Raw genomic sequence first — 142,041 nt, 5'->3', positions numbered from 1 at the left:
CATGTAAGTTAAGACGCTGTGCTGTAGAGGAATGCTGAGATTATGATCTGGTATGTTCCAGTATAGCTAGTCAAGCCTCTCATCCTTGGCCGTCCAAGGAGATTCTTCAAGGGAAGCTAGAAAATGTTCCTGTTTTGTTTGATAGGCTACGCATATACACTGAGCTGCTAGATATGTTTTTAAATACATATGATATACGTGATCCCCAAAAATACAGTAATATTGTGAAATATTAGTACAAATTAAATGAACTGTTTTCTACTGAAATATATTTTAAAATGTAATTTATTCCTGTGATGGCAATGCTGAATTTTTTGCAGGCATTCTCCAGTCTTTACTTTAGTGTCACATGATCCTTCAGAAATCATTCTAGTATGCTGATTTTGGTGATTTCTTATTACCGTTATCAATGTTGAAATCAGTTGTGATGCTTAATAGTTTTTTTGTTGAAACGGTGAATATGTTTTTTCATGATTCTTTGACAAGCAGAAAGTTAAAAAGAACAGCATTTATTTGAAAAATAAATATTTTGTAACATTATAAGGGCCGGTTTCATAGACAGGGCTTAGCCTAAACCAGGATTAGGCCATAATTCAATTAGGACATTTAAGTAATTTTTATAAACATGCCTTAGAAAAAATCCTTACTGGTGTGCATCTTAAAGGGATACTCCATCCCAAAATTACAATTTTTTTATTATTCACTTAGCCCCATGTCGTCTTCGGAACACAATTTAAGATATTTTGGTTGAAAACCGGGAGGCTTGAGACTGTCCCATAGACTGCCAAATAAATAACAGTGTCAAGGTCCAGGAAAGTATGAAAATCATCGTCAGAATAGTCCATCTGCCATCGGTGATTCAACCGTAACATTATGAAGCGACAAGGATACTTTTTGTACACGAAGAAAACAAAAATAACGACTTTATTTAACAACTCCTCTCCTCTGTCTCTCTCCAAATCAGCGTAGCGCCATTTTGGCAATTCTGAGCAGTACACAAGCGTCATACACTCTTCTGTATCAGCTGCGCCACAAGGATACGTTTTTTATGTGTATTTACGCTTTGGTTTGAAGGAAAACAGCGCATCGGCGCAGCTTGGCTGACACAGCAGAGCGTACACTGTGTACTGCTCAGATTTGCAAAAATGGTGCTACGCTGATTTGGAGAGAGACAGAGGAGAGGAATTGTTGAAATCGGTTCTCTTTTAGTAGTTCAGTCAATGTACAGTTAGGAGTAACTGAATAACTCGGGGTATTGGTTTATTTCGTGTCAGCGGGAGTATAAGGCACGTTTATAAACTGAATAATTTAAGTAATTTGTGGATTAGTGCATACTGGAGATGCAAACAGTTTTAAATGATTGATTTGGTGAACTGGTTCGACCGGTTCACTAAGAAGATCCGGTTAAATAGAAAGATTCGTTCGTCATCCGGACATCACTAGATGAGACAAAACCAATAAAATCCATTATAAACGAGGCATTCTTGCATCCAGTGGGGACATAAATTACTGATTATAATGACTTATACTGTATTTTAACGTGTTGCGTATCATGCTGCGTATCGCGCTGCGTAAACATAAAACCATGTCTGCATATGTGATCTGAGAAACAACAAACAACAAGCCTACTCCACTGCTCAAAACTCGCATTTGAATCATCAGTGGCAAATTATTTAAATATAAAAAACCCCTCAGAAGCGCCAGACTGTCCTTGCAAAGTTTGAACTTTATAGAAACAACCTTTTTGCCACAGACGCATTGCAGGCTACTGGTTCAGGAAACAGTCCTTATCCTCCATAAAATGCGCAGCACACATCTGAATATTTGGGTTGAACTGTTGTGGAACAGTGTTGAAATACAACTTAACCACTGATTTCTAGTTGTGTCCTCTTTAGAAAGGCCAAACAAAGTAGTTTCACTTCAATGGAACACAGAGCGACTCCACAACATGGCAGCGGCAGCAAACAGAGAGAATAAACGTTACGCCTTCTTTCTTTGCGTGAACATTTGGGCGGCGTTATGCAAATCTTCCCACATAGTGATGTAGTCATGTGGGGGCGTGTTAGAACGAGCCATTTTAGGGGGGTGTGGATGACTTTTAACTTTTATAAAGAATATCTCTTTGGATTTGAGACTTTAGTCTTTGCAACTTCACAGATCTTCTTTATTCACCAAGAGCTTGTAACACTCCAAAGATAATGGAAAATTTTTAATCGCATCATATGACCCCTTTAAGACATAACAAAAGCACTGACATGTTTTAAGATCAGTCAGTGCAAGTTTCTTTCAGGTGAAACAGCTCAGATTTACATTTTAGTCTAGGAGTAGCCTTAAGCCTTGTCTGTGAAACCGGGGGTAAATGTCTTAATTGTCACTTTTGATCAATTTAATGCATTTAATGCACCCTTTCTGAATAAAATTATTCATATTAATTCTAAAAAAGACCTTACTGACCCCCAAAATATTTTTAATAGTACACACACATATATATTATGTAAACACAAACTTGTATTTTGGATATGATTAATCTTGATTAATCGCTTGGCAGCCTATTTAAGTATTTTGCAACTTTTTTTGTGAAATATTTTGCTTGAAAAGTATCTGTGTGCTTCTGTTTTTAAAATAAATGGCACTTGATTTAATATTTTGATATATAATCCAACTGTACAGATCATTTTCATCAACATTTAAACTTTTTAAAGCATTTTAAAATGTTTTGTGTTATCTCTGAATGTATCATCTCTTCATATAAGTGTTCCTGTTCCCGCAGCCTCTCCATCGCTCTCAGTGTTCTACCTTGGAGGAAGCATTGAGTTCTCCAACCTCAGCTTCTCTCCAGACCTGGCAGACCCGTCGTCTACAAAGTTCCGCCTCCAGTCTCAGGCGCTAAGCCATTATGTAAGCATAAACATACATAACAGTCTCTCTGTGCCGTCCTCGGCAACAAAGCTGGTTTCTCCGTGATCTCTCCGGAATGCAGCCACTCTCCAGAGACCATTCAAGGAACGATGCTCGGCCCTGGCACTTTCAAACGCAAAGTCCACCAGAGCTGCAGGTCCAGTGGTGCGCTCGTCCCTCATCGTCACCCTTTTAAATGTAAAGCAGGCTCTGATGAGTCTTCGGCCGCTCCGTGGCCCTCTTAAATGTAAAGCCAACTGTAACTGGAGCCCAGCTCGGTGTGAGGCAGCGCGGTGAGACTGGCTCCCAGAGGACTACGGCTTTTCAGGGCTGAGGACAAGAACAGTGTTTGTGAGAGGGACAGGGCCCAGGCAGGCTGAGTGAGAGGAAGATCAGTCCTTCAATAAAAACATTGTCTGTGGGCTTCCTCACACACAATCAGATGCACTGTACCTCTTTTCTGAGAGGCTGCAGCCAGCGGAGAAAAGAAAGGTAGACCAGGGGACAGAGTAGGCCAGTAGAGAGAGAGAAAGTAAGGATTTAGGGCACCGAAAGAGAGGGCAGGAAAGCCAGTATCATGGGAATGGTTGGCATTTGTGTCTGCATTAGGCGTGAGATTAATGGAGGCCAATGAGGAAGCCAGCCAAGTGTGGCTTCTCGTCCGGCGCGATGCTCTAATTAGCCTAAACGGAACCCATTTAATCCAATTTAATAGTGAGCGAATGCGATTGTGAGAACTGATGGCCTGCAGGTGTGCACTCTAGCTCATAAAACTAGTTCTAAACCCACCGCCCGCCCCTTCCATCCAGTGCTTCAGGATGACATTGAGCCCCAGACAATGGCGCTGTTGTTGCCCAAAGCTCTTGTTGCTCAAAGCCAATAGCACAAGAACAGTGCTTTTGTGCCAAGGCTGCAGGTCTCGCCTGGGCCACTGATGTCTCACCTTCTTCAATGACGTCACGCCTTCCGTAGCTCTGATGTCACTGAGACGTCTCAAAATACTGTTTATACCAGGCGGAAACTTCATGACCTTGGTAGATGTTATCAGTGGTTTGTTTACAGCTTTCAGAAATAGTTTGAGAATGGAAAAAGAATAGCGGCTGGTGTTTGTCATGGTAATTTTTCTGTATCATCTCTTTACTTCCTTTCGGTTGATGTGCCGTGGATCTGTTCTCAGAGTTGTATGATTCTTCACCATGGAGCACGTATTACCAGCACTCAGGAATTATTGCATTCAGGTGAGTCTGTACATGAACACAGATATCACAGTATGTTTATAAACTACATCAAAATGAGCCTTTATCCATTGTGTTTATGTGCAAGCACACAAAATGGTTTCTGATTGGCTAAAAAGTGCCCACATCTCTATTTTTTATTTATTTATTGCTGTTTTGCACTGACAGTTGCGATTTCTCAGGACATCTGTTCTGCTGCAATGATATCAGTCAGATAGTAATGACATTTTATGTTATTTTTTCAAAAAAATTCACTTACCAAACCTCTAATCAATGATCAAAAAGGAATAATAGAAAAATATAACAATTAAAAAAGTGTGACACCACTTTGAACAATGACCACAATAGTCAAGTGTTATTTTAGTAGTATTATGGTTGCACTTTTTTTTAAGGTGTTTTACAGTGTTATTATACATTTAAGTAGTCAGTTATATTGATTAACTACATATACTTACTATATGGTTAGAGTTAGGTTTAGGGTTTGGCTTAGGGTTACTTGCATGTAATTATACATAATTAATTGTTATTATAATAGTAAGGACATGTAACGTGTAATAATGACACCTTAAAATAAAGTGTTACCCTTTTCATATAGACTATTATAGTATGCATTAATGTTTTAAATTAGGATTTAGTAGTTGCCAAAGCAACATTTAAATTTTTCATCTAATGTGCATCATCTAATGTGTACCAACTAACAGAAACTATCATTTTAGTTGTAGATTTAGTTACCAACAACACTGAAACGGTCTTGCAGTATGTTCAGCACTTTAGTCACAGCTGTTGTTCAAGTAGTACTTGTAGTAAATGTAATGTGTTTTACTTTTCTTAACTGCCAGTCCTGCTCTAATGTGGTCACTCGAGGTTGTCTGCTGTACTCCGTGCACTGGTTTCTCTGTAGTCTGTCAGTGATGGCACAGCATACCAATAGCCTTTATTCTCTGGTCTGGTGCCATTCAATGCTATATGAAATGTGCAGAATACTAAGTGTGTGTTTTTTTTTTGTAGCTTTGAATGAAGGTGTTGTTCGGATGACCTGATCAGGCATTATTCCACCTGACCCTGTTTAAAAGTGCACCTAATAAGCTTAAATGAATACATTTATTAATGTTACAAAAGTTTTCTGTTTCAAATGTGACACTGAAGACTGGAATAATGGCTGCTGAAAATTCAGCTTTGCATCGCAATAATAAATTAGGCTACATTTTAAAATATAGTACATAAACAGCTATTATATTTCAGAATATTACTGTTTTACTGTATTTTTGTATCTAAATGTAAATAAATGCTTCGTTGGTGAGCATAAGAGACTTCTCTGAAAAACATTTTAATACATTACCCACCCTGAACTTTTGAATAGTAGTGTAGGTGTGATGCCTCATTGCAACTGTACAAACTTAGTAGTCATTTACACAGCATCATTATTTGTGGGTTTCTATGTCATGCATTTGGCACCTGTTAATATATGCATTCCCCCACTTGATTTCAATTCAAAGCCTATAAACCCATCTTGTTAAAAGTCATGTGTCCTGATGACAGTAGGAGTGGAAGGTCTTTGTGTGTACTACTGGAGTAAATTCTCTGCTCCTCCCGTTATTGCTGAGGAACTCCGGAGAGTGAACCCATCCCGGTTGCAACGGCGTCTACCTGGAACCAACAAGGTCCTTTTTAGCAGAAACGAGGAACGCTACTACATGGAGAGGGACGAGGACACACTGCGTCTGCTGGGTTAAGAGCGTTTCATCCCTCTGTTTTTGTCTTTTCCAAAGTAAGGAACATCTTAACGTATGTTCCTGTGTCTGCAGGTTTGAATGCAGATAATGGTGGTGATGCCGAGGATGACGACGATGAAGATTCTGATGACAAAGCAGAAAAAATAAAGAACCCAAACTCTTTACAGAGTGGCAAGTGGCAGTTGGGGCTGCAGGGTACAACCATAATACACTGTAAAGCCTGTTGAGTTTACTCACATGATTTATGAACACTGACTCATTTGAGCTGCCAAACGTTGGTTAAACTAAGCTCTTCTGTATCCTACATGATACGTCGTACCATGAGTGAAGAAAAACACAAGTAAGCTATGCGTAGGTAAGGCAATTCAAATGCAACCATGTCCCATTAATCCTCTGAGTAAACTCTGCATGCAAGTTCTTCCACCAGACAGGTTTTACAGTGTACTATCATTATCATACTGTCATTCTTTCATGAAAATTCCTCTACAGTCATTATTTTGGTTGTATTCTTGATTTATTCACTCATTTTGATCATGTCTTACTCTCATCTGCCTAACAGCCATGTCTTTTGACCTGTACGCTAAGTATGGAAACAATCGCACACTCAGTCTTGTCAGTCCGAAAAAGCCGTATTACCAGTGGAGGCTTCGGGTGCCGCCCGGTCACGTCGTGCAACTTGTCATTCTCACACTTCAAGGGGCGACACCTGGAAGCTGCTCTGCCAACAAGCTGTCTGCTTATGATTTCCTACTGCCGCTTCAGAACAAGATCATCGCCAGGTAAGCGGGACAGCACTTAGAGAAAGTCCATTTTTGTCCATTTGCATCTTTGTACGTTTCGGTGTTATTGATTTAATTACAATTCTTGGAGGGTTAGTTCACCCAGAAATGAAAAATTATGTCATTTACTGTCAAAGCAAACCCATTTGTGATCTTGGATCACAAAGAAAGATATTTTGTAGAATCTCCATACTTTTTTAATGATGGAAACAGAAACTGTCAAGTTCTAAACATGGCAAAAAAGCACCCTAAAAGTGGTCCTTTTGTTTTATTTTTATTTATTTATTTTATTTTAATTGTTTTCTATTTTAATGTATTTTAAAGTGTAATTTATTTCTATGAGGAAAAAGCTGATTTTTTTTTTTTTTAGTGTCACATTATGCTTCAGAAATCACTTTAATAAGTTGATGTGAGAAACATTTCTTATGATTATAAGTATCTGCTTAATACTTTTGTGGAAACCATGATACATTTTTTTCAGTATTCTTTGTTAAATTAAAGTTTTAAAGAATAGCATTTATGTGAAATAGAAATCTTTTGTAACAATATAAAATTCTTTATTACTTTTAAATGATTTAATGCATCCTTGCTAAATAAAAGTATTAATTTATTGAAAAAAAAAAACCTAATGACCTCAAACTTTTGAACGGTATTGTATATTTCAAGTCTTCTGAATTCATATGTTTGTTCGTTGTGAGGAATGGACAGAATTTTGCTGAATACCTCTGGTGTAGCTCTCAAATACAGTATCATTTAAATTCAAATATGCCACATCATGACGTTGCACACCGGGTTTGATGTCAGTGGCCGGACATGTCACACATACCACACATACCATCACAACTGCAATTTGAGCATACAAATAATCTAAACTTTTGTTTATATAAACTGTTTACTCAATGCATGAATGCCGTTTTTTGTTTTTGTATATCTAACGACATCTCTCTTCTTCCCAGATGGTGTGGTCTGCCAATATCAGGAACATCCCCTGTAATGAAACTGACATCTTCTGGAAACGTCATGCTTGTCACATTTTCTTTCAGTCGTCAGAGGCAAGGAGCCATCTTCAAAGCTTATTTCCAAGCTATACCCAAAACCGGTGTGTGAATTAGCAGTCAGCATGAGATGCTATAATTTTAGTCATTATTCTGTTCAGGAATCAGAAATTCTTTGGTTCTGTGCCACTGTTTCTGCAGAGTGCGGTGGTTTCCTCACTGCGTGGAACGGCACGGTGACGTCCCCTTACTACCCCGCCTACTACCCTCCAAATGTGGACTGTAACTGGAAAATCAGGGTGAGTTAAGGCTAAAGGCTTTCCCAGGTATCCCATGAGCCTCTTCCCCAGTGCCCTGTGAACCCCATTCAGAGGCCTGGGATGTTCCCACTTTGAGACGAGGAGCACAGGGTGGCTGCTGCTTTGTGTAAGAGTGCGTCCGTTGAGAGTCTGGTTTCTCTTTTAGGCTCCGTTGCCGGGATACCTTCTCTCTGTGACCATTGTGATGCTAGACATTCAGGATTCACCGGCCTCGAGCACCTGCGAAAAAGATTGGCTGGAAATAGGTGGCGTAAAGTGAGTGTCATGTTATTCATGTATTCATGACTAGAAAACAGCTGACCTAAACTTCCCTATACGAGCTGTGGCTCTACATGCACTAGGTTTATAATACATCCTTTGAGAATCATGTCAGATGTTTTTGCTGAACTGCTGGCATATTTGTGTGCATGTGTGAGTTTTTCTTACGCTTCCACAGACTCTGTAACCCAGTTGGGGACAGCAGCAGAAAGAGGATCTACTCTTCACCCGTCCAGCTGCACTTTCACTCGGATGAGTCTTTGACCCATAAAGGTTTTTATCTGATCTACAGGGCCTTCTCTCCTGAAAGCGGTGAGTCCTTTATGTGTTTTTTTGAAAAAGCATATTAAAGTTTTTTGTTTTTTTTCCCTATTTTGTAAAGTAACTTGATTTGGGTTTTAATTTTTGTTTTGTGTCTTGAATGCGGAATATTTGTCTCTGTTACTACTATGTGATCAGAGCCAAATGTAAATAATTTAGTTGTGAAAACTACTTGATTTGTTAGACAAACTATTATTTAATCTAAAATTAGACTGTCTCAAAAGGGTTCTAGTTTCAAGTACATGAAATGTGTGTAACACCTTTAAAATTGTGGTTAAATAAAATTTTTAAAGTAATAAAATCATTCAAGGATGTCATAATTTTCACAATCTAATAAGTTGATTAGCTGCAGTGAATTATTTTACAAAATGATAATAATTATGTCCCACATTTTCTGTGCAAAAAGCATGTTAGAGCATGTTATTCAATGTAACAAAAATAAATAAATGCATTATAAAATTCTTATAATTCCTTAAAATTGTGACATATAAGATGTAACATAATTTGGACTGTTTCTACCAGGTAGTAGGAAAACAAATAAATAATCTCATTTCATTTGGTCAGTTTTTACACACATTTTAGTGCACTGCATTAAAGCTTAACCCTGTTACTCAAGTTACTGGGGTATGAATAACAAAATGATTTCTGAAGGTTAAATGACTCTTAAACTAACCATTTGTTGAAAAATAGAAATAGAAAAATGCTTACATTTTGTACGGAGATTGAGACCCAATTTTGTTCCCTATTCCTAACACACTTATTTAATTTCTAAAAATAAAATTCTTAACCTATCATGGCATTATTTTATAAAGAATTATGAGCTAATTGAATCAAAACACAAATGTACACTTCACTAATCATGATTTTTCTCCCATATTAGCATGTCCGAGGCAGTTCCGCTGTGGAGATGGCAAGTGTATTCCTCTGAGGAAAGTGTGTGATGGAGCAAAAGACTGTTCTGATGGACGAGATGAGGCTAAATGCTGTAAGTGCATGAGTTTGATTTTCCATACATTCTTTTCAGCCAAGCATTGTTGTCTTATTTAACCCTGTTCTACTTTGCCATTAGACACGTGTAAACCAGGAGAAGTTTATTGTATGGGTCAGTGCAGACCACACAGCCAGTGTAACACCGCATGTGATGACAGCAGTGAAGAGAATAACTGTGGTAAGAGTGTCTTTTTATTAATCCTTAAGAAGATTTAATACTTCAGCATGCTCAATTCTGCATTCACTGATACTCAGAGATGTCTGTTTTCATTGCTACAGACGTGTGGAGAGAGTTTGTGGTAAGACCTGACTATGTTTCAGTGTGTTTGTGTGTGTGTGTGTTTCACCATGCCCTATGTTTCAGTGTGTGTATGTGTGCGTGTGTGTGCATGTGCACACATAAGTCACTTTGAAATTAAGCAGCTTTCTGTTGCTCAGTGAGGCAAAGTTGCTTGTCTAACTTGAACATGAGCGAAATCTGTGTGGGGATCTTTTAACTCAAAACTCCCATTTGCGGATTCCTTTTGAAATTACTATTCTGCTTGCGAAATATCACCAAGCAACGGTAATTGTGACCAACAACTTATACGTTTGTCAAACTCTTTTCTTTTTGTGTTCATTTTGCCCACTTTTTAGGAGGTAAATGCTACCATATGTGCCCAAACAAAATCTGCCTCACCAAAGCCTCAGTGTGTGACGGGATTGTGGACTGCAAAGACCGCAGTGATGAACTCAACTGCACAAGAACATGTGAGTAAAACCCACTTTACCTACAATTCTGCTCTATTTTGTCATCATTCCTTGCTTACTGGACCAAAAATGCATTTGGACAATCAAGTCACATGGATTTCAGCATGAACACATTCATAACAAACACAAATGGCACAATCAGAAAGAAAACTGTGTGAAATCTTTTTATGATCATATGTCCTCTAGTTCTTTCATTTGATCAGTGATGCTGAATATTCTGTCTCTTGCAGTTTCTAAAGGATGCTCTCCTTCCTCCTTCAAATGTGCTAGTGGAAAGTGCTTGAGTAAGATCAATCCGGAGTGTGACGGCATTAAAGACTGCAAAGATGGTTCAGATGAGTTGCGCTGTAGTGAGCATTCTCATGGAATTACATATTCACATCAAATTTATTATTAGAGGCAGTTACATTTTTCTTGCAAGTAAGATTCTTTGCTTGCATAACAAATCCTACAAATGTCATGCTGTGCATGTAGGCTGTGGCACGAGGCCCAGGAAGAGGGCAAAGATTGTGGGTGGAACGGATGCCCAGGCAGGCTCATGGCCATGGCAGGTCAGCCTTCAGATGGAGCGCTATGGTCATGTGTGCGGGGCATCTCTGGTGGCCAGCCGCTGGCTTGTCTCTGCAGCTCACTGCTTTCAGGACTCGGATGCAATCAAGTGAGGTTTTATTCAGGCACATGCACTACTGTTTGGGGTCAGTATTCATTTTTGGAAGATTTGACTTTTATTCAGCAAGGATACATTGAATGTATCAAAAGTGATAGTAAAGGCATTTATAATGTTACAAAAAATAAATGCTGTTGTTTTGAACATTTTATTCATCAAAGAATACTGAAAAAATAATTGAAAAAATGTTTTGGCAGGTATTCTGATGCGCGATCATGGAGGGCCTACATGGGCATGCGGGTAATGAACTCGGTCAGCAACGCAGCGGCCACCAGACAAATCCGTCGCATCGTCTTGCATTCTCAATATGACCAATTCACCTCCGACTATGACATCGCCCTTCTAGAACTAAGCGCCCCTGTCTTTTTCAATGAGTTGGTACAGCCCGTCTGCATTCCTGCCTCCTCTCACGCCTTCACCTCCGGAACCAGCTGCTTTGTCACTGGATGGGGGGTTCTATCAGAAGAAGGTATGGCACGTTGTAGAAACTCATTCAGAACAAACAATTACTTCTTGTTGAGCTGAAGCAAGACAACGTTAGCAACACTGTCTTGAAACACATGATTCATACGATGACTAAAGGTGAGAAAAACGCATTCTAAAGAAATCATCTTTGACCACACCCACTGAAAAATCCCCCAGGATCCCCATGGAAATGGCAAAGTCACACATTAGATATGCTTCACATTTCCATGGTTCACAGAAGCGGAAGTCACTATAGTTGGGTTTAAAGGTGCCATGTGTAAAAATTGAGGTAAAAATATCCAAAAAATTACCTACACGCATCAAAAGAATGAGAAGAAATAAGGGCGATGATGTCATTAAAAAAATGTCAAGTTATAGTGCTGCAGAGATATCAACCTTAATTAGCATTAGCATTACTAGCCACGGCCCGACAGGTGTCGTAATACCAGTTTCGGCCATTGGAGGCGGTATGCGGGCAACATAACCACCAGCCAACCTGCAATACACGAATAACTCGCACAGCTTGTGGGCGAACTTGAAGCTGATGTCAAGCAACCGCGCTCGGAATCACAAATCAAATCCGATAAGAAAAGGAGCCGAACCAGAGTAAACATCGGCACTGCTTTCCATCGCTGGAGACAACTGATGGAGTTGAAAGAAATGAGCTTCGACTCCGAACTTGCAACATTTCTTTTGGATTGTTAAGTAAGATGCTGTTAGTATTTCGCTAGAAGTTTGTTTTATATGTTTGCGTATTTTTTTCGGGAAGTTATAGAAATGTATCGAAGGATGTTCGATAAACGTGCTAATGTTAGTGATGGCTAACCGTAGCTGCATTTGATAGTAAGCTAGCTATAACTTACCCACAGATCCGATCCGGTTTTCACCTGTTATCTACCAAAGCCCGTCTCTACCAAGCTGATGCTAAAATGTAACATTACCTAAGAAGCTTGAAATGTCTTCGATGATAATGAACCCGAGAGAGAGAGAGAGAGACCAGAGAGAGAGAGAGAGAGAGAGAGAGAGAGAGAGAGAGCGCCCCGGCCGCGCGCGCACTCACTCACTATATTCAGAGCGGTCAAGTTTTTGAAAGCGTGTGAAAAGAGTCAATTGCGTGTGTCTCACGGTGAATGCTTGAGAGTTGGCAGCTCTGGTTACGTTGGTTGGCGCTAGCAATTATGTTGACAGAATGCTGTCTGTCAAATTAATTTAATTCAAATAATGTGTATATACAATTCAAAATGTAATATGAACAAAACGAATATGAACATATTCACTGGTAAAGGTGAAGGGGAGTAGCTTGAAGATGTCATGTTTCAAAATCACTTGACATCACCCAACGTTCCTCTGGAGGCAAAACGTCCTTTAGGCTTCGGCTATGGCTCTAGGGTTGTTGTGAAGGTAGGGGCGGAGCATAGAGACTATGCCGTTTCTCGTTTGTTACTCTAGAGTAGACCAATTCACTTTATTGAGGCATACTGCCCCCATCTGGTATGGAATGTGGAGTATGACTTGATTTTTTTGCCAGACATTACACATGGCTCCTTTAATGCCATGAAGGGAAAGAAAATATAAGTTTTTTGTAAATATCAAATTAAAATTTTTTATTTTTTGCTAGATATATGATACAAATTTCATTGGTACTTATATTTGCTATGGAGATTTTTCAAAATTATTTTAAAATGCATGCCTGACTAATAAGAAATGAGTTTATTTTTATATTTGAAATATTTTTATGTCCGAAAACTTTAACGAGCAGAAGGGTTTTAGAAATAAGTCAGATTAAACAAGTCAAATCTGTTGCAAACACCATTTCATGTCATTACATGCATTGTTTCCATCCAAAAACCTCTGATTTCAGGTGAATTGGCCACATTGCTGCAAGAGGCCACCGTTAACATCATCAGTCACAACACTTGTAATAAAATGTATGACGATGCGGTCACTCCCAGAATGCTTTGCGCCGGAAACATTCAGGGAGGAGTGGATGCTTGTCAGGTTAGTGTGTGCTTTTGTGTTCGCTGCTTGTCAATGTTCACCGTTCATATATTCACATCTGTGTTCGCACAGGGAGACTCTGGGGGACCTTTAGTGTGTCTGGAACGTGGCCGGAGGTGGTTTCTAGCAGGCATCGTGAGCTGGGGTGAGGGCTGTGCCCGACAGAACCGGCCTGGAGTTTACACACGTGTCATAAAGTTCACAGACTGGATTCACCAGCAGACGAAAGGCCAGGTGTGACTTACACACGCACACATATATTTACACCAGAGAACGGGTGATTGGCCCGCACTCAGTTGCATGTGATCGAGGTGCACCGGCCCAGCTCTCATGGTGCCCAGACACACAGCAAACATCAACACCTCTGCATCGGAAGCAATTTCCTACCAATTCCTGTTGCTCAGCGTTTGAAACCTCTACCCACGGTCTTCCAGCAGCTTCACTCCCCTCTTTATGCCCCAAACTCATAAGAACCACCTACAAACCAACTGTATTCTATAAAGCCTTGACAGTGGACTACTAGTGTAGAGATTGAGGAGATTATTTGCAGTGGAAAGAGTTCTCTTGGTAAGATTTGTGTTATTTGCATACAGTGGCTTAATATTAGTTTTCATTCATTTATTCATGTTAATGGAATTTTTTTTCATTGTTTAAGAATGATATAAACCCTCCACTTCATGGTCCTTTTCAAATATGTCCAACTGTGAAACTGATTGCATGTCAGAAATGATGACCAACATGAATTTTAGTCATTATTGTTACTGTTTTGTATGTTTTTGTAGGTTTTTTTTATCACAAAAATTATTGGCTTCTCCCTTATTGGGAGAGAGCAGGCAGCCCTTAAGACTCTCTCTACTGGTCATGATTTGACATTACATCTTACTCAGTACTTTTTTAGTTACGCACACATTATGATCTGTATACCTGAAAAACCAGATGTAAATGTCAAAAAGGAGCAAATGTTGATACTTTATATTAGATATATGAAAAATAGAATTATATTAAAAAGAGGTGCTACATTACTTCCACTCTGTGATCTGTTTTTATATTGCATGTTTCAATGAAGTGTAAATCATGCCTACGTGTTTCCCACTCGTTTCTTTCTTATTTAATGTAAATATAATCATGGTTAATGTATATAATATATTTTAGAGGTATGAAAACAAACGAGTGAGTTGTTTCTCCTAGACAGCAATAAGATTAAATGTTCAAATCGAGTTTTTTTTCTTTCATTAGCTTTTTCTTTTGAGAAGAATATTGAATTAATCTCACCTGCCTCTGAGATTTTCAAGAGATCTTGACAAAGTTTCAAACTGGGCTCAAATTTTAAATTTGAATTAAAATGAGAGATTCCAGTATGATCTCAAACAATTCTCATCAAATTTTCTTCCAAGACCAATTATCTGAGCTTAATTTACTTTTTTGTATGACAACAATGGTCTCATTTGTGTCCATTTGAGGAATTTTAGGAGAAACATCTGAGACAAAGTTGATACTTCAAAGAAATATAATGGAGGATATAATGGAAAGATCGGTATCTTAGAGCAAATATCCTTGGTGTTATTTTATATTAATTACTCTCCTGTTCGTTTTTATTAACTTCCTATATTATGCATTGTTAATGTGCAAGCAGGATAACCAAAATTTCCGTTGATCTTCACTATCTTTTTTTCCCCACTCCTAGTCTCTCTGAACGAACCTCAGTTGTTTACCCTCATGGATTTACTCTCCTCTTTTAAGGATTGCAAGGGTGGGATAACTTCAGACAGCGCTGGATTTACAGCAATAAGCTTGTTTATTTATGATTTGATTGATGAAGTGGAGGAAAGACACAGGAGCGGTGCTGTACATCGGGCCCTTGTAGGTCACGTCAGTCGCGCGGGATGGGTGTGTCGATGAGCGTCACGGAAGCTCCGGTGGCAGTGGGAAATGAATAAATCCCAGCCCGCGGTCATAATGGGCAAGAGTTTAACTGGAATTCATGCGTGGTCCTCCCGCTTCAAGAGTTCATATACTCTGGACGACACCGAAGTTGATTGTAGTCCATGTGAAAGCAGGGGTTGAGGAGTTGTAAGGTGAATTGATTCTCTGGAGTATTGGATCTGCAGTGTTTCTTCATAGGTGTTAATATCCCAGCAAAGGACCTCAAGCAAGACCAAGAGAATGTTCGATATATTATTTGTGATGATATTTGGATTGTCAGGGCGTGTTCTGACTAAAGGTATGTATAATGAAATTTACTTTTATCATAGAATATCAGTTTTCATTCTTATTCATATTAAACATCTAAGCCATACATTTATTTTTCAAATATGCACGGTTAAATACTCCATTAATGCTAAAGGATGAAAGAACATTTTGGGAATGCTTGAGGATGTGAGTATGGCATTCCTTAGTCACAGCGCATCATTTGTATTTCATAATGAGGAGACTTCCATTCACTTTGAATAAACATACTAACTTGTTAGCTTTTTTTTATTATTCTTGTATTCATGCCCAGTTGGTAATAATGTGTACTGCAAAAATGCAAAATTACGCGTTAAACGAAAGTAAATTAGCGCTGAATCAGATGTGCCACAATTTGTTTTTCCAAGACTATGGCAAGCCTATTTAACATTTACATGTATAATTTAAAACGAACTAGTATTTTTGTTACTAGTAGCATTTTCGTTTTAATTAATAGAACTTAATCCAACTAGACTATCTATACAATCACAATTGTCCAAACGATTTGTCTGAAAAGAATAGTTGATAGCTGAAACTCATATCCATATAAAATTTGATTATAAAAATTACACTGTTAGAGAAAAAAAAAGTAGTTACTTGTAACTATTTTGATTGGAATGTGACAATCTAATGGTTTGGTAATATTATTGAACGAATAAGTGAAATGGAAATCAGAATGAGCGATGAAAAATGCATATAAAAAATCACAACAGACAAAATAAGTTATGTGCACAATAGACAAAACATATGTACAAGAAACAATTATACAGATAGAAAAATGTACAAATATAATCGCTTAATAATAATAAAAATAAGTAGGCTACTAATATAAAAACAGACGTTAGTTAGTTTTAAGAAATACATGCTAAATCGGCCTGCCATAGTGGGACAAGTTGTTTTGATAGTAGAGACCTCTCTGCTCTTACTTGGCATCCGTCTTTAATGCTTGGCCCCGGTTGAATCAGAGAGGGCGTTATTTCCTGAGCCTGATGATTTTGTGAAATGGAAGTTCTAATATAAATGACTTCGGGGTCATGACCACCGTGAGGCAGGAACCAGCGCTAATCAGGGTGTTATAGCTAAAACAGACCCAAGGGGAGGAAGCAAGGGGTAAAGCGATGTACTGTCCGCACTGCGTGATTATTAGTGCTTTATTGGTCAACAATTCACCACTCACATCACAGGATGGAAAACTGAAATTGATTAAATGGCCAAACATGTGTTTTAAGCATATGTCCCATGCATCTGCGTGCTCAAAAACGTTAGGGTACGCCGGAAAAAATAATTTTGTAAAATTAATCAGGATAATGGATTTTAGAAAGATTCCTAAAAAAAGTTCTACAAAAAATGCACTAATAAAACAATTTCAAATGAACAAAAATAATTCACTATTTAAAAAATAAATAAATAAATGTAGTAATGCAACTGAAATAATTATAATAGGCTAATAATAATTGCATTTCCGTGTAGCTTATTCTTGTTAAAATTAAAATTCTAGTTTGCAGCACCTTAAGAGTTCAGCACAGAACCTTCTTATCAAGAAACGTTCTTGGACTGGGTTTATTATTCTTTGTGATCAATAAAGTTAAGCACTTAAAAGTCAAGCAAAGAATAAAATTCCTTTGTAGAACTTAAAAAATGTTTCATTTACTTACCTTTAACCATTTAGAATAGCACGCACAAAACTATTTTTTTTTAAATAATCTATTTAAATAACGAAGAATTTCAGTAGCCTATGTAACAGGCCTAGTTTTCCCAGTGGGTGCTGTTTTAGCTAGCTACTAATAATTTTACGAATCACTCTTTATAGATATTGATGCATTTTTTTCTTCTTGTGATATTTAAGTTGTCACACAAGTAAAGACTGAAGAATTAAATTAATAAACACAAAAATGACGTGTCGATAAAGTCTTTTCCGACAAATTTATAACTAAAATTAAAGTAAGTTTAAAGTGCATGCAACATCCATTCAGTGTTTTACATTTTTATTAAGCCCTTGTTCGTGTAACTGACCTTTCCTCCGTGCTTCGCTGTTTAAACTTAAGCCTTATTTGCTCTGTTTCATTAGCGTTTATTCAAATATGACGTGTAAGGTTTGTTGAATTTGGCAGGTTTTTGTGCCCTCATTAGTGGCAGGCGCTCTTGTCGAGGGTTTCTGAAACGGAACCTCAGCGTGTGGACCGGCTGATAACAAGCCTGTTTGAATCCCATGCGGGACTCACTGTGGGAAAAAGTGCTTGACTCCTACTTCCTTTTTTCATTGGTCTAACTACAATACAATTTTAATGTATAGACGGCACAAGGCCTGCGCATAGAGTGTTAATAATGGAAAGGAAATGATGCTGGTAGTTTTTTTTTTTTTTAAAGCAATAAACAATGGTGAGAGCTGTTCGTGTTGTAGCTATAGACACGTCTGCATGGAAACGAGATGTTTAAAATCATATTGAATTATGTGCCACCTTAACCCACATTTAAGTGTTTTTTTTTCTAAACGACAAAAGAGGTGAAAGCTATTTTTGATTTAGTGTATTTGTGCTTACCATACATGTGATTCTGCATATTAAATAGGCTATTAATGTCACAGCATAACGCGGATATGGTAAATCATTTTTATAGGCCTGTTATTCAGTGCAAAATACTAAGTCGTTACGTTCGATTTATGTTCCATTGGGCGTGCTGTCTTATTAATCAGGTGAATACAATTAAATTTATGCATGGATTTGTTAACATATATTACAAGAAGATAACAAGAAAATATCTATATGCAAAGTTGAAAAATACGTTATTATAATTACGTTTATTTTATCTATGTACTTATTTACCGTAAAAACAATAAATACAGTATATAAAACAAATTAAATATAAAAGAATTGGATGTGTTTAGTTTTTATCATTATTATTATTAACATTATTATTAAAACCTTTTTTTAAACACCACACTAATGTGATGTTTTCTGATGATTTTTTTTATTCAGTAAATCCCCTTTATATAATCTATAAACATTGCCTTGTAAAGATCCTCAAGAATCTCTGAACAATACTCAACTGATCTTCAATAACAACTGTGAAAAAGTTGTGCTGTGCTCAGAAGCACCTAAAATATAACTCTAGCAGTATTAGCAGGAGCTGTGGGTATGTTTCTATAGCTTTAGATGGCATAGTCCTATGTAATGTAAGTTTTATATGGACTCTCATCACCTAAATGTGGTCAATGTCACTCTGTAAAGCTTCACAGTATCTTATTCAGTGACCTCTAACATGCCTTTCTGTTTTCTATCTGAAAGATACAGACACAAAAGGGAGGTTCAGTTCTCCAGTGTTGGATGTTACTGAAAAGCAGCTAATTATAGAAAGAAATCAGACACTTCAGCTAAACTGCAGGTGAGTGATTTGTCATGGTTAAAGGAGGAGGAATTGGTTAAAAGTAGATCCTGATTTTTTGGATGAATGGCTTTATGATTAACAGAGGTGATACAGATTTTGGTCAGGAGGAATGTAGACGTTTGGAGTAAGAGATTGTAAAATGCAAGCATTAAAGATGAAAATTGAGTGCGGTCAGAATCTTAAGAGCACACTGAAGATCTGGGATATGCCATTTGATCTTAACCTTGAAATAAACAGAACGCTTTGGGCATTTAAATGACTAAAATATTTCAAAAGGTAATGGTCAATCAAATTTGACCATTACCTCCTTTGTACAAAAGTTCATATGCACAAGAGTCTCTCAAATCATCAGATTTTATGCATTTTATGCTGTCATTAAAGCAAAACTAAATACAAAACAAACAAATCATAAGTCAACCATAAATCATGTTGACTGATCTGGCCTTACATTCTATGCTAGTAAAGTTTAGTCAAATGCAAAATAGAAGCATTTTCATGTGGTCCCAAACTTTTGGGCTCCATTATATGTTGATAACTGAGATGCTGACATGATGTACTTGGACCATTAGGTATAAAGCTCCTTGTATAATCCAAACTTGATGTTTCAGGGGACGGTGGGAGCTCCATTGGGTTTTGCCATCAGGTATCCCAAAAGTCTACCACGGCACCCAGATAGAAGAGACTGGATGCGGGAAGAAAAATAACCAGTACTGCAGCCGCCTGACGCTCAGTCCTGCTTTAGCTCAACACACTGGCTCTTACCGCTGCAGGTACCGCCAAAAGCAGCGCAAACAGGCCTCTGTGTACGTCTACGTCACAGGTAAGATGCTTCAGGTGAACGCTGGAACCCTTGAATCCTCTCTTTCCAGCCTCCTTCCTTGAAATCATGTCTCCATCAGGTCATCAACTATCACTTAATAGGTATACCAAGGAAACACAAAGGATATAAATTTAAAATATGTATATAACTACTTACTATATAGTGCATAATAAAACAAACTGAAGATATTGCAATTTCTTTGTTGATCAATTGTTAATTTATAATACATTACATTTACATTTATCTGACGCTTTTATCCAAAGCAAAAGAGAAATAAAAGAAACAGTGCTGTTGGAACCACTTTCAAAATGTTTGTTGTTCCAGCTGTTAAACGATACAACACTCACAGCCAATCAAAATTCACTCAACTTGAGCATTTAAAGAAGAGTGTTAAAAAACAAAATGTTATCATCTACTGATGTTGACACTATAGTTAGGTTGTAGTTAGCATTATAGTCATCGTTGTTGGTGTGAACGGGCCTTAAATCAAACTTTAAACAACATAACATGATTTTGTAGGAATTGTAATGAGGCGCTAAAGACAGTACCCTTTAAACGCTGGGATCACTTTGAGGTCCTAGCAGAGACCTGATTTCCAGGGAGGAAATCAATTTGTCACGATACTAGCCTCCGTTTAATAGCTTGGCCATCTCACTGACCATTTCTGTCGCTTAAGGCTAAACAGTAAGCCTCAGGAAGCAAATAATACCTAAACACCATTTTTCTCTCGAGGCAACACATCCGACTAAGTGAGCGTCTGGCACGGATTCACATTGGCATTTTTTGTTTTTGCTCACACCATAGGCTGTCCTCTCTCACTTTTGAAAAGCATAACTTTCATTTACGTGCTACCTCGAGGGGACAGAAATAGCCCCAGCTGTTGAAAGGCTCAGCTCTTGGGCAGCCTTTCCCAGGGTACCCAGCCTTATCTATCTCCCTCAGCCCGGCTGTCCATATCCTGTGCTGCTCTGGGGGAGGGACAACTTGGAGACGAGGATAGAGGATGCGATGTCTCCTTGTGTATGTTTGTTGGGATGCGTGTCTGTACATGGGAGTGGGCACCTTTAGGGCATGCCGGGGCAGAAGAGACTCAGATCCTCCCTGGTCTGGCATTAAGGAAGGCTAAGAGGTGCCCCAGGTCACTAGGTGCGGCCCCCGCTTAGCCAACAAGGCCCCAGAGGACCATCAATCGCTCTTGCGGCCATGTCAATTTAGCCTCACCCTATGTCCTTTATATTGAATCAAAGCACGACAAGGAAGCATCCAGCAGTCCTTGGGGTACTTTTGTTAAAATGTTCAGAGATTTTTTTTCCGTTCCTTTAATAACACCAGAGCTTCGAACAATGGGGCGAGCAACACCCAAAGCCTTTCATTGCCACAAGAATATTGCAACTGGGGCGAAAGTGCAACTGATAAACAACAGAGAGCGAGCGTTTGATAACAAGCGAGCATTCTCTCTGTATTTGTTGCTGACTCTAGATTGTTGTCAGCATCTACTGTTTGTATGCAGTGTCTGTTTGTTCCTGACCTCAGCATTGGTGTTTCAGATAGCCAGCAGCCGTTTGTAAAGGTGCAGTCGGAGATCCCAGATGTGGTGTACATGAAGGAGGGAGAGCCGCTGGTCTTCCCCTGCAGAGTCACAAACCCGGATGCCAAAGTCTCGTTGGTCAAGGAGAGTGTCTCATCTGTGAGTCAAACAGATCATTTCATAAGACACATCAGCTTTCCCTCTTTCCAGGAACAAGAAATCTGTTTCTCAGCACTGAACACAACATGTGAGACAGTCTCAGCCAGTCAGAACATGTTTGATGTGAGATAACTAGATCTATTAGTTTGAAAGGGGTATTCATGTCTTGTTGCTTTATGATGCTTTGTCTGGTTGTTTTGGGACAAACTCCTTATGTCTAAAAATAAGTGTTTTTTTTATGATTTCTGATTGAGTGTTCAACAGACATTTTTTTAACATCTGTCATTAAAACATAAAAACAGCTTTTTACTCACATTTCAAACCCAAAGAAAATCTTTCTGCATTTAATTCTGATGACCGTGTGTGCATCCCAATTCCTGTTTTTATGCACTATTTTATGCCATTCTAGTGCAAGTGACTAAAGTAGTGTATTCACAAAATTCCAAAAAGCAAAAATGCACTTTAAATACCCAAATGATGCACTTAATAAACAAAAAAAAGGAGGGTGGAATGTTGGACACTTAATGCAATCAACCGTCACAGCTTTAATTATGTAGAGGAGGGGGAGGTGTTATCAGACTATGAAGATGAATGAAAAATATCCTTATGTAATTCATACACTACACAGTTGAGTACACAGTGCATAAGTACATAGTGCATAGACAGCTTGTGATTACTTTAAAAAGCGTGCACTGCTATTTTCATGTTCTTAACTCACATCACGTTTGTAATTGCGTTAAAATCGTTATTTTACAACAGCCTCTCTAAAGACTTTGTATTCTATTATATTTAGCTCCGTTTGGCTGTTTGAAAGGAAGAGTACACATCTACAGTATGAGTGTGTGCACGCACTCTCTGTGTGCATGTGCGCAGTCGCTACAGTAAACGCATTGCAGTGTGTGCGCTTTCTAAGCATTTAAACGCTGTTGCTGCACTGGACTGAAAGTCGATGTAGGAGCAAATTGACGTGTTATGAATTGTTATTGCAAATAATCAGAAAAAGGCTGATAATTAGTGCCAAGTACTTCTGTAGTCTGCTATTTGTGCCAAATCCCTGCTCTTCCACTGCCATACATGGAGTGAATCCTCTCACTCTCATTTATAAACTCTCCCTGTCCTTATCTAACAATCACCCCAGGTTATAAGGGCAAGTGTGCGTCTCTTTGTGCCAGTTCGGATGTGTGTGTGTTCGTGAGGACATGTGGAGGGGATGTACAGAAGTCTTTTTGGCTCAGCATGACATGGATACTTTAAGCTGATGCTCAGAGTGAGCGGCGCCCACAGCTTCCTTTTCTTGTTGGCACTGCACAAAGCCAAGGAGATGACGCCGAGACCACCTCACGCAGACTGATGTCTTCCACAGCTGGTGGCACGGACAGAGATTTGAGGAATGAAGCTTAAAAAGATGGCTTGCTGTGCATTTATGATATGATTAGATACACTACTGCATCTCTGGAGACTTAGGATAAGTCCAGATATGGCAACAAAAGTCTCAAGAGGGTTTAAAAAAGGACTTAAGCATTTCAGGATGAATTTCAGATGAGAAGAGGAAACGGAAAAGAACAAGTTGACCAGTTCCCATAGCGCTGCCTTTGGCTCCCCGCATGCAGGATGGAAACTGTTTTAGGATATGCTAGTGATATGACATCCCTATCCTCCCTCCTTGTTCAAAAAAGCACCACATTTCATTTCTGTTTGCTTTGTTTATGTCCTGGCGACCCTGCGCACAGATATTCAAAAGGTAAACGTGCTATAAATACAAGCTCTCTCCACCCTTCTCAAACTTGGACTGTCACACACTGGTAGAGTGTTTTTTTCCTGAGAGGATTTTGCACTTGGCAGTGTATCTATAATCTTGCACCTTTCGCGTAGGGAACAATACATAGGCTCTCGCTGAAGCTGTGAAAGTAGCCGCGGGGCCCTTCCAGAAGCTGACCTGAGGGCCTAGCCGCGATGTCTATATCCTGTAGTAACAGGATGTGAGGAGATGGACTGGAGTCACGTTTCCACATCCTCACCCTCCCCTCTTACGCATTGGACATAGGGAGGGATGTTGGTTACCTAAGACTTAGGTGGGATTAGTTGGTAAAGGTGAGGGGGGCACAATCTTTTACTTTACAAGTGTTCATAAATATTAATTAAATGATGTGATGTTCGCCCAGTAATCCTATTTTTGCTGAAATTGGCACTAGATATAGCAGTTACGGTTCCAGTGTTATTTTAGTATTTTAAGTACTATTAATAGTATTTATTAAGATTTTGAATTTGCTTTTGATTATATATTTGCAATTTTCATTTTAGTTTAAGCTATAGTAATGTTATGTGCTTTTTTCATGCTTAAAATAACTATTTAACATTATTTTTTATGTCAGTTTTAGTTTCCATTTTAGTGCTTTAACTTAAACCTAATATGTTTTGTTGCCAAGGCTAAATTTCAAATTATTGTTAAAGTTATTTTCATCTAATATTTATATTTTATTTTATTTCAGCTTTATTTCAGCTAATGAATACTATTTTTAATAATTTTAAAAATAACACTGATTTGTTCAGTCCAATGTCGATTGGTAGAGGTAATTGCTTGGTCTTAAAGTCGTAATTTTTTTGTGGCTCTAATTTTGTCAAATTATGCAAAAAAGTGTGAACATATTATGTAATTGTATGTATTTAGGATACACAGACTGCTAGCTGTGCAGTTAGCCAAAAGATTCCAGTATTTTGTTCCAAATTTATTTCCACCACCGTCATTTCCACCACAGAATGCTGTTACACAATACATAATTTGAGATGTGGCGGAAATGACAGTGTGGTGGAAATGTTCATAATGCTTTAAAAAAAATGATAGAATTATCATTTGGTCACCTGTTGGTCATTGTTATTCGAAAATATGTGTTTAAAAAGTGTTTATTTTAAGTCCACAAGGCCAAAAATGCCCATACTTAAAGAAATAATCTATAGTTGTTATGCTCCTGGGTAAAGGGCTTATCTAATGCCTTACCTAATGCAGTAGTACTTCCTAGAAACCAGGAGATTTTGAGCAGCTCACACTGGGAGGAAAGCATTCACCTGATCCCATGAGAAAGGGCAGGACACTTCCACAGTGTCACATCTAAGCCTGTAAACATTTCCTCCATTGAATATGGAAGTAAACAAAATCATAACACCGCTCTCCAAGAATTTCTGAAGGACGGTGCACTGTTGAACCCATCAGAGCCCTTGTGTGCGCTGGCCAAATGAGATTAAAACTGAAAGTGCAAGTTTGTTTTTAAAATACACACAAATGGAAGTCTTTTAGAGCTTTGCAAAGTGTAAGCACAAATCTCTGTTGTACCTAAAAGAAATGCAAAAGCTTGTGGTGTAGCTGTTAATGTTTTTTTAATTATCCTTTTTGTTACATTTTCAGTTTCATTTCCACCGGTTAGTTCCTGATTATACAAACATCATCTGGAACAGCAGGCAAGGTTTCACTATCCGTAGTCCCACATTCTTCTACATCGGGCTATTTTCCTGTGAGACTATCGTCAATGGAGTCAAATATAGCAACAAGTTCTTGACCCACAGAAAGGTAAGCACTTAAGGTTTCTATAAGTAACTTCCTGAGTAACTGAACCAAAAATTGGGACCTAAATTTAAGTTTAAAAATTGCATCCGTTTTCTTCTCTTGCAGTGAATAAAATTCTGGATGTGTATTTGAACAGCACCGGTTTGGTCCACACGTTGCAGGGCCAGATGTTAGCACTGAACTGCACCGTTACAGCTGAATGGAACACCAGGGTTTCCATTAGCTGGACGTACCCACAAAAGGTGGGGTTTACACAGTATGCAGTTGTGATTTATGAACTGCTATTTCTAATATCTTTATTCTGCACTTGGTTTAATCAGAATCTATGTACACGGATTTTTAAAGCAATAATTCACCCAAAAATGAAGACTGTGTCATCATTTACTCACCCTCATGTTGTTCCAAACTGTGAACACAAAAGAAGATATTTTGAAGAATTTTGAAGTTGTTGGTCCCCACTGACTTCCATAGTAGGGAAAGAAATAGCTTACTATGAAAGTCAATGGGGACCATCAACTGTTTTATTACCAGAATTCTTCAAAATATATTATTTTATGTTCAACTCATACACGTTTGGAACAACATGAAGGTGAGTAAATGATGACAAAATGTTCTCTTTTGAGTGAACTGTCCCTTTAAGATAAATTAAACTCATCTTGATGAATTACTACTAAATTAATGAATTCCACAACGAACACCCATTAGAAAGAAAATCGTGAATTTGCTTGTTTAATATCTTACTGAAAGCAAAGGGAGACTTTTGTTTAAGTCTCCTGCATCACAATTTTTTCTTCTGAGAAAAAGATTAATGAAATTTCTCCACGCTAGAGTCTCAAATTGTGCTTACAGGTGCCGGTCATATAATTAGAATATCATCAAAAAGTTGATTTATTTCACTAATTCCATTCAAAGAGTGAAACTTGTATATTATATTCATTCATTACACACAGACTGATATATTTCAAATGTTTATTTCTTTTAATTTTGATGATTATAACTGACAACTAAGGAAAATCCCAAATTCAGTATCTCAGAAAATTAGAATATAACTTAAGACCAATACAAAGAAAGGATTTTTAGAAATCTTGGCAAACTTAAAAAGTATAAAAATGAAAAGTATGAGCATGTACAGCACTCAATACTTAGTTGGGGCTCCTTTTGCCTGAATTACTGCAGCAATGCAGCGTGTCATGAAGTTGATCAGTCTGTGGCACTGCTCAGGTGTTATGAGAGCCCAGGTTGCTCTGATAGTGGCCTTCAGCTCTTCTGCATTGTTGGGTCTGGGATATTGCATCTTCCTCTTCCCAATACCCCATAGATTTTCTATGGGGTTAAGGTCAGTGCATGGTGTCAATGGTCGTCTTTTGGACAACTGTCAAGTCAGCAGTCTTCCCCATGATTGTGTAGCCTACAGAACTAGACTGAGAGACCATTTAAAGGCTTTGCAGGTGTTTTGAGTTAATTAACTTATTAGAGTGTGGCACCAGGTGTCTTCAATATTGAACCTTTTCACAATATTCTAATTTTCTGAGATTCTGAATTTGGGATTTTCCTTAGTTGTCAGTTATAAACATCAAAATTAAAAGAAATAAACATTTGAAATATATCAGTCTGTGTGTAATGAATAAATATAATATACAAGTTTCACTTTTTGAATGGAATTAGTGAAATAAATCAACTTTTTGATGATATTCTAATTATACAACCAGCACCTGTATATCAAAATCTGCCATCAAAACTCAGGAAATTAATTAATATAAAAATCTAGTGAGTATAATTAATTAATAATTAATGTCCTGTGTGTACACATACGGTGTGTGTGTGTGTGTGTGTGTGTGTGCGTGTGTGTGTGTGTGTGTGTGTGTGTGTGTGTGTGTGTGTGTGTGTGTGTGTGTGTGTGTGTGTAAAAATACATTTCTCAATATTGCAATATCATAACTTACTCCATTTAACCTTCTGAGCTATAAAAGAGCAAACTCAATTTTTTCTTTTTGGCAACTAGAGAATTTTTAAATGACAGTTTGTGCACTAAGGAGGCATTGTTTTAAATGGCCATTAAATGGACAGCTGATCTGTAGACCTAATTTCATCTGAAAGCCATGTTGTTTATATTCTTGATGTTTGTGACACAGCTTGCTTTACTTGTTTTTACTTCAGGCTAATGGATCTGCCAATATCATCAGACGCATATCAAAGAGTCGAACCAAGATTCTCTTCTACAGTGTTCTCACCATCCCCAGACTGAGCAAAGCAGACAGAGGACTTTACAAATGTCATGTAGCAAGTGGTCCATCCAAGCGAGAAACAAATACCACAGTTATTGTCTATGGTGAGTCGCTGGGTTCAAATTTGCTTTGAAACCAAACTGCTGTTCCACCTCTAATGGATTCTAATTCACTATTTGCAGCTTTTTATCTCTCAGTTGTCCACACGTGTTTCTGATTGTCTTACTCTCTTGTCTGTTTGTTCCCAGACCAGCCTTTCATTCGACTCAAGCACAGAGATGGCCCTGTGGTTCAAGCTTCTGCAGGACAGAAATCTTTCCGTCTTACTCCAAAACTAAGGGCTTTCCCTGCACCTGAAGTCATCTGGTAGAATTTCCTGTGATTACATAGTTCTGCTGCTAAGTAGTTGACTAAATGATCATTAAATTGAACAGAAACAACATATTTGTCCTAAAGAGGAAGAAATCTCAATAACTTAATCTATTGCTTAGGTTGAAGGATGGGATGGTCGCCGCCGAGCAGTGCTCCCGTTACCATGTAAATGGGTTTTCTCTGGTCATTCGGGACGTTGCTGAAGAAGATGCAGGAATCTACACCATCCTTACTGGCATCCAGCAGTATGGACTTTATCAGAACCTCACACTTAAGTTGGTGGTAAATGGTGAGTCTTAACATAAAGAGTTTTTTTCTTTTAATTAGTGTTGGGCAGCGATTATTTGCAAGTTTTTGTGTACATAATATATGTGTGTGTACTGTGTATATTTATTATGTATATATAAATACACACATGCATGTATATATTATTTAAGAAAAATTTTATGTTTATATATTAAATATATTTATATATAAAGATTTTCAAAATATATACTGTAAGTGTGTGTCTTTATATAAACATATTAAATATACACAGAACACACACATATATTATATTTAACCCTGGACAATGAAACCAGTCTTAAGTTGCACAGGTATATTTGTTGCAATAGCCAAAAATACATTGTATGGGTCGAAATTATTGATTTTTTTTTTTTATTATTTGATACTTGATATTAAGTAAAGATCATGTTCCATGAAGATATTTTGTAAATTTCCTACTGTAAATTTATCAGAATGTAACTTTTGATTAGTAACATGCATTGCTAAGGACATCATTTGGACAACTTTAAAGGCGATATATAAACAAAAACTTTTATTTTGGATGCAATTAATCACGATTAATCATTGCACAGCACTACTTTTAATGTTATAGAACTGTTTTATCAAATTCAATCAAACCGTTTTGTAAATTTGACAGTTTAACAAGCTATAATTAAAATGTAAAAAAAAGATCCTGTTTTCCTTTACTTTTTTTTTTTTTTGCTCAAACACACACACACACACACACACACACACACACACACACACACACACACGCACTTAATAAATAATGTATTATTATTTATAATGGAGACTATGACAATATGCCCTCATTGCCTTTTCTTTTTCATCAAAATCTGTTCACAGTGAAGCCACAGATTGGAGAAAAGACAGTTTCCTCTCAGCAACCTGGGACTGTCCAGCGAGGCAGCAGACAAGCCCTGCACTGCACATCTCACGGTGTCCCACCACCTCAAATCCAATGGCTCTGGCATCCGTGTCCTCCGAAAGGCCTGTAAGTTCACAATCCACTCAGAAACACATAAATGTTTGTCAAATATCAAATAAGGCAGTGATGAATGCACATTGAAATGCAGATCAAGTACACAACCTTATTATTGTGAGCCAAAGTAGCCACTCGCATAGCATAGACCCTGTTTTAGGAAGGTTATGGTTCCTTTGTTTTATTCAGGCCTCTGGGAGCTCTCTAAAATCTCAATTTATTTCCCACTCTCATGTATTAAAAAGTGAAAGCATTACAATGGACTTTCTAAATTTGAAAACATTTCCCCAATGACTGACTAATCGTGTCCTCATTGCCGTTTAGTCACAGAGGAAAGGGATACGGTGAAGAATACTGGGTCAGGGCCAAAAATTCAGTCACTTTTAATTTAGTATTTGATCCAGGTGAAAAAACACATGAGAGACAATGCAATTTTGCTAGGTTTGGATTTCCCACACTAGACTAAGTTAGATATCCTCTCCATCGTTGTGTAATGTCCTGAAACCATTTAAACTGTTCAGTTATTTCACACTGTACCTGGTCACAGTGTGTTTGATGTGTTCTTTTTAGAATGAATGCACATATGAGTGGAGACATGTGTCTATATGTACAAACATACACACACACACACATGTGTGTGTGTTTGTGAATAGAGACCTGTTTTGTCTAATTCAGCATGTGTTCAGACAGGGTTTCCTCTTAGCCTGTAGAACAGATGCTTGAGAAGGCCTTTCATGTGTGTGTCTCTATTCATTTTTGTGTGGATGCAGACGCTCGTGTGTATGTGTTCGTATTTGTGTGAATGTGTGCCTGGTACAGTCACAGAACTGAATTTAACTCCCGAGTTGAAAGTGCAGAAAAAAGCACTTCAAAAGAAGCCAGTTCCGTGCTTACAAGCACGATTTGTACGTTTCTAAATCAAACACTATGATTTAATGAACTTCCTGTGCAGAATGCTGGCTGTTTATTATTGTGATTGCTCAGACGCATCCTGCCATGCCTTCTTCAATTTCTGACACACCACATATCCACCGTTCTCATGAGAAAAATTTAGCAAGCATTACTCATCTCACAGAAACACCCTTCCACATACATTCCCGACTTACTCCCATATAGACACACACACCAATATTTTTTTTAAATACACAAACCCTGAAAGTGTTACATTACAGTATGACACTGCCATTTCTACTCAAAATGTGTCCATTTTTAGGTCATGCTTCCCCTTATTGTACTGCCTTCATGACATGTTATATTGGTGATATTTTCTTGGCCTATTCTTTGAGTGCTTCCTAAAAGAACTAAAAATGAAAAATCACTGAGAGGAAAAGTCTTGTTGGCTGGAATAATGCAACAAACTCTCTGTGCGTGCCAACTGTCCTTCATGCAAACTTAAAGTGACAGTTCATCCAAAAATGCAATGATTCAATTAATATTAATACTGTTTGGTCCAATATGTCCATGAAGGTCCAACTCTTGCAATTAAAAAACCAGTAACAATGACTTTTGTAAGACTTAATGTTGACTTAATGATGACCTCAATAAATTACTAATTTGCTGCTTATTAATAGTTAGTATGTTAGTAGTTGTTAAGTTTATGTATTGGGTAGGATTAGGGATGTAGAACATGGTCATGCAGAATATGTGCATTATAAGTACAAAATATGTACTAATTAACATTATGTTAATAATAGGTATGCTAATAAGCAACTAGTTAATAGTGAGAATTGGTCCCTATACTAAAGTGTTACGTAGTTTTTTTTAAATATATATTTCTAGTTTTATTAAGTTTTAGTTATTTTAGTGCTTCAGTTTAAATAAGAAAAACAAAATTGAAAAATTGAAAACTAGTTCAAATAAAATAGGTTTTTTTTTTATATTTAGTTTTATTTCACGTGATGAAAATGTTTTTCAATGGTTTTAGATATGCATAAAAGTTTGGAACAACATTTTTGGGTAAACTATCCCTTTAAGAAATGCTTTGGTGTTCTAATGGCAAACCCACAAGGAATTTGCGGCAACAAATTTCTTCAGAAATGTAACACTTGTCATACTCTAATTTGATTAAAAACTAAATTATTTATGCTTTCAGTTAGCAATATGTATCTAAAACATTTAGTTTAACACACATTACCTTGTATAAATTCTTTCTCAGGGAGTTTATGCTAAAATGGGTGCAGAAAACTCCTAGATTCTGTCTGGGTCTGCCTATCTGATATAATTATATATATTTTTTTATCATTTGCATATTGATTTTGCTGAGATATACTCATCTTAAATTTCAAAAGGTATATATGATTTAAAAAAAAAAAAATGAAAGCAGTGTGTAAAGCTTGATCATTGAAAGGTATTGTATGTACATTTTATTGAGAGGTCTTGACTGGCTGGACCCTGACTCAGGCCCTTATTCTTTATAGCAGCCCGGCGCGGCTGGCCTGACGCTGCAGTGGAGGAGGCCCAGGGAGAGTGGAGTTGTGGGCCGGGCCGGCCTGATAGCGGCTGGATGGGCTTGAGCTCGACCATGGGAACAGCAGCACTCTTATCTCAGCCAGGCAGGAGGCGCAGACGGGCTTCCTGTGCGAAAAATCAGAGCGCTTTTCCTCTCGTTGTTTGGCTTCCTCCCCGACGCGAGACAGCTTCCCAGCAGCGTGATTGTCCCTCCGTCTTCAAACGTGGCACAGTCCGCTTCCTCAGGAGCTTGATCTATTCTTGAGAGTCCCTGATCCCACAAAGACACACACACCCTCCTCCCCACTTTACCGATCCCCCACAATCCCCCTCACCTGTCCTGCCACACTCACAAATAACCCTACAACAGCCAGTGCCCTTCCTTATCCAGCCACCACAGAGACATCACAAAAAGATTCAGAACAGCAGGGTTCACACAGGACGGAGAGGCTGATATCTCTGCACCCCTGGAACTACATTCTAATTTATTCCTCTTTGTTGTTGTTGTATAGAGACAGTTTTTTTCTGCTCTTCCTCTTTCTGAGCATGATCCCCATCCATACACTGCCTGGTGCTGCTTTGCTTTTTGTGTTCTTAAGTGGTACTATAAAGGATGTATGAACCAAGCCTCCATCTCCAAAGCCCAGACCATCAGTTGTAGTTCTAACATCCACAAAGCTGTGAGTTCAGATTGTACACGATGAAAATATCCTCTATCTACTATCTCGACGTGAGCCAAGGAGGGCAGAGAAAACGAGGCTCGCTATTTGGATTTTTTTGTTTTTTCCAGACTGGACCTGGCCCAGAATGCCTGCTGTGTAGGAACTCTGATCGGCCATAAATAAATGAAAAAAGCTCTGTGTCATCCTGTTTGTCATCTTATGTTAAACTCTTCCACTTCCCAGTGATGCTGTGTATTACAGTTGCTTTATTTTGTGCTGAAAGAATAGATCCTGCCTGTTTGTATGCAAGTGTTTGTGTGTGTTGCATGAGTATTTGTGTGTTTGTTACTAGTCTACGGGTCTCTCCCAGTGTGATTCGTCCCTTTTTATACAGATTGTCTATGAGTAATATATGATTCTAATATTTAATAATTTTATACAACTAACTTACTTATGGTAAATCTCAATAATTGCCAAATGTGTAAGACCGCTGATAAAAAATGTATTTTTAATATCTAATGTATGTGTTTATATCAAATGTATTTGTTTTTACATTAAATTTGCTTGAAATTATTTGTACAATATGGTCTGTTTGGTTCCAGAAAATGCATATGTGAAGTCGTAGCTGCTGGCAAAGATGTAGCTGAAATATTGGCAGACTATAATAAACTGTTTCTTGATTGATGCTTTTCTAAACAATAAAACAGAGTAGATTTCATAATGACCCACTGAAGTCAGTTCGCAATACTGTACGCAGGCACACCAGGTACATGGATGAAGGTGTGTGAATGCAGAATGAGTGGGGATGTTTGTGGTTAAACAAATGGATGTTTGAAGTCTGTGTGTGTGTGTGTGTGTGTGTGTGTGTGTGTGTGTGTGTGTGTGTGTGTGTGTGTGTGTGTGTGTGCGCGTTTGTGTATGAGAGAACGACCGAGTGACTTTTCCCGGAGAGCCGTGGGAGAGTGGACTGTATGTTTGAGAAGTGCTGCTGTCATGATCAGGGTGGGACATACGAGGACAGAACACTCACTGTCTCAGCCAAATAGGAAGAGCAATCAGAGAGAGTCGTCAAAGCCAGGGAGGGGTAACAGGGCGGTGGGCACACAGTCACGGACAAATACCCATCATCATGGCCCATCAGAACCTTGCTCCAAAGATTAGAGACCTTAAAGAATTGGCATGGATAAGATAATGGGATAAATGCCTAGAAGTTGGTGTGCAAAGTGGATGAGAGGTTGGAACTTCGGAAGCTTGGCTAGCATGATTTAAAGGCAGGAAAAGGAACACATCCAAGCCCCACACACTGCTAATTACAGAACACTCCAACGAGTGTCACCGTATCCTGACACAAATGACACACACACACACACACACTGAAAATGAATTTCAAAAAAAATTCCAAAGAAACAATTCCATAAGTTGACTATAGCGAAAAATGAATTCCCAAGAGATCAGGGAATGGAAGATGCTGGTCTTCCCCTTTCATACCGCAGCTGCGCTACACATCTGTGTCTTGTGACATCATGCTTTGACACTTGTGAACTGAGAGTGCTGTCGTTCTCTCTTCCTCTCTCTCGTCCTCTGTCTTCCTCTCTCTAAGATGCGAGAAGCCTCCTCCTTCATCCTGGACTGCAGTAGGCGAGAAGACAGAAGTCACGTCCACCCACAATCCCATCCTGACCGTCAGCTACAGACAGGAAGTGTTAGAAGGGAAGAATAAGGTGAGTGTTCGAGTGGGTGGACTGATCATAGGGAACAGATGAAATGAATACACAAGAGGTCCCACAAGAATGCAAAAGTACTCCCCCGGTATTCACATGAGTGCATCTGCACTCAGTTCTGTGGAATTATGTGTTCCACCAAATGTTTCTAGATAACAACAATCAAGTTCCAATTCTAGTTAGTTCCGTGGGTGGTTAAACAGGTGTCCTTCCTCTCTGATTACTGGAACAACATTAAATGATTTATTTCAAGAATACTCCATCTCCATCCCTCATGCATGTACCTGAATCACCCTTTTTGTTGGTGCTAGAACTACAATAACAAATAACAACAAAGAGTATTAAAATAAGCTTGTTTCGGTATCAGTTTGATAAATATTAGAACCTCCTTTTATAAGAAACATGGACGGAATAGAATCTGATGGCAAGCAATCCAGCTATCAAAATCAGTTTCCCCACACCTGTGGAGAGGCATGTTGATGTAGTGGCTTAAAAGTTGTGGATTCTATCCCGTATGAGGATGGGTCTTAACCAGTGTCAGTTTGATAAATTTTAAAACCTACTTATATCAGAAAAGTGGGTAAAAGAATCTGACGGCGAGCAACCCGGGAGTCAGAATCTGTTTCTCCAGATTGATTAATGATGATGTAGTGGCTTAAAAGTTGTTGATCTTATGCTGTTTGGGGATAGATCTTAACCAATATCGGTTTGATAAATATTAAAACCTACTTATATCAGAAAAGTGGGTAAAAGAATCTGACGGCGAGCAACCCGGGAGTCAGAATCTGTTTCTCCAGATTGATTAATGATGATGTAGTGGCTTAAAAGTTGTTGATCTTATGCTGTTTGGGGATAGATCTTAACCAATATCGGTTTGATAAATATTAAAACCTTCTTTAATTAAAAAAAAACATGGAGTGACATGTTGATGTAGTGTACTAAAATTTGTTTATTATATCCAGTTTAAGAATGCATTTTAACCAGTATCAGTTTGAGAAATATAAGAAGCTCCTTGTATAAGAAACATGGAGGGAACAGAATGGCAAGCAATCCAGCTGGCAGAATCTGTTCCCCCATCCACTTGAAGAGACATGATCCAGTGGCATAAAAGTTGTTGATGGGTCTTAACAAGTATCAGTTTTAAATATTAAAACCTCCTTATATCAGAAAAGGGAGTAAAGAATCTAATAGCGAGCAACCCAGGTGTCAGAATCTGTTCCCCCAGCTTTGTATAGAACCATGTTCATGCCATTTGAGGATGGATCTTAACCAATATCAGTCTGATAAATATTAGATCCTCCTTCTATAAGAAACATGAGGGGAACAGAATCTGATGGCGAGCAAACAAGCTGTCAGAATCCGTTCCCCCACCCCCATGAGGAGACATAATTATGTAGTGGCTTATAATGGTTTATTCTCTACTGTTTGGGAAAGGATCTTAAAAAGTATCAGTTTGCTAAATATTAAAACCTCCTTGTATAAGAAGCATGGAGGGAAAAGGATGGCGAGCAATCCAGCTGGCAGAATCCGTTCCCCCACCCCCATGAGGAGACATAATGATGCAATGGCTTAAAAGCATCTCTTCCATTTGGGAATGGATCTTAACCAGTATCAGTTTGATAAATATTAAAACCTCCTTCTGTACGAAACAATGGAGGAATAGAATTCAATGGCAAGCAAACCACCTGTCAGAATAAGAATGAAACCATTTTTTGGTTTTCATGTTGTAAAATGTTGTTTACTCCTAAGCTTACTCATTTTGTGGCTAGAGGTAATGTGAAATGTTATTTCCTTGTTTGAGCTTTGGGTTCTCAGAAAAATGTAATTACTTACCATTACCCGACATGTCCCTGGATCAACATCATTGGTCATGGCTGGTCCATGATTATTAACCCAAGTAATGACTCATTATGGGTTTGTGCATAGGACTTAAGTTAGGTGCTTGAACAACATTCTTATCAATCAAGGTTAGGGTTTGAGCAGGGATTGTGTTATAGCTATGATTGTTTAATGAGAATGTAGTTCCTGGACAAACAATGGAAGTTTATGCAGAAACATGTCCTTGAGGAAATCACATAATGCGTAAGTGCTCTTAAACTTTCTAGCCATTGCATGCAACAGTTTTTGTGCATGTGTGTGTGTGTGTGTGTGTGTGTGTGTGTTTCCACAGACTGTTGGAGTTCTGACAGTTGGCCAAGCATTGATATCTGGCATCTATCGCTGTGTTGCATCAAACTCAATGGGCAGAGATGAACTAGACATGCGTTTCTATGTCACAGGTACTTTTTATTTATATAACTAAATTTTAAAAGATGCTTAAACCTCAACATCCAAATATTTTACCTCGTTCTCCATATCTTTTTCTCTCATACTCCCTCTCTCTCACTCCTTCCCTTTCTTCCTCTAATCCTGCCCTCCTCCGTCCCCTTGTTTTCGAGGGTTTGGTGTCAAGCTGTGCTAATTTTGGCCACAGTGGATGTAGCCCATCCTGGCTGTTGTCATAGCGACAGGGTGGAGGAGTGAACAGGAACCTGTGGCTCTTATCATACTGCCTCCTCGTGTGGTGCATTATTTGGAGAACACTGGTGGTGTTCGGGAAAGATAAACATTATCTTCCATCAGGAAACCCTCAAGCGGTTTCCACGGGAAATTTCAAATAGCTAAAATAAATAGCGCACCTTTACACTAGCGTCTTATTGCTACTTGTACTGACAATGGCTATTCAACATTGTCATCAAAGTTTACAAAAAATGCTGCTTGGTCAACACTTCCAAAATGGTTTCTCTAGGTTGTTTTTTGTTTAATAGCCTCAAACAAAGCTCAGTTGTTGCCAGGAGGTCTGCATGTATTCTGTCTCACTGTATCGAGGATTTTATGCTCAGGAAGTGGAAAATGAAACTGCTTTTGTCCACCATCACAGATGTCAAAGGAGGCCTTATCGCGTCTTTGGAGGAAGAGCCCAGAGAGGGAGGGGACCTTCGCCTGGTCTGTATAGCCAATAGGCACCTCTATTCAGACCTATCATGGTATAGATTAACGAATCAATCCACCACATCAGAGGGAGCTTCAGTTCTCGGCGGGGAGCTCAAAGAGGGGCAGTTCTCTCACACTCTGCAGCTTCTGCTGAAGAATGTGACTGCACAGGATTCGGGAACATACCGCTGTTCCGCAACGCACCTGCTTACAGGAGAACATACACACCTAGATACAGCCGTGGAGGTCACAGGTGTGTCTTTAAGAGTCATTGTGCTCAACACACACACACACACACACACACACACAAACATTCATGCTCTCTGTAAAGGGATAGTTTATCAGGACATGAACATTCTGTCATCATTTACTCACCCTCATGTTGTTCCAGACTTGTATGACTTTCTTTGTTGCATGGAACACAATATGGATATTTAACGAAAAAAGTCCTGGCCACTCTTTTCCATAGAATTAAATATGGATGAACCCTAAAAAAATTACAAAAGTACCATAATAGTAGTTGATATATAATATGTAGAATCTATTTTGCATTCATTCACATACTTATCGACCATTTTAGGATGTGGCACAACAGCTTTGACGTCAGTGCTTTTCAGCATTAACAAGAAAACCATACTGTTTTAAAACAACAAATAAGCAAATGAATTTCTTTTTTTCTTTTTTTACTGAAAGCAGAATTTTGTTTACTGCTGTGATCTTTAGCACTTTTATGGAGAAAAATTAAATAGTTATAAATATTTCTTCCTACACATCTTGAATTATTATTATTTATTCATTTATTTTAATAAATTGCATTTATTATTATTAATAATAATTTATTTATTTTATTGCTTGTCTTTTTTTTCCCAGAATTTTCCCTGTAATTGCAAACAAAATGCAATATTTTTTTTAATAAATATTACTAAACAATTAAACAACAGTTTTAAAATATCTAATAGTAGTAATTTACATTTTCCATTAGGTAATACAAATATTTAAAAAAAAATTGTTACAGTATCTTACAGTAACAGGGTTGTTTGACCTTGATAAATTAAGCCAACACTTACTTGCTCATATTATGTTACTACTTAGGTGTCATAGTTTTTATCAGGTAACTGTTAATGGTAACAGGTTTGTATGTAAAATATGGCATACATTTCTGGTCATTAAAAATAGTTACTTGAATAAAAAAAAACCTAACTGATAATAAAAAATAGTTTTAAACATATCTCATAAGGCTTACATCAAAAACAAGGGATTTGTGTCTAATTCTTTTTAAAAACAAAGGACACCACAGTATTCTCGGTCATAAACCATATTGCTGTATCATCTGTACATTTACATAAGCTTACAAATGCAAACAGATCAGAAATAGCAGGTTATTGCAGGTCACAACACAGTCAGAAGCCATCAGAGTTCTCTTAGATACTGATTTTAAGTCACGTAAGGATGTGTTTGCAGACACCCACACATTCAGAGACAGGCGGAAAGAGAAACAAAAAGAGAAGGAGAAAGAGAGAGCAAAAGGGGTCCTTGGGAACTGGGTCTCAGAGCTTCCTGTAGCCCTTCTCTCCAAGGCTGTGTGAAGCAGAACCTCTTTGGTGTGGGAATGAGATCTAGTAAGGAGGAAGAGCACACAATGGCACTTCCCACTATGCCACATTTACAGGCTGCTTCACATGGCCAAAGAACAATCAGCCAATCAGCCACTGTCACAGAACGAGGAAAGGGACAATAATCAATTGTGTCCAGGACGAAAATATGAAGCAGAAGTTTAAACTTATTATTCTTCTCTTTTTTTCTCGAGTTTTATGTAATCACGCTTCATGTGAAGAACCCCTCATGGATTTTTGCTGTATGTAAATTATGTTCCAGACAATTTAACCTGTGATTCTCTAATCTACATAAATTTGAGACTACACTGTAAAACTTTCAACAGCCAAAGCAATAGTAGGCGTCCTTGGCCAGCTAACCCGGAAATATCAGTTGAGTCTGTGAAATGCTGAATGTGTCATTAAGACAAACAGAGGGATTTCACTGAATGGCACAAATCCCATGGCTGCAATTCAAACATTCCAGGCCTCAACCTGCAATGAAAGAAATACAACTCGCAGTCTATTCACACTTCTGTAACAACCCGCGTCGCCCTTAAATCACTCAGCTGCTTTATAAGGCGGACGTGCTAAGTGCTTCGTGTAATTCCCGTGATTTCCGTGAGTCTCCCTAGGGAAATTTTGATTAAACTGATTCAGTGGACGTGGAACATCATGCATAATGAACCCTGACCCGAGCCCTTTTGTCTCACACTGTACAGTTCTGCAGGCACCGGTGCTGCTGCAAAATCTGAGCGACCACAGTGTTAACGTAAGCAAGTCGGTCACTCTCCGTTGCCCCACTCTGGGAATTCCACACCCCCGGATCACATGGTATAAGGACCAAAGAAAGCTGCAGCGGGTGTCTGGTAAGACTAGAAAACGTGCTTTTTGAGTATTTCTTGTAAGTAGCCTATATGTGAATAGATTACATATGTGTTTCTTTTATTGGCAGGTATTATGCTGTTTCCAGAGGAAGGGACTCTTCATATCGACCGAATTACAGTTGAAGACCAGGGACTTTACACCTGTAAGGCCACCAATGAGAGAGGGTCTGTGGAGAGCTCCGCCCACATTTGGGTTCAAAGTAAGCTTCTGCTTTGTCCTTTGTCTCAAATCCTAAGAGTAAATTTACTCATTTTAATTTGTATTATTATAACTTAAAATTTTACATTTTATGGCAAGTGTAAATTTAATAATAATAATAAATAATAATAATGCAATGAAAATTATTTTTAAATCATTGTCTATTCATAAATCATTGTCATACTGTAGAAATGGGGGGAGGGGATTTTATGCTGAAAACTCAGCTTTACTGAATAAATTATATTTAAAAGTTTTAAAATAGAAACAGTTATTTAATAATTCACAATAATGCTATTTTTACTATATTTAAAAATAAATAAAATTAATGCATCCTTGGTGTGCATTAGAGGCTCCTTTCAAAAACATAAAAAAATTCTACAGACCCCAGATTTTAAACTTTTAATGTATGCATGAATAGTCCTTTAACAGTTTTATGTTGGTATTAGTTTACTGGTTTTTTTTTTTTTTTTTTTTTTTTGCTTTCCCTTCCAGCCTTTTTTTTTTCTCCTTATTTACTCTTGTCGGATGCTTCTAAACATGGTGCTGAAAGGAGACGTTCATGCTGTTCTCTTCCGATAGACCAGGAAGGAAACTGTCTCCCATTTTCATTTCCCACAGATGGCCTCCGCTTTTCAACCTTTAAACTGTTTACCTATTTTTATGTAGGTTCATTTGTTTGGCTGTTTCTATAGAGGCTAATGCATTACTCATGACCTATAGAGAGTTGTCATGCTCATGGGGACAAATGTGATACCGGTCATGTCCCAGTCTCTTATTTTTTCGCTTCAAGCAACACTTGTTTATGTATCCAAAGGTTCATCTGAATCACTTTCTCTGGAGATCCCGACTCTAGCATGTACATGCGTGGTGGCCACTCTCTTCTGGCTGCTTCTCACACTGCTGATTCGCAAACTCAAACAGGTGAGAGCCAATCAAGGCCACTTAAAACTGCTTATATTATTGTAACATGTATTATATATCTATATTGTGTGGGTCATTCTCAGCCAAACTCCACTAATGGCAAAGCAGAGTACCTGCCAATCATCCTGCATCCAGGGGAGGAACCTCTGGTTGGGAACTGCGACAGATTACAGTATGATCCCGCCCAATGGGAGTTTCCACGCGACCGCCTTAAACTAGGTAAATTGTGTGTGTGCTTTATAAGTTGTATTGATACTGTTATGCAGTATACTGATATGTGATTTATTGTCCTGTTCTCCAGAAAAGCCCCTGGGGCGAGGGGCATTTGGCCGAGTAATGCAGGCCTCAGCTTTCGGCATTTGCAGTTCAGCCAGCTGCACCACAGTGGCCGTCAAAATGCTTAAAGGTATATTCTTAAGCATTAAAACTGCTCAAGAACCTTAAAAATACCTATTTTGTAATAAAAAGCATATTTAGCAAATATACATTAGTGTCAGGAGTTATGTCTGTTCTGTTCCTCTAGATGGAGCTACACCCAGTGAACACAAGGCTCTGATGACAGAACTGAAGATCCTCAATCATATTGGTCATCACCTCAATGTGGTCAATCTTCTTGGTGCATGTACCAAACCAGGAGGTCTGCATGTCACCACTTCTCTGTAAACCCTCAAAGTCTGGTTTTGCTATATGGCATCTATAAAAGTGATTTAAGATGTGTATGGCTTGTGCATGTATATGTAACAAGTTACCATTTTAGGGTCAGCATCTTTCTTTTAAAATAAATGAATACTTTTTATTCAGCGAGTGTGCATTAAATTGATCAGAAGTGATCAGAAGTAAAGGCATTTATAATGTTAGAAAAGATTTCTACATGAATGTTTCAGCACATTAGAATGATTTCTGAAGGATCATGTGACACTGAAGACTGGAGTAATGATGCAGAAATTGGAGCTTTGCATCACAGAATATATGACATTTTATAATATATTAAAATAGAAAACATAATTTAAATTGTAATAATAGTTCAATATTACTGTTTTTACTGTATTTTTGATCAAATAGCATGAGACTTCTTTCAAAAACATTAAAAAATTGAATTGACTCTATATGCATTAAATTGTATATACTGTATATGAATATATATGAAACTATATGCATTAAACTGATATGTTTTGGTGTTTTCAGGGCCTCTGATGATCATAGTTGAATACTGTAAGTTTGGCAACCTGTCTGCGTACCTTAAGAGCAAACGAGAGGTGTTCCTGTTGAACAGGGTTAGTCTATCTATCTATCTATCTATCTATCTATCTATCTATCTATCTATCTATCTATCTATCTATCTATCTATCTATCTATCTATCTATCTATCTATCAGTCTGTCTGAGTAAATTTCACTTCACAAGTTTAATTTTAGTTAATATTTAATAGGCAACTTCATGTCTGAACTACAATCTTTTATTAGTTTTGCAGAACATCACTCAGAAAGTCTTCTGAATGTCACAGTATTTTGAGGGGGGAACTGCTGGTTTGTGGTATTGTGAGTTTCAGTGACCTCTATATATGTCTGGTGTCAAGTTTATAGACTTCTCTTATTTCCTTCTGAAATAAACAGAGCAGTGTTCATCAAGACAACAGAGTCATACTTCCCTCTGTGTGACCATCTCTAAAGCTTCTTACCTCCTTGAATGACCTCAACAAAAGCTTCAGACAAAGAACAGTGTGTTTCTGTGATAGTCCTGATCCAAGACAAGCGGGGCCTTGTAAAATATGAGAGACATATGGAGTCTTTGTATTTAACTCACACTGATGTGTTGATATGTGCTGAGCATTATTCACCAGATGTGTTCCAGATGAGTGGCTGCTCATTTCATGTGTTGTGTGTCTGACTCAGGTGAGCAGAGAAGAGGAGGGAGGCATGAAGGAGGGATATAAAGGACGATTGGCCAGTGTGTCCAGCAGCCAGAGCAATGCCAGCTCAGGGTTTAGTGAGGAGAAAGGAGAGATCTCAGAGGAGGACAGCAGTGAGCTTTCATCACATGCATGATATCATTGAAATTATCAATGTGTAATGAACCATAAAACTTGTTGAACAGTACGACAATCTTTTCCCAGTACAATAATGATTTATTTTAAAGCTAAAAGACATAAAGGGGATAGTTTACCAAAAAAAATAAAAAATAAAAATTAATTGTCATCATTTATACTACTGTTCAAAAGTTTAGGTTCAGTAAGATTTATGAAAGAAATAATTATTTTATTCAGCAAGGATTCAAATGTGATAGTAAGTAAGGTTACAAAATATTTCTAAATAAATGATTTAAAAAATATTTCCAAATAAATGTTTAAATAAATGCTATTTGCTTGAATTTTCTATTAATCAAAGTAAAAAATGTTTCTTGAGCAGCCAATCTGCATATTAGAATGATTTCTGAAGGATCATGTGACACTGAAGACTGGAGTAATGATGCTGAAAATTCAGCTTTGACATCACAGGAATAAATTACTTTTTCTAATATATAATATTAATAGTTAGCGTAGTCACTATCATGTCCATGGATCAAAAATGTTCTTCAGGATATTGCTTCAAATTTCAGCTTTTGTGTTACATGGAAGAAATAAAGTTCAATTTGGCATGACATGAGAGTAAAAACAAATATAATGTTGAGCTTAATATTAAAACTAGACATTTTGGGGTCTTACTGTTTGTCTTCTGCAGGTTCTCTTCCTGAATACAGCAGCCCTCTGCTGCTTGAAGACCTGATTTCTTACAGCTTTCAGGTGGCCAGAGGAATGGAGTTTCTCGCCTCTCGCAAGGTAAAGTGCCTGTCTGCATCAGGGTATATGAACATGAATATGGACTTGGTTGAATCACGTTTTTTTTCTTTCTTTTTTCATGTTTTCAGTGCATTCATCGTGACCTTGCTGCCAGAAACATCCTGCTGTCCAACAACAATGTGGTGAAGATCTGTGATTTCGGCTTGGCCCGAGACGTATACAAAGACCCAGACTATGTGCGCAAGGGAGATGTGAGTGCAATGCCATCAAGATATCAAAGTTAATGGTCAGCAACCTAAAAAAGGGTGAGATGTGTGTAATGACTGTGTGTTGCCATGAAGGCACGGTTACCACTGAAATGGATGGCACCTGAATCGATCTTCGACAAAGTCTTCACCGCTCAGAGTGACGTGTGGTCATACGGAGTTCTGCTCTGGGAGATCTTCTCACTTGGTAATGTCAATACTCTTTATATACATCAGATAATTCAAGCATTTGGCAAATGCCACAGTTGATTTTTTCATAACATCATCCCTTTGAAATATGGCACATTTGAACAATTAACATTTGTTGTTCTGCCAGGTCATAGCAAGAGAATCAAAGTGAGGGAAACTGATTAGGAAACCAGAAATGAAACAGTGTTTGTGTTCCATAGGAGCGTCTCCGTACCCGGGGCTGAACATTGACGAGGAGTTTTGTCACAGACTGAAGCAGGGGACTCGGATGTGTCCTCCTGAGTACAGCATCCCTGAGATGTCAGTTCTCACACCTGAATACATCATATTAAACATGTCCGATCCTTGCCCCATGAACCAATACATTGCTAATACTGAGCTTGTGGGATTTGTCCTACAGTTACTGCATTATGATGGCATGCTGGGAAAATAACCCTGAGGACAGACCTTCTTTCTCTGCTCTTGTGGAGATACTGGGAGACCTCCTGCAGACCTGCGTCCAACAAGTGGGACATTATTTAGTGTGTTTGTTTGTATTTGACTGGTCAGAACCAGTTTTTACACACACTTTTTTTTTTTAAAAAAACAGGGTGGAAAGGATTATATTCCACTAAATGCTTTTATTTCTGGAGAAGGAAATACCGTCACGGCACACATCGACCAGAAAGACATAAGCCAGAAAACACTGGGAACTTCAAGGTGCAAATGTGATCATATGTGAACATATTAACTGAATATGTATAATAATTACATGTGAAATACAATATGTACAATTTAAAAGTGTGTTCAAAAAATACACTTGTTTCATTAAAATAAATATTAAATTAAAATAAGAAGTTAACTAAGTCATTAAGATAGATATTAAAATGTTTTAAATGTATTTTAGCTACACCAGCTCTGGGAAAATCAAAGCCATCAGCACTTTTGAGGATCTACACAAAGAAATCCCTGATGTAAGTGTTTTAAAAATATACTTGAATTTCACTTGGGTGAAGGTGTCGAGATTGACAATTTTTTGTTTTGTTTTGTGTTTTAATCTCACTTTAGGACAACCAGTCTGACAGTGGAATGGTTCTCCCGTCTGAAGAGTTGATTCGGGTGAAGTGGATGGACAGATTTAAAACCCAAAACATCACTAAGTAGGTGTCATGACATTGGCTTCGATGATCTGTTACATAACCATTAAAAAGTTTGGGGTCAGTAAGATCTTTTATTTTAAGGACTTTATATATAGTACTTTTATTCAGCAATGATGCTTTAAATTGATCAAAAGTGAACAAAGAAACATTTATAAGATTAATGCTGTTGTTCTGAACTATTTCAGCTTCTAGTTGCCTTATACACAGAGGCATGATCATGTTAGAACAGAAAAGGGTCCTGTCCAAACTGTTGCTATTATATTAGAAGCACACAATTCCCTAGAATATCATTATATGTTTAAACGTTACAAGATTTGTATATTAGTAGAAGGGGTGTTCCAATACTTTTGGTAATAGAGTGTATGTTAAAATGAACGTGTGAAAAATGAGCATTAAGTTACATGTATGTAATTAGTTACATAAAATGAGGTCACTGCCTTTTGTGTTGCAGGTTCTTCTCCAAAGGTCAAAACCAGCACATGAAGCTGCCCGCAGAAGTAGTGCCTTGTATGAATAGCGCCGCCTGTTGTCATCAGAAGGAGGTTCCTCCTGTGTGTTCCTCAGAGAGGTGCTGCTCTCCCCCGCCAGACTATGAAGCTGCTCTCCTCTTCCCCTGTTTCTAACGCTCACGTCAGCCAAGCTGCCTGTAAACACCAGTCAACATCCGTTACCACCACCACAAAAACACTGCTTATCTCAACCCTTTTGCTTTCAGTACCTTATTGTGCGAGGTTTGTCCTGTCAAACCGGTGTTTCTGACCGAATCTATGCACCTTCCAACACCTCTTTACCCAATGAACTTCGGTGAATTTTTCAATCACTCATAATTACTGGTTAAGGATTTAAAAAAGAAAATGAAATTAGAACATCTTGAAAAAATTTAGAGCTTACACTTACACAAAGCAATTTTTAGCCAATTATAATATGAAATTTCTGTTTTAGGAGTTAAATGGGATTAATCTGTAACTTTTTCAGCCCTGGAAATTTCCATGTGTTGCATGACTTTTGTCTGCAGCAATACTATCTTGCTGGCAACTAGCATTTCAGCGTTTTGGTTTTAAACTCTTATCTCATATCTGTATACCTTCTTTGAAGCCACTGGTAATCTGTATCACTTTAGTTTTGTTTTAGTAGTCACAGAGCAGCTAATATTATTTATGAAAAGCATTTATTACAATCACTGCTTGTAGGTACCAAATGTTTAACTGTAGAGCACATTTCATGTGTTGCAAGCCATATGCTGGAAAAGTTCACCTTACACTGGATTTATTTACATTCAGTACCTTAATAGTAACCTCTGAAAATATTCTAGTATATATGTATTTAATGCTGAAAAAGAATGAAACTACTGATTTCAGATCTAGAGCCAAAGCAAACTTTTTTCACAGGACACTGCCAATGCACAAAGCCTGCAAATGAGGACAGGACTTTTTAAGTTTTGGTAGAATAGAATACATTTTAATGGGATATATATATATATATATATATATATATATATATATATATATAGCGTAAAAAAAACACAAATTTTGGGGTTAAATTTTTTTTTTTTTGAAAAGTAAAATTGTGAAATATGACTAAAATATTTTCTATTTTAATATATTTTAAAATGTAATTTATTCCAGTGTTAGCAAAACTGAATTTTCAGCAGCCATTACTCCAGTTACAGTGTCACTCGATCCTTCAGAAATCATTCTAATATGCCGATTTGCTGCTCAAGAAACATTATTGTCAATGTTGAAAACAGTTGTGCTGCTTAATATGTTTGCGTAAACCCTGAGAATATTTTCAGCATTATTTGAAATTAAAATTCCAAACAGCATTTATATGAAATAGAATCTTTTGCACCATTATAAATGTCTTTACGGTTACTTTTGATCCATGTAACATATCGTGGCTGAGTAAAAGTAATCAAAAAAAAAAAACCTTTACTAACACCAAACTTTCTAACAGTAGTTACAGTAGTTAAAAAAAATCTTTGCTATCATAACACTCATCTCAACCCTAATGATAGACAAAAATTTCTGCTGTAAAACAATTTGCACCATTCAAAACCATATCTGAGACTGGGTCTCATTGGCTGCTTTTTCAGTGCTGGTCATGTAGCATCTATTTTGGAAAGCATCCGATTCTTCTCCTCTGTGCTGACTTTTCAGCCAAAAGTTGCAAACAAGTTCCTTTTTGCTGCTGTAGTTCATCATAATCTACTCAAGCAACAATCATGCCATTTAAGAACAAACAAACACGTGTTCTCTTTTATTACTCTTTATTAAAATACTGCTGTACACACAAATATTGCAAAAATGTGACAATAAACACAAGAAGGGCATAAAACATACTGGGATGGTGAAGGAGGATTTCATGTATGAGTGCATATGTATGTGTGTGTCTGGAGTGCGTTCCACTAGAAACTGGATTCATGATATGAGATCGGTCTGTAAAAGGTGTATTAATGTGTATGTGTGTGTGAGCGGTTCATAAAGGGATACGGGCTTGGCACCATGTCCACCAAGTATCAGTTGACTAAAACAAAAACGAAGAGGGGAAAAAAGTACATTACTGAACTCACAGCATCCTCAGCTCTGCCTGCTGTATCCTGCACCCTCTCGGTCCAGTGTGGCACACCCAAATCTGTGCTGCAAATCCCACCTGTTCCTTGACTCACAGATTGGGCAGTCACCAATGACAGGTCAGACACATTCAGTCATTGGCATATACCTGTCAGGGATCAACCTGAGCGAATTCCAAACTGTTTTCCGGATGTTGTCACATAATTCATAGGTCAAATCATAGTTAAACAAAAACGAAACCAAGAGAAACCAATACAATCCCAACCGTCCCTGCTGGGACTGGTCCACAGTGAGAAACATCCCATCATGCATCTCTGTACAACAACTTGGTGAGGAAAGGGAACACCAGTATCAACACAAGAGAGCTCTATACTGAGATTCACTAGATCCAATACTAGCGTGGAGAGTGGGAAAATGAGAACGAATTCGGAAAAAGAATGACGAAATGATGCTCCACAACAGAGGCATAAGAGGACATTCCACAATGAGACAGAACTGGTTTCCCTTGCTAGCATGGTCCAGTTCTTTGGTTCCTATCACAAGCCTGAATAAAAAAAAAACAGAAACAGCAACAAAAATCTATCCTCTCAAAATCCGATTTCAAAAATCAGCTGTAAAATGAAAAAGGATGTTGAGAAATTCTGAAATAAACGACAAGTTTACACAGCATGAGGAGAGAGCACCCCTTTGTCGTGGAACCCCCTTCAACTGCACGCAACCAGTAACTACCCCTCCCGCCTCCAACTGGCCAACTTTTAAATAGTCAACACAGCAGATGAGGAGTGGCGGCACATTACTACTTACACCACACATTCATAAGTGGTCAGTCTCATTGGTTTGTCCCATTAGAGTCGAGGATTCTGAACACATGACCAGTGGTCTGTCCCAATTCGTAGTACCTCATTAAAAACGCGTGTGGAGCTGTGGAAAAAACGGTGCTGTTTTTCTTCCATTTCATGTGTGAGGCCCTCAACGCACCCTGTGGGACACGCACAAGCACTTAAAAATGAACTTAAAATGTTTAGTGCATCCTCCAAAGAAAACATACAAAATGAAAAATAAAAGCAGGAAGTAAAGTCTCTTATTTTTTGGACATTGTTCCCAAGTCTAAAAAAAGAAAGAAAGAAAGAAAGAATTCATCATCACAGCTCTCAGTTCAGTTCATAATTCTGCAGCTGTGGTGTTGTTGTGAAAACTAAAAAAATACGCTTTAGAAAACAACTTTCTCTGCACAAAACAGTGTATCTGACTGGAGGTGAGCAACCAGCTGGCTCCGCCCTGGTCGTGAGATCATCATTCTGCACCTATGATTCCAGGCTGTAGTGCAATGTGCTCTGTTTCAGGCAGTTCCAGCCCACTCTTGTGGATTGCTGGGGGTTACAGGGGGCCGTTCGTGGCGGCAAGCAGTTCCTGGAAGGTGCTCTCAAAGCAGCGCTTCAGGTCTGAGTAAGTCACCACGAGCATGCTCTTCTCATCCCGAGACACAAGACTGATCTTCTCCGGTACTCCAGCATCCAACTGCCATGAGAAATTACAGGTAGTCAGTGACAAAATAGTGAACTGGTTCAACTAGCACAGCTGAAGTGATGAATGACAAATAATAGAGTTCCATGACAATGAATAAGAGAAAAAAAAGAAAAAAGTTACCAATTATATACACAATTCAAAATATATGTAATTCTACAATTAAGTACTCAATATTAATTATCAACATGTACTAACTTTAGTGTTATAGTGAGGATTAGGGTTTGGATTAGGGTTAGTTGCTTGTTATTATACATAATTTACTGTTATTTACATAATAAATCCATGTAATACAAGTACACTAAAACAAAATGCTACTGAAAAAATAAAAAATCTGGTTTAAAATATGTTCCATATTCTTAAATATGTATGGTTTGTTTTCTTATTGGTTTTGAAAAACATATACCAAGATAAAAATGTAAATTTAATGCCACTAAAAATGTCATGTGATGTAACTCAAGAAAAATTAACATTTTCTTTAAACCATCAATACATGTGGTCATGTTTGTTTGTTTTTCAAAGGCAATTTTAAAAAAAATATATATTAAAATATCATGAATGAGTTCATAAGTTACATATCATTACAACCTAAACTAACCTTTCCTTGTCATAAGGTCAAATTATCTTATACTTTTCAAAAAAATTAATAAGCGATTTTTATATATTTTTATATAATAAGTATTTTATTCTTTTAATGAGGCTTTTTCATCACAGTTTTTACCACCCACCTCCAAAAATATAAAAAACAGTTTAAATTAAAAAATAAACGTTGCATTAATGTAAATAGGTGTATCAAAGTAATTGTATGTACAAGTTGCATTTTTAATATAATTTTAACAATTTAATAAATTGTTGGCCTGGATATAACATGAGCTCCAATTGACCTTAGCCAGGGTTCCTTAGATAGCTGATGAAACGTCTTTCCATAAAAAAAAAAAAAAAAACTTCCATAAATCTGCTCCAAACTCCAAAAAAAGCTGTGAGCTTTATATAGTACCTGTCATTGTAAAGACAAAGTCTAAAGTATTTCCCTCACAGCCTCGTTTTCATTTGCATTAAATTCATTATGGTGTCTAACCTAACTAAGGTCTATACACAAATATGCACAAGCTAAACAAGCTCACCTTATTGAGACAGGACACGATGTGGCTGAGGTCGATCCAGGGTGTGCTTGCATCAGTTACCTGGTGAAACAGGTGATCTCTGAAGAGCTTCAGCAGGTAACGATCACCAGTCTCAGACCACGTCGGGTCCTTCTGGAACCTACAAGAAATAAATAAAACATATTGACCTGAAGTATTCTTTAAAGGTTGCCATTTCAGAAAGGTTTCAGCCCTTTAGTTGTAATAAAAGACTTACTCTGGTCTCTCGTTAATCGTTCCCAGTTTTGCCAGTAGGCGGAACAATCGCCCATTTTGAACCTCCTGTGAAATGTAGATGCATAAGCAAAAAGTTGTAGTAAAAATGCATAAGGATCGTTTTTGAATAACAAAATTTATTTTGGGTTTGCATAAGTGAGACTTTGTAGATTATGGGAAGGGAAGTTAGAAAGGAAACCAGGTCATATTTAAACCTCTTTCTGAGTCACATTCACATCAGATGCAGCAGTGGTAAACAAACACAGGAGACACACACTGTTTAATATAATAAGTCCACATTCTTGATGAAAAAGGGGTTAAATGAAACAATGCATGTTTTGTAGGTGTTTGTAAAAGGTTGGTACACAAAAAAAAAAAAACAACCAAAAAAAAAAAAAAAAACATTCACACATCTGATACGAGTGTTCAAAAAGAGGAAAGCAGAAGAGACAACAGCTGAAACTATCCAAAATATCTACAGTGATCACACCTCCACTCCCTCCTGTGCAAGATCAGCACACACTAGATAATGGCATACTGGGTAAATTGGATAGCTCGGTCTGCAAAGGTGTTTCTTTTTGTTTCCTGAAGAGATATCGAATCTACAGCCTAGTTGTGACTCTGAATGGAAAGTGACAAGATAAAAAGAGTGACAAAATAATGCTTTTTTTTCAACCCAACTTTCCAACAATAACAACTTTCTGTTCTCTGGCTGTCCGGCTTCAAAAACAAACACCACAGCATAACTAGTGTAGTTCAATTAAAAAAAATAAAAAATAAGGTAATTATTATTTTTGAGCTGGTTCTTTTAAAGAATCGCAAATAAAGTCCGTTATCTGTTTCAATTAGTCTGACAATTCAACTGAATGAATCACTGAATTTGCAGTTTCAAGCAGCATAACGAGCTATTTTGTACATTTAAAAGTAACTGGGAAGTGAATGAGACCTGAAGCCAGATACATTCAATTTTTAAACGCTTGCAGCCATTTACGCTTGCGCAAAAAATAAGGTGGATAGAAAATTTATATATTTGGAAACAAATTTAAATACCTTGGCCAGGTCCTCCTCAATGACATCATTTCTCATTTGCGAGGCATCAAGTTGAGTGTAAAATCGTGCTCCAATCATGGGCATGATGTCATTGACACTGCGCAGACGGCTTTGTTCTGAGAGCAGGTACCTGAAGATCAAACACGACCATAAGATGTGGCACCACATTCAAACTAATGCACAAGTGAGACTGTATGAGGCCATGAACATGTATAAAAAATAAAAATGTAAGAAAGAGATAGAGGCCCACAGAATGAGGTTCTTGAGGTCAGAAGAGTAGTTGATTGACACCAGCTCCATGGCTTTCTGCAAATTCTCTCTCTTAATGCCAGCTAGAGAGTTACACGCCAGAGCCAACACCACCTTCCCCAGGGAGATGAGATCTGCTTGCTGATGGACACAAAGAGGAACAGCAACTGATGAAACTTTTAGACCCAAAGTGTAAAACGACAAATGCTCAAAAAGTTGCACCACAACAAAGCAGCCTTCAAAACCCATTGCTAGCACAAAGAACTTCATATCCACATTAAAGTGGTGTATAGTCACGGTCCTGAAATTCTGGCAATTAACTGCTACAAAAATATTTGTGATTAATTTATAAGTAAAATGTTATTTACACCAAAGTTTGGGGTCAGTAAGACTTTAAGACTTATTTTATTATATTTAGGATAGATGCATTAAATTGATCAAAATACCTTTGACGTTTTGAAAGAAAAGCATTTAATTGAAATGTAATTTATTAAGCAGCACAACTGTTGATAAATATTGCTAAATGTTCCTTGAGCACCAAATCAGCATATTAGAATGATTTTTGAAGGATCATGTGACACTGAAGACTGGATTAATAGCTGCTGAAAACTGAATCAGAAATAAATGGCATTATAAAATATAAAAGTTATTTTTACATGATGAGCATAAGAAACTTCCTTCAACAAAATTAAAATAACCTTACCAACCCCAAACGTTTGAACGGTAGTGTAACAAAATCTGATTAAATGATGTATGTGACGGGTGTAACACTGTGTTTGGGTGTGAATGAGATGTTCAATACCTGGTACTGGGGCATCAGCGCCAGGTGGTTGGTCTGACTATTGTCAAATGTTAAGACATCAAACATACCTACACAGTTGACTCGTAACCTATGGAGAAACAACAAACATTAAGCAGTGTTTGTGTTTGCACGTTTGGTTATTTGTGCAAACGCTGCTGTCAGAAGCTGATAAACAGTCCGTACATAATAAAGGAAGAGCAAAAATAATCTATCAGTGAACTTCTCCATTCACTATTTATGGCTAGAAAAAAGGGCCCCACTGAACACTGACTGATCTGTGGTTTGATTGTCCCTCATGTCATAAGTTGGTTACCTACAGCAAACTTTAAAGAAAATTCTGCAGAAATGTGCTTTGTCTTTAGTAGTTACTGTATTGTTTTGCATGGTTAGGATAGTAGTTCAGAAAAAGCAAAACATTATCAATTAATGTATTGATGTTATGCGGTTGTACTTATGTGTTTAAGTGTTCAAGTTGAATGTATGTGTGTAGTTTTTTTGTGTTTTTGAGGTTATTAGTAGGTTACTTGGATCTGTAGGCCAGCCCAGCCGTGTGAATGGTGCGCAGTGCCGAGCTCAGCTGGACAATGTAGGCCCAAATTAACGACTCTGGTAACAGACCCGCATGTTGCCGTGGAGGAGGGAGCTCATGCTGCCCTGATAGAAGAAAACTGAAAGTTATTTCTCAAAACAAAAACATAAATAAGTAAATGTCTAAAGCATCTTGTATTACGGTAGCTGACAAATAAACACAGGCAATTCAACTTTAACATCAAGGTATTCATTAAAACTGTATATCAATGTAGTATAAGAACAAGTGTACTTTTTTATATGTTGTGCCTGGTTATTAGAATATATTGCTGTATTGTAGCCCATCCTGATAACAAACACACGTTTTATGGTTTGAGGCTGCACTGTGGTTGATGCAGCCGTATGCGCAGCAGCTGTTTATAGCTAAACATCATCACTGGGTTTTGCTTCCTCTGTTAGTCTTGAGCTTGCAGGTTCTGAACCCACCTGAGGCGGGATCGGTTTCAACCACTCCTTCCTCTTTCCTCGCTACACATTCACGAAGATACAACTGCCACCAAGCACTTGACGTACTCCGTATCTAACGGCTGTATCCTCACACACACACACACAAACAGAAACAACAGAGCATGAAACAACTAACCCCACTTTCTCTTTGTGAAGTAAGAATCTGCTGCCGGATCGTTGAAGTGCCTGCTGAACATGGTCTCCGCCCCCGCATGGAAGTCATAGGAAAATACCAGTGCTGCAAAGGATAAACATGATCATATGAAAAGAGTTCAAAAGGGTCAATTCATGAAAAAAAAAATTTTTTTTAAAAAAACTAGTTCAAAACACATTCCTATTCCTCCTTTGAAAAACGTTTATACTACTTTTAAGTAGTATTAATAAGAAAAAAAAAATATTTTATGAAATAAATACTAGAAAGAATAAAAGTTTTTCAAATATTAGTAAGAAATGAACATGGTTTAATAAATTAATGACAATTTTTGTGATTTAAAATGATTTTTAAAGAAATAGAACAAACTATAATAAAGGTTTTTTTTTTTTTTTTTTTCAGAAATTCATTATTTAAAAATATGTTTCAGAGCAGAGGACTGCTCATGTCATTGCATTTGGAAAAATCAAATGTATAATTTCAAACCCTAAAGCTGTGTTGCACAATAGTATGTAAATGGACATGCTCACACACTTAAAAAATAAAAAAAACTTATTCATACAGTGGTCTCCAAATGCTTTGGTGGTGAAGACCTCTCGTAGGGTCACAATATTGGAGTGCTGAATCTTCTTCCACATGTCTACCAGCATCATACACTTGGTGTTGACCAGCCTGAAGCCTGTGAATGCACACAAGGACACAAGTTACACACGTAGGTATTTAATAGGGCTGTGCGATTTGGGGAAAATATCTAATTGCGTTTTTTTTGACCGATATTGCGATTGCAATTTGATTTGTGATTTTAATTTTGCAAAATTAAGCTTCAGCTCAACATTGTCAATAGCGTGTAGCACAGTATAGGTACCGTTACCCTGCTGAAAAAAGCAAAAAAAAAAAAAAAAAAAAACAACAGAAACCGTCACAGAAATTCTTATGGTTTCCCTTAAAACAATTACAAAATTCCTTTTTGTAGTGTGTTTTGGGCATTATTCTAATAGGAATTACTGTTGTTCTATTGTTTCCCATCTGCCAGATTACATCTCACCAATAAAATCCATCAAATAGCAGTAGACACCATTATACTTTACATTAAAGCCAATATAATTCCCATTATAACCCTTCAATCCATTAAATTTTCTATTGTGTTTTGGGAGGGGTTCTACTGTTTTTTTTTCAGCAGGGAATATTATAATGGTATTACTACTTTTACAGAATTTACTTACTGAACTTCACAGGAAAGATTAGTTTATTTTGTGTAAATAAAGAACTGTATTACTTTAGTCAGTTATTAAAGTAGGCCTATTACATAGGTTACATATGCTGATTTATTTATTTTTAAGTATTTGGGATTTTAAGAACAAGTGGAAAATGTGCTGAATGTTTCATTTCATCCAAGTGAAATTAGCAAGCAGTTAGACTGAATTTACACTTGTTTTAAACGCGGAGCCAGGCGCGAGTTGACACAGGTTGCGCGCATGCATCTAGCCCCTTCCATATTGCCAGATGCACTCGTGGAGACTTGCGGTGCAGAGCCGCGCGGGAGTATAACAGAAACATTACGAGACGGACTGCATGTGTGCAGCAAGTGTAAACGGCCCCTCCGTGAGACGAGGCAGAGAGAAGCGAGTATGAGAAGCATTCAGAGACACAGACTGTGTGTGCAGTCTTCTGAATTGGGAAAAGCAAACATGCATTATAAACTTCTTTCAAATTAGAATTTGTTGGAGAGATAAAATGTGCAAGATAGCGTTCATGTACTTATAAAAACATCTAAGATTGTATCTTTTATTCTCCAGTACTGAAAGCAGAACCGATAAGGGAGCTCTTGATGTGTGTTGTGACAGCTCTTGCAAATTAACGTAACCTTTTTTGTTTGGTGTCTGTCATTTCGAAGCCGAAGTAATCTCATATTACGTAAGTTTTTCTTAAATATTAATTTGCCCAACTATCAATCTGACCCCGTAGACACCACAAGCACACACTCTCTCTCTCCAGCGTTGGTTTTTTTTTTTTTTTTAATGGTGTGCGTTTACGCAGTTGGCTAGAGCAGTGCTGATTGGGGAGAATGGAGGTGGTTAGTAACTACTCTGTTGGTTAGTAAGACTGTCAGTCATGCATTTTAGTTATGTGGTTCGATTGGTTATCCATAAAAACTGCCATTGTAAAGAACAGTGATTTAAAAATGGAATTCAAAACAAATGTGCAAACTCTCTTCAGGAACAGCTGTACATACAAATACTTTGCCTCACCATGTATCCTCCTGAGGCAGTAAGGCAGGTCATCTTTGCTGTTGACTGCCTTGTAACAGGAAGTGATGTAACTAAAGTTGCTGGTTTTCTGAAGACGGTTTGGTGGGGGAAGGGGTTCCAGGGGAAAGAGGCTGTGGTAACTGTCGACCTCAGACGGCACTCCTGAAGGAGAGATGGAACAGAGATTTCAATCATCCAACACACCTTTTCTTACACACATATGCACAAAACAAACACTTGAATATATAGAAAGTGAGAAAGAGATGATAGAGATGACACAAAGGTGGATAACTATGTGAAATGCTTTTCAAACCAATTAAAAATGGCAAACAGAGAAAGGATGTGGTTTTCTACTCAGACAGCAGGTGAAACCATATGCTCTGATCACAAAATAGACTTTATAACTGAACAGGTAGCCGTGTTGTCCATTGAAACCAAACACTGTTGACATGTCATGCCAACACAAAGACAACCCACATTCTTACCAGGGTTCTCCGACTGATCTATCTGTGCCATCGTTATCAAATGCCTGTTAATCAGCTCCTACAAACAAGGACAAATATGTGAAAAATGACAATCAACAACCAACTTCTAAACAACACTGGCTAACAGATGAGGGCAGAAATGGCAGATTACCTGTCGGAGTTCGTCAGCCATAAAGAAGGATGGTGCATTGGCTTTTGGCTGCATGTATGCCACATGAGGTGCCGTTTGGGGATACATGTGATATGTTGGGAACACCTGAAAATGCAAACAGCGCATTTTATATTTTAAGTAAACCAGGTAAAGGCAATAATAGCACTCAGCAAAGTCTGATTAACATTGACCATACCATTCCAGCCAAGGGAGCAGGGGTGTTGTCGGTATAGAAGTAGGTAGTCCCGCCCACGGTCTCCTTTTGAATCACGTGGGCTCCTCCCTGGTCAGATGCAGTGGTGGGCACCATGTAATTGGCTGGGTTGGGGTTGGGCGTGTGACTTCGCCGCCGCGGGGCTGGGGACGTGTGAGGGGTGATTTTGGGGGAGTGAAGAGGAGAAGACCCAGCAGAGAGCGACATACCTGTCCCAGAAACCAGATATTCAAGCCTAATTGTAAACAGAGTACCCTGACCAGATTCACAACCTAAAAGATCACACACATTGAAAGACTGAATAGAAATGCTAAACATAAGAAAAGAGATCTAGCAAAAAAGAAAAAAAAAAAAAAGGACAGACAGAGTGGCAGAACACCAGGTGGTATTTTCTGGGAGTGAGTCACTGACCAGGTGCAAGAGCAGCCGCCGTAGAGCTGCTCAAGCCAGGATGAGGGAAGATGGGGGAGGTGAATGCTGGCACGGTCGTCTGAGACATGGAGGCCATCCGTGGGGCCCCTTTAGGGACAAACTCACTAGCTGTGGGGTTAGGAGCCTGAAAAAGAACCGCAGATACAAATATAGAACCATAATGTTTTCACCCTGACAGCTTTAAGAAAGTATCTTTTGGCACTGTCATCTTGGTATTGGCACAACTTTTTCCAGAGTTAACGATGTGCTAAGCAACATTTATTCAAAATTGTCTACGCTAATGTCTCAAGGAATAACAGTATCGTTAGGCTGGTTTCTGATTTACCGGATTCCAATCAATTAAAATAAATATAATTAGATCAAAATGAATGCAGAGGAAATTAAATACACAGCTTTTCTTTAAGGGATTTCCTGTGCAAACTCTCTAAAAGTTAAAACAGCATGATGTCAGCATAGTAATTAAAATTCCACTGCTGAAAATATATAATTTTTAAAACTCACTAATCGACTGGTCAATTGTTCGATGATTTGTCTTATCAAAAGACACAAAACGTTTTTAATCCATTATGCCTTCTTGAAAGATGTCAGAAATCCAAGTGATTCTTCCATCAACAAAATACCCTGTCAGAGCACAGTACAAACAGCATACACTGACGCATTAAACTCTTACCTTTCTCCTTTGTGATTTGCTCAAAGCTCCAAAATCACTGAAGAGAGATGATGTTGGGGAATTTAATGGATCTAAAATGTGGAGCGGACATATAGAAAAGGTTTTCAAATCTTGCCCTTGACAGCTTTATTCCCGCAACAAAATTTTCAAACAATTTTTTAACTCACCATGTGTGCTGTGGCTGAAGTTCTTGGCACCATCATTCAGCAGACTTGGAGAACTGCTACTGCTGGTCATCCTCTAATAACACAAGCAACCATCAACATGTGAAGTGTCCCATTATGAATCACCACTGTGTGCTCCCTTTGACGGACCCAGTTGCTAGTATTTTCTATTGGTTTCCTGTTTTTCACCATACACAGTCACTAGTGGTTATGTTACCTGCATCATTGAATATTTGGACTCTGCTGGTCCTCCAAACCCATTGACCCCAATAAAGGTACTGCTGAAGTACGAGTTGGTCAGACTGGCTTCATTCAGAGCACCTCCCTCCATCCCAGGGACTGCAATAAAACAAAAACACATGTGAATCCTTTGTGTTTACACAGTATATTACACCAAGTCATATGCAAGACTTTTTTAAACTTAATAAAATAAATAATTCAAATAACGCAGAGAATGGCTGCTTCAGTATATTGTTTTAAAAGATTAATTTGCTCAAAAGCAAGTTCCACGGAATTTCTCCTGAACACTAAAACAAAGTTTTCAGAGCTGCTGGACATAATTTCCAACTTTACTGTGAAAATGCACTCAGACTCCTCTAAAGTTTCATCAAAACACCGGCAAACATGAGGTCTACTATTGGGTTAGTTTATAAAGATGCTTCAATCTTGCCTGTGAACAATGGCTTGTCTCTTTCTACGGCAAGTCATTTAACATTTATCCATTAAAACTAGTATCTATTCCACTGACACTGATTAAACATTTTTGCCACTTAATTCTGTGGAGATGCATGTAACTACACACTTTGGACTAGTATGTACTACAATATGGATGAGTATCTTTTTTTTAAATCCTCACTAATTATTCTATCTATTAAACTTAAAACTATTCATTTAATACTATAGTATTTATTACTTAGAACATTTTATTTTTTAGTACCCATTTATAAGACACTATTATCTATCCCAGTTGTCAGTAGTATTTATTATTGCACCTATTTCACCTATATTGCGCCTCTATTTCTACCTGTCATATTTACTAACTAACCAGGGGTGCATTTCCCAAAAACCATCGCTAGCTAACTATATGGTCACTAGTTCCATTGGACTCTACTGGTTATGACAGAACTTGTGACCATAGTTAATTTTGGGAAACAAACCCCAGAACAGCAACGGCAAAATTATATAACACAATTACTAGTATGATTAAGAAAAAAATTACTTTTAACAACTGGAATACAATAGTATCTTAATGGCAGGCCTACTACAGTCTAGGGGTGTGCCAGTACGAGTATCGGTACTGAACGGTTTGCAGGGCAAATTCCAAATGGAAGTGAACATCCCTATCCACATTGGAATGGGGACTTTGGAGTGAGCAGGGCACGTGCATGCCATTATGCCATTATGTAGTCTTTTGGAATGCACTGGGCAAAGGGAGCGACATAATTTCCTCATCTTCACCTGGCATGTTCCCATGACAATGCAGCACGGTGTCTGACAGCAGATTTGCTGATGGACACTGGCATAAAAAAAAATATATATACATTTTATATTTTAAAAAGTTTTTATATACATTAGTTTTTATACATTATATAGCATATTTTAAAAAGTGTTTAAAATATAAAATTTATGTTTATTTGCAACAGTTGTGTTAACAACAATAAAAAGACATTTAGGGCTTTAAAAGATAACCATTCTTCTTCCAGTTTTACATCGTTTTACATACCAACATTAGAGGTGCATACCGCCACCTACTATATTGGAGTGTGTAAAATCATGGCCTCATTGATCTAATTTTGTTTAAAAAAAAATTACCATCATTATATATCATTCCCACCAGGATTTCGCAGAACTTTTTTTTTTTGGCGGCCTAAAATTACTGATTTTGCAGCGGCTTTCCTCAAAATTTGCAGTGATATTTGAAGCATTTCTTATTTTTTTGCAGTGAAAATATACCACAGACAACACCGTTATGACTTTTCTGACTTCGAGAAACATTGTAGGGCTCCAGACTAACGTTTGAGGACACCAGCACCAGTGCCATTAAGTTCTACAGAAGGTAGCTCCAGCACCTGACAGTAAAGCACTCACCCTAATCACACATGTACAGCTCAGAGATGTATATCTGATGTCTGCATTTACATATGCAAGATGTATTTTTAAGAGTGCTTGCTCATCTGCAATATGTCTTCTGCAAGATGTTTCCTGTCAGATGTCAAATAGACATTTATTTGAATGCATGTAAAACTGCTTCAGAGTACACAGCAGATGTTTCCCAGATCTTTAGCAGACGTCTTACAGATGTACTTGTGCTGTCTAGATAGTTGAGATTACGGTCATTCAAAATGTCTAAATATAATTTAATAAATACATGTATGTATGTATGTATGTATATATGTATGTATGTATATATATCTATATATGTATGTATATCTATCTATCTATCTATATCTATCTATATCTATATCTATATCTATATCTATATATCTATATCTATATCTATATATCTATATCTATATCTATATATCTATATCTATATCTATATCTATATATATCTATATATATATATATATATATATATATATATCTATATATAGTAAAAAATAATAAAATTATAATCAATTTAATAATATTTTTTTTTGTTTTAATACCTTTTTTTTATGTTTTCAATAATTGCTTGCTTTCCTACATTATGAAACCTTTAGTTTTATACATGGGGCAATCTATGAAAGATGAAGAAATATCGTTACATTAAAAATAACTTTCAAATTCGGTAATAACTAAAGCTTGGAAGTGGGAAAAGTTGTGTAAAGAATTTAAAATCACTCGAAAACATTAGACCATTTCTGCCACAAGTTTTTCCTGTAGTTTTACTATGTTAAATCCATGGTAAATGGTGGTGTTGATTTGTGTTCATTAAACAATGTTTTTCCTGGTCTCCACATCAGTGGCGTTTGTTCTGATATCAGCTTTAACAGAACTGTGCACCGAATTTGAATGCCCCTCACAAGATTTCACAGAGATGTTACTGATTCTGTGGCGAATTTGACTGCTTTCTTCACTGTATCTCCAAGCACTGTGTATAATGGTGTTGCGTGATTGAGATCAGCCCACGGCTCTGGCCCGAGCAGATAAGTGGTCTGTGCATGCTTTCGGTTTGTTTGAAAATCCACAAAATCTGTGGAAAATGTGTGGCAATTATGAAAATTTGCGAGCTTTTGCAAAAATTGCTTGATTTTGTGATAAATTCAGCGATCGCAAAATCCTGGAGGGAATGATATGTTGGTGGAAAATAGTAAGAATATCTGAATTATTTATTAATAAACTAGTGTTTTATGAGTCAGTGTCGCAATGAAATTGATGATTCTGACTCGTCATCTCATCATTGGATGGACCTTTAGAAAGAAATGCATCTTTACGGATAACATAATAATAAGAGTTTTTGTTTTAGATTTGAATTATTTCGTTTTGTAGTCATTTAAAGCTTTCTATAGATATATTCATCATTTCTGTGAGGAAAATATTCAGTGGAAAATGTGTTTTGGTGCATTTTTGTGAAGTGCTCCTGTTCAAAGACCAAGTCGGCAAGCGCATCCTATTTGTTTTCTTTATTTTATAAAAGCACAACATTTCCTTGATATTGTGAGTGCACACAAATAAAAACAGACCCTATACAGTTCCGAACGATGTATTATTCTTATCTTTATGAGCAAAAATGACAGCGTATTTAATTTGTTTCCACTGATGTCCTGAAGCACGTTTCTGCTTCCACTCTCTGCATGCAAAATGATTGGATATACACCTAATAGCACACATTTATCTAGGTTAAATGTTTAAACTAACATTGGAATTTGTTTTAAGCATTTTATATCTATAGATTTTATTTTCGGCAAATCGTAATTACATCTTATGACATTGTCTCATCTTATAATGCTCAAAAATTTCTTCAAATTGCGTAAGTATCTGATAACACCAAATCAGTAAAAGAATAAAAATAGCCTGTTTTTGTACTTCCTGTTTTTCGCTGCTTGATAATTTCTGTCCAATGAATGGATGATCTTGCACACATGTGGTTTTGTTTACAATTTCTGGTTCACTTGCAAAAAAGGGCAGTGTGAAAGCGAACCACACCAAAAAACAAAAACAAAAAAAAAATCAGCATTGTATTTGGTCCGGACCAAAGCAAGTGAACTAGCGAACTTTCCTGGTGTGAATACACCCTGAGTACCAAAATTCCTTAGTGCCGTAACAACTTCCTTTTGTGAATGATCTAAACTACATGTTAAAATGGCTTGCCATACCTATCAGTTATCAAATACTAAACAACTTATGCATTTGGAAGAACACTTTGAAACCAGCAGAAACCACGTAGAGTATTAACTAAACGCCTTTGATTCGGCTGTTCTAGTATTTTCGTCTTTCGTTTAAAAGTGCTCGCGCGCTGTGGAGTAACGTGTCGATTTCCCGTGTTGTTCTGGTAGCGAGAAGTAGGCCGCTGAATCCACGGCCTCGATTTAAACAAAAGTCACAGTGTAGCCCCCTAACCGAACAACAACAACAACAGAGGACAGGATACGTTTGGCCTAGTGCAAACTTACTGGACAACAGATGTCCCTCCGGAGCTGTTCCCGCGGGACCGAGAGAATCGTTCTTTTTGGGAACGTTTGCCGGAGCGACGCTGGCCACGCTGTTTCCGAGCACGTATCCCGCCGCCGTCACTGCTCCTCCAGCGAGAGATAAAGATACGGGGCTTCCTCCTCCTCCGCCAGCACATGTACCTCCACCGTGCAGAGAAAGGCTCGCCATGGACGGGTCCTCGTGCAGAAACTGGCATTCATCTCCGTAAAAACAAGTCTTGTCTTTCGCATAATAACGGCAGAATTTCACCTTCACACCGGGTATTCCGACACCCCCGAGCGGAGCAGCTGAAGCTGGGAGTCCACTGTTCATGGCACCGCTGCTGCTGCTGCTCCCGCCGGAAGACACTCGCGCATAGACTCGAGATATTTAGCAGCAGTATATTTTAAAACACTTGAGAAACAATGAGCACCTTAGTGGACGTTTAGCAATAAAATCAACCTCCTCATCGAGCCAGATGACTAGTCAGCAAGAGCCACACTTTTGTTGCCATGTACTGATATTCGTTATCGGGGTCCATCGCTGGCCTAGTGCATCAGCCTGGCGTTCGACTGGGATCATGCTGTTGTTGTTGTCTTCTGTCTGCACTTGTTCAGCTAAGCGCTAGTAGCTCTGCTGTGCATGCTGGGTACGACCAGGACTGCAGTTCGTATAAGGAGTCCGTAGGGGAATCATTTAAAGCATAAAGCACATATTACAATCGTTGATAACAATGCATTGACATTTACATTGACATTTTTTTTTAGAATGATAACATGTTTTTGTATCATGAGCTTAAAGTGTTAAAACCAGGGAATTTAAGTGTTAAACAATGGGAATTTTACTTTGAACCTTTCATATCGTAACTTAAAAATATTTTTTTAATTAATTTGATATTTATGTGTTAGTATGTGGTTTTAATAGCCTAAATTACAAATAAATTATATTAAAACATTTATTATTATTATTATTATTATTATTATTATCATGTATACATTTTCCTATTTATAAGTGTCTATTGATAGATGGATAGATGGATGTACGTGTGTGTGTGTGTGTGTGTATGCGTATATATATATATATATATATATATATATATATATATATATATATATATATATATCAGTGTTTCTCACAGGATTTTGTGAGACTGTGGTGGGTGGTCCTTGATCCCTCTAGAGGGGACCCGGGGCAAATTTTGTACATTTTAAAGTTAAACTCATCTCTCTGGTGCACTTTGAGAGTTCAAAATTAAGAGATCCAACACAGGTTCAGTGTGCAAACTTAAAGAAAAAAGCTGGTGAATGTACTTGTACTTGAAATTTAAAGGGGACTCAACCCTCTTTTTAGTTGTGATATAGGCTAGTGTCTCAGTCTCACTGGTGAATTTGGAAGCCAAACAAATTAGAATAAAATAATAATAATAATAATAATTTAATATTATTATTCCTATGACACAGTAATAGCCATAGTAAAACAACTGCACCGTGAATTATTATTATTATTATTATTATTATTTTCTTACTCTACAGTAGGAAAATTGCAATACTTTTGTCCTAATTTCTACACTTGCAAGAAGGGCCTAAAACTAACATTCACATCTGCCAGTGGCTGGTGATTTGAGAATTTACCGGCCATAAATATTTTTCCTTGCCATGAAAGTGTTTTTGCAAAAAACGGGCAGTTGCTACTACAACTAAACATATTTGATTTTTAAAAAAGCCATTTGAAATTAGAACCAAGCACTGCATTTTAATCACGACACGAACAAGATACAAAGATGAAACCTGCATCAACAAAAACAGGCTGAATGAGAACACAAATTCACTCTCTGACAACAGGTGGCGCTTATGGATCAGCAGTGATAAGAGGGGAAAATGCCATCAGTTCCCTTCAGAAATATATTCATATAAACCCCAACCCCAATATTTATATTTATATATAATTGGAAATTCTATATATATATATATATATATATATATATATATATATATATATATATATATATATATATAAAAACAAAACAAAATACAGAAATTAATTTCTGTTTGGTTTAAAACAGCTTTTGTCCTATATACTTGCACATAGTTTTTTTTTTTTTTTTTTTTTTTTTTTTTTTTTTTAGGTATACTTTGCAGGAAGGTTTCTTGAAACGTCTTGGAGTCGTTGCCACAGTTCTTCTGCATTTAGTCTGTCTGAGTTTGTTCTGTTTCTTCATGTCCTTCCAGACAGACTGCATGATGATGAGATCAGATCTCTGTGTGGAGCCCTGGCTGTTCTCAGACTCCTTGTGCAAACAAAAAATCTCACTAGATTTTATCAATTAATGGCAGAAAAGGAGTGTTTGGAAATGTAAACTGATATTTACTGACACACTACTGCAAAAATATAAATAACTGGCTTCAAACCTTTTTTTTTAACACTAATGGCCTAAGACTTTTGCACAGTAGTGTGTGTGTTAAGTTAAATTAAATTAAATATCTATTAAATAATTATTTTTTTTCATTATTATTATTATTATTATTATTATTATTATTATTATTATTAATATCAATATTACTAGTATTGCCAGAAATATCAGAAATATATTGTTTCCCCCCCAAAAAAACATAATTAATTCAGGCCAATCTACCTGCCAAAACACAAAGGAGTCTTCTTTTAATTGCTCTCAGACTAATACCCAGCATGAGGCATTTAAAAAGGTGCCTAAACGTTAGTAGAAGTGATGTTTAGTGTCATGTGCTGAAGCGACTGTCTTTATGCCATATTAAGAAGTGATGTTTTGTGTCATGCGCTGAAGTGAAAGTCTTTGCGCCTTTGTTCGCTGTCCATCCTTTTTCATGATCAGTCAAGGGTCGAGGAAGAAGCTGTTATGCCTTCACGCGATGCCTCCAGGAAAAAGGCTTTTGGTGGGTAAGTCGGACAAAACATTTGTTACTTTTAGGCCAGTGAACTGGTGACAAACTGAAATATCTAGTAGCTTTAAGTTTTAACCTATTTGTGTCATTATGAGTGCATTTTAATGGATTTCATGTGCTTAATTGTGCTGATTTGTAAGTTATAATTTAATTTAGCCTACTGGAGTATAGTTGTTTTTAGTTTCATTCGCTTTCTCTCATATTTGTGTTGTTCTTTATCTTGCACCAGTGTTGCTCGCGCTGCACTGGAGCGCTCGCGGCAGCGCGGTGACGGACGCTTCAACTGAGACTCATCCCCAGTGTGACACTGATGGATCGGTAAAGTCCTTCTTATCAGCCCCTCACTGGCTCACTACAGCTTTCTCCCTGTAGCTCTCAGGCTCAGTTTATGCAGATATTTCAGCTTCACCCACATATGCCACAGGACTGAGGTTAGAGATTCCTGAAGATGAACTATTCAGCAAGATTTGCCTCAGCAGTGATTTTACATTAATTTGAATGTAGCCACGTGGATGCGTTTTAATTTATAAATGGCAATTTTTAGGAACATTTTTTTTTTGTAAGATTTAAACATTATAAACTTTCAGTTTTTTACTGTAGAAATTAATAGTAACAAGGTTGTTAATTTTATAGAATATCAAGTGATTAAAAAAGAGATTCGTCCTTAAAGTGTTGATGCTGCTGCTAAAGTATAATCACTGTAAAAGGGTTCTCTTGAAGAAAGATGAAAAAATAAAATCATTGTTATATAAATGTCTTCAATAAAACAGTAAAAGTATTCATTCATTCTTAGGCATTTAATAATCAAATATGTGAATATTAGCCTATATTAAATGCTAAACATATTTAAACACCCTTTTTGTGTTTCTTCTGATTATTTAACTAGATTCTGTAAGAAGGGACATAAGGTCTTTTTCTTACTTTGCATTCAATGCTTAGCCAGTTTTTAACAGTTAAAAAGCAGCTAAAAATAAAAGCAGAACTGATGATTTTACAGAATTTGCCGTAATAACCACAAAGATTTGTATTTTAGTGTTAATGTCTATTTTGATGGTTAACGTCAGTGCACTTGTTCTGTTTTTTTGTTTTTTGTTTTTTGTTTTTTGTTTTTTTTTAGACTGTAAGATGCACATTGGAACAGACTCATCTGATGAGTCCTGACCCAATTACACTGGATTTCACTGAAGGACAAACTGTGGAAATTTACAGTGCATGCCAACAAAACGGCTCAGATGGGCTTAAATGTCTCTGCCAAAGGTTCATATAGTATCTGTTGGATAGATCATGATTGTTTAATGAAGTACTCTAATACATTGCTTGATATGTAATATGTCATTGATAAATTATAAGTCTAGATGCTGGTATTTTCAAAAGATATCTCTTAACGAATAATTTATTACAATTTTTATATGCTTCCTACAGGATAAATACCTCTACGCATGCATTACTGCACACTGAGAGATTTGGAAATGAAACATACACTGTAATCTGTGGCAATCATAGTGTTACAGCTGTTCGGTCACCACAAAGTAAGTCAGACACAAACATAAATCAGAGGAAATATATTTATATTGATACTAATGCCCGAGTTGTTACATTTAATATAAGATCTTTGTTTTCTCTTTAGGGTGGCCATCAGTTCCAGTGCTCAAAGCTATCGCAAAAGCAGGGTCTACAAATATAGCTCAATTAGTGTGTACTTCTGAGGGGAACCCAAAACCAGCCATCATGTGGTATGGTAACAGGTAATATGACATTATGGACTGCCACCATTGTAGATACTGCTTCTGAAGAGCTGGTTTCTTGATGGGAGAATTTATTACATAAAATGCTGCTGTAACTGTAGGTCCGTGATTCAACTGTTTGTTTTCCTTTTAGAAATAATCCAAAGGAGGGCATGAAAAATAAGAGGTATAAGACAGAGAGCATTGTGACGAGTGACGATGATTATAATGGAAGTTCAGATCTCAGGTGCTGTGCCAGTAATTCACTGGGAAAAGAATGTACTCAGGTTCATCATTTCGGTATGTAATGTGTTGACATGATTTTTGATACACTAGTACACAATACCGTTCCAAAGTTTGGGGTCTGTACAGTTTTTGAATGTGTTTGAAAGTTTCTTATGCTCACCAAAGCTGCATTTATGTGATCAAAAATAACATTTTCAGCAGCCATTACTGAAAATCCTTCAGAAATCAATCTAATGTGCTAATTTGCTGCTCAAGAGACATTTCTTATTATTATTAATGTTGAAAACATTTATGCTGCTTAATAGTTTTGGGGAAACCATAATTGATTCATCAGTATTCTTTGGGGGGCGGTTTGTTGTTCATGGGAAAGTCGTGGCCTAGTGGTTAGAGAGTTTGACTCCTAACCCTAAGGTTGTGGGTTCGAGTCTCGGGCCAGCAATACCATGACTGAGGTGCCCTTGAGCAAGGCACCGAACCCCCAACTGCTCCCCGGGTGCCGCAGCATAAATGGCTACCCACTGCTCCAGGTGTGTGTTCAAGGTGTGTGTGTGTTCACTGCTGTGTGTGTGCACTTTGGATGGGTTAAATGCAGAGCATGAATTCTGAGTATGGGTCACCATACTTGGCTGTATGTCATGTCACTCAATCACTTACATGTTAAAATTATACATCAACAAATGACTTCTACCTTAAACACAGAAACTTTAGATACTGAGTGTTCAGATATTATAATATTATAATATCTATCACAATGGTGACAAGTTTAGCAAGTTTAATAAATTTCAGCACTGTTTGACAGCAAATATTATTTTGATGATATAGGATGTGGGATTTTGGTTTACCATGAAAACCTTCTGTGAATTGTGTTGGTTATCCTTCAGATCTCAAAGTGGATGGGCAAAAGGCTCAGACAATTTTCCTGAAATCTGGTCAGTCTCTGCTACTCCGATGCGCCATAACGTCTATGGACGCCCCTGAACTGAGATGGTACTTCAATAACACAGCAGTAAGATATGGATGCTAACCATAAAGAAATAGTACATCGAGGTTTCACTGCTCTGACCATTTGCTAATTTGTTTACTTTTTTTTTCCTGCACCTTATTTCAGGTCAAGGGTATCACATCGTTATATTTTATAAACTGGACAGAATACTTCTTTATTGAATCAGTGAACATGACACATAGTGGGGAGTATATCTGCGAATCTAAAAACAAACAAACTAGGAAAACCCATGTCAGGGTGCTTGGTAAGTAAAACTATTGCCCTTTCTATTAAAATGTTTCTTTAAAATATTTATTTCAGTATATGATTTTTAAATAGAAAGCACAATGATCAGTGCAGATTTAGTGCTGCTTCTAAAGCTGCCAAGTTCTAATGTGTACAGCCTCAAATTTAAGACAATCATTTATTATGCCAATAATAAATAAAGTGGTATTTTTGCCCCTCTTTTATCGGCGATTCTTCCTTGACAGAAAATTACAAAATCGACATATTGCAGTTGAACGAGAACAACAACATACCAGCACGAAAAAAGGCAAGCTTCTGCTTCCAGGCTCTGGTGTTCTCCTACCCAAAAGCCCAGTGTCACTGGATTACACCGAATCAAACCAAAATACAGTGCAGAGAGACCCATTACCATAATTTTAATAGGTATTTACCTCATGGTATCCATTTCAATGCAAATGATAGAGTGTTGTGGTGTTTGCTTATTTTGTTGATTCTCTCATTAGTACATTTGAGCTGTGTAACCCTGAACCAGGCCAATATCAAATGAAACTAAAGAATCAGTACTATAGTGTCATAAGGAATATGTCTCTCTGCATTTCCGGTGAGTGGTCATAAACATTTCGACTGAAAAAAAATGAGATGTTAAATGTGAAATAAGTTTATATTCAATGCATTTTGCAGATGATCCTAAAATTGCTATAAAATTAGACAAGGATTCAAATGTCTCTTGTGAGACTGAAAGCTCCCTACCTATGAATGTATCCTGGAAGATCTGCCCATCACATACCAAGTAAGAAGCAGAGAAAACCAATGGTATAAACATGAAATGTGTGTGTGTGTGTGTGTGTGTGTGTGTGTTGCTCATTTATTAAACTATTTATCTGTATATTTTTGCAGTTGTAATAAGGAAGGTTGGAAAGAGATGCCTGTTGTCCAGCCCAAGGTCATGGATTCAGATCAGTTCTGTCAGAAGAAAATTTACTTTGCCAGACCCAGATGGAACAGTGAGGACCATTTTATGAAATGCTGCATCTCTAACAAAGCAGGGACTGAATGTAGTGACCAAATACGACTTTCAGCAAGTGAGTATAAACCCTAAATTGAACACTGGATTCAGCAGAGTTAACCTATACACAGACTAGCATAATCTTACTAGATTTTAATAATGATTTCATGGCTCTTTACACTACCTTTCAAAAGTTTGGGGTCGGTAAGTTTTTTTAAATACTTTTATTCAGCAAGGACTCATTAAATTGATCAAAAGTGAGAGCAAATTCTTACGTTGTTTTAAAAGATTTCTAATTTAAATAAAATTCCTTTATACATTGTATTCATCAAAGAATCCTAAAAAAATCCTTAGAGATATTTGACAGCAGAACTGTTTTCAACATTGATAATAATAAGAAATGTTTGATGAGCAGTAAGCTAGCATATTAGAATGATTTCTAAAAGATCACGTGACACTGAAAACTAAAATTAATCTTTGCCATCAAAGTAATAAATTATAGTTTAAAACATTTTAAAATAGAATACATTTCTTTTAATTTGTAATAAAATGTCACAATATTACTGTATTTTTGAATCAAATAAATGCTGCCTTGGTGAGCATAAGAGACATTCAAAAACAAAACTCTTCACAAATCTTACCAACCCCAAACTTTTGAACTGTAATATGGGAACTCTTCCCCATATATTTACATATTTCTATATGTAAATATGTGGGAAATATTTTTACGCCACACAGAGAGAAACAGAATTAAATATAGCATGTTCCAAAAAGCCCCTGCCCTTATTTATAGCAGTTCTTTACAGCTTTGAAAATGTGTTTTTTTAATGGGCACTTTTATTTTTCAGGGATTGATATTTCTAAAAACATATTACATTTTTTCTTTCTGATATGAATCAGATATCACACATATATCCCACACTAATTTTCATTTCAAATATATGTTTAACACTGAGGTTGAGTCACGATTTTAGTTAAAAAAAAATTATAATAAAGTTCACCTGCTGTTTTCCCTCAGTTTTCCCCAGCATTGATTACGTGATTTGTTTCCTGGTCATCTTTATTCTCCTCGTGATCATCTTTGGCTTAATCGTCTTCATCAGAGTTAAGGTAAACCTATACCTGCTTCTGTTACAATAACAAACAAACACCTAGAATCATAGATCTTACCTCTTCAAACACCTGCTCTTGCTCCTTTGTTACAGAAGCCTGGGTATCAGTGTCAGATCCAGATGATTCAGATGATCGGACCCAATGACAATGACTACATATATATTGATTTCAGGGAGTTTAAGTATGACCTGAAATGGGAATTTCCAAGAGAAAATCTTGAGCTTGGTAAAGATCACCAGGAACTTTCTTTAGATATATAACTTATATATAAATTATATAAATTAGGTGTTAAGAATTTGTTTTGTGTGCTTTCTAAAGGGAATGAGCTGGGATCTGGAGCTTTTGGGATGGTTGTACAGGCTACAGCATATGGCATCAGCAACCCTGGAGTGTCTATTCAGGTAGCAGTAAAAATGTTAAAGGGTACGTAATGATATAATTAGCATTAAGTCACTCCAAAACTTAATAAATCAATTGCATACATCACTGGCATATGATGGAAACATAAACATAAACGTGTGCTTTGTGTTGTTCATTTATGGACTAATGTTGTTCATTTATGGACTAAACAGACAAGCACCAGGCAGTGGAAAAGGAAGCTCTGATGTCTGAACTGAAAATGCTGACTCATATTGGACACCATGAAAACATTGTCAACTTGCTCGGCGCTTGTACATGCTCAGGTAAGATTTGGAGAAGTCATGGGTTTCTGAATTATATCCTTTACTGGAGATATCTATAGAGCAGCATTGGTTCCAGTAATATTTTTTCCATTAATTTTTCCCATAGTGATTTTTAAATAGTCTTTCTTAACATGTTTTGAACCATAAACCAAGCCAAGCAGCTATAAGGTGATTAACAACCTTACAAACTTTAATTTGAGGCCGATATTTGAAAATCTTAAAGAAAGACTGTTTACCTAACGGATTTAGTGAGAGAAAGAACTACAGTCCCATGAAGCATTATGAATGACATAAACTAAAAACAATAGTGAAATATAAAACATTTTTTATTTAAAGGTGTTGCGTATATCTATAGAAACAATACATTAAAATAGTACAGCATCATGGGTAATGTAGTTTTTCACAACAAATTGCACAGTTAAATTCTATTTTTTTTTTTAAAGTTGAAATAAAAGTGACGTGACATACAGCCAAGGATGGTGACCCATACTCAGAATTCGTGCTCTGCATTTAACCCATCCAAAGTGCACACACACAGCAGTGAACCTCAGTCGTGGTATTGCCGGCCGAGAGTCGAACCCACAACCTTAGGGTTAGGAGTCAAACTATCTAACCACTAGGCCACGACTTCCCTTATAATGTGAACAGATAGTTTGAACAAAAGCATATACCACAGAATCTGCAACCTCACATTACACAGAGCTCACATTACAGTTCTGTCTTTATAGATTTTTAAGTTATTATGAAAATTATTTTCCCTATGGAGAAAATTAATGTTTTTTTTAAGTGGGACCTACTTGATTATGATTGGTCGGTTGTATGTTTGACCATCAAAAAAGCAGGATTATATACACTATTAGCCAGTCCTTAAGGCCAAATTTACTAGCTGTTTTTGTTTGTTTGTTCGTTTTTTGAAATCCACAGGTCCTATTTACCTGATATTCCAGTACTGCTGTAACGGAGATCTCTTGAACTATCTGAAGAGCAACAGGGAACGTTTTCACAAATATCTGACAGACGCTTTCAACAGGGACAGATTCAGGAGCCTCTACCACAACTTCCAGCAGAAGAGAAACTCCAGGTTTGCATAAATGTATACCAGGCAGTTATTACAGCAGTGGCCTTTTCAACAAAGAAAAAAAAAGAGTGCGGAAGAGAGGGAAATCAATATATTGTGTTAAATGGGAACCGTAAATCTAAAGGTGTACATAAATGAATAAACTGTCGTACAGTTACTGTAAATGACTGTGTGCATCTCTTTCCTTGTTGCACCTCCACAGTGAGTATACTGAGCCTGATAACAACCTATACGTGCACATGACTCCCTCAACAAAAGGACAGGAGAACGAGGCACTCCTCAGACCCAGCATCAGCTCAGTGTCTACTATTGAGGGTAGGTGGAGAAACGGAGAGATGAATTATACAGTGACTTTTAAGAGCACCAGCTTTGTATATGATCTATTTCTATTTTGATTATTCACATTCACTTGATTTCACATATATTTTAAGAAAACATGAATTCAGAGTAAGCAAACGTGATTTCAGAATGTTCATATGCTCATTTTATTTGTTATTTTTTACCAATTAACTAATGATAATTAGTAAAATCATTTTCTTAATTGCTTATGTTAATTCCTTAAAGAAATGCTTGAATGTGAAGACAAACATCAAGAAGAGGAACTTCAGAGTCTCACCTATGATGACCTTCTGAGTTTCTCTTTTCAAGTTGCAAAGGGCATGGAGTTCCTGTCCTCTAAAAATGTGAGCTTAACTTTCTGATCATGCTACTTCTACTCCCTTCCATTTAACAGAGATAAAACTAAGTTTTATTAACTTATTTTTACACTTTTTTTTTCTAATGTTATCTCTGAATACCACATGAGCATGTTACAACAACTTCTGTACATTACATTTTTAGACATATTTTGATGATTAGAATAAAAAAAATTGCTTTATTGCTTTATAAGAGTGCTTTATTTCTTGATTTGTTTTCTCATATTGTTATATAGTCAATTCAAAAAAGGCTTTAGTGAATAATTTTCTGCCTACAGTGTATCCATAGGGACCTGGCAGCCAGAAATGTTTTGGTGACACACGGCAGACAGGTGAAGATCGGTGACTTTGGCCTCGCAAGAGACATTGAACATGATTCCAACTACGTTGTAAGAGGAAATGTAGGTATTGTGTGTCCATATATGATAGTCTTGATGTGACTGGTCTTTATTTAACTGACTTATAATTGTTTACATGACATTTTTTCAGGTGCGTTTGCCCGTGAAGTGGATGGCTCCTGAGAGTATTTTCAAAGGGGTTTACACAATGCAGAGTGACGTCTGGGCCTATGGCATTTTGCTATGGGAAATCTTTTCTCTAGGTGTCTCTCTCTCTCTCTATCTGCTGTATACAGGTTTTAACTTGTATTGAGCCAAGAAAATTCCTATAAATGACTTCTGTTTTAACATATTTTGTACTCACTATTAGGAGTCACCCCATATCCTGGAATAACTGTGAATGACGCATTCTACAGAATGATTGAAAGTGGATATCACATGGAGCAACCCTATTATGCTGAAGAATCCATGTAAGTACCACTATATATATATGATATTTTTATAAAACACTGGAGAATGATATTTAAAATGTGTTTGGGTTTGTTTAGTTACAAGGTAATGTGTCGCTGCTGGATGCTTGATCCTGTCAACCGGCCTTGTTTCTCCAAGCTTGTGGCTTTCATGGAAAAAGAGCTGGCTGCTTTGGAAGAGAGGGTGAGTTTTATGTGAAAAATGTTTTTAAAAATGGGTTAAATTGTTGCTGGATGCACACTCACTGTGATATCTGTTTACAGCTATATTACAATGTTGGAGGATTCTGCCACAATGACATAACATACCAGAATGCACCCGTGACCCCTGATGCTACATTGATGGAGAAAATGGATGTTTTCCAGTACGACACTGAGAATTCAGATGAAAGCAAAGCTGTGGACAATCCTGGATCTGTAGGAACAGAACCTCTCATTTAAACATAGGAGTTAAAGCCTTACATTAGGAAAACATAATGCATAACCTTTAATTGCTACTTACACATAGCATTTTTAATTTCTAAAAGAAAACGTGGAAGGAATTGGAATGAATAATTAATGTGCATGGTGTAGCACCAATAATGTGTTTAATGTTTTTGATTAAGGCCTATTAACAAATTTTCACATTTTTCCACGAGTGTTTACACTGTAATTAATAACATACAGTATTTGAATGTTGTTTTGTGCAGGAAGCTTCTTTAGGAACTTTAATATATATATAAATAACAAATCTTCCCAATTTTAATTAGATTTCTAGATATTGTACCTGAATAACCTGCTTCTGTACACCATAATGAAAGCTTACAAGAGATGCTGTGCTGGAGAAGTACAACAGATTATGATTTTTTTTTCTGCATTTTGCAGAAGAAATTGATTTATTTTTATAACAAAAAAAACTAAATTTTTCATTATATTTATTCAGATATATTAGACGTTTATGGTTTAATCATTATTCTTAAAATATTATTTATCATGTAATAAGAATAGTCAACACTCAACAGTGTGTTTAGTTATGCTTAAAAAAAATTATTTGCACATTAATTTGCATTTGTGCATTTTTTCTATAAACAATATAGTCCATAGCTTACATTTCAGTGTCTTTTGAAGTCAATAGCTTAAAATCAGCAAAGTACAAGCACCCTTACTATTTAGGTTAAGCATTCCTAACTTTTTCGGTCCACTGAGACCATAAATAAGTGGGCATGATAATTGAAAAGGAGTTAACAAACTGTAAACTGTTTATGAAAATATTGCAAAATATTTGTATGTAAGATTTAAGATGCAAAATAGCAAATAAAACACAATACAAATTGTGCATTTTGTGTCATGATTTTGTGTTTTGACTGAAGGTGTTTATATCATAGACCTACAGAGGGTGGCACCATGTTGCATGATGACAGCTGGGGTGTAATAACACTGATGAGATGAGAACAGAATATTAAACCCTGAGACCAGGAAAACCTCTTACTCATGGGTCGTCTTTGTCCTTATTTTTATCTTAAATGCTGTTGTACAACCCATTTCAACTGTTATCAGGCCTATTATAACATGGCTTTAATATTTACAGTGGCTGCGTTCGAAATCGCACACTCAATGGTACATAATTTCAGTAAGTACTTGCTGTATGTAGGTATTGCAATCCAAATTCAAAATATTGGAGAGGGGGTTTTTTTTCAACCGGCCCCTCCTCCTCAGACTTGAAGCACACACAAGTTGCCAGATTGACCAACAGGAATGAGCGCACTTGACAATGAATGAAATTAAATACACTGTGTTTTCCGCCAACTGGCAACACCAGGTGCCGAAATACAATTGGGTAAACTGGCAGTGGGCAGGTTTCACAAACCAAAACAGAGACCGACATTCTGGCCCAGAACACACATTTTCAATAACTGACTGTAGCATTGTTTTTCAGATAAACAAGTATGTTAACTTAGCATGTTTCTTAAATATCTGCAAACAAATTATGGTATTTTTATGCTTTAGCAGAGTCAAAAACTTACACACATCACCTTTAATGAGCACTAAAAGATTACTTACTCTACAGCCAAATCTCATTGAGTATTTGCCATAATTTTGTGGCAATTTTCTGCGCATTGGATGAGGTCACGCTACACGGGTGAAGACACACTCGACAGCAAGGACTCTTCTCAGAGTGATTCAGATAAAGAACGTTTGCATCTTGAAGAGCCACTAATATAATTCCTTACAGTAGCCTTTTATTCATAACTTCATGAGCTAAAATGTTTGGTCTCATACCTTGTCAGTGTCGTGCACTTGCTTAGACCTTTGTTGTGATAAACAGTCAAGTGTGTTCAAGCGCCAGCCAAAGACAGTGTAAAGAAATACTCTTTGAGAGAAGCAGTTAAATCAGCGGAAGTTAAAAGCAGATCGTAAGTGTATTTATTTCTTGTCTCATTAGGGTTTAGCGCAGTTGTCATTGCTAGGAAATGCTTGTTTGTTTACTGTATTGAGATGTGCCGTGTTTGGTCTCGTACTCTATCACATACCTTGTCAGTGTTGTGCGCTTGCTTAGACCTTTGTTGTGATAAACAGTAAAGTGTGTTCAGCTGAATTCAATTTCCGTGTTGTCTGACGGGTATAAAAAAGGTTAGTATATCGCGGCAGCCCTCCTGTTAAGCCCTCCTCGTGTGAAGACCGAAGAGTGTAAAGACCATTGACTCTACCGTGTGACTCCACTAGGCAGGGACACCGGCAAAGGATATAAGTATTTTTTTGATTAATCCTTTTTCCTACTACTTGTTTCACTTCTGTTTCAGTTTTTATAACCAATTCTTACTATGTGTTTCCAGATCCCTACTATCACTACCACTCCCAAACCACACATCACACACTGTAGGCAGAGTAATCCTAACAACCTGCACACTTTGCCTATGTCTGCTAATACACTACTTTCTTTTTCTATTGGTCTCTGGAATTGCCAGTCTGCTGTAAACAAAACCAATTTCATTACTTCTATTATTAGTCATTCAAAGCTAAATCTCATGGCCCTGACAGAGAGCTGGATTAAACCAGAGGACACTGCTACATCTGCAGCACTCTCCAATAATTTCTCATTTTCCCACTCCCCTGTTTGACTGGAAGAGGTGGAGGTACTGGTCTGCTTATCTCTAATAATTGGAAATTTAATCCTTTACCATCTTTGGATATCAACAGCTCCTTTGAATCTCATTCAGTTACTGTTACCTACCCTCTTTAAATCCATTTTGTAGTTGTCTATCGACCCCCAGGACGACTAGGTAACTTTTTGGATGAATTAGATGTGCTGCTCTCAACCTTTCCTGAGGATGGTACTCCCCTAGTTATGCTTGGAGACTTCAACATCCACCTAGATAAACCTCTATCTGCTGACTTCCACACTCTGCTTGCCTCTTTTGATCTCAACCGAGTGTCACCTACTGCTACTCACAAATCAGGCAACCAACTGGACCTTTTTTACACATGACACTGCTCCACTGATCATGTACTGGTTACTCCACTGCACACCTCAGATCACTTCCTCCTCACTCTTAACCTCAACATGGTCCCTGACACATCACTTACCCCTCCACATGTCATCTTTCGACATAACCTATGTTCACTCTCACCCTCCTGGCTATCTGCTATGGTTTTATCTTCGCTTCCTTCCCCTAAACCACCTCTTCTGCCCCTTGGTTATCTGATGTTCTACGCGAACATCGTTCTAAGCTTAAAGCTGCTGAAAAGGTGTGGCACAAATCCAAAAATACTACTGACTTTAATGTGTATCAGTCACTCCTCTCTTCCTTCTCTGCTAATGTCTCCACTGCTAAAAGGACATACTACCATAACAAAATTAACAATTTGTCTAAGTCTTGCATGCTTTTTAAAACATTTTCCTCGCTCCTTTGTCCTCCTCCCACCCCTCCTGCATCAACTCTAATAGCTGACGACTTTGCCACGTTCATTAATAAAATTAAAAACATCAGTGCACAATTTTCCACACCACAATCCGTCAAGCACATCTCACCAACAAACATACACTCATTCATATCCTTCTCTTAACTCTCTGAGGCAGAAGTCTCCAAACTCATTCTTTCTAATCATTCTACTACTTGTCCACTTGATCCTATTTCATCTCATCTCCTTCAAGCCATTTCTCCTGCAGTTGTACCTGCACTCACTCACATCATCAACAAATCCCTCCACACTAGTGTTTTCCCTCAACATTTAGACAGGCTCATATAACTCCACTACTTAAGAAACCCACCCTCAACCCAACTCTTTTAGAGAACTACAGACCAGTTACCCTTCTTCCTTTCATTGCAAAAACACTTGAACGAGCTGTGTTCAACCAAGTCTCTGCCTTTCTCACACAGAACAACCTCCTTGACAGCAACCAATCTGGCTTCAGAAGTGGACATTCAACTGAGACTGCCTTGCTCTCAGTTGTTGAAGCCCTAAGACTGGCAAGAGCGGAATCCAAATCTTCAATATTTATCTTGCTTGATCTGTCCGCTGCTTTTGACACTGTTAACCACCAGATCCACCTGTCAACCCTACTGGCAAAGGGCATCTCAGGAACCGCACTCCAATGATTTGAGTCTTACCTATCAGATAGGTCCTTCAAAGTATCTTGGAGAGGTGAGGTGTCCAAGTCGCAACATCTAACTATGAGTGGGAATGAGAGGTAGAGTTGAGTGTCATCAGCATAGTAGTGGTATGAAAAGCCATGTTTCTGATGACAGAACCTAATGATGCCATGTAGACAGAGAAGAGAAGTGGTCCAAGTACTGAGCCTTGAGGAACCCCAGTAGCAAGAAGTTGTGACTTAGAAACTTCACCCCTCCAAGACACCCTGAAGGATCTATCTGAGAGGTAGTACTTAAACCACAGGAGTGCGGTTCCAGAGATGCCCATCTTTCTGAGGGTGGACAGGAGAATCTGGTGGTTAACTGTGTCAAAAGCAGCAGACAGGTCTCAGTTGTGTGGCCGCTTTTAAAGCCAGATTGGTTGCTGTCCAGGAGGTTGTTCTGTACAAGAAACATAGAGAGTTGGTTTAACACAACTCGCTCAAGTGTCTTTGCAATGAATGGAAAAAGGGATACTGTAGTTTTCTAGAAGCACCATCTGCTGTTTTTGGAAAAGAAAGTTGTTCAATTGCTTTTGTGAGAAAATCTGCCTGCAAGCATTTGTTAGAAAATCAAGCCAAGTTTCCTTATAAAAAGGCAAATGAGTCTCACAATTGTAACACACAATACATATATTTGTCCACTCAAATATCACTTTGCGTTTGTTTGAATGTCGAGTTTTTCTTTGCAAAGCAAATTGTTTATTTGCAAAAAGCTGGATTTGTTTGATTAATATTGTAACAAAATTCGCTCCATATGTGTGCATCAATTTAAGCAGCGCATTAATATGGAACAGTGATCAAACTGACTTGGAACTACCTGTGCATTAAGTGGTTTTGTTGCATACCTGCCATCCAATCAGAATCTTAAGCTAACTGAGACTTGTGAAAGTGAAAAAGTGAAAGTCGTGACATTTGCCAAGTATGGTAACCCATACTCGGAATTGGTGCTCTGCATTTAACCAATCCAAGAGCACACACACAGCAGTGAGAAGTGAACACACCGTGAACACACACCTGGAGTAGTGGGCAGCTATATCCAGCGCCCGGGGAGCAACTTGGGGTTGAGTGACTTACTCAAGGAAACTTCAGCCATCAGTATTGAGGGTGGAAAAGAGCACTGTACATTTACTCCCCACCCACCCACAACTCCTGCCAGCACCGAGATTCAAACCTGCGACCTTCTGGTTACAAGTCCAATTCTCTAACCATTACAGCTGCCCCAACCCAACATAAATATGATAATAAACTATTAAATCCCTTACGAAAATTAAAGTTGGTTTTACTATAGAAAAAGTGTGGTAACCATGTTTTTTTTTTTTTTTTTGTTTGTTTTTTGCAGGTGACCATTTCTGTAATGGCAGCTTTACTACAAATGCCATGGTATTTATTTGGTAAAACCATGGTTAATTTTCATAAGGGATATTAATGTTTAGATTATATTTTGGTACATTTATATAGGCTAGCTGAATCACAATAAAGCTCACCTGAACTTAAACTAGTTTGATTAGATTAGCCTACTCCTTTCAGTAGGTTGTCTATGTGTAGTTTTATACTTGTTTAAACTTTTACTGCAAAGGTAGCCTACAACATTTCTCTCCACTGTAGGCTGTCTCAACAAATATAGCAGAATGACAATAAATCTTACTTGACCTAACATAAAAAATAAAATTCAAAACGCTTTCATTTTTGGTACACAGTTGACGCTATCCACAATACATTTGCATTGTAGTATGACAATATATTGTGATTTATTGTTATACCCCTGCATTGTTTTGAATGTTTAACAATGGTATCAACATATGTAGCCTCTATCCCGCGATCAAACAGAGGATAAGAGGTACAGTTATTATAGGGAAATGGATCAGTTATTATAGGGAAAGACTGTTAAATGTTTAGCCATGTCACTGCTGATTTTTGAACTAATCAATCATGTTAACAACTTTACAGAACTTATTGTGAATTTCATTGATATTGTAGTAGTCTTGCTTTGTTAAAACATCTATATGGTTAATTATAGATATAGTAAGACAGAAACTCATTTGTTCCCCACTCATGTTGGTCTGAAAACCTAAACAGGTGTTTCGGGTCTCGGGAGACTAGCGTAAATTGACCGACAGCACCATCTGCTGTTTTTAGAAAAGAAAGTTGTTCAGTTGCTTTTGTGAGAAAATCTGCCTGCATGCATATGTTAGAAAATCAAACCAAGTTTCCTTATAAAAAGGCAAATGAGTCACAATTGTAACACACAATACATAGGCTATATTTGTCCATACAAATATCACTTTGTTTGTTTGAAAGTCGAGTTTTTCTCTGCAAAGCAAATTCTGTTTATTTGCAAAAAGCTGGTTTTGTTTGATTAATATTGTAACAAAATTCGCTCCATATGTGTGCATCAATTAAAGCAGCGCATTAATATGGAACAGTGATCAAACTGACTTGGAGCTACCTGTGCATTAAATGGTTTTACTGCATACCTGCCAGCCAATCAGAATCCAGTATTCAGACAGGAATAAATTTAAATAGGAAAATATAACCCCCAATAATCATACCAGTATTGTGTAATGAGGATATTCAATCTCCTTAGTGCGTCACATGGAGACAACTACTGATATTTAAATGAGAACAGTCTTACAGTAGTTGCCCCAAAGGACGTTGACCTCGTCTAATATTGGCTTTTGCCATTTCCCTAGTTCGTAGAGGACATGCGCCGGAGCCATGGACATAAATGTTGTAAATGCTCTAACATACGAGGATTTTGTGAAACTATTCGGTAATGTGATTGAGAAATGCCCCCTTATTTCGGCTGCGATATGGTCCCACCGGCCATTCAAAGATCTAGCAGACATCGAGGCTCACATAACGGAATTCATTCACAGTCTACCAGACTCAGGTGATTTCTTCTGCTTTGTCTATTTACCAAAATCAGGTTTCCTAATGTTTTAAACACAATAATTTATTGACTGGTTAAGTACATTGAATGTGTTCAGGTAAAGAGGGCATTTTGCGGTGTCACCCTGATTTGGCGGGCCGGGACCTCCAGAGCGGGACTCTAACCCGCGAGTCTCAAGAAGAGCAGAGTCAAGCCGGTATGACCACACTGGACACCGCAGAGGGGCTGCAAATGTACCGTCTAAACTCGGAGTACAAGGAGCACTTTGGCTTCCCTTTTGTCATCTGTGCCCGTCTCAACAACAAAGCAGATATTGTGCGCCAACTATCTGAACGCTTGAAGAATGACCGGGCAGCGGAACGAGAGCGCGCGATCGAAGAGGTTAAAAAAATCTGTAGCCTCCGGTTACGCAATATTGTCTTATCTGACATTCAAACCAAACTGTAACAAGTTACAGTTTCAAAAATGTTTACTGCATCTCTCTACTTGATTGTATATTTCTTAAAAAATAGGCCTAACACACACACAAAATAAGGCGGCCTACCCTAATTGATCAATATGAAGGAGCCTAACATTTGTTCTAAAAACGTAAACCCATTAAGATATGAAAACGTTATTTTCGAATGTCTTCTGAACATTCAAAACTTCCAGGTTTTTAAATGTTTGAAAAACGTTTTTCTTGGCTATGTGAACGTTAGAGAAAACATTAAAGGAACGTTCTATTTGATCATTTTGCAAACGTGATGGGAAAATTACTTTTGAATGTTCTCTGAAAACTAGGCAGTAGCCTAGTATCGTCCAACTAAAATGTTTCAGAAAAACGTTCGCTGAATGATGTAATGTTTTGTGCTAACGTTTTGAGAAAGTTAGCCTCTTCAAGACCAGATAGGCTAACTTTGAATTAAGTTTCTATCAAGGTTACCGGCAGAATGTTTGTTCACAACTTTGAGAGAACCTTGCCAGAACGTTAGGCAAAGTTGACAACGTTCCCTGTTACCTAGGTTCTGGCGCCTCTAACGCAATAAAATAATATTTCTGATGCTTTGTAAATCTATAGTAAAGAGAAGTATAATAAAAATGGCAGTAGGCCTACTTAGGTTTTTGCCAATGTACCATCATAGTGATCCTAAAAATGCTTGAACAGCTTGCTATGATTAATTAATAATGAATAAATCCAATAGGGCTAAATTAAATTATTGCATTACAAATTGTGTTTTGTTTTTTCGCATTGGTTAATAATCTTTGGTTTATGAAGCAGTAACAAAAAATATTGATTATTAATCGGTCTTTTATGGGTCACTTTGTTTTAGGGTTCTCATTTGCACCAAATTAAAACAAATGACAGGACGGCACACTGCACACATGCTTTTAATTTGTTTAGCTATAAATAGTAGGCTATGAATGTTATTGAAAGAAATTCATGATAAGAGAGATATTCACTTGTAGCCTATTTGACTTTTCATTGTCTATCTATAAATACGAATACAATTATACTAATGTCCAATAAAGTTTTGCTAATGAACATTTGACAACGTCATGAATTTCTATTACACAAAATCACCTCCCAAGAAACTGACTCCAGGGGAGCTTCGGCTCTCACACGACTGAGATCGCCCCCTACTGTCAATCTTTTAGCATACTGTACAGATTTACAGGATTTGACGAACTCTTGTCATTGTCACACTAGTATTTCCACTCGTCGATGGCAGGCTGAAAGATTGCGTTGATGACACATGTCTCTTTTGGTCAGTGTTTGTTTGACGAGTCTTGTGGGACTGGAGGTAGGTGAGAGTGCAGAGGTGAGGGGGGTCCCGTGCCCGGAGCGACACACGACTCCTCCTTCAGATCTCCGGACGTGATCGAGGAATCCTGTTCGGGATCCACTCCTCTGGCTCTCCTCTTGTCCTCCTCCTTTTTCCACTTCATGCGTCGGTTCTGGAACCAGATCTTGATGTGTCTCTCGGTGAGGCTGAGGGTGAGCGCGAGCTCCACGCGGCGCGGGCGGGAGATGTACTTGTTGAAGAGAAACTCTTTCTCGAGCTCGAGCAGCTGCGCTCTGGTGTACGCCGTCCGCGTGCGCTTGTTCTCCTCGGCCTCCACCATGTAAGGACCTAAAACAGAATAACAGTAGTGGAATTTTAGTAAGGTCATGTTTTCGACACAGACACACCATCTGCTTCTGAGGATATTACAGTTTGAAAGTTATCTGAACGGTTTATCAGGGCGTTATATAAAATAAAACTCACGGGCGTCAACTCAAAGGTCAAAACCTCCCCACTGAATTCAGTAGCCTATAGTTCATGTAAAAATGAGAAATACCTTAAACCAGATGTTTCAGACTGAAAATAAAATGCATTTAAACCAGATGTTTCAGACTGAAAATAATACGCATTAACTCGAATTAGGCGACTTTCTTTTTCTTTCACTAGGCCACGTTTGCTATTAGGCCTATTATTATTATAAAGACAAGAAATAGCGTAGCCTATATAAGCAGTTGTGTTGTAGCCTAGTTTCCGTCAATATAGGCTTTAATCACTCAGCATCTGGTGAAATGTGACGTGCATTCACAGCTAGAAATGTTTTTATCCGACGTCTGAGGGTTTTTCACAAATAATATTCTCTTTCGTTTTCGAATCAAAAATAGGCTACTAATTGGGGAATTAATATAGTCTTTAAAAAATGCATTTCTTCAAAGTAAAAGAAATCAAGATCAAATTCATTTTAACTGTGAAAATGTTCCATTAAAAATGATACCTTGCAATGGTGAAGTCATATTTATGTTCATCAGGTCATTAATTTAATCCCAAAATAATAACAATTATAGGATATTTTAATAATTATATATGACAAATTGTATGTATATATATATTATATAGGGAATTATTTCTATAATTTTTTTTATATTACAAAAATGAATAATTGTAACATTTTACAGTAAATATATAATTATAAACATTGTTCTTGAATTTATGTAAAAAATAATCAGGCAATTAAAAGTCATCAATATGCAGTATAGAATTTCTAGACTATTAGAAAAAAAGTAGCCTAAAGAAACAAAAAACTAACATACTGTTTTTTTTCTTATGGGCGATTTTAAAAGACAAAAAAAAGTAATTTGCGTGTGGATTACTCACTGAATAACCACTCAAGAAAAATGGGATGTGTATATTACTGAATTGTGACTGCTGTAACATTTTTTTACGACAATAACACTTTTTCAGGGCCGCGTTTCAGCATTTAAATTCGTAAAACTACGTTTCCTTTGGGAAACTCAACCCTGGTCCTGTATATCCTTTTCTTTTTCTGCGTTTGAAATCTACGAAAACAAAGTTATTTTTAACTAAGTGGGGTAATTAAAAATACTACTTTCAAATGGAAATCTTGTAACACAATGGAGATGAAGATAAGCATGAATTTGACATTAGGGCCTGCTTTCATTGTCAAAACTTAAATGGTGAACCTAAAAACGAATGGCCAGAGTACGAGAGTTACCTGTCCAGTGTCCTTTCCAGGCGTGCGTGTGAGATTTCGTTGACTTCATCCACGGGAAGGGCAGATGGTATCTGCTCCGATCCCCGCACAGGTCAAGAGAGTCTCCGTAACCGCCGAGCGTCTGTAGAGATGTCTGCGGAGTCTGGGGAAGGTGAAGATGAGGCCCTGCCAGATCATCCCGGGTCGGCATGTTATAAGAAGTAATGTCGGTAAGATTTGGCTGGTCCTGGCTGCCCAAGGACGGTGAGGCGTAGACGGGCTGAGTCTGTCTACTCATATACAGACACGGTGGAGGGTTTTGGCTGTAGTCTTCGTTGGGATGTCTCTGGAAGGCGCAAGAATCCTTGTACAGTTGGTTAGGAGGGTAATAGTGCTCTTCCCGATTCATGATTGCCACAGACCGAGGAAACCGTGCTGTACACGAGCACATGAGCCAGCGCCCTGCCCCTGATCAGGACCTCTGCTCTACCTGCAGTCTGAGCGTCTGGCGCCGATCGAGGGCCTCATAGGTGTGCCACCGTGAACATGTGACCCTGCTGCACCATTGCTTTCACTGTTTACACAAAGCTGTCAACTGGCAGTAAATTCTGTACGTGTTTCCTTTCGACTGCCCCGAGGTTTGACAATAATTGAACAGAACGGACCATGCTCAAATCAATGCCCTTGGCAAACACTTTCTGTTTGCCTGCGACTATATGTGCTACACCTGCAGTTGTTAGATTTACTGCAAAGACAGGTGAATCGGGGAATCCGTATCTCTGATCTCCGCAGAAAAGACTGCCGCTGTTCAATGAACACCGAACGGGAATAAAAGAGGGACTTCAAAATGCAGAATAAAAAATGTTGCTAAAACATTCTAAATTGCTCAAATTCTCTTTATCAACTTCCGACATAAAGAGACAGGATCGATTCTCATTTATCAAAGGCAAAATAATCCAGACCTACTTGAGCTGTAATTGTCTAAGCAAAAACCAAATATGACAACTATGTAACTGCACAAATAGCCTATAACTTGGCATCTTTGAATAACATTTAACTTCCATTGAAACTTTCTATTGCACAAAATGTTATTTAGTGGGAAGATATCTTTAGATTATTAAAATGTTCTTTGGGAAAATGTTTAAAAAAAATTGATCCCGTTTTAAAAAGTGTAGCAGGGTGCGAAGTGGTTGGGGGGTCTAAAAAGTCCCTTTTTTTTTTTTTTTACATATAGGGTACGTTTGTACAATGTTTCAAAAGTATCGAAGAAATATTAAGTTATTCTGAACGCGCATTTTTATCTGAAGCCTAATATTATGTGTATTAAACTTTTTTTTCTCGTAAAAAGAGCGCGTGCTCTAAATGTACACAGTAAGAGGCACCATTAAGTCCAAAATCTATGGACACTGGTGACAAGGGCAATCATTACGCACACCTCTCAACATGTTGTCCGTCTTTTGCTTTAACCAAGCTTACCTGCCATTAAGCACACCCGTCCACGGTCCATTAAACTAAAGTCCTCGTGGATAAATAAAAACGAGCTGTTCGGTGTAAACGAATTAACATTGAGAGTGAAACAGAACTCAATTAGTTTGAGATGTGTGCGCAACGTGAGCGCACCAGACAGTCAGATGTTTGGAGAGGTCAGAACAAGGGAGAAATGGGCAGCAAAAGGTGATTTTCAATTAGGGGAATTTCCCAAGTCTCGCATGTTGAAGCAACAAAAAAATAATTCTTTTAAAAAACAAATAGCTAGCCTATATAGATTTAAGTTTTTTTAGGCTATCTTTTTCTTAATTTTAAAAAGACTGAAATAAAATTAGCCAGAGTTTCTCTGTTTTGAATTTGTACCCCAACTAGACTTTTTTGAAACTTAACACGTTTGTAAAAAGTGTTGACATCGGAAATCGTATTCTTTGACAACTTATTTTTCCAGAACTCCATCAGAGCATCCTTTCCTTTCGTTTGCATGCATGCATGAATGAATGAATGAATGAATTAAATAAATAAATAAATAAAGGGTTAAGACGAATGACATTTAAATCATTATTCTTTACTACAACCTTGCATTTGTCAAGATTTCAAAAAGTAACATACATGCATGACCTTTATATATATGTTTTATTATATTCAAGCAAATTTCAAGAATATATGGCATAGTCCTGTGTTTGCATGGACCTCTTCAAATGACTATAATGGCACTTTCTCTCCTATCTTAATGGGGCTCTCATGCCCGTCATAAAGTTCAGGCAAATCCATTTCTCGCCAATCAAGCCTTGTAACGGCGCTTAATGGTGTTTATATATGACCTCGTTTGAAAGGGGAAGGAAACCGTTATCCGCGACTATTTTCACAATGTTGAAAGAGTACAAAAGGTTTTATGAAGCGTGAGTGAGACGACGCTATTTGGAATCATATCCATGGAAGGTTATGAGAGGGATAATGGTGTAAAGTGATATGTAATGCAGCTTTGCCATGCCAGAGAGGAAATACACAACTTAAGGCACTGGTACATAAAATCGGCTAGCAATTAAAATGCGTTTTGAGACTTCAGATAAAACGCAATAAACCAGTTAGCAGACACGCAACAGCGTTCTGAAACCACTTGTATGTTTGAGTAGGAGTAATGTGTAGCTATAAATGCCCAAGTGCGACTCGATAATGGGAGTTCAGATAAATCATAATGGTACAATTGCGTTATGTAGGCTGAAACGACACGTAATCAGATATTGATAAACCAAGTGGCATACACCCACAAGATGCTTCGTCTATAAAACTGAAGGAAAATGCAGTTTTGGCTACCCGTTTGATTAGCCTAACATGTGTCTTTTGATTTAAATTAAATGTCACGTGGACGGTGAGATGCGAGCAACCAGGTGGATCACGGACACTGAGCCTTACTTCAGACTCTTTGTTAGAAATAAGAGGATGAATGGTGATAAAATATGCTTGCTTAGTGGCGACAGTAAAGCTTGGGCAAACACGTCTAACCGCCGCAAAGGAATGATAATGACATTTAAAATGAAATTTAAGTCGCCCATTGAGGAAAATCTCAGGCGCAATAATACATTCTGGCACCACGCACTGAATGGATGAATAACAGAAACGTCGCCAACAAACACTCACGTTTATTGCACAAACGTTACAACCCAAAGACCATTATTGAGAAAATATTAATTATTGCTGATAAGTAATTACGACTGTAGCTACGAACGTCATGTTTATTGCTGGTTAAGTTTTAATTTACACAAAGTTATAATATAACATATATACTTAGTGTGTACACACGCACAAAGTATACATGTTTATACAAACAATAAAATTATATGTAAAAAAAAAAAAAAATCAAGGAAACAAGGATACACAATGACCTATTAAAATAGTTCTGAAATTATATTTAACAGCCTCTCTCAATACTCAAATTCTGTATTTTAGTTGTTTTAAAAATGCTATTTTAATATTATTGTTCAGCAATATGATGCAAATGGAAATTTGCTGAATGCCTTCATATTGTTGTAGGCATTCATATGACATGTGGAGATCTCGTGTGCTCAAAACAAAAAAAGCCACAAAGAGAGTGTTACATCACTTCCCCCCTCTGTCAGTGTATTTTTTGACATCTGGGGAACTGTCCTGCACTGGTGAGCGAGATCGAGTCCTATTTGACTTCCGGGAGAGGCGAGGGGAGCGTCTTCTTCGGGATGGTGAATGATTGCGTGAGGAAGAGCGGTGTTTGGAAGTGTGCGAATGAGAGTCAGAGTGGTATCTTTTGTGTGAATAGTCTTTTTTGTGATTGCACTTTTCACAGTCCGTGTTGTGATGCTTTTCACAAGCTCTTTTGTACCTAGGTTCATCTCTTCCCCTCTCCGAAGCGCGTTGATTTGTAGGCTGATGCGTCACAGCAGAGGAACGAAGAGTGTTTAGCAGAAAGCGCTTGTTTGTGCTTCCCAGCGGACATTTCATCCTAGAAAACAGCAAATTAACAAGCTTTTAGATTCAAGATACATAAGGAAATTCTGAAAAGTATTCATTTATAGGATATAAAGCCTTCTAAACTGTAAGGACAGCACATAAATTGTCCTGCACGTTTCAACATGATTATCTATACTTACCATCCAGTAGCACCCATTGTCTCAGCACGGACTTTTGCTCTGCTAGTTTCTTTAAGGAGCTCCTCCACTGCTTTCCTGTTGGAGTAAAGAATATTTACACGAGTGAAAGAAACGGGTAACTGCATGCTGTAACCTACGGGCCCGAAGCACTTATTGTTTCATTTTCATTACTGACTGCAGGGACAGTATTTAGAATTTCTATAACGTTAATGCTTAATTGTATTGACAGTACTATGATCTTTAAGGCAGTTGCTCTCAATTACAACTAACGTAATGTTGTTATCACAGCACAGAACAGGAAGCACATGGTTGCTTTTTATATAAATGAATAATTCTTTCCTTGTAAGATATCGGAGATGATTGCTACATGTAGTGTGATACCTGACCACATATTACCAACACATCTTCACTGAGCGTTAAACAGCTGCACTCAGCCGGGTCACACATTAAACATAACAGCAGCATAAATAGCCCGCTAAATCGGTTGTAAGCAAAAAAAAACAGTATAATAAGGAATCTCATACCTTTCTAGTTCACTTTCATCCATGATTTATTTAAACTCAAATGAATTCGGCGTTAAATTTTAATTCGTTTCAGCTCTGCTTGCTAACTGGTGTTATTAACTATACTTGAGAACCCAAATTAGGACCCCGTTTGACTCATCAAAGTCCTAACCTAAAAAACGGATGTAAAATATAACCTACGTCAGCTGCGGACATAAGCACGACAGCAAAATTCACACTAAAATTTGGAACCTTTCTGTATATATAATTAATAACTACAGCGTCTAAAAACCATACACAGTCTATGCTTAAAACATAAGGGCGCATTTCAATCAGGCACCTAAATGGTCACACCTGCTATTAGATTGACAACGAGAGTTCCCGCCTCCCGAGTCCGACAGAAGTTCCTCGAATCGGTTCTTTTGAACAGTTCGTCTAAATAAAGAATGATTCGGTGGTTCTTTACGTCATTACATGGTCCCTTGGAATATTACATGCTCTAAAACGTTCCAGTGCATTCTCTAAAAAGCTATTTAGGCTTAACATTTAATAAATAAGGGTCTTTATTTTAATATCATGTGTCCTAGTTCAATTTGTTATAACCAGGAAATCCACTAATTGGAACTTAAGTATAATTTGCATTTACAATAACCAAAAATAAAATTCATTTATATCTATTGGTTGTAAATTAATTAATGATATTTGAAATTAACCTATGCATTAAAAGCAACTTTGTTCTGCCTTGGCGTTTGATTTTGTTGATAAATCATACAATCAAGTCATGCATATATTTCCAGAGCCTTTTATTTGTAACATTTTTGCTATCCGGCTATAAAGTAACTTGACCATTCAGATCCTAAGTACATTCATTTACATGTAATCATTTAGAAGATTCTTTATCCAAAGCGGCTTACAAATGAAGACAATAGAAGCAATCAAACCAATAACAGAGCAACAATATGTAGCCTACTGTAAGTGCTGTGACATGCCCCATGTTAGTCTTACACCTAGCAAGTTTATTTTTTAATAATAAATAAATAAAAATAACAAAGAGTAGCCTAGATATAATAGAAATAGAGCGAGAGCTATTAAAGTGTCAAGATTTTATTGAATTTTTTATACTCATGTTATTTTATTCATATTCATTTAATATATAGTTCACTCCAAAAGCATTTTGACTCGAGAGTCGCTGGGCCGATTCAGTCCAATACTCGCACTAGACCCGACCAGTGTAATAAACAGGTTCAATTGATTCATTCAAAAGAGTCGACTCAAAAGAGCCATTCGTTCACGATTCGGACATCGCTACAAGACAGATACGGGGGTGTTGGACGTGCGGATGCGGCTCGGGCAAGCTGCGGTGGATGTGATTGAGCTCCATGATTCTACCCTCTCGGGGCCAGAGTTCACATCCGAAGGGAACGCAAATAGGTAATGTTATTCAAATACTCAAATTATCACCCGCCGATCCTTTATTACTACACGCATTTGGTTAGATGTCATTGTCGCCTATTGCACGGGTGATATAGCACAGACAGAGAAAGACAATAAACGAAAAAATTACAGCGAGCCGCTCTGTACCAGAAACAGTGAGATATCGATATTTGTATGTGTCATAGATCCGGATTGGATACGCCTTATTAACGAGACAATTCATGCAGGTGGCATCCACAGACATTTTAATTCAACAGAGAAAGCGCCGTCCCCCTCCCTCCATTAATTTATTTTTGTTGCCTACCTGTTTGTGAATGTGCAACCTTTCTGTAAAATAAGGTCAATGTATTGATTTGGAAAAGCAATGCGAGATGGGTGTCAAAAATGGTGGTTTGTGAATAGATCCTGGACTGCAGAATGGAAACATGTCATTGCTACTGAAAGCCGTATAAGCTCAATAAATAAAGACTATAGAGATGTGCATATCATTCTACATGGAGCATGTCAGATATTGTTTGGTTCCTTAGTAGATGTTTAAAGAACAGCCATTAATTTGCATTATTTTGTTATGCCAGTTCAGCTGAACAAACATTTAATTCTTCATCCGCCAGGCAGCCAGATAAGCGCGAATGTGCCATTTTGCAAGCGAGAACACCGACAACTGTGACAAGTAGCTAAAGATACAAGGATACAACAAGTGAGTGGCCTTGAACAGCCCTTGCGGTCAATATCTAAACACTCCCTTGTGATTAAAAGTCATCAGAGGATCCAGCATAGAATTGAAATACTAATGGCAGCTGCCCAAAGGCCATTAGTCCCACATCATGCTATCAAGGGATGAGATTTAAGCACAAGCTGCTTCATTTAGATCAGACTATCCACATTAAGACATTTACAGTGTGCGGGACCAGTGTGCATGGGTATGTGTGTCTGATGAGACATTGACAGGGCTTTGTAGTGGCAACAGAGAAGCCTTGTGTCCTCATGTTTTATTCATGTCCAGCTGCAAGATAAAAACAGAGGCAGGTAGTCACAGAGATGCCGTCGACAGACCAAGCGTGAGGCTGCTCACGGATGCACAGCTGTGGGATACTGTGAATACAGGCGAAGGTTGTAGTTATTGTCGGCCCAATAGAATGCCCCCTGCTGTTTGGTGGCCTCGAAAAGACAGTTATTAGAAGCCCAGTTCAGGGGGTATCAATCTTTTAGATGCTACTGCCCCCGAATTTGATCATCCTCATATAAGGGACTCCCATTTAAAAACTGAATATTTTTAAGGCCCAAAAGTATGTGTACAGTATCATTTGGAAAACATTTAGTTTTTATTATATAGAACATAATCAGGTGAAATGGCATATTGAACACAGACGAAACCGAGGCATTGAGGGATATATACAGTCTGTATAATGGCACACACTATATGATCATAACTTACGACTTTCCATTTCTGACGACAATCCATTGATGGCACTGTACAGTCATGGCCAAAAGTTTTGGCAGTGACATAAATCTGTGTTTTGCAAAGTTTGCTGCCTCAGTATTTGTAGATTATTTTTCCACGTTTCTATGGTATACTGAAAACAATGATAAGCATAAGTTTTAAAAGCTTTTACTGGCAAAAAAATATAATGAGTCAATATTTACAGTGTTGACCCTTGTTCTTCATAACCTCTGCAATTCGCTCTGGCATGCTGGATATTAGCTTCTGGGCCAAATCCTGACTGATGGTGATCAATTCTTGTCTTATTAGTTGATCACAATTTGAGGGCTTCTGCTTGTCCACTCGTCTTTTGAGGACTGACCATAGGTTCTCTATGGGATTGAGATCTGGGGAGTTGCCTGGCCACGGATCCAAAATTTCAATGTTATGATCTTTGAGCCACTTCCTTATCACTCTTGCTTTGTGACATGGTGCTCCATCATGCTGGAAAATGCACGGATCATCTCCAAATTGCTCATGGATTGTTGGAAGAAGTCACTCTTGCAGGACGTTTTGATACCATTCTTTATTCCTGGCAGTGTTTTTGGGCAGACTTATGAGAGAGCCCACTCCCTTGATTAAAAAGCAACTCCACACATGGATGGTCTCAGGATTCTTCACTGTTGGCACATCACAGGAGTCATGGTAGCGTTCACCTTTTCTTCTCTGAATAATCGATTTTCTAGATGTCCCAAACAGTCAGAAGAGAGCATCATCAGAGAAAATAACTTTGTACCAGTCTTCTGCTTTCCAATCCTTGTACTTCCTGCAGAATTTCAGTCTGTCCTTGACGTTTTTCTTATAGAGAAATGGCTTCTTTGCTGCTGCTATTCCTGAGCAAGCTCTCCAGCACTGCTGGAGACACGATTACAGCTGACTCCTCAGGAGGAGACGGTCCTGGCGCTTGTTGGACACTCTGGGACGTCCTGAAGACTCCTTCACTGCAGTCGAACCTCTCTCATTGAAGTTCTTGATGATCTGGTAAATGGTTCTTTCAGGTGCAATATTCTTTGTAGCATTTTACTTGCATGTGATGCCATTTTGATGCAAAGTGATGATGGCTGCACGTGTTTCTTTGAAGGTAACCATTGCTAACAAGAACAGAATGATTGGAAGCGCTTCTTCCCTCCATCAGTCTGCTCTTACAATCTATTTAGTATGATAGTGATTTTACCTGACTAGCACTCATTCACACTTTCACATGTGCTGCTGATATGATTAGTCGCTTCATGTTAACTGGTCATTTTGTGTCAGGATCAAAAAACAGTGAAATATGTTTGTTTGTTTTTTTTGTGAAAAGTAAATTTTTTTGGCCAATGAAGCTTTTAGCAATTATTTAAAATGCATCTGAACACTATACACAATAATCTAGAAACAATGTGAATGAACACCACAACAGCTTAAGCAGCAAATTTTACAAAACACAAAATTTATATCACTGCCAAAATTTTGGCCATGATAGTACTTCTATCCCTCACAGCCTCATTTTCAATCTTGTCAAAAATTAAATATAGTGCTACCCTGACTAAGGTCTATTTTTGCCTGCTCACTACATCTTAGTAATGTACTATTAAATGTATTGTTTATTTTTTATATCATATTTTTTTTTTTTTTTCTCTAGACATTTTTCACAGACCCCAGTTTAGAAAACCCCTGGTGTAGGTAACAAACAAATGAAAAATCTGTCATATTTACTGACCCTCATGCTTTTCCACTCCTGTATGACTATTTCTTTCAGCTAACGCAGATGTCAAGATTTTCTGTGACGAATAGCTACTAAACCAGTGTGATTTGAAATACAGCACACAGATCAGCTTTATGTTTCTTTATGGTGCTTTTTGGAGGCCCAGTCATTCACCGTAGTTATACTCTGAAAAAATACTCTTTCACTGAAGAAAGAAAGTCAGGTTTGAATTGACATAATGTGAGTAAATTCAGAGAGAATGCTAACTGTTCCTTTAAATCTACAATGTATCAAATTAAGAAACAGGGCCTTCAGAGGAATGATTTTAATTAGAATCTGTTTGGTTTTGATTAATATTTGTATTTAATGACTCGGATGAGTTTGCACCCACCCCCCAATCTGGGTTTTCTGAACAAATGTTATCAATTCAAATCTTATACAGTATCTATTTTTGTCCTCTTCTCTTGCCCCCCATTCTCACTTTCACATCAAAACCTCTTGACTCTGTGCTCCCTGCCTCAATCCAAGATAATTCTCTGTCTGCTGGATTGAAAGATTGCTCCAGGCGAGAGAGCAAGAGATTACACTGTCAGATTAATGTGCAGGAGTAAACCCACACTGCTCTGCAACATAATCTCATCCTCACAACACATGGCACACACAAACACGTTCTCTCATTCAGAACAGTTACCTCACTTCTTCTCCTTCAGGGTGATGTAACACCGTCTACCAGGGGGTGGCCGTCCCCTGCCGGAGTCGCACAGCCTCTGACGCCCCCGTAACCGAGCCACTGAGTGTGTTTGTGAAGCTGTAGCCGAGCACAATGGGCAGTCTGGGAGAGGGAGTGGACCCGGGCATGGTGAACGAAGCTCTTCTGGAGGCCCTTTGCTCTGAATGTGGACAGATTCATCGCACCTGGGAGAACCATCTTTATAACTATCGTCTGGAAGTGGATGATGATTTGGTGTGCCACATCTGCCTTCAGCCATTAGTTCAGCCCCTGGATACACCATGTGGCCACACCTTCTGTGCCCGCTGCCTGCGAAGCTTTCTGCAGGAACGGGACTTTTGTCCGCTGGACCGCGCGCATCTGCAGCTGCAGGTCTGCCGGCGCTCCAGCATTCTGGTGCACAAGCTGCTGGATAAGTTGTCGGTCACCTGTCCACTGACGCCTTCTTGTTCTCTCAGCATGCCACGCTGTGACCTGGAGGCACATCTCAAACACAGGTAAAATACTCATTAATATTCACACTATTTAATATCAAATGCAAAAATAAACATATTATGGTTGTATTCTTATGCAGTGAAAAATTTAGTGTAGGATTCGATGAATTAAAGGTAAAAATTTAAAGTGGAAAAACTGGAATAGTGTTTTCTTGTGAAAAATGTACTTAAAGGAATAGTTCACCCAAAAATGAAAATTCTGTCATTCATCACTCACCCTCATGTTGTTCCAAACCTGTAAAGCCTTCGTTCATCATCAGAACACAAATTAAGATATTTTTATGAAATCCGAGAGCTCTCTGACTCTGTATAGACAGCAAGGGAACTACCATGTTCAAGGTCCAGAAACATACCAAAAGCGTTGACAAAATAGTCCATGTTCAAATCAGTGGGTCAGCTTTTATTTTGTAAAGCTACCTGTATACATTTTGTGTGCAAAGAAAACAAAAATAATGACTTTATTTGTCAATTCTTCTCTTCTGTGTCACAGTCCACAGCCATTCATGATGCCATGCGTGTGCATTCCTCTGCTCATAAACAAGGCGCAGCGCATGCATGTGCTACGTGAGCAGCATCACACGCATGTGTCATACTGTCGTGAATGGCAGCGGACAGTGGCGCAGAGAAGAATTGCTGAATAAAGCCATTATTTTTGTTTTCTTTCCACACCAAAAGGATTCTCGTAACTTCATAAAATGACGGTTGAGCCACTGATGTCACATGGACTATTTTAACAAAGTTCTTACTTTTCAGGGAACATTTCAGTTATTTTGCTGTCTATGAAGGGTCAGAATCCTCTAGGATTACATCAAAAATATCTTATTTGTGTCCCAAAGATGAACAAAGGTCTTACATTTTTGGAACGACATGAAGGTGGGTAATTAATGAAAGAATTTTCATTTTTGGATGAACTATCACTTTAAATAATCTTTGTTTTATTTACAACTTTGCAAACCCATTTTTTTTTACAGTATAGTTCAAACAGTAGAACATAACACTAGCAAAGTCAAACTCATGGGTTTGATTCCTAGAGAATGCAAGAACTTGAAATATACATATCTAGTAGGCCTATATCTTGAAAGAAATATATATCTTTATATATACGTCTTGAATGTACTGTAAGTTTTCTATAAAAGCATCCCAAATGTGTAAACATACAAGTAATGGTTACATATTTAACACAAGACTGTGGACTGTAAGGAAAAAATCTTGTTGCCTTTGCAGCCAAGAACCACCCAGTTAAAGAAGAAGTCATCTGACTGGCATGTAGAGCGTCCAACCATATTTGGCTCATTCCAAAAAAAAAAAAAAAAAAACGTTTTTTTTTTTTCTTGACAGGAATGGTATTCTTTCTTGTGTTGACATATGAACTTTTTTGTGAATGTTTAAAGATACACAAACATAAAGAGGGCCTCAAATCCAACAGATAAGCCAGAAAACAAGTGACATTTAGAGTCAGGTTAAGTACTTCAGTGTATGTTCTTCAGAAGCATTCATTGTACCAGCCTGCAAATTTGTTTTCAGGCAGGCTGATAAAATAATGTGCCAGTCAGCCAATCAGATTGGAGATAATTTTTTGATCTTTTTGTCTCTTCCTCAGCTAAAGAGGTGGTCTTAATAGACTTTGAGCATGCAAAATTTCTTTGGACACTACAAAGGACAAGATATGACACATGACGCCTTTTTTAAAAACATAATTTCAAAAAACAAAAATATACAATACTTAAACAGTATAATATAATATAATATAATATAATATAATATAATATAATATAATATAATATATTTTAATATAATATAATATAATATAATATAATATAATATAATATAATATAATATTAAAACTTATACAGTGCACTATGCTCCTGCAATGTTGCAAACCTTTAGTTTCCAAGTTTGTGTTCTTTTAGATCAGCTAAAAGGTCACAATATGATGTATCATTCTTCTAATGGTCACATGACTTTACTTGATATAATTTTGCAGGTCAAGGAGTTTACCAAACTTGAACTTGTAATGCAGTGAACGTCCAGTGAGCTTGTGTTTCCATTCTCCTGCATTTGCGTGCCTATGAATGCCCCTGAAGACCATCTCAAATTCAGATAAATAAAAATTCAATTATTAGTAGTAGTACTACCAGAAAGTGTTACATAATTGTTGTTGTTTTTAATGCTATGTTATGTTTTTATTTTTATTTTTGGATAAGATTATTATTTTTAAAGAATTATGTTTGTTAAATTATGAGTAAACCCTAAATAAACCTCATCAACATGCAGAATACAACAGTTTAACTTTAGCATTACCACATGTCTGAGGAGCTTCTGAGTCAGAACATGCAGAAGCAACAAATATCATACTCAGGTACCTGTTGGAGTAAGACAATGAAGCCCAGCAGACAAAGGCTCCAGTGACTTTTGGAGTCACTTTCTTGTGAGTGGAGCCTGCTGGGCTTGATCTGACTTCCCGTCTGGGGATTATTTGCCCCTTTGTCATGTGATGGGAGATTAGTCGGTCCTGTGTAATGCACTGGACAGCAGCAGTTTCATATTCTCTTCAGCCATGCTGGGAAACTTCAACACTAGAAATCTTTTCAACCACTTCTTCTGTGAGACTGCCAAGGGCAACCCAGAGCTATGGTGAGTTAGAGAGTCCAGTATGGTATTTTGTACTAAGAGTTAACAGAGAGTGGTATAAATTTTAAGAATAGTTCTGGTGCACAAGATAGGATTGAATGGTGCCTTTGGAAGAACTGAAGGTCTTGGCCTTCTGAGGGTTCGGTGTAGATTCTGAAGCCAAACGTGAGTTGAATAGTTCAAAGCTGAGTTAGCTCACAAATCACAGGACAAATTAGCTAAAGTCTCAACTGTTTTTGTAAAAACAAGTAGGAAAAAATGGAAGTTATTAAAGTTATATCATCATCTATACTCCTTAATTTACTTTTATTTGCAAGAATGTTTTATTTATATCTTAATGGAAGAAGACCCAAGAAGATTAACCTTAACCAGGCGCTAACACCTTCCTAAGAGAAGGCTGAGTTACTTCCAGAATTAGCCGTCTTCTCTTAGCTGTGTTTGCAATCTGGTGCTTTCTTGTTATACTATGAGACCTCAGCATGTAATACTATCCTACAGGTCTTTGTCCCCACTGATGCGTAGAGTAATTAATTAGCGCTGTTAATTATATGACAGTCATGTTAGTGAAATGCTGAAATCCTCCAAGCTCAAAGGCAAAGAAAGATCCCATAGATTTACTGGACCAGTGTTGTTATTGTTAACTAAAAGTAAAACTAAAACTAATAAAAAGTGGATTTTGGTCATTGAAATTAAAAAAATAAAAAATAAAAATAATCCAAACAAAAACTAATGAAAATGTCTAAAAAAGTATAAACTATAATTAAAACTGATAAAAATATTCATCCAAAATGTTAATAAATACACTATATAATAATATATATATAATACTTAACACAACACTGCACTAGACTGGGTTTGGGAATACAATATCAGGACCTTTACTTTACTGTAGGTTCCTGGAATAGCATCTGCCCTGAGGATGTAGCGCAAGGTTTCTCATGTAATTTGCTTCCTTTTTCTTGCCTTTGTCTTCCATTTCATGTCAGCCGGACCTCTGTGTACCTAGCCTCCCAAATGTTTCATTTATTGTGTTTGTATGTTTGCATCTATGTGTATGGGTCTAGGTGTCCTGGAACACACAGTCAGCGAACAAAGCTGGAGCGGACACGGATGGAGGGAAGTGAGGACAAGGTCACGGCGACCAACCCTCCCAGATCCCCCCAGACTGAGATGAAGGAGAGTACGCCATCACCACCTGCTGGATCCACCGCATGCAACAATGTTCCTACATTGACAGAAGAGCCTGGCGTAGACAACCCTGCCTTTGAAGAAAGCACTGAAGAAGACAGTGAGTACCCTAAGCAGGGCCGCGACTACCAATAATCAGATATAGCAAAATTTTCACTTCCAGTAGTTGGTATTCTTGAGGCAGTTCTGCTGCACTCCATGAAACAGTGTGCTCTGTATTGTTGACATTTTTAGGGTGGCCTGCTTAACAGTGCTTCTTAAACGTTAAAATGTTTGAGTTGGCCAATCAAATAAAAGACGATGGGTCTTATTGGACACAGAACCTAAATCTCATTCGCCACTTTAGTCTTAACAGCGAAAGAGTTTAAGAAGTAGCTAAATATTTAATATTTGACAGCTCTTTAATAATAGAAATGTTATACTGAAAATTGTATATTTTTAGGGAATTTTTAATTTTTTTATATTTGAATGCTCTTTAATAATAGAAATGTTTTAGCATAGTAGGCATATGATTAAGAGTGATTGTGTGCATATTTTAAAAACACTAGAAATATTATTTAATATTAAATTAAATATATGTAATTTACATCTAATTTACATATGTATGCAAATAGTTCATATGCATTACAATATATTTTTCTTTCTTTGCCTTTTTGTTTATTCCCTTAAACCTTTTAAATCCTTTAATAAAATTCCATTGAAAATACCAATAAAACTATGCCTTACAATTTATTTATTTACTTTTTGGTCCTCCACCAATGCATTGACTGTAACTATAAATTTCATGATATGAATTAGCATTAGCAACTTGAACTCACTTGAACTTGGTTAATTCCAGTCGAGACTTGCATTAGAACATATTGCAAAGCTAACACAATAAACAAATAATACAAAATATTACATTAAAAAAATACATAGCATACACAAATATTAGGTTAAATAGTCCATTTTAATCAAATGGACCATTTTTTATCAATACTTTTTTTATATAGTTTATTCCATTAGGGATTTAAATTAGCACATGTTGCTAAGCTAACATAATACTCAGTGGTGACTTACATGTTTTATGGAGTGAAATTTATATTTTCAGCTGTCTTTTTGTCCCTCAAAGGTGTCCATGGTTTAGAGTGCGCTCCTCCTCGAGTAAAGCGTCCTCTCAGCAACCCGTGCATTCATCTTCTCCGCACTGGCAGTTCTGCCTCTTCAGGATGGGACTTTGTTGAAACTCTGCCTCTTTCTGCTGAAGAAGGTATGATTATTACACAGTCCTAGACTAAACCACTTTGTTTCTTAAAGGAATATTTCACCCAAAAATTAACATTTTGTCATCATTTACCCGCCCCAGTTTTCCCCATTCCCCTTTGAGTTCCATTGTATTTCTTTCCCTACTATGGAAGTCAATGGGGAATGGGGAAGACTGTTTGGCTCTTCAAAATATCTTCTTTTGTGTTCAACATACAGGTTTGGAATGGCATGAGGGTGAATAAATGATAACAAAATTTTCATTTTTGGGTGAACTATCCCTTTAAATGCCTTTGTTTGGGTTCTATACGTCTTGTTCTTCAGGATGTGTGAAACTTCCATCTCTACCTGAGGGAGAAATCACAACTATTGAAGTCCATCGTGCAAACCCCTACATAGAGCTGGGCATAAGTATTGTCGGTGGAAATGAGACCCCCCTGATAAATGTGGTAATACAGGAGGTGTACCGTGACGGTGTTATAGCTCGAGACGGACGGCTGCTGGCTGGTGACCAAATACTTCAGGTATTGTTGTTGCTGTTCCAAAATAACCATCTGATTAAAAAAGCCATTTCACTGCTATTTACAGATCAGCCCTGATACTTTAATCAGTCTCTAAAGAGCTTTAATGAATAGTGGCTGCAGAATCACTATCTGCATGAACAGATGCAGAACAGCATTCTTCAAACTGACATTCACCAAAATATGTGACCTGCTTCATCATTTTGACCCAGAAATACATTTTAAGCTTCATGCATTGACTTAAAAAGTAACGTCTCTCGTTTTAAATTATATAATTGTTTCAGTTTGAACAACTGAGATATAATTTAATTTAAATTGCATCTCTATATAAACAGAATTAGACAAAATTATTCAATTAAATGAATTAGACAGAATTTGATATTTGACAATTTGGAGATTTATCAAACATTTTGTTGAATACTTTTATTCAGCAAGGAAGAATTCAATTGATTAAGGGTAACAATAAAGAAATTTATATATACATATATATATGTGTGTGTGTGTGTGTGTGTGTGTGTATTCCTTTAAGTTATATATCTATTATTTTATTTTATTAAATTAATTATATATTTCCTCAAATTAGTGCTATTCTTTTGAACTTTATATATTAATCTGAGAATCCTGAAAGAAATGTATCTTAAGCAGCAAATCAGCATATTATCATGATTTCTGAAGGATCATGTGACACTGAAAATTCACATGAAATATAATACATTTTAAAATATATTCAAATAGAAACAGTTCTTTTAAATTGTAATAATGGTTCACAATATTGCTGTTTTTACTTACTTTTGGTAAATAAGAGACTACTTTCAAAAAATGAAAAATCTTTTACATTTAGAGCATCTTCGTCGAAATCTCTTCGTCGCTAACAGCTCAACTACTCACACAAAAGCTTGGCCCGTATGTCAAACCCATTAATTTTTCCTCTACATTTCCCGTTTGTGTGCAGGTGAACAACGTAGACATCAGTAACGTGCCCCATCACTTTGCTCGCTCTACACTGGCCCGTCCCTGCACCATCCTGCAGTTGACAGTTCTGAGAGAGCGCCGCTGTTCTGCCAGGCCACCTGTGGCAACTGCTACGCCCAAGGGCAGCCCTGCCAGCATACGCATCACCCTGCACAAGCGGGAATCATCAGAGCAGCTGGGGATCAAGCTGGTGCGGCGTACAGATGAAGCGGGTGTGTTTATCCTGGACTTGCTGGACGGAGGGTTAGCCGCTAAAGACGGACGACTTTGCAGCAACGACAGAGTGCTGGCCGTCAACGAGCATGACCTGAGACATGGCACGCCTGAGCAGGCAGCTCAGATTATACAGGTAGAGAGAAAGCATGTGTGTGGGGCGGTTCAGGTCAAGATAAGGACACTGGTAGACCTTTGCTAACTGATAAATGGCTGATATTTATAATGAAAAATAAAATACTAAAAGTGAATTTAAGCATCACAGCATTTTAATGTAAAGTATGAAATCTAGATATTCATTTTGAGAATTGATAAAGTTTACATTTAACAGTGTTATTCAGTTATCAGTGTTGTTAAACATTAACTTTAAGTGAGCAATAGATGACAGTAAAGGTAATTTAATAACCTTTATTTCATTTTAGTGTTATTTTAGTATTAAGTTTTATCGTATTTACTAATATTTTTAATTAACAAATTTTTTATATTTTTAGTTTTTATTGTAAGTGTAGTAATTTTGTTATTTTCTCATCATTTACATTTTTTTAATTAGCTTTAGCTGTATTTTATTCCATTTTAAGTTTTAGTAATTTTTTTTACTTTTGAAAAATGTTTTATAAAAAAATTATGTTTTGGTAAGTTTTTCTTCTAATATTTATATTTTATTTTATTTCAGCATAAGTTTTATTTAGTAAGTTTTAAATTTAGTTTTATTAATTTTAGTTTTACATTTCTAATTTTCAGTTAAGATTTTGTAAGTTTAAGTTTTTCATGTGATATTTAAATTTAAATTAAATTTAAAAATTTAAATTTAAAATATATTATATTATATATATATTATATATATGATATTTATATCTTATTTTAGCTTTATTTAAATTAAATTGCACGTGTTAGATAATTAGGTAATACGATACAAAAATGTCTAATATCGGCCACTTACCAATATGATTACAAATATATTTTGCATTCTTAAATACTGGATGAAAACAATCCATAGCCTTACACTGAAAGAGGGCTTCAGCCATATCTAGAGCCCAGAAAACCATTCAGTAACAACCTAGCAACCGCATAGTTCATCCTGACAACCACCCTAGTGTGGTGGTGACTTTTGCTCCAGCAACACCGCTCAACATTTTCTTCAGAAAATAAACATCTAGTTTCCTCTATTAAATATTCTCATAATATTACAGCTATTGTCATCTGTGCAAATCTCAGTGCCTGTTTGGGACATTAGGACACCGTCTCTGCTGCCCTGCTCAGAGGGTAATGTGATTGATAGTATCTTTATGTCTACGTGAGCTGCTTTCTCCCATCTGGCTGCCCCGATCACACAGAGAAAGGGCAGCTAAAACATTATTAGGAATAGCACTGGCAGGCAGCAGACTGTCTTTGTTGGATATAAAGCCACCTCGGCACTCAATATAAGAGTATTAGGTATTTATACAGACTGCCTACTGTCATCTTCTAGGCTAGTGGAGAAAGAGTCAATCTGCTGATTAGCCGGTCCAGCAAGCAGACTATGGCCGTGCACATAGCCTCCACCTTGACCAGGGACGTTTGGAGCCATGAACACATTCCGCCGCTTCCCTGCACTGCGACCCCAAGCCCTGTCCCAAGTCTGCACCTTGCCAGGTCTTCCACCCAGAGAGTGAGTACAAATGCCTACGGCCAAGAGCGAGAGCAAGTCTGTGTGTGTTGCAGAATCTATTTTAGCATCGTGGAGACGTAATTAGGGAGCCCTATTTCCGAAGCATCTGGGTAGCTTCCAGTTTTTCCATGAGTTCAGACCACAACCTTAATTACTCCTTGTTGAATCTATTATGAGATCAATTACGAAGCTGGAGTAGAGCTGCTCCCTTCGGGAAGATGAACATCACTCTACTGAGAGCCGATCAGTGTCAATTTAGAAATGGGCTTCCCTTTTTCCTTCTCCACATTTGAGACAAATTTAGATTTGATGCTTGTGTTTTGTAGGATCTCTCCCAGTGTGTGACCTGTAAGGAGAAACACATCACTGTGAAGAAGGAACCGCATGAGTCTCTGGGTATGACTGTGGCAGGGGGACGGGGCAGCAAGAGCGGAGAGCTGCCGATCTTTGTCACAAGCGTCCAGCCTCATGGCTGCCTGTCACGTGATGGACGAGTAATAAATGGTGGTTTGTTTAATAGGAACAATTTTTTTCTTTTATTTTTGTATATATATTATTTTGACAAGTTTTTGAGTGTTTTTGTGGATATAATATAAATGTGTTTTAAATTTTGAGCCTGTTCACTTTCTTAATACATACCACTGGTCTTATTGCACATGATTCATGTTATTCAGAGGAAAAATTATGCTTATTTTTGTTAGCAATTCCACTCCAAATAATGAGTTTAATAATAAACAAATACATTTAAAACAAATTTCACAAAAGGTACATTTAGTGAATTTTCAGTATTTTTAGAGACACTTATTCAAGTCTCAATTAGTTGTAAGCTGCTTGTGTTTGATTCACCAAAATGAACCAACTCATTAAAGTCATTCATTCAGGAATCAGACTACACTGGTTGAAGTCTCAATAAGTTGTAAGCTGCTTGTGTTTGAGTAATTAGAGTTATTTATTTAAAAATCAGACTACACTGATTGTGCTTTATGCGTTTAAATCTCCAAGAAGAACAGTCATTCCTTTGGGAATCAGACTACTCTGGTTGTACTGTATGTGTTTGATTCACTAAAATAAAACCATCTCATTATTTCTGAAATCAGACTAAACTGGTTGTGCTGCATGTGTCAGTATTTTGAGGAATACACTGTTTCCCACTCGTATCTCTGATGATGAAGTGCACTGAAGCAAAACCTGTCCCCATGCCCTTACCAAAATGTAGTATACTTCAAGTTTATTTTATTAAGTATACTTAAGTAAAGTTCAAGTATATTTTTAAGTATACTTAAATGTCATTTTAAGTATATTTCTGAGAAGTACATAAAGCCCATTTCTGAGAAGTACATAAAAAGTAAACTAAAAGCATACTTTGCTATTTTTAGTTTAAAAGAAGTATACTAATAGCACACTTGAATAAACTTCTTTTTCTTAAGGGTGGGGATTCAGCCGTGTTTCAGTCCTCTCTGTGTGGTTGTTAGGAGTGTCCCTAAGTGTCTTTGTTGTCTCTCATTGCTCAGGGGATGTACTGTTAAGTATTAATGGTCAAGATTTGACCTCTCTGAGCCACAGCGAGGCAGTGGGCACTCTGAAGTCCAGTGCCGCGTCCTGCTCTGTCCAGCTGAGGGCACTAGAGGTGAACACAGTTGAAGAACCAGGCCCGGACGAAGAACTTCTCCCTCCGCACGAAAACGACTATGACGCAAGCTGGTCGCCTTCATGGGTCATGTGGCTTGGACTTCCCAGGTAAGAGTGCAGTCAATCAGATTTTGTAGAACGTCACTTGACACATCGTTTGATGAATGAAAAAAGCGACTCGGCTATTAAAGTGGATGTACTTTTGGAAGAGTCCAAATGGCTCTCTTTGAACTCCACTGGGAGGCTTAAAATAGCATTCTCACCTTGCTGAGCACTGATCCAAATAACCCTAAAATAGTCGAAGCAATCTGGCCAAGACTACCATCATGCCAGGTTCACCTACTTTTTTCCCATCTGAATCTGAGTGGAAACAGCGTTGAAGGGAGAGAATGCAGCTATTTTGATGACTTGCACACAGAAAAAAATCTGTGTTGATGTGTTTTGGATCAGCAGCTTTATGCAGTGCTAACCCACGAGGGGATTATGGCTGTGTCGTGATGTAAACATCAACAGCTGCAGATTATCAGATGAAGCATACATGTGGAAATAACCTGCTTCTAGCCCATTTCAGCCCAGTCTCAGGTCATTCAGTCCAGTCTCACTCCCTCCTTTTTTACTCTGCCCTCCCTTCTGTCCTTCATCATCTGTCCCCTTTGCTTTGGCACCCTTCTGTTTCCTTCTCCGTTCCTGTAATTGTGCCAAATCCTCCATTTCTATATATCTCCTACCAACATGCATCTATTTTTCTGTGTTTCTCCTTTTGTGCTTCTGATTTCTGATGAAATACAATTTTTGATTTCTGGCCGATAAAACAGATGAAAAAAAAAAAAAAATTCTGATGATGCTCACTTGTTTATGCACATCGTTCTCTGTCTTTCTGGTTCTCTGTCACAGCTACCTGCATAGCAGTCATGAGATCGTCCTCCGCAGAAGTCACCCTGGCAGTTGGGGCTTCAGCATTGTTGGAGGTTATGAGGAGAACCACAGCAACCAGGCATTCTTTATCAAGACTATCGTCCTTGGAACACCCGCTTACTACGATGGCCGTCTAAAGTGAGCAAGTGCAACAAAATAAACAATAAACAATGACCTAATGCTTCACTGCTAAATGAGACAGCACTTTCAGCATTACCTTGATTAAAATGTTAAAAAAAAGCTTACATCCCTGGCCATAAGTGTTGCACAAAAGATCATTTTTTGTATATACTTAACAAAAACACTACTATTTTTTCTAACATATTTAATTACAATTATTATTTAATGAAAATATTTATTAATTAACAATATAATATATATTTATATAATTTATTGTATCATAATATTCATAAAATATTTATAATAATTTTTTTATTACTTTTTTTATTAATAAATTACTATTACAATAGAACTTTGCTGAATATCCACCTCCATCCAATCAACAACCAGTAGATAGAAACAAGTCTCTAGAAGTTTTTTTATAAAGATAAACATAGCAACTTTAAACACTCATTTACTTCTGAAAACCAATCAATATTTAGATTGATTTAAGTCTCACAAAACACAATAATGGTACTTGTGGTCAGATCTTAATTCAGGTACCAACCAATTCCGTGAGCTGGTGAGTCACTTAACAAACTGATAACTCAGAGTGAATTGTTCTTTTAACTGATTGATTAAAAACAATTCTTTAGCACTGCATTCACATGATCGCGTGGTTTTGTTTCCCATTCAGGTGTGGTGACATGATAGTGGCTGTAAACGGTCTGTCCACGGCTGGCATGAGTCATTCCGCGCTGGTGCCCATGCTGAAGGAGCAGCGGAGCAGGGTAGCGCTCACCGTCGTGTCCTGGCCAGGAAGCCTGATCTAACCCTGCCAGGACACCATGCCTCACCTCAGACAGCTCTCATATCTGTGTTCTAATGGTCCTGTGTGTTCTACTCTCTGCCACGGAGGCACCATACTGTCAAAGCCAGAGTCTGGGAAAAACGAATGCTTTTACTTGATGCTGAATAAACCAGGCCTTAGAAAACCTGCCACGCCCATGAGGCCACCCCCCTCTGGAGAGCAGCCTTAAGGTCTCCCCTCACCATGCCGATCAGCAGTCCACTCTACCGGAGGTTTTATATACATGTTATCTCTAAATGTGATCTATGTTTGTGAATGTTTGTGTTAAAGAGAGACTGAACAAAAGGTGTATGCGTGCAAGTATGAATGGATGAATGTGCACAGCTGTTTAATAAATCTTTCCCAGTGAGGATACAAGAGTTAAGCCTCAGTTGATGTGCAAAAATGATTTCTAAATCCACTTATAATCAGATTTGATCCAAACAATAATCTTGGAGAAGTCTAATGTTCGTAAGTTCCAAGCTCTGTAGAGATAAAAATACAGGATAAATATTAACCATCCTAAAATGCTTTTAGAAAACCTTTGAAAAGATTAGCAGCAGTATCTCATGGAGGATTTTAGCATTTGGTGCCATCTTTGGGCAACAGTTCAAGGTTTGGCTTGTTAAGCATGTCCCCATTTGCTCACGCTGGAAAATGCCATTGCTACACCATCTGGCAGAAAAAAAAAAAAAAAAAAAAAAAAACACACTACTTTACAATTGTATCAGTGTACACATAGTAAAAACGCCTGAAACAAGGTCTGTGGTTCACACAAGCTCAGGGTATTTTCACGTTTTATTCTACAGCATAAGATACACTGGTAATACCACCTTGTGAATTTTTAAAGCTTTTACTCGTCTTAAACACAAAGACCAGTGGGTAAAGGTTTTCTGTTGCGCATAATGACGATTAATGTCCCTGACAACCTCTGTAGTCCCATTTAGCCAATTGTGAGCAAATACCTTTTCATTTGTAGGTAAACAGTGAAACTCAGTCTACTTTCATAGGCTTTTTGTTTTTAAATCACACTCTTGCAGTGAACAATTTTAAACTTTCAGGGAACTTTTTGTAACCAAAGTGCAAGCGGTTTATAGAGTGCTTCAGACACTTAACATCCAAGTTCAGGTGTTGACTAGTTAACATGAGCAGACATTTCATTATGGTGGAAAAGGAACTTTCACCACAAGAGTTGCAGAAGTGACCATTTATTTTGAAAAGTGATCCAAACTGAAAGTGTTAGGGCGATAAACTGAACGAAACTTGGAAACTGAGAAAACTATGGGACAAAGAGGATTGTTCCATAAAGAAAAAGTTAAGGCAATGGCTTCTTTGATCCCGTCTTGTTCAAGGACACATTTTGCAGACGCTTAGATAGTTGAGCAGCATCTGACAACTTCGTTTTGGATCGAGTCTTCTTGCACTTACGCTGCTTGACTTTTGGCTTCTGTAAGAGATTTAGATGAGCATCTCTAATACATCATGTATTGAAACACACATATTGAACATAAGTTTACCTGTAGTTTTGTCTTCTGAGGCTTATGGACCACAAAATGCCTTTTCAGACTTTCCTGTGAGAAAAAAGGACTCAACTTTAAGATATAAATAACAGAGGGGCGCTTTATGAACTTAAAACAGACTCAAAAATAAATAAAGCCTGACCTCCATAGCAAAGGCTTTACCACAGCCTGCAAAAGGGCAGGCAAAGTCATGCTTCCCTTCATGGAAGACCAGAATATGGTTCTGGAGGTTGAAGTTTGTGGTGTAGCTCTTTTCACAGCCTTCTCTAATGCATTTAAACATGCGCCGCTCCCCAGAATGAACAGATTTTTTGTGCTTCTGCAAAAACCAGGCATTGTGGAACATCTTCTTGCATTGATCACATGGCAGGGTAACTGTAAACAAAATGTTAAAGCACAGGAACTTTACAACTTGAATTCAAATTAATCAAAGTGTCTCTGCACATACCTCTGTGGGAGGTCTTTTTGTGCTTCTGATACTCTGACCAAGTTTTTCCTTTGACATTACAGTACTCCTCGTCACATGGGTAACCTAAAATTTAGGAGGGAAAGTTATGCATCTAAAATGAATCCTAAACTGGATTGTTTGGAGATGTGAAGTTTAGGTTTCTGCCTAATGTACACGCATTACCTTCATGCATCTTCCAGTGTCGTTTTAGAGCTTTAGAGGAAGCAAATTTGTCATCGCATCCCTCAAAGTCACATCTATTAGAATAAAGAATGAGTAACCAATCATAATATAAAAAGCCACCAAACGAAGAACAAGATCTTAAAGCAGCACTTACTCAAAGGGCAACTCATTTGTGTGCTCACAGATGTGAAACTTCAGTTGCTTTTTCTTATGGAACTCCTTTCCACAGCCTTGATGGTTGCACTACAAAATATTGCCAAGACATTTAAACAACTGAATGGATGAATAAAACAACTCTGAAAAATACAAATCATTCAAGTGACTCACCACATAATAGCTCTCTTTTTGGTGGTGAACGTGAGCAACATGGTTCCTCAAGTTGCCAGGTGTGGAAAACGCATCTGAACACCCACTGACTGAGCAGCTTTACCAGTTTCAATCAGCAGAAATGTGCACAAAAGTGGCATTGTAAGGGTAATGTGTGACTACCTATAAAAATCTAGTGAGCTACCTAGCTAGACAGCCTTTGTGTCAGTGTCAACAAATACAGTCAGGGCAACTTACTAGCTCCGCAAGGAGGGAGCATGAGTTTAACATTGAAGTCAGTAGTAAATTGGTTGCGTAAATGATTCAATGATGAAGATTCAGATCACTCGCACTAAAAAAAAAAAAAAAAAAAAAAAACACACACACCATACACCGGCATGACAATGTAACCTGCAAAAATGGCCACCAAACGAGTCTTTTTGATGAAAGGGTGCAAAAGTGTCACTGGCATGACTGAAATCCACACCACTACAGAACTTAAACTTGGAAAAGAGTAATAAACAAAACACCTGCAAAATGCAGGAAAATAAGTAAATAAACCATACTAGATAAATGAGTGAAAACAACTCATGTGTGTCATACGCAAGTAAACAAATAATGTGTGTGTGTTTGTGTGGACTCACAGGTAGGGTTTATCCCCGCTGTGTCTCAGGTGATGTCGGGTGAGCTGGTAACGGGTGCAAAAGCTCTTCTCGCAGTCTCCACAAGCAAAGGGCTTCTGATGAATTATTAAAAAAAAAAAATAATAATAAATAAATAAATAAAAATCTTCGTACTATTATGATCATAACTTGAGTAGCCCATCTAAAACCCAGACAAGATTAAGTTATTGATTGCTGTCACTCACCAGTCCCGTGTGTCTGCAGTAATGCGCTTCCAACTTCCACAGCTTTGAAAACGTCGCTTTACACTCAGCGAAAGAACAGATGAAATGTTTATTCGGATGTTTAAGTCTTTCACCCATGCTAGCCGATTATTAACAGCCACTATCAGTTGTCGGCAGGACGGTGTTCGGCCCACAACACCGGAATTCGATTGAGCTTCGTTTTATTGTGAGTGGAACATACCAACTGCGTGCATTGAGAACTACCAAGTTGCAATTTTAGCGACAAAAACAATGGCGTGAAATGATCATGTATCCTATTAGCTTGCATACAATTTTTTTCATGTATTATTATTATTAATAAAATTGAAAGATACACTACGAATTATTCAATGCTTTCGACTCACTAATTGTAGTGTCGCGCTCTCACAAGTCGTCATGGCTTGTTCCTGATTTGTATAGAGCTACCTGTATATGTTACAAACGCATGACATCGTGTCTGGCCCTCTATGATTATTTTTTTTATTATTGCTATCATTAAAAAACATCAATTTGAAATGAAATAAGAACACTTAAAAAAAAGTTTCGGTGATTCTAAAATTGATATATGTGAATTTGTCAGAATATAGCCTATTTCTCCTATTTCCATCTGTTTTTTTACTAAATGAGCCAGCATCACTGTTTATTTTCCATGGTGATTCACTCCTGGTATAACACCTGATAAACACTAAGTAACTGCTCACCTTCACAGACTTGTGATCGGGACTGAAGGTCTTTGGAATTGTCTGACAGAGATTTATGTGGATATTAAACTGTCAAGTGTCTCCATTCAAGTCTGTGTATGAATGTGTCTCGGGTGTTTAAAAGACTGCCTGGCTCCATCCGTCAAACACACACGTGGAAATTACTGCCCTAATTGTGCTTTATCAGCCTCCGAGAACAGCCCGCTGATATGTAAGATTTACTACAGTCAAGATTGCTCCTATGTGTCCCAAGTTGATCATGTTTTACTTTAAAACTACTGTTGCATACTATAAACTATTTCTCATTTCCTGCTTGCTGCACTTTATCCCGAGGCAAAGGGGTATGGTTTTTCTCTTTCTCCAGCTTGGAATTATCTGATCCAGAACTTTTGTGTATTAATTATTCACAGGGACCTCACATTTAAATTGAATTGAATGAAGATGCCGTTGTGCATCTTCATTCACATCATCCGGTCTTGCAGTGTCCCAACCCTCCCGTGTTTGGGACTGATCAATAAAGCCGCCTCAATATCTCACTGGCCATGATCTGTCCTGATAAGCCAGCCATCAAAGCAACAAACACCAGCTCACAGCCAAAACGTTGTGTGGATGGTGACTGGAGAGTCATACCTACCATTTGAGCCATGTTTTGTTGATTTCACAACCTTTAGGGGATTTTAAAAAGAGTCAGAGACTGTGGTGGGAGAAGACAACATGATGTCTAGTTGTACTATCTCTGAATGCCATGTTTGCTTGTCTCACTGGCTGAGAGAGGAAAGTTAATGTGTAACATGGGCAGTCGATATGGCTGCCGCGCTGTTTGATAGTCTAAATCTCTGAGTGTCAAACATATATGATTAAGGACCTCAGGACTTGCCTCTGCCCACTCTACTCCATCCCTTTTTCCTCTTTACCTCTCCGCTGTTTACTTTGTTTAATTCAATCTATGAGTCAGAGCCTTGCAACAATGTTACGGAAGCTACTTTGAAAATGTCAAGCTCTGCTAGTAGCTACAAAAACGTAGATAAGTACATTGAAGGTACTTAATATGGAGGTAAATCAGTAGCTAAACTCGAGAGGTTGGACATCTGAATGTGAGAACTTGTCATATTAACATTCGTATTTGTAAGTTGAAATTTACACTCACAGCTCTGATGTGAAAAGCTGAATCTTTCAATTTGCACACATAGACAATGATCAAACACCCGTGTTTTGAATTGGAAGTTGTAGATTAATAGTCACAAATGTGTAAAATGACATACACAAATGTTTACGACATATTTACTTTTGCACTTTACTTCAGTTTTCGCTGCACAACGTCAAGTAGGCACTTACAACCTCTCAGATCTGGCAGTACGAGTTCAAATCCTAGCGCTCTGACTTTTGCTACTCTTTTTGCAGTATTCCTGTTGCAAAACTCACTTGTGCACTTGTATATGCAGATGTGAGAGCGCAGAGCCAGGGGCGGGCTTTGGTGCGAATGAAGACATTTTATTGGTCGATGCCTGACCAATGAACAACGCCAGCCACCGCGACATGCCAAGAAAGAAATGTTTTATTTCATACATATGTATCAGTTATTTGTAAAACACTGCAAACTATTTTCACTGAATATCCTTAGCTTTTACAGGATTTTAAGACACTGCATTCATTTTGTCATTCAGGTATTAACTGGTAGACAAATAATGCAACATCTTTCATATGTATATCCCACTGCATATCGCTGTACCAGAATTGCAACATAACTCTGTTGTTTTTATTATTTTTATGATTTGTAAAAATAATTTAAACTTCTTCATTGGATTTAAATTCCTAATTTGCTTGTCAGTAATGAACCTTTTTTTAAATGCAACATAAAAAAAAAGTTAAAAAAAAAAATCAAATTGATAATGTCTAAATGTACATTAAAAAGCAAAACCTAAAAAATAAGCAGTTATGACCAGCAATACTGTTTTGAGCAACTAGAGTAGAGCTAAATACATGTATTTATTAAACATCAATAAGGCCATCTAGTGGTTAAACAATGGCATTACATATGAATATTATCTTTCTGGACACCAAATGCCTCTAATTTGTCTCTTTGCATTGGAATTTAAAATCATTTTCTCTATTTTAACCCTAAATACTACACTTATTGTAATATAAATAATAAGCATATTAGAAATTGTTATATTTTAAATGGTCATTCATGGATCATAATTATTGCGCATATTATTTAGTATCATAATCTCTTCAAATTAACTAAACAGGACTGAGCTAAGTAAGAGCTATGTAAGAGCTATGTAGTACAGTTATTTTATTGGTTAAAAGTTCCACTGAAGGTGTTTGATCACATTTGACTGCTAAGGAGTATGCGAATGCGAATATAATACTGTTTCATCTCCAGAATAAAATGCTAAGCGTAGTCAGCCATGCACAATCAATGTACATTATGTGTTAATAATTACTAAAAATCGCTGCAAATATAGTGAAACCGCTGTCTGTCCTGATTAATCCCATTCAAATAGGTTGACAGCGCGAGATGTTTAGTACTATTGATAGCTCCACATGACCGCGTGGCGGTGAGATCAAAGCATGTCACAACTGTTTCTCAGCTGCTCTGGTGCAGCGATATTACTCTGCAATATGCAGTGGGATATACATATGAAAGATGTTGCATTATTTGTCTACTAGATAATACCTGAATGACAAAATGAATGCAGTGTCTTAAAATCATGTAAAAGCTTAGGATATACAAATAGGCCTAACTGATACATATGCATAAAAATAAAACACAAATTTATTTCTTGGCAAGTCGCGATGGCTGGCGTTGTTCATTGGTCAGGCATCGACCAATAAAATGTCTTCATTCGCACCAAAGCCCCCGCCCCTGGCTCTGCGCTCTCACATCTGCGTATACAAGTGCACAAGTGAGTTTTGCAACAGGAATACTGCAAAAAGAGTAGCAAAAGTCAGAGCGCTAGGATTTGAACTTGTACTGCCAGATCTGAGAGGTTGTAAGTGCCGACTTGACGTTGTGCAGCGAAACTGAAGTAAAGTGCAAAAGTAAATATGTCGTAAACATTTGTGTATGTCATTTTACACATTTGTGACTATTAATCTACAACTTCCAATTCAAAACACGGGTGTTTGATCATTGTCTGTGTGTGCAAATTGAAAGATTCAGCTTTTCACATCAGAGCTGTGAGTGTAAATTTCAACTTACCAATACGAATGTTAATATGACAAGTTCTCACATTCAGATGTCCAACCTCTCGAGTTTAGCTACTGATTTACCTCCATACTTAATATATATATATATGCAGTGGTGTGAAATTGTTGCCCCCCTTCCTGATTTCTTATTTTTATTTTTTTGCATGTTTGTCACTTTAATGTTTCAGATAGAACACATTTTAATATTAGTAAAAGAAAACACAAGTGAACACAACATGCAGTTTTTAAATGAAGGTTTTTATTATTAAGGGAAAACAAAATCCAAAACTACATGGTCCTGTGTGAAGAAGTGTTTGCCCCCTAAACCTAATAACGGTTTGGGCCACCCTTAGCAGCAACAACTGCAATCAAGCGTTTGCGATAACTTGCAGTGAGTCTGTTACAGCGCTGTGGAGGAATTTTGGTCCACTCATCTATGCAGAATTGTTGTAATTCAGCCACATTGGAGGGTTTGAGAGCATGAACTGCCTTTAAGGTCATGTCACAGCATCTCAATAGGATTCAGGTCAGGACTTTGACTAGGCCACTCCAAAGTCTTTATTTTGTTTTTCTTCAGCCATTCAGAGGTGGACTTGCTGGTGTGTTTTGGATCATTGTCCTGCTGCAGAACCCAAGTTCGCTACAGCCCGAGGTCACGAACAGATGGCCGGACATTCTCCTTCAGGATTTTTTGGCAAACAGCAGAATTCATGCCTCCATTTATCACAGCAAGTCTTCCAGGTCCTGAAGCAGCAAAACAGCCCCAGACCATCACACTACCACCACCATATTTTACTGCTGGTATGATGTTCTTTTTCTCAAATGTGGTGTTACTTTTACGCCAGACGTAATGGGACACACACCTTCCAAAAAGTTCAACTTTTGTCTCGTCAGTCCAGTTTTTTCCCAAAAGTTTTGGGGATCATCAAGATGTTTTCTTGCAAAACTGAGACGAGCCTTTATGTTCTTTTTGCTCAGCAGTGGTTTTCATCTTGGAATTCTGCCATGCAGACCATTTTTGCCCAGTCTCTTTCTTATGGTGGAGTCATGAACACTGACCCTAACTGATGCAAGTGAGGCCTGCAGTTCTTTGGGTGTTGTTGTGGGGTCTTTTGTGACCTCTTGGATGAGTCATCACTGTGCTCTTGGGGTAATTTTGGTCAGCCGGCCACTCCTGGGAAGGTTCTCCACTGTTCCATGTTTTTGTCATTTGTGAATAATGGCTCTCACTGTGGTTTGCCCAAAGCTTTAGAAATGGCTTTATAACCTTTTCCAGACTGATAGATCTCAATTACTTTCTTTCTCATTTGTTTCTGAATTTCTTTGGATCTCGGCATGATGTCTAGCTTTTGAGGATCTTTTGGTCTACTTCACTTTGTCAGGAAGGTACTATTTAAGAGATTTCTTGATTGCAAACAGGTGTGGCAGTAATCAGGCCTGGGTGTGGCTAGAGAAATTGAACAGAGGGGCAAACACTTCTTCACACAGGGCCATGTAGTTTTGAATTTTGTTTTCCCTTAATAATAAAAACCTTAATTTAAAAACTGCATGTTGTGTTCACTTGTGTTATCTTTTACTAATAAAGTTTTATACTAGACTCGAATCGATGAATCACTGTTTATGAAACTAGAAAAAACTGGAGTATTCCTCAGTGCATATGAGAGTGAGGACCATTCGAAAGAACCAGTTGAATCTGATTTTCTAACATTACATACGTTCAAACAAACCAGTGGACTAGAATGAATCTGACTATATCCAAAAATACAGTTTTTTTTTATTTTTTTTATGTGAAGTTCCTGTCTTAGTGGCATATAGTCAATGTTAATGACTATATCACTATCACTAATAGTTAGTGAAAATTCTTCTGCCATTCTTGCAGTTTCGACATCTTTGTAGTGATCAATACCAGGGCAGCATGTCACTTGTTGATTGATACTATTGATTATAACCTCTGCGAGCCCTCATCACCTTCTTCCCAATCCTTACGTATTTTTAACAGCAGCACGATAGCAGAGGGAACAGGGCCAGCGGATAGGCACAGCACACAATGAGGTTATCTATTCATCCTCACACATTCTCACAGTCATGCTATGACCTCTCAGCGTGCCATCCTAATACTGTGGCTAATTCCCAGACCTGTGTGTCCTCTGAGGACAGAATGAATAGATCATGCCTAAAAAGAAATAAGGTCAGATTCTACCCCATACAGCTAAATCTAAATCAAGCTGTTTTCAATGCAGAACTGCTGAGTACATATCGTGAAATAAAAATGCAGTAAAGGACGTGTATGTGAGAATATTGTGGAATTAAGGCTGTTTCTCATACGCACCCACACAGCTGCTGCGTATCTCAGGAACTGACCCTAATTGAAGCAAATATTGGGTGAAGTACTGAGGTGGGATGAGATAACATTTGTCAGATATGCAGTCAGGCATTCAGCCACTCTGATTACACAGCACAAGTCAAGATAGAGAGAGGTGGTCCTCTTTTACACACCAAATCACACAAAGAACATCACACACACAAAAGGCCCAGAAAAATAGCTATTCCACTGTACATGCTCCACAAACCAGAACTGTATCAGCAAATTTGGGTATTTACGAGTGAGCGTGTTTTGTTATTTAGTCATAATTTGATTCTTTACTTTATAAAATTTGAACATACCTTGATTTCTAGCTTATTTGGTGTTTTCACATTAGACAACCTGTTGTTGATATTGTAATTTTTGTATAACACTGCCCTTCATCAATATTTGCTGAATGAAATCCAATATTTGTTTTCTACTAGTTATGGGGAGCTGATTCCAAACTTGGATGTTTTGCTCTAGCACACTTTCTTACAAAATATGATTTTATAGCATTTTTTCCTTTCAACAACCATAAGGTGAAAAAGTCTTGTATTATGCCTTAATCACCAAAAGGAAATTGACACAATGATATAATTCCTATATATTTTTTTTAAACCAGGTTACAGCTATTTGTTCAGTTCTCACTTATTTTCACATGTATATCAATTATTCTGAAGACATTATTTTATGGCAGCGGCTATTTGCACTAAATAGCGATGGATGCTACATTAAGTGCAAATAGCAATAGATGCTATTTACACTAAGTGCAGTTATTTTATGCTTTTAATTTTTTCCACTTCCACCTTTCAGATTGTAAGTTAAATGATATGAAATCTTTTTGTCATTAAAAGAAACCTGACTGCTTTTGTTATAATTGCGATAAAGTTGATACATATAGCCTAATTTGAAAATGAATGTGATGGAAAGTTTTTATTAAATTTTTGAGCCCAGCATTACCAGATTATATTTCTCCTTTTTTCCCAGACTTTTTTTCCCAAGATGGGGACTGTGTCATGAATGCAGAAATTTATTTTTTGAATAACGTTTTATCACTTTAATGTAAGTATTAACTATATACATGAACATATATCATAACATGGTTATAGTGTAGGGATACTTCCATAATCATCATGTTTTCCCCAACAAAAATTCACCGTCAAGAAAACTGGCTGAGATTTGTCTGAAATGTAAACTTTCGCAAACAGCAGGCGAACACAAAATTCCATATTGATCTGTCTGATCATTTTGATGCCAACATCAAATATACTGTCATGATCTGTGCTACAAATGGAATTAATACTTTTATCGAGTCTAATAGATATTAGATAAGGTATGCAATTAAAATATATTCGGTTTTGTGTTTTAGCACACTAACTCAAGGATAAGGGATTATTCTGTCAGGACAGCGGCTAATGCTGCCTTCTAGTGACAGCTCGCGTTAACTACCATACAATTAAGCTCAGCAATCTTTTCAGGGAGTATTTTGCGACCTAGTAATTTAAAATAGTGTAGAGTTCCTTCAGAAAGTGTTTTTTTTATTCCCCCATTCTGCAAGTGAAATCTTCAAAATAGGTATTTTCTTTGTAGTAACGTTAACTTGAATTAAACGCCGTGGATAACATTAAGAGATCAGAATCACTACGCTATGCAAGTAAATTTTTACTCATTTTTGAATCCAAATGTTTAGTGTCTTTCAACTTTTTTATAACTGCGCCTACAGCTAAGAGCAGTTGTAGACCTGTGAACAACAACAAACTCTAGTTATGAAAAGAATGGAAAAAATGTAACCTTCCTATAATCAGAGTCGTTCTTTGTAACAGACTGGACTGGATACGAAGATCAGACGGTTCTACTAAATTGAGCAATTCAACATAAGGCCACCTACAATACTTTATAAAGGTACAGAGCTATTTCGTTGTGAGACATTTTCATTACAGCCACACATTTTTTGCTATACTTATTTTAAGCTGTATGAAAGAGCAACTTAAAGGAAGCCAGTTCAGTTCAGGATGTAATACATAAGACCGCTTTATAAAATTACATATTTCTTTGGTCTTTAAAATGAAAGCTGGGAACTTTCAGTCAAATGTTTGATCACTCAATGTTTGACATGAACCACATGCAGTACTTGGTAAGCATCATATTCTGCTTAAAAGCAAAAGAAACTGGAAAGCTTGTTGCTACCCACAGCAAAGTAAAAAGACCTTTTTAATACTGGAATATCCTTGAACAGAACAGACACTGGCTAGACACATTTTTAAACGGAAATCTTTCCGGAAGAAAAAAGAAAAAGTTCCATCTCTGGGACAGATTGAAATTACTTTGCAACAAAACTAGGTTTTACAATCAAATATGCAAAACAGTGCTGTGTGCCGCAAATATAAGTAAAATATTTGAACAACAAACATTCTCTGAGCTGAATATTATAACTAAAAATATAAAAAGCAAATGCACCTAGTTCTATTATAGCTTTACGACAAGTAAATGGACTGAAGCAACAATTGTTTATTGGCGTGTCCTACGATACTCTTATGACACGTCACTCAATTTACAACATCAACAATACTCCACACACAGATCATATTCATTCACACAATATAAGCAAACTTAAACAATGGATAAAGAAAGAGTTCCAAACTAACAGTATATGGTACAAAGATCTTTATTTTGGTCAGCAGATTTATGCCATGAACTCGTAGGGGATGGGCTCCAGGAGCTGAGGCTCGTTGTTCTTGGTGCTGACAAAGTGTGCTGGCCGTGGAGCAGCAGGCTGAAAACAAGATAAGACACCACCACAATGATAGAGCATCAGCCAGATCTGTTTTAACAGTGCGTTATTAACCAATCACACAAATTAAGTATCATAACAGCCTAAGTTTTAGTTTTACTTCAAATAAATCTCAATATGAATTTACATCAGGGAGTACAATGTACATTTAACATCCAGGACAGTAACCAGTAAACACTGAACGATCGTATACCTGGCGTTTCAGCTCAACCCAGGTGCCGTTCTGCTTGGCCTCTATTTTCTGCTTCTCGTTCTCCTGAACGCGCTTCAGGAAGCTGTCTCTGCTCTTTGAGTGCTTAACGTGCTCGATACGCACATTAATTCTCTTAGCCAGGATCTTGCCCCTAAAAGTAAAACAATAATTCGTCACTTAAATGACCAGAAGCGTTGTACATTTACAAGATTTGTTCTTGAGTGGCATGTTTCCATATTGACAATCTGGCAAAGGCATTAATGTGCCCGTCCAGGGTGCATATGGATGACTGCTCTCGCCCACATTAATGACCACTCAGGGCACTGGATGGCCCTTATGGCAAAGTGAATCTGGGGCATTACACATTAAAAGCCTTCAGTTATATTGATAGTGTGTAAAACTGTCAGAACACTTCTTCTAACTGGTAGGTTAAATACTTAAGTTATAAATAAAAAACATTGCTCTTTAAAAATAATTTACATTAGGCATTTTTCCTAGATATTAATTCAGAACTTTGTAGCTAAACACTAACCAAGTGGTTTCTGTACTTAGCCTTCAGCTATCACTAGCTAGTCTGAGTTGCATTATTATGACACTTAAAATGTATTTTTATCAAAGTATAGATCATGTCATGTTCAGTGTGGTACTTACTTGACTTGCTTGTTGACAATGATGCCTACAGCATGCTGTGTAACATTATAAATGCGTCCTGTTTTGCCATGGTAGCATTTATGAGGCATGCCCTTCTGAATGGTTCCTGTGCCCTGGATAAAAAAAAATATTTTTAATAAACTGCTCAACAACAAAAGGAGTATACTGTAGCAATTCTTTCATTTAATAAATCTTACCTTGATGTCTACAATATCACCCTTCTTGTAGATGCGCATGTAGGTGGACAGAGGGATTGGGCCTGTTAAAGAATGAAAAGCAGTGTCAGATCTAAAAATCTCTATAATATGTACACAAATATTGTGATATAAATGAACTCACCATGCTTGCGGAAGGGCCTGGCAAACATATACCTGGTCCCCCTCCTCTTGCCTCTGGTGTTTGTCATGATGCCTGATTACTGGTGAAAAAGACATACAATTAAGTTAAGACAGATTTCTAGAAAAATCAGTTCTCAAGCCCTTCATTTAACTATTTGATATCCAGCCACGGTATATTAAATACCACACTTAGCTTAGAGACTTTAGTCGTTACCTCTATAATATAATTCAACATAAAACGACAGAAAGTGAAATGTACATCGCTCATATAGATGCAACAACGCAATTATTCGAATTACGAAGAACAAATAATTATAGACACTTATGACTTAAAGACATTAAGACAAAAAGATCGTTTTAGCTCCAGCAAACATTACTTCAAGGCCAAGAAATACATTGAAAACACTGAATAAGTGACCGAACTGAAGTGACATCGTACGGTGTTCGTAATACATAGTATGAAAATACAGAGAGAACGCTAATATTTCTACACGTCCTTTTTATATTCAGGACTCTCGCGTAGCCTGTACACGCGCACTGGCCGCATGGAGCACACACGCTCCAGCTGGACTCTGTATTTGACTCTTTACGGCATCGAGCGACGCTCTTTCGGGCTTCATTTCTATGCCATGCCAGGTTAGATATGTTTTGGCCGCTTTGTGTGGCACTTCTGCTCAACGTGAACTATGTAATCAACGATTTAATACACAATGTCTGGAGCACATCTTACCCCGGGTTGCTCGCAAGATGGCGGGTACGGCGGAAAGAGAATGATAGGGCCCTGCGGTGCTTCCTTCAAAGCACGGATAGGAGGACTGCTCATTTGCCTGAGTAAAAGTATCGGAGCGGTTGGTCCATGGGCAGTGACGTCAGCGTCTTACAAAAACAGGGAACTTTTATTTGATTTTTTTACTCACTTAAACTTTATAAAGTCATTTATACATTAATTTACTGCCTGAGACAGAACTGCATGGCTCTTTATAGGTTCAAAGAATCGCGTAAATTTATTATTTTTTATTTTTAAATAAGAAGCTTAACCTTTAACCTTCATTCTACTTTGTTTAATCTAGCTCCAACCCTAATCAAATCTAACTTACCTGTGATTTTCTAATGATCCCGAAGACACTCAGGTGTGTTTGATCAGGGTTGGAGCTAAACTCTGCAGGAAAGCGGACCTCGCGAGCCAGATTAGATAATATAAATATATTATAAAATAAATATATTCATATTATAATTAATATATATTTTAAAATACAAAATTTATTAAATAGTTTTGCTATAAATTGACATTAAATTGACTTTAAAATACTTTTAAAAAGCTTTTACGGGTTAAGTACATCAAAAGTCTTACGTAATTAGTTTTTAATACAAATTTAATTGATTAAATCTAATCCTGAAAAGTATTTCACATGCCCTCTGCTCAACTGAATATGCTCTCAAACAAGTTTACCAATTATTTGTACTAAGTATTATTGTATTAAAAATTCTGACATGCATTACGTACTTTTATATTTTAAAAATATATATATATTTTATTGTATACTTTCTATGTAAGTTCTCCCCTGTGTGTGTACAAATACCGTGGCTATATTAAATAATCTTGAATGTAATGCATCAGCAGGCGGCTGCAGGTGGGTGCTAAGACCCTGCGGATCTCGCTCCGGCAGGGACGCAGTCTGTCCTCACTGGGACTCCTCTTCGCCTCCGCGCGGTGATTGGGTGGAAGATGGCGCTGGGCGAATGGAAATCCTAATGACAGTTTCCAAATTTGCCTCTTTTTGTACCATGGTGAGTAAATATCACTTCAATCGCGGATAATTGTACGCTAGCACTCGCGTGATATTGTAAAGGGCCGCTTGCTGCATTAGTTCACTCAACTGGACTCCTTGGGTTGCCAGTTTTCCTCTGCTGCAGTTGCGAGCTGTCTTTATCCGTCTATGAATTTTGCCTTGGGCCTAAATAATTACTGCTGTTTGGTAGATATACGACACGACCGTGTTGTCGTCACAACACAGCGTTAGGTTTTTAAATTCGCCCTTCCTTGTAGGATTTGCTGAAGGCAGCAAATTGAGATCTGCTAACTGCTGAGCTGAAGTGTCATTCAGCTCGGGGTTTGATCGCGAGATGTGCTTAACAAGCGCGAGACAGCGACATCTAAATAATCTCCGAGTGTTATCCAAGTGTAATAAATGAGTATTCAGACAAGCATTGTGTTAGGTATGGAAACGTGAGCATCATGCTGATGTAAAATGCGTTCAGTGTACCTGTGCTTCAGTGCTAAGCTGTTGCCAGTGCGGTCACATCGTGATTTCACGGTCCCATCCCCTCTCTGCATCTCCGTACCCACTGTGTTCCTCCGTATATTATCTGCTTTATTCGCATTTTGATTTTGATACATTTTTTCCCCCATTGTATTTGGCATTTTTAAATGTAAAAGTGACGGCAGTGAAATGCTAATGGGTGCTAATGTAGTTGGTTTTAGGTTCACATTTACGTGTTTTTTTATGATATTGCATTTTTAAAACACTAATTTTCAATCAGTTGATCAGTTATTGTTGTAATATTATCAAATGTGTCTTGGATGTGTATCAGACGTCTTTACCATTTACCATAGTTTTTTTTTTTTATCTTCTTTTAAAAATGTAAGAATTACTTAGTCATCTGAAAAATGAGGTGGTTAATACCAACTTACCATAGTTTTACTGTAGTAACTGTATGTGTTAGAAACTGTGGTTAACGTAGTCATTTAAGAGACTCTCTATCTATCTAATTGTATACAGCTGTAAATGCTGAACAGATGTTCACCTGTTCTGTTGCAGGGCGCCAATGCCTCCGCTTTGGAGAAAGAGATCGGCTCGGAACAGTTCCCTGTCAATGAGCATTACTTCGGATTGGTCAACGTAAGCAAAGACATTCCCCGTTGTCTCACATTGTCTCCTCCAGCCGGCGTGTTTATTGTTATGCTCTGGAATCAGTGTGTGTGTTCTGTCTGTTTCGTTCCACAGTTTGGAAACACCTGCTACTGTAACTCTGTGCTCCAGGCTCTGTACTTCTGCCGGCCGTTCCGGGAGAAGATCCTCGCGTACAGGAGCCAGCCGCGCCGCAAAGAGAACCTGCTCACCTGCCTGGCCGACCTGTTCCACAGTATAGCCAACCAGAAGAGGAAAGTTGGCGTGATACCCCCGAAGAAGTTCATTACGAGATTACGTAAAGAGAATGGTGAGGAACACAAGCAGGAAGGGATTGTATTCAAAGTTTTAATGTGAATTTAGATGCTAGTTCTAGGTCAGAAAATGAAGAGGTGCAAGCCCAAGAAGTTGTTCTTATGGTCCATTGAAAGAAACAAAATAACTTTTTTGCATCACATTTACTAAATCTATATAATTTGTGTATAGTATCTAAAAAATAATTAATTAATTTGCATAACGCATTCCATGAAAGAGACGTTGGCTACAAATTAGTTAACTATGTTTTTTTTATATACAAAACTGCTAATACTTTACAGTAATTTGTGTATAGTATCTAACAAGAGGACCACCAACACTGCACATTTTGCATGTCTCCTTTGTCTGACCACACCCATTACAAGTCTGTGAGTTTCTACTAATGAGAAGGTGACCTGAATCAGGTGTGTTTGATTAAGGAGACATGCAAAATGTGCAGTGTTGGTGGTCCTCCAGGAATGTGGTTGAGAACCACTGCTTTACAGTACAGTCCCATTAGTTAATGCATTAAATAAAATTAATTAACAATGAAGAATTTAATACATTGGAGCGATTGTTCAAGCCTTTTTTAACTTACAGTGAAAACTACTTCTAAAGCATGTATTAATCATAATTCAAGTTAATGTTAATTTCAACATTTACTAATACGTTAATAAAATAAAAAGTTGTATCTGTGTAAATATTGACTTGAGCTAACATGAACTAAAAGTTACTTTTTATTAACTAATGTTAACAAAGACTAATAAATATTGAAACAAATGTGTTGGTCATTGTTGGAGCATTAACAATTGTGACCTTATTGTAAAGTGTTACCAAGAAAATAAACAGATACAGCTTTTGATTTGAATAATGTGTTAGTAAATGTTGAAATTAATATGAGTATTTTTTTCATTGTCAGTGCATGTTAACAAATGGAACCTTTTTGTAAAGTGTTATTGCAATTGAAATATCTTGGAATATCATAGCATATACTTCTTATTTTTTGTTGTATTCAACATTCATGTATTCTATGTGATAACATTCTCTTTGTTAGGGGTGCACGATAAATATCGGCCAATAATTAATGCGCACGTTCATTATCAGCGTGGATTTGCGCAGTTTTTCAGTTAACAACGGCTCTGTGTAGTAAACGCTGCTCTATGTGAAACCACACACGTGATGGAATTTACCGCTGATTAGAGAACCGGCTTTACTGACAAGATGCGCATTAATTATTGGCCGATATTTATTGTACACCCTTACTCTCTGTCCCACAGAACTATTTGATAACTACATGCAGCAAGATGCACACGAGTTCCTCAACTACCTGCTGAACACTATAGCAGACCTGCTACAAGAAGAGCGCAAGCAAGACAAGCAGAATGGCAAATTGGCCAATGGCACACTCGATTCACAGAACAATAACAGCACCCCACCCTCCTCCACCTGGGTTCATGAGATCTTCCAGGGCACGTTGACCAATGAGACGCGATGCCTCACCTGCGAGACGGTAATAGCACCTCACGTAAACCCTTTAGTCCAATAAGATGGTATCCTGACAGCTCTGCTGACTGTGATTGGCTGTGCTTTTATCTGAGGTGTCTTTGGACTTTGTTCTCTCACAGATAAGCAGTAAAGATGAGGATTTCTTGGATTTGTCAGTGGACGTTGAGCAGAACACTTCAATCACACATTGTCTCAGGTCTGAAAGCACACTCACACTTGAATCCAGTTTAAACATGAATATGTGTCCGTTTTAATAAAGTATTGTTTTTCTTACTGGCCCCTTATAGAGGTTTCAGTAATACAGAGACCTTGTGCAGTGAGTATAAATATTACTGTGAGGAATGCAGAAGTAAACAAGAGGCACACAAACGGTGAGCATTCATTTCTGCTAGCCGCTTCCTGGTTTTCTGAATGTATATTTACTGCATATACTTAATATATGAATGTGTTTGATGCTAGAATGCGGGTTAAGAAACTTCCCATGATCCTCGCCTTGCACTTGAAGAGATTTAAATACATGGAGCAGCTGCAGCGCTACACTAAGCTAAGCTACCGCGTGGTCTTCCCTCTGGAGCTCCGCCTCTTTAACACCTCTGGTGATGCCACAAATCCTGAGAGGCTTTACGACCTGGTCGCTGTGGTGGTGCATTGTGGCAGGTGAGTCGATACAAGGGCTGCGTTCCAGTTCACTTTTAGACACGCACTCGTGAACTTCTCTGAGCACTTTTGAAGTGCATTCCACTTCATGAAGTGGACGAGGGAAGTTTACATGGACATACCCTCGACCCCTTGATTTTGACAGAGGGAGCGAGTCTGCTTCATATGCACACTTCAGGCCGCTCTATAGACCACAATGCAACACAACTATGTATTTATTAATTTATGTAACTTATCCCCACCCAAAACAACTCTATAATATATAAAGAAAATTGTTTTTACATTTATAATAGCCCAAGCAAACCTATATACATATAGAATGCTGCACCAAACGAATTCGTAAGGGGAAAAATGTAAACAATAAACCAACTCCATAGTGGATTCTAAGTGATCAAGGGCTTAGGACATTCCAGTTCAGCCCGTTCCATGGGTTCCACCAGAAGTGAGCACTCATGCAACGTAATCAATGATGTACATCTGAGTAAACGAGACGGAGGGAAGCTAGCGAGTGAAGGGCATAAAAAGTGAGCTGGAACGCAGCCAAGTTTGAATGAAATCCAGGAAGCTAGAATGGACTTTCAAACCTTTATAAATGTGTTTTTCTTCCTCCTCCATTGTCTGATTTCACAATACTTTCTTGTGTGAACAGAATCTCTTCATGCAAGCTTTTTGAAATCTGTCCTTGCAAAAAACAAAAAAAGGAGAACTGTACTGATTTGCTTCCTTGTGTGTGTGTTTTTGTGTGTGTGTGTGTGTGTGTGTGTGTGTGTGTGTGCTTTTATAGCGGTCCAAACCGAGGACACTACATCGCAATTGTAAAGAGTCATGATTTCTGGCTACTGTTTGATGACGACATCGTAGAGGTAAGCTACCATCCGTCATATAAAAGTATTAGTTATTTACTTAATAGATAGAAATTTGACCATGTAGCATTTTAATATAATAAATAAGTTACTAAATTATGAATTAATAAATAAATAAAAAAGTATGTGTGTGTGTGTTAAGATGTAATTTTATATGTAAAAATATTAAATATTTTTAAAACCATCTATTTTTTACATCATTTTATTGTTAATGTATTTATTAATTATATATATATATATATATATATATATAATTTAAAAAAATTATAATTAACAATAAAATTGTTTAAGTAAATCAAATTATATTGAGCTTTAATAAATATAGATTGCTTCGATTAATTTAGAACTAAGCATTACTCAAAAAATCTATATTTACTTTATAAGATTGGAGTGCAATTTTTATAAAATATTTTTTTTTAATACTAAATCAAGAGAATTTTATCAAGAAGTAAATCAAATCATATAGTGTTTTTATAGTGAATTTATATTTTTCTAGATATGCTTCTCTACAAATGTCATGGAAAAGTAATTGATTACAGAGTGGTCTTTTTGCATTTGTTAAAAAAAGTGTTTTGTTTCCTCCTGTAGAAAATTGATGCCCAGGCGATTGAGGAGTTCTATGGATTAACCTCGGAAATTTCCAAGAACTCTGAGTCCGGGTACATCCTGTTTTACCAGTCCAGAGACTGAGAGAGGCCAGAGCGGCGTCTCCCTACGGACACCTGTGCAGCAGGCGTGCCTGTACGCTGAACCCTGCGCAGGTTCTTACTGCAGCGGCGCCTCACATACACCCCACCCGTCCAAGCCCACCCTCGCCGGTCTCCACGCAGCAGTAACGTTGGACGCGATGCAGTCGCAAGGCCTTTTGAGCGTTGTTTGTCAGTTGTTTTTACGTTGTGGGAGCGTTTCATCACTCGTGTTCAGTCCTTTACCGTGGAGAGAATGTGTTTAATGTAACGGACTGTATGATACGACCCGGATTTGCATTCAGCTTTCGTGCTGCAACCTTTTGATTCCAGTGGCTGTGAGAAGGCTGAAGACTTGTGCATGGGGAAAGCGGGTGTGTTTATTATAATGGCGGGGAGGGTATAAACGCTCCGGGTGCGGGGCATTGCGGGTTATGTATTTCTACCTTGTACAGAGTGATATTTGTATAAATATTATGAGAATTATAATAATATTACTGATATAGCCAAAAAAAGAGGATAGAACCAGAAAAGATGTATAACACTATGGTGCACTTTTGATACAGTTTTGTAGATGTCGGAAGGTTAATGTAAGGGTTTGCTTGAGACGGCCTGTTGTGAAATTATCATTTTCTGTTTTAAAGAAAAAGAAATAAAAGTGTATACACCAAGATAGGATGTATGCATGCAAGCATGTAAATACCAGCTATCACCAGCCTACTGGGATTTGATTGGACGCCTTTTTTTCCTGTGCTGATGACTCATTCTTGGTCACTGTGGCCCCTCAGTGGCCAGTCAAGATTACTGCAAGATGGAGAATTGCAAAGCATCATTCCTTTTTCACCGATTGCTTTCCTCTAACTCCAGCTTTAATGGTTCTGAGTTATTTTGCAATGACTTTGCTAGCTCATTATTGCATAAAATTAGGTTGAATAATTAAAAATTTGCATGAAAGGTTACACAAATTTATTAGTGCTCAAAAGCAATTCTCAGATCTGTCATTTGAGAGCCATATCAAGCCTAGATTCAGACTGGAAAGATTTTATCAGGCATCATCACTGACTACGCAGTTTAGTCTATGAGGAGGTGTGAGTCTGTCTGAGTTAGAGGCATGGGGATGAAGGCTGCGTGGGGTTCGAGGATGGAGGAGAGGGAAGATAGTGGGGGGAAGTGGGTGACACAGATGAGCATACTGTTAATAGCTCTCACCGAGAATAGCTCTCACAGGGGAGCAACACAATGTGCATCTTTCCAGAAAGATGCAGTCTGAATGTCAGATGCTAGATAAATGGGTCTCATCCTACACAGACACATTGCAATACCTTCTGGGTCATTTGAAATGGGTGCTTTTTCTATTGCGAAAAGGTGGTTTTTTAAAGCGAAGAGTTTCCATTAAGAGTTTTATTGGACAAAAAAAGTCTTTATGGTGTTAATATTACATTTTGCAAAGTCAAGCTAAACTGAAACCTTGCAATACATGTTTTGGCTTGTTTTAGTGCTATCAAAGAGTAACAGAGTTCAGTTTTACAGTTAATTTAGCCATTACCAGCCTTTCAAGGTCATGATTTATTAATTATATTATAATAATTAGTATTAATTGGTTATTTACAAAATCATGGTAACAGGGTCGAATTTTCAAAATCATTCCCCTACTTTATGCCCTTTAGGATTTGTTTTTTTAATTAAAGGTGACATATTATGCCCCTTTTTACATTATGTAATATAAGTCTCTGGTGTCCCCAGAATGCGTCTGTAAAGTTTCAGCTCAAAATACCCCACAGACCATTTATTATATCATTTTGAAAATGCCTTTTTTGAGTGGAAGCAGAAACACGCTGTTTTTCTGTCTGTCTCTTTAAATGCAAATGAGCTGCTGCTCCCTGTCCCCTTTTCCAGAATAGAGCTGCATCATTACAACTCGTACCTGCTAAAAACATCTGTTTTAGTTCTGATTATCATAACGGTATGAAGTGATGAGAACACTTTTTGATAAGCGAAGAAAACTAAAATAACGACTTTATTCAACAATTCCTTTGTCAGTCTCCTCTGTTTCTCTCCATATCACCATATGCTGTGTATGCTCTTCTTATATCAGCCGCGCCACAAGGATGCGCTATTTCTACATGTATTTAGCTTTGATTTGAAAGAAAACAGCGCATCCTGGTGGTGCGGATGATTTCCGTCGCTTCATATAACCTAGATTGCACTTCTGATGGCAGATGGAGTATTCTGACAATGACTTTCATACATTTTATGGACCTTGACACTGTTATTTACTTGGCAGTCTATGGGACAGTCACAGGCCTCCTGGTTTTCATCCAAAATATCTTAAATTGTGTTCCGAAGATGAACGAAGCTTTTACGGGTTTGGAACGACATGGGGGTAAGTGATTAATGAGAAAATTTTCATTTTGGGGTGGAGTATCCCTTTAAACTTCTAATGTACAGTTTTCTGAGTGCACACATCTGAAGCACATGGACAGAAAGCGGCTGTCACAGCATGTGAGTACTAAACTAAGTTCTTATGCACACACAAGTTACGTTAAAAACACACGAGTTACAAAAACAGTCAGTTATGTCTGTGAATGTTTTAGATCTGTGTGGCAGCAGCAATATACAGTAAATAAATCCACAGCTCTGTTGTCTCTTCTGAGGCTGGGTCTTTAAATAGTGTTCTGGTCTGTGCAGCCAAAGACAGAACAGTTAGCATGATTTGCTCATATCTTGATTCAATCATTAGAGCTGGTACACCGTTCTCGCTTGCAAAATCAAAATGACGGCGTCGTGGGTATAAACCATAGACTGTATAAAAACGGTATAAACATACAGATTAAGGGGCGGTAATATTATAATGAGATCCCTTTGACACGTCACCAAGGGAGCGAAATCAGACGCGCTCGTGTTCTCAGACGCTTGCAGAAAAAGGCTTACCAAAACAAATTTACTGGGTTAACCTACTTCACGTTACCTTGTTTGGTAGATGCACCGGGGACGTGATTATAGCACTTAAAACCTGGAAAAGTCTGATTTTCATGATATGTCACCTTTACAATAATAATATAGCATAAGTAAAGTAAGACTATATATATGTATATATATAATATATATATATATATACGCACACACACACACACACACGTGGTCAGAATTGTTGGTACCCTTGGTAAATATGATCAAAGAAATATCATGGGGGGAATATCATTATGAAATGTTTTTCTCTGATACACATTGGCCACAATTAACAGTTCCCTTTTATTCAATACTTTTTGTAACGTCCATTTGCCAATTTAACAGCTCTAAATTTTCTCATATGATGCCTGATGAGGTTAGAGAACACCTGACAAGAGATTCATCCAGAATCTCTCCAGACCCTTCAGATTCCCAGCTCCATGTTGGTGCTTCTTCTCTTCGGTTCACCACACTCATTTTCTATAGGGTTCAGGTCAGAGGACTGGAATGGCCTTAGCAGAAGCTTGCTTTTGTTCTCAGTGACCCATATTTGTGTTGTTTTTGAGGTTTGTGTTTGGATTATTGTACAGTTGGAAGATCCAAACTTGGCCCATTATAAGATTTCTCACAGAGTCAGTCACTTACTGATTTTTTTTATCTGTTGGTATTTGATAGAATCCATGATGTCATGTATCTAAACAAGCTGTCCAGGACCTCCATCACAAATATAGGCCCACAACATCAAAAATACAGCAGTATATTTCATTGTACACATGGGGTACTTTTTATCCCTGTGTTCACCAAACCCATCTTGAGTGTTTGCTGCTAAAAAGCTCATTGTTTGGTTTCATCTGATCATAGAAGTCAGTGCCATTTGAAGTTCCAGTCGTGTCTGATAACTGAATACACTGGAGTTTGTTTTTGGATGAGCGAGGAGAATTTTTCTTGAAACCCTCCCAAACAACAAAAGGCTGTTTGATATATATATTTTTAAGGTTTTCTGACCCCAAGACTCAACTATTTTCTGCAATTCTCCAGCTGTGGTCCTTGTAGAGTCTTTAGCCAATCAAACCCTCCTTTTCACTGTGCATTAGGACAATATAAACACACGTCCTCTTCCAGACAGTTTCCTAACATTTTCTGTTGATTGGAAATTCTTAATTATTGCTCTGATGGTGGAAATGGGAATTTTCACTGCTCTAGCTCTTTTCTTAAAGCCACTTCACTAATTTGTGAAGCTCAATAATCTTTTGCTGCACATCAGAAATATATTCTGTGGTCTTTCTCATTGTAATGGATGATTCAGGGAATTTGGGCTTTGTTTTCCCTCCTATTTATATTCCTGTGGAACAGGAAGCCATGGCTGAATAATTTCATGTTCATAATCACCCCGGAGTGCTCAAAATGGTAAATGTGAATGGGAATATACTTCAGAGATATTTTACTCATAAGAATTTCTAGGGGGTACCAATAATTGTGTCCAACGTGTATTTGAGAAAAACATTTATTTCATAATGAGTTTTTCCCCAATTTTCAATTGTTTTAGTTCGATGAAAAGTTAGATTTTTGTGATTTTTTTTTTAATAAAAGATCAAAACGTTTAATAATGCATGTTTATTTTCAGAGTCTTCTTTGATCATATTTACCAAGGGTACCACCAATACTCATATATATATATATATCAAAAGGCCTCCGTGACGATGATAACAAATTTAGAAAAATGAATATTTTTTTTTTTTTTCTGTATTACTGTATTTTTGTTTGTGTTCACGAAAATGATCATTACGACAAACAGTCGCGTCGTTCAGTTTCCGAGCAGCAGATAAATAGGTGACGGGACCTGGCTTCTGCTCTGAAGGAAAGCTCACCCCTCCCCGCGCCTCGCACAGCCGCAGTCGGTGGCGGTGCTCGAGCAGACGGCGAAGAGCCGCTATCGCTGGTGGCTGTGACGCTCCCCCGATCCGGCTTCAGACACCTCCATCCGTCCGCGCGGCGCTGCACCTGCGAACAGCGCTGCCATTGAATACCATGGCAAGGCAAGAAGGACGCAAAAATATTTAAACAGGCGCCTCTCCTCCAAAAGACAAGGTAGGGAAGCCTCCAGATGGGGAGTGAATGGGGACCGGGTATATCTGAAATCAGTCTGCTTTGCATTTTACAACACATAAATGATTTTTTTACAGAGCAAGAGCTTAAGCATTATTATAAAGCTAAAAGGTCTGAGGGGCATCAATGCTTGCATCCAGCTGCTTGCAGTGAAGATGTGCTTTAAGAGTCCATATCTGATAGATGAAAGGATGCTGATGCAGGGGCGCTTTTATAAGCAGTGGAACCCGCCTTTATTTAATATCAGCACTCATCAGGGCCCTCCCTTTCTTTCATTGTACTGTAGGCTATGATTCAAAATGATCTCAATAATAGCAGATTCCCATATCCAATAAATAAAAGTAAATGTGTCTTTAATCTATCTTAATTTGATTCTTTGTTCTGCACAAAAGAACAATGAGTTTTAAGAGATTAACACTGAAGGAATGCATAATGGCTTTTGTGATAATAGTTAATGGCTAATTATACTCATTTCTTTTACAATGCATGATCTTATGGTGATTTTTTTTTGTTTGTTTAATTACCATTGCATGCACTATAAAAATGTCAATTGTAATGGTGGGGGGGGGGTGCAAAAATTCTAAATAAAGACCCATTATTGGTTAGCCCCATTGGTTTTCATAATATTTTCCACGTACAGTAAAAATTATACTATATTTATAGGTAAAATACATATAATTTTGCAGTAAAACACTGAAAAAGTAAAAAATATGAATCATTTTATCTGCTGAGAAATAGTGCATTATGCTTAAGGCATTATATTTATAATATTTTTGTTTTAAAACAAATACATTTATTTTGTAGTTATTTAATAACCTGGCTCTTTCTTTTGTAAAACATAAAAATGTAGAAAGAATGTAAACCAAAAAGTTTCAGTTCCCATTGATTTCCATATGGACAAAACTTGATGGGAACCAAAATTGGTTTCCAACATTATTCCAAATTTCTTCTTTTTCTTCATACGGGTTTGGAATGACACAAAAGTGATCATAGAATTTTCAGTTTTGGTTGAACTATCCCTTAAACACACACAAGTTGGTTTTTATGGTTTTCAGGCACTCTCCATAAGCGTAATGGTTTTTATACCGTACAAACTGTATTTTCTATCGCCCTACACCTAAACCTAACCCTCACAGGAAACTTTTTTAGATTTTAGACATTTTTAGATTTTCATAAAAAAAAAAACAAAAAAAACATTCTGAATGATTTATGCGCATTTTGAATTACAGGGATACCGAAAGTATCCTCATAAACCACCTTCACGTTGTAATACTCATGTCATTTAAACAAATTTGTGTCCTCATAAACCACATAAACATACACACATACACACAAAATGTAACAAAATGTATTTTTGTTTGGTCTTTTTTCTTTACCTATACACCTCATTATGTTTTTTGTGTGTGTGCCAATTTAGACGGGAGGCAGAATGAGTGAAGAGGTGACAGTTTCTCCCAGCTGGCTGGCTCAAGAACCCACCTGGGGCAGCAGCGGCGCAGGAAGCATAGAAAACATCACCATTGGAACATACCCACCTGCGGTTGTCTTGCCGGCGAGGCCGCCTGCTGAGCTGTTGGTAAACCCATGGGACATCGTGCTGTGTTCATCCGGCACCCTTATAGCCTGCGAGAATGCCCTGGTGGTTTTGGTCATCTGGCAGAACCCAGCACTGCGTGCCCCAATGTTTTTGCTGATCGGCAGCCTAGCTCTAGCCGACTTATTGGCTGGTTTAGGGTTAGTCCTGCACTTTACCTTTGCTTACCTGCTAAGATCGGACTCGGCACAGCTGATGACTGTAGGTCTGGTGGTGGCATCCTTCTCAGCATCTGTTTTTAGCCTGCTAGCTATTACCATCGACCGCTACCTGTCGCTATACTACGCCCTCACCTACAACTCCGAGCGAACGGCCGTGTTCACATACACCATGCTGGTGCTTCTATGGGGAGTTTCATTATGTTTGGGTTTGCTGCCGGTTACTGGTGTGAACTGCTTGGGCCAGGAGGAGAACTGCAGCGTGGTTTGGCCCCTAACAAAAAACAACATAGCTGTTCTGTCCGTCTCCTTCCTTCTACTGTTCGGCCTCATGCTTCAGCTCTACGTGCAGATTTGTAAAATCGTCATGCGACATGCGCACCAAATCGCCCTACAACACCACTTTTTAGCTGCAAGTCCTCACTACGTCACGACGCGGAAAGGCGTATCCACCCTGGCGATCATTCTGGGCACATTCGCAGCTTGCTGGATGCCGTTTACGGTTTACTCGCTCATAGCCGATTATACGTACCCGCCCCTTTACACGTATGCCACCCTGGTTCCTGCCACCTACAACTCGGTGATCAACCCGGTAATTTACGCCTTCCGCAATCAAGAGATCCAGAAAGCGTTGTGGCTGGTGTGCTGCGGATGTATCCCTGCCAGCGTGGCCCAGCGGGCACGGACCCCCAGCGACGTCTGATGTGCCTAGGGAATTACACAGGCCAGATATTCCCCCAATCCCTGGGACGAGAAGGGGTGTCCGCGTCACCCATTTATGTCTTCCCCTAATTGTTATGTGACAACCACTGCCACAAAATCTTTGCCTGATCCCAATCCAACCAGCTGCTACACCCTTTCCAAGAACAAAAGGGGCAGAAACGGATGCTGTGTGGCAGGCAGCTGTAAATATCTTATATATATATATATGCCTTTGCATTTTTGTGCTTGTTGTGGCTTGGCCACAGTGACAGCCCCCCTGTTGCATGGGCTGTGAGGGAGATGGAAGATGAGGGGCAGCACGAGGCAGTCCTCTTGACTGGATCCTGAAGTTCATTCATCTCGTCCTGCTGTTGCTGCATTCAAAAACGTGCGCTGAACGTTAAGTAACCGCGGTGTGCTAAAAATAGACTAGGCGCTCGGTGATCCGCGCCTTGCATCCTCCGAAGATACCGACCTGGAGAACGCACACATGCGAGAGAGAGAGACAGACACGCTCTCTCTTCTGTTTGATTTAAATCTCAACCCAAGCGTGGCCGAATGTAAAATGTCCTCCAAAGCAGAAAACCATGAAGAGCTAACTAAAATCTCAGAATGAGAACCACTCTATAAATAACCGAACCCATCGATGCCTTTATTTTGGTTTAGAACAGAAGTCGAACTGTCTCTGCATTCTCTTCCATAAATGAAAGCTACCAGTAGAAAGTGTGTGTATGTTCATTTAAACAGCCCCCTATGAATAGAGGCTCACTTCAAAGAACTGTTGAGTACAAAACGTGCATTAAGTGGCTGGAAATAAGAGGTTTGTTTATATGCAGCGACATGGAGGATGGAACCGAATGTATTTTCTATTGATTTGCTTTTAATTTGCATTCTCATTGTCGCTCTGAATAGAGCTCTGCTCCGTTTATTATGTTCAACTGGTAATTGTTACTGGATATGGGATAGCTGTCACAATGGTCGTTCATAGCATTTTGCTTGAAATTTACATGTATTGCATTTGCAAAGAATGATGATTTGGGCATTACATTATAGATATATTAATTTGAGGTATTTTGTTTGAAACAAACTCGAGTAAAGCTTTTCATCCCAAAATCAAAAGAAAAATGAATTATACTTTGACATTATTTTCACAAATACAATTCAAATGATTTATATAACCCCCTCCCAAAAAATCAAACAAAACAAAAGAAGCCTGAAAAATTTGTAACAACTCCCACAAAAATATTAAGCAGCAGAACACTGTTTCAGCCGTTTTAAACATGGCTAATATGACACATATATGGGAAAGATATCTGAAATATATTTTATGAATTATATAGTAGATATTATGTATAATGTTATATAATACATATGTAATCAAATTATATAATTGGTTATATAATTATATAATGTTAGTTTTATTATAATTAATAGATTCATTAGGTTAGGGTGTAAAAATGGACTTATCTATCATGGAAGGCCAAAATTAAATAATATTCACAAAATAATATGCTTCATTGTCTTTATGCAAAGTACATTTTTTCTTTTGATTTTGGGGTGTAATATGACCCGGACAAGATTTCTTGAGATTTCACACTTGATAAATGATATTCTAAAATGATGAAACTGTTCAAAGATGTGCCAGCCAAGCTACACTTCCACTCTCACATGAGCCTTCCGTAGATTTACATTCAACTTGATTGTTAGTAAACTGGTGAATCTCCTCAAACGGTCCACACGACACGATTATAATAATGAGAACAGCTGGCCTCTCAGACTTGGCAAATGTCAGATGAGGGAGAATGTTATCAAATTTATCTTCTCGTACTTTCATCACAACTGAGGCTGGAGTCATGCTACTATAATGAGCTGAAGTTCACCTATGCTTTTTACCTTATGCCCTCCAAATGCCAACCAGCCACTATCTATTTCAGTGCTGTGGCAGAATCCATCAGCGAGCAATAACTACGGATCAAGCGTTTCACCAAATTATAGCAATACTCTGGCAGCAATAACAGCAGTGCCCAAGCAAAACCAAAACCTCAGCTAGCCGGAAAAAAAAAAAAACATCCATAAAAAACCCACCAAGAAAATACGAGTGGATTCCAAGAACGACTGACAACTGTACTTATTTCAACATCATCCAAATTTTATTAGTGAATTTGGGATTAGAAAAAAAAGCAGAAACTGGACAGATGTCCCAATCCCTGTAAACATGTCCATAATCTCACAGCCTCGTGTTCTCTCATCCAGAAAGTGACTGTGCCCTGCCTGTGGTCATTTACAATATCTAACTATGAATGAAATCTCTCTGTACACTCAATGTGACCTACTCTGCTGTATGCATTTGCTTTTGCGAACTTTAGAGATGTTTATAATGTGTGAGGAACGTGATGTGTAAGGTGTGACTGTCGGTGCATGGCCGTGTGTGTGTGTGTGTGTGAATGCATGCATATATGTTGGTCTCTCCAGGGACAATGATGTAGTTGGGGGTAATAATATATATTCCCCATAGACCTGCATGGGCTAGAGTGGCTACCAGTCTTCCCATTGCACCCTCTTTACATCGTGCCTGCGGGTCGGACACACCCTCGTGACCTTTTTTGCCTGAGTGACCTCTATACGATTCCACTGAAACAGCACATGAGTGGTAGGGAGGAGGTTTGCGAGTTTTAATAGGGCTTAGCATGGAGGCGATGATTGGTCTGTTGTGGGCCTCGTCTGATCTTTGAGGAATAACTTATTTTGCTATATTCATCGAAAAAGACTATTTTTCCCCCTCAGTCTGGATTCTTTCGGAATTCCTGAGATTTTATTTAGTATTCTGATGCGCTGTACGGTCTCTTCTGAATGTATCGACAAAGGCATTCTTATCATTACTATGTCCAATCATCTTGATCCTGTAAATAAGGCATGATACTTTAAGGAGGCATGATGGTACCTAATGTCATAGAGTGATGTGGTGATGACGTTTTTTTGTAACCCTAAAGTTAGCATCATCCTGGTTTCCTTTGACAAATACCAATAGGATTTTTCCAGTGGCTTTTGGATTATTGCAGAAAATAAGCTCTGTGATCGACAAAAATCCTGATAATCATCATAATAATCTTTACAAATGAATTTAAGCCTAAACACAATCACCAGAAGTAAAAAGATGAACATAATCAGGTTACCCAGTTAACATTTTTTGGTTCCCAGCACGTTCTGGCAACATTAGTTTCTGGTTCCCAGAACAGATATTCTAATGTTCTCTGTTGGTTAGCCAGGAAAGTTTTCTTTATGTAAATAAAATGTTCCCTTTAGGTTAAGAGAACTTTCCCAGAACGTTCTTATTTGGTTTCCTCAAAAATAACCAAAAGGGAACCATATGGGAACGTTCTGTTTGCTGAGTAGACGCCATGCTGAATTTAACGCAGAAAACAAGGCTGTGACTTACAGTCTTTACAATGGCACGCATTGTATAAAGGTCCCAGACCACCGACTTTTCACAGCTCACAACGTCTAAAACGGTTTTTAGTAGTTTTTTTCTTCGGAAAGATGTTTCATCAGCTGAACAGTCAGTGTGTTGACAACAGTACAATCCACTGAACGCCCCACTTTAGCCCCTCACAGCCTTGTTTTCATTTCTGTCAAAATATTAAATGTAGAGCTACCCTGACTTGAGACTAGACTAGAATTGTTTGCAAGAGTGCGATTATAAACCATTTTAGGTGAACTGTAACGAACTTCGAGTAGATGAGTTTACCTGTTTGGCGTGACGTCTTTAAAGCAACTGTATGTAGCCTTATCTTTGCAGCCCCCTACAGTTCAGTGAGTGGAACTCACGGTCGTAAATATATCACTGTGGTAATAACAGTAGCTGGCGGCACACGTGTATTTGTTGCTGTCATAAAGCAATCCACCCTTTTCGCGAATTTCGTACCGCTCCTCTAAATATACTCTTAGAACGGATGTTTGACGTTTTAGAAGGATTTTGAAACTGACTTTTCAAAGTCAAAAACAACAACAAACAACATACATACAGTTTCTTTAATGTGCACTGAAAGTCCTATTTAGCTACTTGTTAGTAACTAGGTTTTTCAATACTTTAAAAGCTTTAAAACATCACAAGATATTGATGTATTTTATTTTGTAGTATAAAACGTGAAATATCTTGAGCTTTCGTTAACCACAGACCTTATTTCAGACATTTAACCAAAAAACATTGACATGCTAAACCCTTATTTCCGGTTAAGGCCTACAAAAATACGTCATCCCTGCAATGCTCTATTCTGAAACAGTTAACCTTGAGCCACATTCCAGCATCTCCTATTGCCTGGGCATGCTTGTCTACAGCTGATTGAGAGTTAATGCTCGATGCACAGCCGTTTGGTCAGAAATGACTGAGGGATTATCGCGGTGGTTTTTGAGGGTTAGGCCTCTGACTAAAACATCATATCTCCTGTTTTTGAAAAGAGCTTTGTAAAATTATGTTATCATGCTTTGTGCCTAGTCTCTGATGGATTTTCCACATGCAGATGGACATTTGGCAATTGAATCTTTGATTTAAATAGTATCCAACTGTAGATGATTGTGCTCTGTAATCCAATGTAAGAGCTTGAAAATGTCAAACTGGAGGGCGAAAAAGGGCTCGGATGGGAGTCTGCCTCCGATTCTGGTTTATTTGAAGAACTCAAACGAAAATCATGTCTGAATTGATGTCTTGTGAGGAAACTTTATACATTTTACACTAAGATTCAGACTTGTTCTGTACTTTATTTAATAACTAGAAACGAAATCTTGAACAATCTGAGGGGCAGTCGGGTGCATCGGTTTCAGCATCTTGTGTACACGTATGCATAGTTTTAACTGTGAAATGCACTTTATTTTTTTGATGAGAAAAGGCACAACAAAATTACTTATCTGCAAAACAATATTATTAGTATTATAATCAACATGCACTAATTAACATTGTAAGACATTGTGTTAACGTGTTGTATATTTTTCCAAGGTGTTGGTTGTATACTTTTGTTGCTTTGGTTAGTTTAATGAACTGAGAGATCTTGTTAATTTTGTATTAAAAAGAATGTGCTGTGCATTAAAAATATCCTCGCCTGGGTTTATTCACACTCGCACATCAATTGGCCGACTGCCTCAAATCCACTGTTGCCATGGCGATTGCCAGTCTCAGCTGTACTGTTTCCATAGAGACACGAGTCTCCGAATCAAAACTGTCCTGATTTCATGACGAAGACACTGAGAGCGGTTTAATGTAATTCGTCAGATTTTTATTGTCGCTACTGCCACACGCACACAGAAACCAGACATCACTGAGCGAACACATTTCAGGTAGTGTAATCAAATTCCTCGAGTCAGTTCACACAAATATAATTACTGACCGCAGTGTTTCTCAACATACATAGAAACTTTCATGCAGAAACTTCTGACCTCAACATGCTTAATTTATCTGTAGTTCGAGTTGCTATTCGCTAAATACTTTGTCCATATCATTTATTAACAAGTGTTGCTTTAAAAAGCATAAAAAAAATGGAAAAAGCATCATAAGTGGTAGTTCAGGGAAAAGATTGACTATTTTAGTATTTCTTAATATAGACAGCCTATCGTGCCTTTATTGAATTGCATACTGTACAAGATCATTGTGTGTATGGGAAATGTAATGTTAACGTTCGCGGGTGAATTAGAGTGTCTGTGAATTTTGTACATTAGTATTGTTTTAGTCAGACCAGTCATTGTCCTCAAGCTCAGATTCATCTTCAGAGTCACTGTATTCCACAGCGATGCGGCGAGACAAGATAGTTGCGACATCGTTGCCCACCGGCTCGTGTTTCGCCTGCTGCTCCTGCTGCTCTTGAACTTTTTTCAGCTGGATGCCTGCAGTACAAACAAACATAAACACGTTTAACAACTCATTAACAACATTAATTTTCAATGAGAGATGAACAATAGTGGGCGTATGCGATGCAATGTGGGCGTCTCTGGCAAGTCAACAAAGTTTATGGGTGTTTAACTTAATGCAAATGAGTGAAGTCAGTGGAGCTCACACGATCTGTCTCCTGTGAGATACTGTAGATGAGTGTAGGAGGAGAAGTTAATGTTACAGGGAGCGATCCACTGTTCTATATGATTTGTTTCTGCCCACATGCTGGGATATAATAAGAAAAGGATGCGTGGAAAACAGAAATTGTCAGAAATTTGATTCATGCACTGAATGTTCATCTTTTTCACGATATGATGCATTATGCACTGCTGCAATTTATAGAAACAATGCAAAAGTTGTCAAAAGTTCAGGGTCAGTTTCATTCTATTTTTTAAACAAAAATCTGTCAGCAAGGAATATATATATATATATATTATATTTATATTTATATGTATAAATAAATACACAAATGTATATATTTAAGAAATTATATATATATATATATATATATATATATATATATATATATATCGATTTGACAGCACTAATTAAAATCACAAACACACACACACACATATATTAAATTTATTAAGATCATCTACCCATGATCAAGAAAAAGATGTTTATGTTTAATAAGTGACATGCTTATGTTCATAACCTAAACACATTACGTACCCATTCTTATAGCTGCAAGCAGGTCACTACGGGCATCGTTCGTGGGCTGGGCCTCATTAGGCACAGAGGGCCGTTTGGGAGTGATGGATTGGGCTGCACTGGGGGGAGGGGGTGGGGCTACTGGTGGAGGATAAGCAGACATTGGTCCAGAGGTAGGTGGAATGGATGGGGCATAGCCAGTGACTGCTCCCATTGGTCCTAGATGGCCTGGAGGCA

The 142,041-nt window shown here is 37.7% G+C and overlaps 13 protein-coding genes across 14 annotated transcripts in view; 7 read left to right on the top strand and 6 right to left on the bottom strand.

The window, feature by feature from the left end:
* The first annotated feature begins 5,394 nt into the window (after positions 1-5,394).
* Positions 5,395-14,436, top strand: LOC109049831 (suppressor of tumorigenicity 14 protein-like). The gene is made up of 15 exons (XM_042752527.1): positions 5,395-5,861; positions 5,939-6,061; positions 6,426-6,645; positions 7,602-7,744; positions 7,842-7,939; positions 8,106-8,215; positions 8,397-8,530; positions 9,420-9,524; positions 9,609-9,707; positions 10,166-10,279; positions 10,510-10,629; positions 10,754-10,937; positions 11,144-11,415; positions 13,273-13,409; positions 13,482-14,436. Exons 1-15 carry the CDS (start codon positions 5,666-5,668, stop codon positions 13,647-13,649), a joined length of 2,223 nt encoding a protein of 740 aa, XP_042608461.1. The 5' UTR covers positions 5,395-5,665; the 3' UTR covers positions 13,650-14,436.
* Positions 14,437-21,182: 6,746 nt separating this feature from the next.
* Positions 21,183-46,217, top strand: flt1 (fms related receptor tyrosine kinase 1). The gene is made up of 28 exons (XM_042751909.1): positions 21,183-21,242; positions 21,350-21,526; positions 25,064-25,088; positions 25,191-25,327; positions 27,243-27,414; positions 27,559-27,676; positions 27,802-27,971; positions 28,814-28,961; positions 33,660-33,780; positions 35,951-36,059; positions 36,701-37,006; positions 39,068-39,214; positions 39,301-39,432; positions 40,246-40,352; positions 40,436-40,571; positions 40,654-40,758; positions 40,876-40,989; positions 41,538-41,626; positions 42,244-42,373; positions 43,069-43,166; positions 43,256-43,378; positions 43,469-43,580; positions 43,783-43,882; positions 43,983-44,088; positions 44,172-44,281; positions 44,469-44,535; positions 44,630-44,721; positions 45,173-46,217. The coding sequence occupies exons 1-28, from the start codon at positions 21,183-21,185 to the stop codon at positions 45,342-45,344; spliced, it is 3,483 nt and encodes a 1,160-aa protein (XP_042607843.1). The 3' UTR covers positions 45,345-46,217.
* A 753-nt stretch (positions 46,218-46,970) lies between these two features.
* pan3 (poly(A) specific ribonuclease subunit PAN3) lies at positions 46,971-63,094 on the bottom strand. The gene is given in 19 exon segments (XM_042752440.1): positions 46,971-48,809; positions 49,940-50,078; positions 50,175-50,239; positions 51,224-51,353; positions 51,474-51,613; positions 52,275-52,365; positions 52,774-52,809; positions 52,811-52,928; positions 53,446-53,547; positions 54,023-54,139; positions 55,710-55,871; positions 56,195-56,252; positions 56,346-56,450; positions 56,542-56,768; positions 56,971-57,115; positions 57,662-57,732; positions 57,829-57,901; positions 58,043-58,164; positions 62,421-63,094. Coding segments are annotated over 19 exon segments (2,394 nt in total). The 5' UTR covers positions 62,773-63,094; the 3' UTR covers positions 46,971-48,668.
* A 2,105-nt stretch (positions 63,095-65,199) lies between these two features.
* Positions 65,200-75,253, top strand: flt3 (fms related receptor tyrosine kinase 3). The gene is made up of 24 exons (XM_042752043.1): positions 65,200-65,352; positions 65,587-65,675; positions 66,475-66,614; positions 66,780-66,886; positions 66,985-67,102; positions 67,236-67,381; positions 68,209-68,333; positions 68,436-68,574; positions 68,801-68,978; positions 69,059-69,156; positions 69,237-69,345; positions 69,453-69,637; positions 70,580-70,671; positions 70,767-70,899; positions 70,993-71,097; positions 71,247-71,357; positions 72,282-72,438; positions 72,638-72,750; positions 73,000-73,118; positions 73,409-73,531; positions 73,620-73,731; positions 73,839-73,938; positions 74,017-74,122; positions 74,203-75,253. Exons 1-24 carry the CDS (start codon positions 65,280-65,282, stop codon positions 74,377-74,379), a joined length of 2,955 nt encoding a protein of 984 aa, XP_042607977.1. The 5' UTR covers positions 65,200-65,279; the 3' UTR covers positions 74,380-75,253.
* A 5,970-nt stretch (positions 75,254-81,223) lies between these two features.
* Positions 81,224-81,966, top strand: urad (ureidoimidazoline (2-oxo-4-hydroxy-4-carboxy-5-) decarboxylase). Its single transcript, XM_042752045.1, has 2 exons — positions 81,224-81,440; positions 81,538-81,966. The coding sequence occupies exons 1-2, from the start codon at positions 81,266-81,268 to the stop codon at positions 81,885-81,887; spliced, it is 525 nt and encodes a 174-aa protein (XP_042607979.1). The 5' UTR covers positions 81,224-81,265; the 3' UTR covers positions 81,888-81,966.
* An 829-nt stretch (positions 81,967-82,795) lies between these two features.
* Positions 82,796-86,646, bottom strand: pdx1 (pancreatic and duodenal homeobox 1). The gene is made up of 2 exons (XM_019067533.2): positions 84,933-86,646; positions 82,796-83,551 (listed from the first exon to the last, which is right to left on the bottom strand). Exons 1-2 carry the CDS (start codon positions 85,360-85,362, stop codon positions 83,187-83,189), a joined length of 795 nt encoding a protein of 264 aa, XP_018923078.1. The 5' UTR covers positions 85,363-86,646; the 3' UTR covers positions 82,796-83,186.
* A 1,373-nt stretch (positions 86,647-88,019) lies between these two features.
* On the bottom strand, positions 88,020-89,800 carry si:ch211-140b10.6 (protein POLR1D-like). The gene is made up of 3 exons (XM_019067542.2): positions 89,548-89,800; positions 89,024-89,098; positions 88,020-88,875 (listed from the first exon to the last, which is right to left on the bottom strand). Exons 1-3 carry the CDS (start codon positions 89,568-89,570, stop codon positions 88,497-88,499), a joined length of 477 nt encoding a protein of 158 aa, XP_018923087.1. The 5' UTR covers positions 89,571-89,800; the 3' UTR covers positions 88,020-88,496.
* Positions 89,801-90,818: 1,018 nt separating this feature from the next.
* Positions 90,819-107,641, top strand: lnx2a (ligand of numb-protein X 2a). Its single transcript, XM_042752015.1, has 11 exons — positions 90,819-90,957; positions 94,835-95,351; positions 99,044-99,267; positions 100,279-100,416; positions 100,734-100,933; positions 101,883-102,251; positions 103,584-103,763; positions 104,090-104,267; positions 105,275-105,500; positions 106,287-106,445; positions 107,104-107,641. Exons 2-11 carry the CDS (start codon positions 94,948-94,950, stop codon positions 107,237-107,239), a joined length of 2,214 nt encoding a protein of 737 aa, XP_042607949.1. The 5' UTR covers positions 90,819-90,957; positions 94,835-94,947; the 3' UTR covers positions 107,240-107,641.
* An 807-nt stretch (positions 107,642-108,448) lies between these two features.
* On the bottom strand, positions 108,449-110,777 carry gtf3ab (general transcription factor IIIA, b). Its single transcript, XM_019067525.2, has 9 exons — positions 110,582-110,777; positions 110,358-110,452; positions 109,735-109,831; positions 109,562-109,650; positions 109,408-109,481; positions 109,225-109,308; positions 108,919-109,151; positions 108,774-108,827; positions 108,449-108,703 (listed from the first exon to the last, which is right to left on the bottom strand). The coding sequence occupies exons 1-9, from the start codon at positions 110,696-110,698 to the stop codon at positions 108,572-108,574; spliced, it is 975 nt and encodes a 324-aa protein (XP_018923070.1). The 5' UTR covers positions 110,699-110,777; the 3' UTR covers positions 108,449-108,571.
* An 8,708-nt stretch (positions 110,778-119,485) lies between these two features.
* LOC109052754 (60S ribosomal protein L21) lies at positions 119,486-121,635 on the bottom strand. The gene is made up of 6 exons (XM_019070169.2): positions 121,540-121,635; positions 120,811-120,889; positions 120,669-120,730; positions 120,472-120,584; positions 119,821-119,971; positions 119,486-119,609 (listed from the first exon to the last, which is right to left on the bottom strand). The coding sequence occupies exons 2-6, from the start codon at positions 120,875-120,877 to the stop codon at positions 119,520-119,522; spliced, it is 483 nt and encodes a 160-aa protein (XP_018925714.1). The 5' UTR covers positions 120,878-120,889; positions 121,540-121,635; the 3' UTR covers positions 119,486-119,519.
* Positions 121,580-128,434, top strand: usp12a (ubiquitin specific peptidase 12a). 2 transcript variants are annotated; one of them, XM_042751706.1, is made up of 10 exons: positions 121,580-121,697; positions 122,431-122,597; positions 123,629-123,709; positions 123,815-124,028; positions 125,290-125,522; positions 125,638-125,714; positions 125,806-125,889; positions 125,978-126,175; positions 126,960-127,038; positions 127,627-128,434. In XM_042751706.1, the coding sequence occupies exons 1-10, from the start codon at positions 121,580-121,582 to the stop codon at positions 127,726-127,728; spliced, it is 1,353 nt and encodes a 450-aa protein (XP_042607640.1). In that variant the 3' UTR covers positions 127,729-128,434. The 2 variants fall into 2 exon arrangements, with proteins under 2 accessions (XP_042607640.1, XP_042607641.1); XM_042751707.1 differs by lacking the exon at positions 121,580-121,697 and adding an exon at positions 122,119-122,137.
* A 4,147-nt stretch (positions 128,435-132,581) lies between these two features.
* On the top strand, positions 132,582-140,348 carry LOC109053059 (G-protein coupled receptor 12-like). The gene is made up of 2 exons (XM_019070490.2): positions 132,582-132,761; positions 134,197-140,348. Exon 2 carries the CDS (start codon positions 134,209-134,211, stop codon positions 135,232-135,234), a length of 1,026 nt encoding a protein of 341 aa, XP_018926035.1. The 5' UTR covers positions 132,582-132,761; positions 134,197-134,208; the 3' UTR covers positions 135,235-140,348.
* A 130-nt stretch (positions 140,349-140,478) lies between these two features.
* The window catches only part of LOC109053057 (wiskott-Aldrich syndrome protein family member 3-like), an 18,118-nt gene continuing 16,555 nt past the window's right edge, over positions 140,479-142,041 (bottom strand). Inside the window, exons 8-9 of the mRNA XM_042752404.1 lie at positions 141,826-142,041; positions 140,479-141,104 (exon numbers count right to left, since the gene is read on the bottom strand). The exon at positions 141,826-142,041 is cut by the window's right edge and continues 95 nt beyond it. Coding sequence (XP_042608338.1) covers positions 140,947-141,104; positions 141,826-142,041 — 374 coding nt within the window. The 3' untranslated portion in view covers positions 140,479-140,946. The remainder of the gene's footprint in view (positions 141,105-141,825) is intronic.

This window comes from Cyprinus carpio, chromosome B24, assembly GCF_018340385.1.
Source record: "Cyprinus carpio isolate SPL01 chromosome B24, ASM1834038v1, whole genome shotgun sequence".
In the NCBI taxonomy this organism is placed as follows: domain Eukaryota; kingdom Metazoa; phylum Chordata; class Actinopteri; order Cypriniformes; family Cyprinidae; genus Cyprinus; species Cyprinus carpio.
The sequence above is the reverse complement of the archived record's forward strand: the minus strand, read 5'-3'. Positions and strand labels throughout refer to the sequence as shown.

Bases quoted from the DNA above. Each gene is read 5' to 3' on its own strand.
- flt3 (XM_042752043.1), top strand. From the start codon at position 65,280: ATGATCAGTCAAGGGTCGAGGAAGAAGCTGTTATGCCTTCACGCGATG. The intron at 66,887-66,984 runs GTAAGTCAGACA...TTTTCTCTTTAG, and splicing joins AGCTGTTCGGTCACCACAAA to GGTGGCCATCAGTTCCAGTG. The intron at 73,939-74,016 runs GTAAGTACCACT...GGGTTTGTTTAG, and splicing joins TATTATGCTGAAGAATCCAT to TTACAAGGTAATGTGTCGCT.
- LOC109053059 (XM_019070490.2), top strand. From the start codon at position 134,209: ATGAGTGAAGAGGTGACAGTTTCTCCCAGCTGGCTGGCTCAAGAACCC.
- lnx2a (XM_042752015.1), top strand. From the start codon at position 94,948: ATGGGCAGTCTGGGAGAGGGAGTGGACCCGGGCATGGTGAACGAAGCT. The intron at 100,934-101,882 runs GTATTGTTGTTG...GTTTGTGTGCAG, and splicing joins CTGGTGACCAAATACTTCAG to GTGAACAACGTAGACATCAG. The intron at 105,501-106,286 runs GTAAGAGTGCAG...TCTCTGTCACAG, and splicing joins ATGTGGCTTGGACTTCCCAG to CTACCTGCATAGCAGTCATG.
- si:ch211-140b10.6 (XM_019067542.2), bottom strand. From the start codon at position 89,570: ATGGATGAAAGTGAACTAGAAAG. The intron at 89,099-89,547 runs GTATGAGATTCC...TTACTCCAACAG, and splicing joins GATGAAAGTGAACTAGAAAG to GAAAGCAGTGGAGGAGCTCC. The intron at 88,876-89,023 runs GTAAGTATAGAT...GCTGTTTTCTAG, and splicing joins ACAATGGGTGCTACTGGATG to GATGAAATGTCCGCTGGGAA.
- LOC109049831 (XM_042752527.1), top strand. From the start codon at position 5,666: ATGACAGTAGGAGTGGAAGGTCTTTGTGTGTACTACTGGAGTAAATTC. The intron at 9,525-9,608 runs GTAAGTGCATGA...CTTTGCCATTAG, and splicing joins ACGAGATGAGGCTAAATGCT to ACACGTGTAAACCAGGAGAA. The intron at 13,410-13,481 runs GTTAGTGTGTGC...GTGTTCGCACAG, and splicing joins GAGGAGTGGATGCTTGTCAG to GGAGACTCTGGGGGACCTTT.
- LOC109052754 (XM_019070169.2), bottom strand. From the start codon at position 120,877: ATGACAAACACCAGAGGCAAGAGGAGGGGGACCAGGTATATGTTTGCC. The intron at 119,972-120,471 runs GTAAGTACCACA...TTTTACTTTTAG, and splicing joins ATTGTCAACAAGCAAGTCAA to GGGCAAGATCCTGGCTAAGA. The intron at 119,610-119,820 runs GTATACGATCGT...TCTTGTTTTCAG, and splicing joins GGGTTGAGCTGAAACGCCAG to CCTGCTGCTCCACGGCCAGC.
- flt1 (XM_042751909.1), top strand. From the start codon at position 21,183: ATGGGGCGAGCAACACCCAAAGCCTTTCATTGCCACAAGAATATTGCA. The intron at 39,433-40,245 runs GTAAGCTTCTGC...ATGTATCCAAAG, and splicing joins CGCCCACATTTGGGTTCAAA to GTTCATCTGAATCACTTTCT. The intron at 42,374-43,068 runs GTGAGCTTTCAT...TGTCTTCTGCAG, and splicing joins GATCTCAGAGGAGGACAGCA to GTTCTCTTCCTGAATACAGC.
- pdx1 (XM_019067533.2), bottom strand. From the start codon at position 85,362: ATGTGCTCGTGTACAGCACGGTTTCCTCGGTCTGTGGCAATCATGAAT. The intron at 83,552-84,932 runs GTAACTCTCGTA...ATTCTGTTTTAG, and splicing joins CTGGAAAGGACACTGGACAG to GTCCTTACATGGTGGAGGCC.
- usp12a (XM_042751706.1), top strand. From the start codon at position 121,580: ATGATAGGGCCCTGCGGTGCTTCCTTCAAAGCACGGATAGGAGGACTG. The intron at 122,598-123,628 runs GTGAGTAAATAT...GTTCTGTTGCAG, and splicing joins TTGCCTCTTTTTGTACCATG to GGCGCCAATGCCTCCGCTTT. The intron at 127,039-127,626 runs GTAAGCTACCAT...TTCCTCCTGTAG, and splicing joins TTGATGACGACATCGTAGAG to AAAATTGATGCCCAGGCGAT.
- urad (XM_042752045.1), top strand. From the start codon at position 81,266: ATGGACATAAATGTTGTAAATGCTCTAACATACGAGGATTTTGTGAAA. The intron at 81,441-81,537 runs GTGATTTCTTCT...GAATGTGTTCAG, and splicing joins TCACAGTCTACCAGACTCAG to GTAAAGAGGGCATTTTGCGG.
- gtf3ab (XM_019067525.2), bottom strand. From the start codon at position 110,698: ATGGGTGAAAGACTTAAACATCCGAATAAACATTTCATCTGTTCTTTC. The intron at 109,482-109,561 runs GTAAGTGCTGCT...TTATTCTAATAG, and splicing joins ACAAATGAGTTGCCCTTTGA to ATGTGACTTTGAGGGATGCG. The intron at 109,152-109,224 runs GTATGTGCAGAG...TTTTGTTTACAG, and splicing joins CAAAAAGACCTCCCACAGAG to TTACCCTGCCATGTGATCAA.